General features: G+C 46.8%; 14 protein-coding genes, 3 long non-coding RNA genes and 1 pseudogene across 33 annotated transcripts in view; 9 read left to right on the forward strand and 9 right to left on the reverse strand.

Annotated features, from left to right (window-relative positions):
* The window catches only part of LOC120700708 (wiskott-Aldrich syndrome protein homolog 1-like), a 5,321-nt gene extending 3,489 nt beyond the window's left edge, over positions 1-1,832 (forward strand). Inside the window, exon 4 of the mRNA XM_039984947.1 lies at positions 1-1,832. This exon is cut by the window's left edge and continues 41 nt beyond it. Coding sequence (XP_039840881.1) covers positions 1-22 — 22 coding nt within the window. The 3' untranslated portion in view covers positions 23-1,832.
* Positions 1,833-8,004: 6,172 nt separating this feature from the next.
* LOC120698271 (cysteine proteinase inhibitor-like) lies at positions 8,005-8,994 on the forward strand. Its single transcript, XM_039981805.1, has 3 exons — positions 8,005-8,297; positions 8,400-8,598; positions 8,750-8,994. The coding sequence occupies exons 1-2, from the start codon at positions 8,166-8,168 to the stop codon at positions 8,595-8,597; spliced, it is 330 nt and encodes a 109-aa protein (XP_039837739.1). The 5' UTR covers positions 8,005-8,165; the 3' UTR covers position 8,598; positions 8,750-8,994.
* A 146-nt stretch (positions 8,995-9,140) lies between these two features.
* Positions 9,141-14,645, reverse strand: LOC120698270 (dr1-associated corepressor-like). The gene is made up of 6 exons (XM_039981804.1): positions 14,348-14,645; positions 12,194-12,266; positions 11,239-11,332; positions 10,992-11,105; positions 10,858-10,903; positions 9,141-9,966 (listed from the first exon to the last, which is right to left on the reverse strand). Exons 1-6 carry the CDS (start codon positions 14,378-14,380, stop codon positions 9,391-9,393), a joined length of 936 nt encoding a protein of 311 aa, XP_039837738.1. The 5' UTR covers positions 14,381-14,645; the 3' UTR covers positions 9,141-9,390.
* Positions 14,646-16,716: 2,071 nt separating this feature from the next.
* Positions 16,717-21,010, reverse strand: LOC120698273 (cytochrome P450 98A1). Its single transcript, XM_039981806.1, has 3 exons — positions 20,459-21,010; positions 18,211-18,605; positions 16,717-17,626 (listed from the first exon to the last, which is right to left on the reverse strand). The coding sequence occupies exons 1-3, from the start codon at positions 20,952-20,954 to the stop codon at positions 16,979-16,981; spliced, it is 1,539 nt and encodes a 512-aa protein (XP_039837740.1). The 5' UTR covers positions 20,955-21,010; the 3' UTR covers positions 16,717-16,978.
* Positions 21,011-33,471: 12,461 nt separating this feature from the next.
* LOC120698274 lies at positions 33,472-35,017 on the forward strand. Its single transcript, XR_005684780.1, has 2 exons — positions 33,472-34,586; positions 34,912-35,017. It is a non-coding gene; the product is annotated as an uncharacterized LOC120698274 (long non-coding RNA).
* An 8,245-nt stretch (positions 35,018-43,262) lies between these two features.
* On the reverse strand, positions 43,263-45,349 carry LOC120701310 (WAT1-related protein At5g07050-like). Its single transcript, XM_039985415.1, has 6 exons — positions 45,050-45,349; positions 44,907-44,969; positions 44,702-44,818; positions 44,441-44,584; positions 44,120-44,393; positions 43,263-44,022 (listed from the first exon to the last, which is right to left on the reverse strand). Exons 1-6 carry the CDS (start codon positions 45,244-45,246, stop codon positions 43,636-43,638), a joined length of 1,182 nt encoding a protein of 393 aa, XP_039841349.1. The 5' UTR covers positions 45,247-45,349; the 3' UTR covers positions 43,263-43,635.
* Positions 45,350-47,637: 2,288 nt separating this feature from the next.
* Positions 47,638-49,146, forward strand: LOC120700709 (UDP-glycosyltransferase 87A1-like). The gene is made up of 3 exons (XM_039984948.1): positions 47,638-47,766; positions 48,238-48,646; positions 48,749-49,146. Exons 1-3 carry the CDS (start codon positions 47,638-47,640, stop codon positions 49,144-49,146), a joined length of 936 nt encoding a protein of 311 aa, XP_039840882.1.
* A 2,371-nt stretch (positions 49,147-51,517) lies between these two features.
* Positions 51,518-54,141, reverse strand: LOC120698275. The gene is made up of 2 exons (XM_039981807.1): positions 53,562-54,141; positions 51,518-51,874 (listed from the first exon to the last, which is right to left on the reverse strand). The coding sequence occupies exons 1-2, from the start codon at positions 54,029-54,031 to the stop codon at positions 51,784-51,786; spliced, it is 561 nt and encodes a 186-aa protein (XP_039837741.1). The 5' UTR covers positions 54,032-54,141; the 3' UTR covers positions 51,518-51,783.
* Positions 54,142-56,561: 2,420 nt separating this feature from the next.
* On the forward strand, positions 56,562-60,562 carry LOC120698276 (putative receptor-like protein kinase At4g00960). Its single transcript, XM_039981808.1, has 7 exons — positions 56,562-57,499; positions 58,148-58,291; positions 58,706-58,836; positions 58,930-59,140; positions 59,294-59,531; positions 59,666-59,816; positions 59,938-60,562. The coding sequence occupies exons 1-7, from the start codon at positions 56,977-56,979 to the stop codon at positions 60,298-60,300; spliced, it is 1,761 nt and encodes a 586-aa protein (XP_039837742.1). The 5' UTR covers positions 56,562-56,976; the 3' UTR covers positions 60,301-60,562.
* Positions 60,563-61,087: 525 nt separating this feature from the next.
* LOC120698277 (CLIP-associated protein-like) lies at positions 61,088-63,613 on the reverse strand. Of its 12 annotated transcripts, XR_005684784.1 has the most exons (6): positions 63,062-63,613; positions 62,682-62,750; positions 62,265-62,287; positions 61,716-62,178; positions 61,573-61,617; positions 61,088-61,483 (listed from the first exon to the last, which is right to left on the reverse strand). XR_005684784.1 is itself a non-coding variant. In XM_039981809.1 (4 exons), exons 1-4 carry the CDS (start codon positions 63,345-63,347, stop codon positions 62,104-62,106), a joined length of 453 nt encoding a protein of 150 aa, XP_039837743.1. In that variant the 5' UTR covers positions 63,348-63,613; the 3' UTR covers positions 61,492-62,103. The 12 variants fall into 12 exon arrangements, 4 of the variants coding, with proteins under 4 accessions (XP_039837743.1, XP_039837744.1, XP_039837746.1 ...); XR_005684783.1 differs by having other exon boundaries at positions 61,573-62,178; XR_005684782.1 differs by lacking the exon at positions 61,088-61,483 and having other exon boundaries at positions 61,492-61,875; positions 61,965-62,178.
* A 16,291-nt stretch (positions 63,614-79,904) lies between these two features.
* On the reverse strand, positions 79,905-82,235 carry LOC120698280 (annotated as a pseudogene).
* Positions 82,236-98,846: 16,611 nt separating this feature from the next.
* Positions 98,847-102,096, reverse strand: LOC120698279 (putative receptor-like protein kinase At4g00960). The gene is made up of 7 exons (XM_039981813.1): positions 101,191-102,096; positions 100,754-100,897; positions 100,530-100,660; positions 100,217-100,427; positions 99,876-100,113; positions 99,569-99,695; positions 98,847-99,446 (listed from the first exon to the last, which is right to left on the reverse strand). The coding sequence occupies exons 1-7, from the start codon at positions 102,029-102,031 to the stop codon at positions 99,144-99,146; spliced, it is 1,995 nt and encodes a 664-aa protein (XP_039837747.1). The 5' UTR covers positions 102,032-102,096; the 3' UTR covers positions 98,847-99,143.
* A 3,244-nt stretch (positions 102,097-105,340) lies between these two features.
* LOC120698282 lies at positions 105,341-106,402 on the forward strand. The gene is made up of 2 exons (XR_005684790.1): positions 105,341-105,600; positions 106,116-106,402. It is a non-coding gene; the product is annotated as an uncharacterized LOC120698282 (long non-coding RNA).
* A 337-nt stretch (positions 106,403-106,739) lies between these two features.
* Positions 106,740-111,555, reverse strand: LOC120698281 (putative disease resistance protein RGA1). The gene is made up of 2 exons (XM_039981815.1): positions 107,374-111,555; positions 106,740-107,303 (listed from the first exon to the last, which is right to left on the reverse strand). Exon 1 carries the CDS (start codon positions 110,755-110,757, stop codon positions 107,398-107,400), a length of 3,360 nt encoding a protein of 1,119 aa, XP_039837749.1. The 5' UTR covers positions 110,758-111,555; the 3' UTR covers positions 106,740-107,303; positions 107,374-107,397.
* A 12,751-nt stretch (positions 111,556-124,306) lies between these two features.
* LOC120698284 (glutamate-1-semialdehyde 2,1-aminomutase, chloroplastic) lies at positions 124,307-127,134 on the forward strand. Its single transcript, XM_039981818.1, has 3 exons — positions 124,307-124,560; positions 125,255-125,428; positions 125,872-127,134. The coding sequence occupies exons 1-3, from the start codon at positions 124,381-124,383 to the stop codon at positions 126,937-126,939; spliced, it is 1,422 nt and encodes a 473-aa protein (XP_039837752.1). The 5' UTR covers positions 124,307-124,380; the 3' UTR covers positions 126,940-127,134.
* A 4-nt stretch (positions 127,135-127,138) lies between these two features.
* LOC120698285 (transcription factor TGAL1-like) lies at positions 127,139-130,587 on the reverse strand. 3 transcript variants are annotated; one of them, XM_039981821.1, is made up of 9 exons: positions 130,577-130,587; positions 129,202-129,253; positions 128,848-128,922; positions 128,709-128,768; positions 128,529-128,606; positions 128,385-128,436; positions 128,032-128,303; positions 127,679-127,927; positions 127,139-127,539 (listed from the first exon to the last, which is right to left on the reverse strand). In XM_039981821.1, exons 1-9 carry the CDS (start codon positions 130,585-130,587, stop codon positions 127,393-127,395), a joined length of 996 nt encoding a protein of 331 aa, XP_039837755.1. In that variant the 3' UTR covers positions 127,139-127,392. The 3 variants fall into 3 exon arrangements, with proteins under 3 accessions (XP_039837755.1, XP_039837753.1, XP_039837754.1); XM_039981819.1 differs by lacking the exon at positions 130,577-130,587 and having other exon boundaries at positions 129,202-129,347; XM_039981820.1 differs by lacking the exon at positions 130,577-130,587 and having other exon boundaries at positions 128,848-128,907; positions 129,193-129,347.
* On the forward strand, positions 130,242-133,131 carry LOC120698283 (calcium-dependent protein kinase 14). 2 transcript variants are annotated; one of them, XM_039981817.1, is made up of 7 exons: positions 130,242-130,278; positions 130,907-131,554; positions 131,645-131,797; positions 131,931-132,046; positions 132,139-132,306; positions 132,397-132,624; positions 132,737-133,131. In XM_039981817.1, exons 1-7 carry the CDS (start codon positions 130,245-130,247, stop codon positions 132,830-132,832), a joined length of 1,443 nt encoding a protein of 480 aa, XP_039837751.1. In that variant the 5' UTR covers positions 130,242-130,244; the 3' UTR covers positions 132,833-133,131. The 2 variants fall into 2 exon arrangements, with proteins under 2 accessions (XP_039837751.1, XP_039837750.1); XM_039981816.1 differs by lacking the exon at positions 130,242-130,278 and having other exon boundaries at positions 130,587-131,554.
* A 1,209-nt stretch (positions 133,132-134,340) lies between these two features.
* LOC120701311 lies at positions 134,341-135,961 on the forward strand. 3 transcript variants are annotated; one of them, XR_005686040.1, is made up of 3 exons: positions 134,341-134,538; positions 134,630-134,729; positions 135,248-135,961. It is a non-coding gene; the product is annotated as an uncharacterized LOC120701311 (long non-coding RNA). The 3 variants fall into 3 exon arrangements; XR_005686041.1 differs by lacking the exon at positions 135,248-135,961 and adding an exon at positions 134,789-135,200; XR_005686039.1 differs by lacking the exon at positions 135,248-135,961 and having other exon boundaries at positions 134,630-135,200.
* The last annotated feature ends 1,387 nt before the right edge of the window (positions 135,962-137,348 follow it).

Here is a 137,348-nt window from a genome sequence, read left to right on the forward strand (position 1 = left end):
GGTTAACCACAGACTACAGTAGGCGCATTCAATTCAGTTATCAGCATGCACTTGGGAGCAACAAAGGAGCATTGAGCAGCAAGGTTTCAAGGCTCGGAACATAGTCACAAAGATTCGGGGTCGATGGGGTCGAGGGACGGGGTCGAGGAACGAGATACGGTCCTCGTGAGAGTTACAAGGCGGGAACGAAAATGGCCCCGCGTTTCCGGGTCGGGATCAGTGTTTCCAGGTTGAGGAACGGTACCCTCGACCCCGAATCCTGTGACTATGGCTCGGAATGTGAAGTGTCATTTTCCTGCAGAAGTATGGTATTCTTTGGTTGCTTGTTATTTTCTTTAAGTTATTCCTTGATTGGTTTATCAATTTGATGAACAATTGGCTTAATCAGTTATTTCTTCTTTGCATGTTAATCCCTTTAGAGTTCATGAGGTGCAGTAGCATCATTCGTATTCAGAACTGATTAATTTATTGTGCTATTGAATTCAGTTGGAACTTAACTGACCTTTGTGCTAATTCCTTTGCATGTTGTCCAGTGTGATGGCATTTTCTGCTCGAAACTCATCTTCAGTAGGGTAATGTTCCTTTCTAGGCTTTGTGATAAAGACTTTTGTTTGCAAAGTAGTATTCATCATTACGCTCTCATTCCTCAAACCCTTGTGAGAATTGCATGACTGGATAACCTTTACATGAAGTTTCATTTTTGAGAGCATGGAACATGCTTTGCCCCTCTATAGTTCAGGATGGATTACAGTATTTCACTATTGCTTCGGCAAAAAATTGTAGGTGAGTTCTCATTTCCCCTTGAATATCTCCCTAGAATTTTTTGTACAAAAATTATTGTGGTCGTCATGAGTAGGACCATGACTGGTATAGACAGGTTACCACGAGCACATATTTGTATGGTTTCATGGTTCCTACAAGACTGAGTCTCATTTGCTAAATTTGAAACGTTTGTCAAGAATTTTACATCCTTGTGTATATCTCCAACGACCACCAGTGACCGTCCCGACACCTCGGGGCCTGCAGACCTTCTTAGACCATGTGCTTTTCCAGAATCTCATTCTGCATCCCATACTCGAAAGAATTATAGTAATCTAATTGGCTAACCACGTACCTTTTAAACAACTGGAATTTTACATGTTCCTTCAGTGTGTTATGATTTATGAGGGAGGTCTCTCTTCTTCAACCCACCCTTTTTAGACTATGTGTTCTGAATTATTGTGGTTCATAGCAGCTTAGATTCTTTTGCCATTTCAACCGGAGTCATATTGAATGCTAGAATTCTTAGTTAATTGATAATGTTAGAATTAGAATTCTTAGTCAATCAAATGAGTCTCTCTCTGCTACGAAGATCATGTGCTTGTCCTCCTCATCAATTAGGTCAAGGTGTTCATTCTTTCAATCCTCCCACTTGTTATTTCTCAATCTTTGCATTTTTTTCCCGGAATACAAGGATGAAACATGTCTAATGAATTGCTCAAAAATTGTTGCAGCCTGTTGTGTCATTGGAGATAGGTGGAAGGAAAAACTATGGAATGCGCCTATAGCTGATTTTGCAACTGGAAGTCTGCAACTAATCACTATTTTCCATCTGCAAATAGGGAATTTTATACAATAGAGAAGTATTCTGTTACACTCCTCACACATTTGAGTCATAAAAGGCCAGTGCTTTTTCCTAATTTTCCATGATGGATATTAGCATCCAGCTTGTGTATATCCATACACCCATTCTGACATTTGTTACATCTTAAGATTTATTGTACCTCTTTATTAAAGGAAGCATACCTGGTGAAAGTATGTCACTTGGTTTGTGCCTATGCGGCCGTGCACCATATAGTGAAGCATATAATTTTTTGAAGTGTTTGCCATCCCTAAGTATAGCTAAAGTTTATTCCTTAAGAAAAAAATTTCACTATTGTTTATGAAAAATTATATGTTCACTCCATCACATTCTCCTGTAGCAACGCACAGGCATTCTACTAGTTTCTTGTGAAAGTTAAAGTTGCGGCGAGGCCATCAAATGTCAAACGGACAGACGGTCTTTGGGCACGAGAGCAGGCACGCGGTTCGACGAAAGAATGTCTCGGGATTTTCTGGGCTGGGCCGCACAACACCTCTTGCGAGGATGGGAGTGCTTGGGCCTTGACTCTCTGAACCCTGACTACGGGTTTATTTTAGCACCAGTAAAGCTATGCCAAAACAGCTTCATCAGCCGCTCAAAAAAAAAACAGCTTCATCAGTCGATTTTTATGAAACAATTGAAGCTGAAGCTAAAATACATTATGCAAAGTGGAGCCAAAATGTACGTGAAACGTTTGAGTTCTCACTTCACCGAGACTCTGGATTCCTCCCGTGGAGCCGTCACGTTCCATGGGACCAGCTCCAGCGGCCTGGATTCCTTCCGCCGGCGTGGCGTTGTGCCGGCGTGGGCTTTAGCGGTTATTTCTTTTTTATATTTTAAAAAAATAAAATTTTAAAAATATATGTCCGTTTTGGAAAATTTCAAAAATATACCCCGATCGCCCTATGGGGGGCGACAGGGGCCTGTCGCCCGATGGGGGGGCGACAGGGGCCTTCACCTCTATTTAAGCCCTGGCCGCCATTCGCCGCCATTCTCTTTGTCATTTGAGCCTAAAAATTCAGGAAAAAAGAGAGGGGTGAGGAGAAGAAAAGCGGTGAAGCTCTGCCGAATTGCGTACTCCTGATCTACATGTAACTTCTGTATGAATCCATTGATATTGTATAACAATTTAATTTAATTAGTGGATTAGCTGAATTAGATTTGGTGCTTTAGAACACTGGTTTAGTATTACAATTTGAGTACTGTTACGGTCTTTTTCAAATAAAATAATTATACATTAGAATAGAATTATGACAGTACCTTATTGATATTGCAGCATAAGGCAATGGCTGCCTCAAATTGTGGAGGATTTTCATGGACCGAAGAAAAATCTAGTATAATACTTGATATCATGACCCATCTTGTTATCAGTAAGAAGTTGAATCCGTTAGCGGATGGCATGATAGAGATGGTGTTGTCCAAAGTAGTAGAGTTTAAAGATTTCACATTATTTCGAGGTATTACGACACAAGATGTAAAGGGACACCTGCTAGAACGTCGGAAGATATACATGAGAGTATGTGAACTAGCAAATCATCCTAATATCATTGGATTCTTACAAAGTTCTTGTAAGGCATGGATGCGGCCAGAGGTGTATGAGATGCATATTAAGATAACTCTCATTCAGTTGTAATCCTGTCCGTCATTTCGAATCCATATTTATGAAACAGTAACATTGTTTTTTAATTATATGCTAGGATTACCCCGAGGACACGGAGTTGATTAACAAAACGATACCACATTTCCGTAAATTGGTATGTATCTTCGGTGGACTTATGCCGCAAACTAGACGAAGGAGGCGGATAAGATCTTCGGGTGATAGTACTTGGCCTGCGCAAGAACAGATGCCCGGAGGTTCGTCGAGTCATGCTTCAGCACCTCAACCACCAACTTGTGTTAACTGTGATGACGACATGGATGACTTCATGCCCCCCAAACCATGGCCTCCAACACATGATGTTGCTCCCCCTGTACATGAACCTAGAATCAGAAAGGAGATAAAGGGAAAGACAAGAGGTTCGTCAAGTCATGTTGCACCACCTGCAGCACAAACTTGTATTAACTGGGATGACGACATGGATGACTTCATGCCCCCAAACTATGGCCTCCAACACATGATGTTCCTTCCCCTGTACATGAACGTAGATCCAGAAAAGAGAGAAAGGGAAAGCCAAGAGGTTCGTCGAGCCATACTACACCACCTGCAGCACCACCATCTGTCAACTGGGATGACGACCTAGATGATTTCATGCCATGATCTATAACATATGATGTTCATCGGTTTAAGATGTATTCGCATTTAGTATTGTTAATGTTGTATTATGCTTGTATGTATGTCTCATACCTAACTTGCATTCACTGGACATGTACGTAATGTCGAGTTTGAATCGTACTTAGTCGTAATGGAGCATCGAAGTATAAATATACCATCTATTGTATGTAATGGAAAATACGAGAGTGATCAGTGACGAACGTTGAAGTGTATAAATAAGCGGTCCACAGCTATCTCATTACAAATAAACATCAGAGATACAAACATCAGATATATCTAACCACCCCTATGGCGTCAGAGCTTTTCATGTGACTAGAATACTAAAAAGCAGATATGTAATAAATATAACGATAAGAAATAAGAACTAAGAAATGCATTACGTAATGTGAACCACCAAATTTTACATCATAATACAACGATAATGAAAAACACATCACACATGCAGTGGCATGTCAGAACCCGTTACAAACTACGGTAAACAGATTCCGGACTAACCTAACATGTCTTAGTTAATTTAAAAAAAACAGAACAAACTCAAACACTGGTTCCGGAAAGGAATCAAGTCCAAGAGGCCCCTCCCATATTATGGGGTCTCCCTTTCTTCCCCTTTTTCCTTTTCCAAAACCATAGTAATTCTTCCCGCTAGACCCACCTCCAGCCATTGGGTATACAATGAGGTTTGATGTTTGAGTTGTGCTGGGAGTTCACAAACTTGGGAGTATTTATAGGCGCACAAAGGTCTGATACCCGGAGTGTGTAGTGTAAATGCACCTAAAAAACCTACATGACAACACAGTGAAGAGGCTAGCTGACCTAACACTGAAAAGGCTAGATTCGATGCTCGAAATGACTACTCGATGCATCTCTGTGCATGCAGACTCACAGCACTGTATTGCTGCCGCTCGGTCGATCGCGCCTAGATGCCGCCTTCCCCACTACACGCCACATACCTTCGCTGTAGAATGACAGGTCCGTCGTCCTCGCCAGAGAGACTGTTTTGAAGGTGAGCTGGTGTGGTTGCCGTCTTGTCACATCTATTTGAAATGGTGGAAGAACACTGCTATTGGGTTGTCGTCTTTTGTCACGTATGTCTGGGCAAAGAATGAGACATTTGGGAAACCCGTGATCGCCGTGCTGAGCAGTGGCAACCTGCGATCTCGTACTCGCAGCTAGATACACTATGGTTCCTATTTTGAGCTATTCGAGCGTGTAGTCGTCATCATCGTCGGCGGGTGAGGTCTCCGGATGCTTTTTAGTATTATAGTGACATGAAAATGTGTGCTTTTTAGCAGCAGACCCCGATGTATTTCTTAGTTCTTAGTTCTTATTGTTATATTAATAAAATGTGTGTTTTTAGTATTCTAGTGACATGAAAAGCTCCGAAAATATTAAGGACAAATTCAAAGATTTCATAGACTCCCGGCTACAACTGCAAATTAATGGTAAAGGCTACAACACATAGAGTTAAGCTCTCAACTTAAAACATAAACAATTAATTGCAGTGGCATGTGCACGCGACAAGATAATTTCTTGTTGCATCTAAACCTACCATGCCTTATGGAATGTAAAATGCCGGGATTACATGGTACTACTCTACTGAGTGCACCTAGGATATTTGCCCTTCCTAATTGCTTCGGCCCCGGCTTCCTTCGCACGGCGTGCCCTCTCTCACTTTCTCTCCCTGTCAGCTTCACGTTCGGCCGCCGCCTTACGATCCACCTCATCCATCCTCTTGCGGATCTCTTCTTGCTCTTTCTTGCGCTTCTCCTCTTGCTGTTCCTCGTGCTTCATTCGGCGCCAACGTTCTGCAGCCCACCTTGCTTTTTGTTCCACAATGTCCTTTGCCTGCTGCGACTGCACGGTGTCGAACCACTGCATAAAATCACAAAGAGGCGGAGGAGACTTTGTCCAACACAAGTTAGAATCATAACTCAATGTTAGGTCACAGAGAAAAATAGCGTATGTTCTCCTGCTACCTTGGCCCGGTCTTTGCTGTATCGCTTAGGTGGATCATATTCGTAGTTCTCACACATAAAGAACCTCATGCCGTAGTCATCTCCTAAAACCTCAGATTGCATGAACTTGCATAACGAACCGCAGAAGCACATTGGCACATCAATTTCTTCGGGTACGATGGCTTTACACTTGCTCCACGAAATGTAGGTTGATCCCGACGAAGACATTGGCGCTATAGTGTGGTGCGCCAAATAACAAACAATGATTTAAGCAATGCACATATCGTATACCAAATCGATGCGTGAAAATATAGGTACTGTCATAATTCTATTGTCTTATACTGCAATATCAATAAGGTACTGTCATAATTCTATTCTAATGTATAATTATTTTATTTGAAAAAGTCTGTAATAGTACTCAAATTGTAATACTAAACCAGTGTTCTAAAGCACCAAATCTAATTCAACTAATCTGCTAATTAAATTAATTTGTTATACAATATCAACGAATTTATACGGAAGTTACCGGTAGATCACAAGTGCGGAATTCGGCAGAGCTTCGCCGCTTCCCTTCTCCTCACCCCTCTCTTTTTTCTGGATTTTTGGTGGATTTTTTGAGGTCAAATGAGGAGGGAATGAGGGGGAGGCCTTATATAGGGAGGGCTGACCCGGTCGCCTGCGAGGGGGGGTGGGGGGGCTGTCGCCCGCGGGAGGGGCGACCGGCCCCCCTGGCGCCTGTAGGCTGGGCCCACTGGTCGGTCGCCCCTGGGGTGGGCGACAGGGGCCTGTCGCCCGTTGGGGGGGCGACAGGCCCCCTCTTTTTTTTCCTCCAGGGACTTTGTTGCAAATTTGAAGAAGAAGAAAAAATACATTTGAGCCCTGTCGCCCCCCATAGGGCGACCGGGGTATATTTTTGAAATTTTCCAAATCGGACATATATTTTTGAAATTTTAATTTTTTTAATATAAAAAAGAAATAACCGCTGGGCTTTAAGTGGTCAGAACAGAGGGTCCGGCGCAATGGAGAGGTTGACCTCTGGGCTCGGGCGACCGTACGTGCGGATCATCGCGGGGGAGAGACGTGCCAGTTCGCCCAGGCGCGCCCGTCGTGGGGAATTAGTGGCGGATTAGTTGGGTGTGGTGCGGTTGGGTGGCGCGGCCCGGTCACACGGGAGGCTACCTAGCTAGGATGCGCGTGTTCGTGTCGCCGTCGCGTCCCCCGGTGACTACGGCGTCCGCTTCACGCTGGAAATGGTGGGCGATGGCTGGAGGCTTCATGCTTGAGAGCGCGGGGAGCAGGCAGCGGGGGACCGGTCCTCGGCGTGGAGCGGTGCCGACGCAGACGTCGCGACCGTGGTCTCGCCGGCGGCGTAGCAGTGTTGGACTTTTTATTTTGAAGAAATCGTGCTTGACTCTTACGGCCACGACCGCTGGCACGCAGTTCGGGCTCCGACAGCACGGAGAGAATCTCTGTCGTCCGAGCAGCAGATTGGATGCGGAGAGGCCCTCCGATGCGGCTGCTTGGGGATTTCTGGGCTGGGCTGCACATACCACCCAGCAAAGTGCAAGGCAACATTGTGGGCCGTGGGCTCTGGACCAACCTTAGATTGTACTATTTTCTACTCGGTATAGAAGTCCTTCTATTCCTTATTCTTTTTCTAGAGCGATCTTTGGAGTTTATTATTGCTCGTTCTTCTCTCGGTGACATCAACTAGGCAAGGAAACGGTGCTCCAGTTTATCTGTGAGGTCCCGGAGCCTAATTGCCCAATAAACAGATGTGTGCAATGAATGAATGAACTGCCCATAGGATTCTTCTTCTTTTTTTTTTAAAAAAAAACGAACTGCCCATAGGATTCGGCACACCAATTCCTTCCCTAGCAGGGCTAGCACTTAAAAGAATCATTTCACTCCGCGTGGTCGCGTGGAAACTCCAACGAGGGAGTCGGAGGGACCCGTCCACGGAGCCGAGCAATTACCGACGGCCCCGCTTCCTTCGCCACGCCACTTTGCTTCCCCGCAAAGCATCGCCGATGCGGTGCCGTCGTGCCGCCCGCGTCGTCCCGACGCCCAACTTGTCCGTCTCCTCGTGCGGGTCCCCGTCACCGTATTCGCATCGTCCTGCACACGGCGGCCTTCGCTGCCCTTCCCCGTGGCTGGCCGGCCGGCTATAAGACGCGCCTCGCCTCCACCTCCACTTCAGACATTCGTGCAGTGGAGCGACATCCGGTGGTGGTGCTAGCGACCAGCTGTAGTGGCTGGCGCCATCCGTCTCGTCGCGAGGCTGTTCAAGCCTCCTCCCGCCCGGAACGCGGCAGCGATGGCCGAGGCGCACGGCGAGCGCCCCGCGGGGATGCTGGGCGACGTCCGGGACGCGCCGGCGGGGCGCGAGAACGACCTCGAGGCCGTCGAGCTCGCGCGCTTCGCCGTCGCTGAGCACAACAGCAAGACCGTAAGGACACGCGCGCGCCCAGCCCCCCCTTTTGCCCAGATCACCTTCGAGATCGTCGGAATTTGTCACTGATGCTGCTGCTGCTGTACATCGTGTGCGCAGAACGCGATGCTGGAGTTCGAGAGGCTCGTGAAGGTGAGGCAGCAGGTGGTGGCCGGGACCATGCACCACTTCACCGTCGAGGTCAAGGAGGCCGGCGGCGCCAAGAAGCTGTACAAGGCCAAGGTGTGGGAGAAGGTCTGGGAGAACTTCAAGCAGCTCCAGAGCTTCGAGCCCGTCGGGGACGCCGCGGCTGCCTGAGGTACAAGTTTCTTTTTCATCACAAGAAACAGAGGGGAACACCACTGAAATTGAAATACTCCTAGAAGGGGGGCATCACTGAGATAGCTCTAGAAAACCTGTATGGCGATCGCTCATCACGTTTTCCTTGCTGATGATAACCATGTTTTCAGGCAAACGTACCATCTTTCCAGTGTGATGTGTTTTCCCCCTGAAGGCTCAAGCTTGTCGCTGGAGGCTGGAGCAGAACAATGAAAGGATTTAGCTACCGGGCATGGATACACCACCTCACTGGAGGAGTTTATATGATGAATAAACCAGCTTCTTACCAGATGTATCATCTCATATGTTTTTTAGTCCTGTAATGGAGTGCGCTGTGCAACAAGCAATATGGAAGTCCAATTGCATTTTCCTGCCATAGTTGCTTCAACCTTTTCACTTAAACCTGTCTTCCAACAAAGCAACAGCAGCAGCGGCAGATCAGTTAGTCAGGTTGATTTTACTGTACAACAAAGCCGTAGATATGAGGAATTTCCACCAACAACATTTTCAACAGCTATCCAATTAAGCACAAGCATAATTGACATTTAACTGGGAAGCAACAGGAATGGACAACTGGCGAGCCTGTCTGCCAAAACACTAGCTGTCCGGCGAATCTAACTTTGGAACATTATAGTCGAGCTACTTTAACCTCTGGCATATTCTAAAACTACATCTGCAGCTTCAGCGGCTATTATACACATGATACAAGACAATTGCTACAGAGTAACCTACGATTATCCTGTTGTCCTACTTATCCACTTGGAGCTAAAACCTAGTCTTCATTGTCATAATCCTCATCATCGTCCAATTTATGGCTCGACGATAAAGCAAACTGAGCAGGGTCAATGTCCATCTTGTTCATGTCAGGCAGTTCCCAACCACCCAGAAATTCCTTGAGTTTTGCTCCTTCCTTCGACCGCGGAACAGATGGTCCTGCAGTCGCTGTAGCGGAACTAGTTGCTGGGGCCGTCAGTCCTAAATTGGCAGCAGCTGAACTAGTTGCTGGAGCAGTCAGTCCTAAATTGGCTGCAGCTGAATTAGTTGCGGGAGCAGATGACTGGGCTTGGGGTGGCACTGTAACCTCATCTTCATCTACTGGATCTAAATTTAAGTCAATGTTCCTTAAGCAAGCCCTGGCACTGCTCACTGGTGTAGCCTCCTTTGCTTCAGTCGCATCTGAGACCTCATCTGCTATCTCCACCTTTAGGCCAGCTGGCTTGCTAGATTGGTTCTCCACGAATTGTTCATGAGTTATGAAAGCCTCCCTCCAAGCACCACGCCCACCACGGCGACCTCTTCCACGACCCCTCCCACGGCCCCTTCCATTGATTGTATGGCTTTCTGTGTCCTGCACACAAGCAACTTGGATCAGCAAATAGAGCTACAAAAATCAAATCTAATACTAATCCCCGTCCCAAAATATAGCAATTTTTAGACTTGGTCAAAGTCAAACATTTTCAGCTTTGACCAATAATATCTACAAAAACAATTAATTTTAAACAGAAAAGGTTACATGCTAGCTTTCATTATGAACCAACAATATCATTTTTTATGTTATCAATCTTTATGATTTTTTAGTATCCACAGTCAAAGTTTAAAAAATTTGACTTGAAACCCCCCCTAAACATAGCTATATTCTGGGACAGAGGGAGTAGAAGATAGGATTTATATTTGATAATATCAAGGATGCATATCAGAGGAAATTACATTCTGACATAAATACTTAGAAGTATTAGACAAAAATAGTTCACTTTGTCCCTCAAGTTCTGCATGAGGCTCAGCTTTGTCACTGAACTTGTAAACTAAACAATCCAGTCCATAAACTTTATTTTTTAGCTTAAATCTATCCTTGCTCGGTTGCTCCGGCGTGGCACGTCAAGTTGCATGCCTAGTCCTGGCCATCCTTTATTGAGTCATCTACCCTTGTTTTGTTCCATACTTTCTAAAAAGCAGGGATACCCTTTTTCGAAAAAAAAAGATATTCCACATGTGATGAAACATCCACGGATGTTCAGGGTAGACTAGGCACGCAATGTGGCATGCCACATTGGAGCAAGGACAGTTTGAGCCCCAAAACAAGTTGAGGGATTGGAATGGCTAATTTCAAAATTCAGAGATAAAATTGAGCATCCAACAAAACTTGAGATGAAATTGGCTATTTCGCCAAATTATCATGAAAACACGTGATAACTGTGAAATATGCAACATCAGCACGAAGTTGTGGATAATAGTGACTAACATTTCTTGTCCTCTTTAGTTCCTCCTCACTTCCATCTTCAGATTTCCTGATGACAATTTGACATTTGTTAACATTCTGCAGAAGATGATCTGTAGACATAAGAACCATATTAACCACACGACAGATTAAATTACCTTCTTTTGCCAAGCTTATCATCAACAATAGCATCAGATGTACCAGTGTCTGGAACTTTGCTTACTACTTCCCTCAAGAAATCATAGACATTGTAAGTTTGTATGCATTGTTTCCTGAACATTATGCAAAACACTTATGAGGAAATGAATCAATGATGAATCAAAAACATGGAAAATTATACTACATTCCAGGAAATAAGTTCATTTTTTTTCTCTGTATGATAAGATAAAGATCAAGTGTACTTACAAATGGGAAGAACCAACAGTCTTGACCCCCTTTCGAATTGTAATATCATATGTCCTATCACATAGATCTTGCAGAAATAACTCCAATGCTTTGGCTGCAAAATCATGTGCATTGGAGACATGGACATTAGATGAACTCGAACAAAATGCGGACAATCACAAGAAATTGTATCGATATAGAAAAACAAACTGCAAGAGAGATAAGCTAGCTGAAATGGAAAGCCAAATTTGGGTTTACTACAGTAACTTGCATGCAAATTAAGATTTGCAAAAGCAGATGAAGAGGAAGAGAAAGCATTAAATTAAAGTAGAGATACGGATGTGTTTACTACAGTAACTTGCATGCAAATTTAAATTTGCAAAAGAACTTGAAGGGGAAGAGAAAGCATTACAGATACGGATGCGTGCTATTTCTAACAGTAGGCCCGTTTAATTTTCTACCCACTACCAAATGGAAATATGGACCAGAGTTAAGCCTGTTGCTGTTATTTTACTTCCTCAAAATTAATATGCAGTAATGAAGACTGTAATAACTGTAGACTATAGTATCGCACTTCATCATAAAATTCCGGTTATAAGAGAGCTTTCGTGTTTTACCGACAATAATAATTATAAGTACTTAAAGTTTCCAAAGAGGATGCCTAAAATATAAATATTTTGGCACATATATCACAATCAGAAAATAAATTAAATCACTACACTTCTGAAGAAGTAACATCAATGCATAGCATCGAATGTACCCGCTTTACATGAAATGTAGTTTAGTTGCGCGTGTTTTTGTCCTTTTGGTCTCCTAAATTAAAGCCTAATCAATACTCAGAAACACAATATGGCGGGAAAAAGATCCATTTCATTGTGATAACTGATTAGTGAATAACTTCATGACTAAAACTTATGACATTATAGCATGGTAAGTTACAATGTATGTATTTCTAGGAAATAACAGGAGAACTTACACACTAGAACAGGCACAGCTAGAGCTATCTTGCCGACATCTTCATCTGCTTGCATGATCTTCTTAATCCGAGGCTATGTGTCATAAAATAATAACCCGAGATTAGATCAAATCAAGGATATCATCAACTAGTTACATGAAGCAATGTTTGTAATTGTCATCGCCCCATACTACCCAAGTGGACCAACCATAGAACCAAGGAAAAAAATAAAACCGGTGCACATAATGTGCTTACTTGCTACAAGAGGTTATAAACATCAGTACTAGCAGAAGGTGAAAGATGTACGGTTCATTTTATAAAGCAAACACAAGCAAGTAATGCATGCCGAATGCAGGGATTGATGCATCAGATGTGGAATTCCAGTAAGACACATGCATACTGCCTAAATATTTAATTCTACAAATGTATTCAATGATAACAGACTGCTGACAAATAAATGATCAATATGGAATTTATATCGAATGGATATCACAACAACATGTGACTCACTATACCATGCCTGGAATCAGATGGTATAGCAAAACTAAGCTGCTAATCCACACTATCAACAACCACAGGTCTAGAACAAAGGACTTGCATGATTGACTGCATGCTATTAACAGAAAGTAATAATGTCATTTGTTCATAATCGATGAAGATTAAATCAAGTACAGTATTAAGTCAACGAGAATACCAAAATAATGTTTGGTGAACTCTCAATGCATCTGGGCACCAACAGTTTTTTTACCCATCATAAACAAATCACGAATTATAAGAGAGTTCAAATTGTGTATAAGTCCCCACCACCACCACCAAACCCGCTCACCCACAAGGCAACCTGATACATGCCCTAAAATGTGGAGTATCAATGTATCATCAAAATGATGGCAGCAGGTAAAATGACCTACACATTCCAGGGATTTCTACAAATCATCTGCTTACACCTACAGCATATTCACCAATCAAACCCTAAAATACCCAGATGTATCTGCCAAACCATTACAAAGTTTATTAAAAACACATCTTTGCTTACCACAATCTCAGAACACAGAAATCCAGAAAAATCACAGGCGAGCCTTTTTTCGGACGAAATAGAAATCATAGGCAAATCTCACCAACAGAATTCAAACAACCATACGCATAATAGAGGCCCACGTATCATGCATCCACATGCAGATACATACAGGAATTTAAACCAATCGCACAATCTAGGATGAGTCTTCCAGCGGAAAAGTGGATATCCAGCTTCTTCCTCATGGTGCCAGAAATCTCTTCCCCAGCGCATAATTTGTTTACTACTAGCTACATGAGGTTATAAATATCAATCCTAGCAGATGGAGAAAGGCATACATTTCATATTTCAGAGTTAAATGCTAGCGAAAATTGCATCACAAATGCAGTGACTTATGCATCACATGTGGAATTCCATGTGAAGCAGATTTATGCTGCCTTAGACTATAAATGCACAGATATCATAACAGGTGATTATACCATGGTTGGAATCAGATAGTGTAAAAAACTGGCATTCTCACAAATCTAAGCTGCTAAACGATGCTATCAACCACCATAGGTCCAGAACAAATAATATCATTTGTTCACAACCGATGACGATTAAATCAGCAACAAGACTTTAATGAACGTCCTAAAAGAATATTTGGTAAACTCTAAATGCATCTAGGTACCAGCAATTTATTTTATCTCCACTCCTTAAATCAAAATAACCGATGCATTATGTTCCGGTAGTCAAGTATGTAAAATTCCCACCAAGGCAATCCATACCAAAAACGCACCATGGAAATGCAGAGAGCAGAAAAAAATTACCTAGACATTCCAGGATTTTCAAAAAAATCGATTGCTTAGATCTACAGCACATTAACCAAGCAAACCTCGAAATATCCTGATGTATGTACCGAGCGAAGAGTAAAAAAGTTTATCAAAACATATCCACGCATACCGCGACCTTGGAGCACACCGACCCAGTAAAATAATAGGCAAACCCTTTTTTCGAAGGAAAAAAATTGAAACCGTAAGGAACCTCGCCATCAGAAATTCAAACAACCACATGAATGACACAGGCACACACATCAATATATCATGCATCCGCGCTCGCGCGTACGTACAGGGATCGGCGCACAGGAATTTAAACCGATGGCACCGTCTCAGATTGAATCTTACAGCGGGGAAGCGGGTGTCGAGCTTCTTCCTCATGGCGTCGCCTCCGGCCTAGCAGCTCCGGTACCGGGACCAGGACACGCGCCTGAAATCTCCTCCCCGGCGGTGGGCGCCGGGACCAGGAGTTCGATCGCTCGCCGCGGGGAGCGCAGCTGCGGACATCGGATCGCGGGGGGTGAAGAACAGGAACATTAAATAGCGAATCCGGGTAGGATTGGGGATTTGGGGGCATTAGGGTTTCCGTTACTGGCTCTTGTTTTTGCCTCTTTTGTGAAACAACACGCCTTTCCCACCCCCAAGGCCCCAAGTCGCTCGATCCATGGCCGGGCCGCGCGAATCGGGCCAAAGCCTCCCCCACTCTCACACCCCCCGTGGAGGGGGTCTCGTGGACCCGGTGCGTGGGCCCAGGACCGCGCCGAGTAGCATCCGAGTGGGGTCTCCGGAGTCTATCCCACACGGACCGGGTCCACGGAGGCGCCTAGGAGTAGACCTCACCACATGCGCGCGCGCGTCGAAAGGCGCGAGGGCGGTGTGGGGCCCGCGTCCATGGACCCTCCTCTCCCCTCCCCGCGCGACGCGCGGGGAACACACATCAGCGCAGCCGCTCGTTTCGTTCGCTTCCGGACGGGGGGTGCGGGGCCCGCATGCCAGGGAGCGGGCGGGGGGTTTGGGTGGTGGGCGGAGTCGTGACGCTGGTGGGCTCCGGTGCCCGTCGTCGGTTTGGTCGCGAGGGGATCCGACGGCTCACCGAGCGGCTCGGACGCGCTTGGGGACTCCTCCCGTTTCGGATTTGTTTTTTTTTTTGGTTAACCGGGTTTAGGTGCAACAACCGCCTGGTGAGATAGGCTTGACGCGATCCCACGCCACATCATTAACTCTATCGGTTATCTCTCCATCTTTCCACGAAAACATCCTTATCGTTTTGTTTTGGAGTATTGCTTAATTTTAGTAGGAGAGATCGAGATAAGTTGGCCAAAAGGAGAAATTTAGCCGTGCCAAAAGACCGTCTAAACCGAGAACACCGCATTGCCTTCGGAATCTAGGAGTCTCTACGAGCTATCTAGTGCGATGCATCGTCATAAGTAGATTATTTTGGATCGCCGCCTTACTTTGTTGATAATGACCATTCTAACATCAAATTTCTACCACACGTTTGACGGTCTCGTTGACTTTATCATTGTTCCTTTCAGATAAACCTATTGGTATAGCAATATAGTTGGCTAGACTTAGTAGTTTTCATCTAAAACAGATGTCATTAACTTCGATTTCATTTAACGGATAATTTATTGTTGTTATTTCCTATTTGTTTCATGGTCATGATTAATGAGATCCCACAGTCCCCTTTTTTACTACGGAATTTTTTAGATAGTTAAATGGTTTGAGATGTACTTTTACTCTATACTAGTCACATGCCATGTTATTATGAAAGATGCTGAGACATGTACTTCTAATGCAAGGTCACGGAATATCATCTAAGAGGATTTTATCTGTTAACCGTCGTCTATTGTGTAGCGTTATTTATTTATGTAGACAACTCAATGGCAAATCCTAGCTATGTAATTAATTGGCTGCATATTTTTGAGCAACATAATCTAGGATGAGATGGTCTACCATGGTGCCATTTTTTTATATATTTCAGTAAGGTCATAAAAGCCAGAACCATGAATAATAGTCTTTGTTGGGTTTCAACTCTAACCTACCCCAACTTGCTTGGAATTAAAAGGCTTTGTTGTTGTTGTTGTTGTTGTTGTTGTTGTTGTTGTTGTTGTTGTTGTCAGTAAGGTCATAAAAAAGCACAAATTTGATGTAGCGATAGCTGCCTGTATAGAGAAACTCCAGCAGTCTTTATTTTCCTAATAAATTGACAATATTACAAAAAAGAAATCCTTCAACAGTTCCTCAATATCTCTATTTTTTCTTAATAATTACTGGTTGTCCACATATATTTCACACCAACTCCCCTTAAATAAAAGGAGAATTAGTAATGTGTTAATTGTATTGGAATGAGATTATTGGGGAACTCCCCCAATAACCTATGAAAGTGGTATTAGAATATCCAACGACATCTTATTTGGAGATATTTATTGGAAGACTGCTAGAGATGGTCACATTTATTAGATGTTTATTATGTCCAGTTGTCCACAATTACAACCATACTCGGCCACTATGGTTTCCAATTAAGGCCCAAAAGGCAGAACTTTGTTCGAGCCTTAAGCTTCAAAACAAAAAGCCCAGAACATGACAGGGAGTGCTCCTGCTGATTTTTCAGGGGGGAATAAAAGCCCAGAACATGGGAGTGCTCCTGCTGATTCTTCAGGGGAAAAAAGCTCAGAACATTCAGTACCAAATTTTAGTTAAAAGTGGAATCGTGCTAACTTGTAACACAAATATACATGGTGTAAGATGATATTGATATGTTCACTTATAATTACCAGACATGAAAATCTATAAGGAAAGAAGGTGAGGGTATACTCATCATTGAAGGATCCACGGGTGGCATTTTTATGAGAATAGAAATGCAACTAGACACCTCACATTTTACAACACTCTATGAAGCACCTAGCTGAAAGCAGCAGTAGGAAGACGAAAAGCACAAGCTGATCGAGCAGTGAATTCAAAGCGGCGGCAGGCAGCTCACATCTCGACGGGGACCCTCTTGTACAGCTCCTCGTTCTCCAGGCGCGGCTTGGCGACAGCCTGCAGCGGCGTGCCCATGAACGTGACGAGCCCGGGGGACTCCATCATGTTGACGTCCTCCGGCCTGGTGCCGCTCGGCAGGGACCACTCGAAGTGGTGCAGGAGGTGCCCGATCATGGAGGTCACGAGGTTGATGCCGAGCTGCGCGCCAGGGCACACCCGCCGGCCCGCGCCGAACGGCAGCACCCTGAAGTCGCTGCCCTTGATGTCGATGCTCTCCTCCAGGAAGCGCTCCGGCCTGTACTCCAGCGGGTTGCTCCACACCTTGGGGTCGCGCGCCACCGCCCAGACGTTCACCATCACGTTGGCGCCCTTGGGGATGTTGTAGCCGCCGATCTTGACGTTCGTGCTGGCCTTGTGCGGGAGCATGAGCGGCGTCGGCGGGTGCAGCCGGAGGGACTCCTTGACAACGGCTTGCAGGTAGGGGAGGTTCTGGAAGTCGGTCTCGGACATGATGCGGTCACGTCCGACGACACGGTCGAGCTCCTCTTGCAGTTTCTTCTGCACCCTGGGGTTCCTGACCAGCTCTGCCATCGCCCACTCAACTGAGATGACTGTTGTGTCCATTCCAGCAGTGATCATGTCCTGAACATAGGAGGGGAAAAAATAAGGACGATTAGGAGTTTAGGACTCACAACACCAGCACCAGTTACCACGATCAGTAATTCAGTATCAGTAATGAAAATTTAGGTGGGGGATCCCCCAGCACATTGTTGGGGAAAAATTATCATATGGAGTAGTTTTCACCAAGTGGCATAGTAGCTAATTGGCCTAACCTTTGCACATTTCTCGTGCTGATAGTAGGTGAATGACTGAACATAAAGTGCAACCATTTCCAACTACAAAGTGAACATAGATATTTTCCAAATCCCACCATCTTACACCTACCTTGCGACAGCGACGTCTCATTCTGACCCAAACTATATACTGAACCTTACTGGACTACTGGAGTAGGAAAAGAATTCTCTAGTGACCTTTATAAATCAATCAACTTAATCAAGGGTATGCTGCACGTGTGCATTATAGAAGAATTATCAGAGCATCGCGATCATCTAGTATAAAAAAAATTTAGTGGTGCATCACATCTGAAGGAAAGAGGGGGGGATTTCAAAGGAACTCCACGAGGCATATACAAATGAGTAATCTGTGAGAAAAGGGATCCAACATACCCACAGAAGTCCAATAACCGTGTCTTCACTAAGGTCATACTGCTCTTTCAGGGTGAACAGTGCATCCACAAAGTGCTGCTTGGCACCACTCTCCTTGAGAGCCTTAGCATGCTCTTCAATAATCTTCATTGTCAGGCGGTCCCTTCTCTCATTGTGAGTTTTGTAAAGTTCCTCATTAAGCGGACACAACCATCTCAAATACCAAATAAACTCAGCAACAGATAGAGATGCACCGATCTTGATCCCGTTGTTCACTATAGTCTTAAATTCACGCCCTTGTTCATCAACCTCACCGTTTGCATTCATGAACCGCTTCCCAAATGCCAGCCTTGTTATGTTGTTGAAGGCCACCATGGAAAGGTGGTTCCTCACTACCAATGGCTTTCCTTCATTACCTGAAAAAAAAATAGGATTAAGTAATAATTCAAAATTAAAACTAACTGATTTAGGCAACAGATCTGGTAACTAAATGTTAAAAATGCAAATCGTAGAAATATGTTATATTTCCCTTTTTGTGGGATGTTTCACAAATTACACTATGGGGACAATAATTTTTTGGTAAACAATACAAAAGGTCTATCAATCGACGGTTTTTTTTGCAATTTAAATTACAAAACAACCCTAAAAAGTTTAGCGAAGAGGACGAAGCATAACAACCAGTGGAACAATCAATTCTGTGCTAAATCAAGTCCAAAGGTTATGGGTGAGCATTTTGCTTTGCAACTAACATCGGAAGGAAGACGAATAGGACTGTCCATACTCCTCATAACACTAGAAGAAAAACACCTAACACTAGCGCAGAGGATACATTCGGTATATAATACAATGTCACCAGATCGGGTTCACATGCATTTTGCAATCTGAACTCCCCCTTTTTGGATATGCTGCAGCAATCAGTTCAGACCCATTGACTGATTACTCTGAAACTACAATATATATCGGCTACTCATAATCAAATACCAACACTGCATCACAGTCTGCTTAAGGACTAAAAGATATGTTGATTGAGCTCAAAGTTATATTTGTAACACGTTATCAATCTGGTTTAGAACTCCATTGGTATTAACCTAGTTCAGACTTTGGAGTCTCAGACAAATCAAGGTAACATTTTTGCAAATGTCACAAGGCAATCTGCTCAGATATCCAGATTGTACAAAATGTTCACAGACTGCACAACTGAACTACATAATCCTGCATTAAAACAAATCTAAATTCGTACATTTGCATGCTGTCAGCACATCTAAAATCTCCCATGCATCGATCAAATTAACTGTTGAGAAATCACAACAAGATCCCTAAAATGATTTGCATGGGCTATAGTCGATGACAATGAGGCCAGGTGGCTGGTTTAGTCAAACTGGTATAATGCCAACAGTGGATGCTTGGTGCATCAGTAAGCCAATAAATGCTTTATCATAAAATCGAGTGGCTAAATCTGCATGTTGTTTTCTCAGTTCGATTGTTTACCAGCATTATGATTCTAGGCTGAGGCTCGAGCAGGAAAACATCATTAACAGAATATTATGTAGAAACCACCGCTGAAGCCTAACCAAACAATTAAGTCGCATCCAGATCAACTCCATGTTGGAATGTCCCCATGAGTACTAAAACACTTGTGCGGAACAAACTAATTTTATAACTTAACCACCATGATCTGTTTAATCTCAGCTCAATGCAGCTGACCAGTAACACTGGTGCTATTGTGCACGCTAAATTTAGCAAACTATTGGCGATATAGTACCTCACTAACAAGTAACAGCGAGTACACCATGTGCCCACCTTCGCATCGCAGCACTTTCTATTCGTTACTACTCAACCTGACGGTGATTGGCTGAGATTTGGCATTCCTGCGAGCTGCGATCTTATGACACTATCGACCCCAAAGGCCAAAACCATCAATCAGCCTACGAAATCGCAGACCGAAGCTAGGCAATTTACCTCAACGATTGGAGCTTGCCACCAGGGCACAGGGCGAGTAGACATTGCAAAATCCCACCACCGGTTACAAAATCCCAGCCGAGTCAACACGACGCAGCAGCTGGTCTGGGTCACCAAACCCACCAACACAGCGACACCCCAGCAGGGACCCCACGTCCCCACGACCACCCCACCACCCACAAAGTCTTCGCACCAAAGAAAGAATCGTCCGCCTTTTCACCAAACACCCCCCAATTTTGTACAAAATTGCATACACCTAACATCGTGCGGGATCGAGAGAGAGAGGGGCGGCGAGATCTCTGCTACTCACCCGGGGCGGTGGCGGCGCGGTGGACGGACTCGACCATGGCGGTCACCTCGTCCTCGCGGATGGGGCGCAGCGCCTCGAGGCGCTTGGGCGTGAAGAGCTCGAGGTTGCAGAGCTTGCGCACCTTGATGTAGTGCGGGCCGTAGTCGGCCCAGATCAGGTCCTGCCCGTTGCGGCTGAACCGCTGCGTGGTGCGGTTCCGCGGCCGGTCCGCGAGCTGCTGGTCGTGCTCCTTGAGCACCTCCTTGGCGAGCTCCGAGGTGGAGACGACGACGGTGAGGCCGGACCCGAACCAGACGGAGATGATGGGCCCGTACCGCTCCGCCCACTCCTGGAAGCAGCGGCACCGGATCGGCTTGATCTGCCGCAGGTTCCCCAGCACGGGCCAGGGCCGCGGGCCGGGCGGGAGGCGGCCGAGGCGGAGCCGGTTGAGCAGCGCGAGGGAGAGCGGGATCAGGACCGCCGCCAGGCCTACGGAGAGGAGGAGGGAGGCGTCCATGGTGGCTGCTCGTCGGCGTTGGGGGTTCCTTGGTGTGTAATGGGCGCGGTGTTCGGTGAATTTATACGGCGGGAAGACTGGAGAAGGAAGACGAAGGGAGGTTGGCGGTAGGTGAGTGGGCCCCACCGTGCTGCTCCCTTTCCTAAAAAATGTTTCAGCTCAAATGTTTTTCTTTCCTTTCTAAAAAATAAATTGAATTTTCTTAAGGGGAAATGGAATTGTAACTGTTTGGGGTTGATTTTTTTTTTTGAGAAAACGAGATGTAAGGGTGTGAGGTCTAGTGGTCTACCAGTATTTTAGCGCTGTTAATTTCTTTTACAGATTGTATACGAGTTGATTGGCTAGAGCTTAGTTGAGTGCTGTGCTGTGCTGTGCCGGGATCCAAGCACTTTCCCGTTGTTTTTGCTCTGGTCTTAAGACTGAGTTGAGTTCAACCACCGGAGGATACCAGGTGCTGCTGCTGATTTCGAGGCTTGGTAACAAACTTTGGAGTTAGTCGTCGATGGTTGACTGATCCCTATCGTATCCAAAAATCCTGCCTTGAGTACAGGTATTACCCAGCGCAAAACTTGCTGTATCGAAGGTAGTATGCTTCGTGTTGCAGCCCCATGCCAACCGACGGAATTCAATGCGGGGTGCCCAGAACGGCGTTCCGTGGACGGGGACGAGAATGGGGAACATTTTCATTCCTGCAATGTAAATAAATATCCATCCTAAATGGTGTTCTCCGCACCGTTCCCCGTTTCTCGATCCGTGACTATGGCCACACATCTGAATCATCAGATCAGATGGAAACGAAGTGCGGAGACAGATAAGAGAGCAAATCGTGCTTAACCGCTGCTTCTGAATCATCAGGTCAGACAGAGAAAACGAAGTGCGGACTGCGGAGAGCAGAGCCAAGCATGGTCATTGGGTTCCCCTGTTTGGGCAATCTTGGACCGGTTTCTCTACCAGGTCATCGTTTCTGCCTCAGATGTTTGGTGAGAGAGCGAAGTATGGTCGCTGGGTTCCTGTGGGCCTTGTTTCCGTGGGGCGATCGGAGTCGGAGGAACGGCGGCCTGCGGGCGGTTTCGGTTGCAGGTTTTTTTTTGAAGTCGTTTCGGTTGCAGGTTAGTGGGAAGCGAGCTGGTCGAACGCCAGCTTCAAGTCTTTCCTGGTGCCCCTGGAAAGAAATGCCACCACGTGCGCGTTCACTCCGTGCAACGACCTCACTCCCAGCTCTCCAGTTTGCAATCGGTGTACAAGGCCCAAGTCCACGAGTAGAAGTAGGCCCGTTCTCCTAGTTTTACGGGTGTTCCTCTACGCCCCCTCCAATAGGCCTCCCGGGTTTTGTAAGCTCTCAGGCTTTAAACTGTTGGGCCAAATTCTTTACACTGGTGACTAGTCGGGTTCCCGGCCTCCCGGGTTCGCGTTTGTGAAAGACAAACGGTCCTTCTGGCTCCTGCAATCCTGCGCAAGTGTCACATCCTGAAATTTTTGAATTTCAAAATATGATTAAAATTAAAAATAAAACAATAATTTTATCATAATTTTTTACATTTTTTTCAACATTTATTTTCTTCACAGGAAATTTAGTAAAAAAAATATGTTGGATGTTTTTCAAATTAAATAAGGTTGTTCTTCTGGTGTTGCATTTATGTTGATTTTGTATTATTTTATTATTTGTAGTTCAGTTTGAATTTGAATTTTTAAATTCGAATTTAAATTAAATGTGTTTGTTTCTTCTCAAGAAAATGCAAAATATTTCTTTTGTCATAACCCCTTTTCAGCCCAGCCCACTCTCTCTTCCTCTTTCTTTTTCTTTTTCCTTTTTTTACCCGCAGGCCAAACTCCACCGCCGGCCCAATTTATTCCCTCCTCTTTCTTTCTTCTCCTCAGCACAAAGGGGCCCAACTCCCTCTCCCCGGCCCAGCTCAGCGCCTCCCATTCCCTCTCTCCCTGCCGTGCGGGCCCCGCTCGTCGGATTCATCCCCTTCCCGTGCTCAGCTCGGACTCGAACAGAGTCCGGCCGGCACACGCGCCGCCCGCGCGCCAAGGAATCCCCGGACGCCCCTATTTAAGCGCACCGCGACCCCTCTCTTGACTTGCTTTGAAGCCACCGCCGCCGCCTTTCGCCCAAACCCTAGCCGAGCCGCCATAGGAGCTCGCCGAGATCGGGACGACGCCGACCCGCCGCTCTGCTGCTTCCTCGCCATCGCCAAATCACCCAGGAGCTTCGTGTCATGGTGAGAAGCATCCCCGGTTTCCCTCTCTTCCTCCCCTTCCTCGGCGGGCGAGTTTGCTCGCCGTCGCCGCTGTCCGTTCCCCACCACCGCACGTCCCTGTCCGGCCTCCAACTCGCGCTCCCGAACGCCTAGACGAGTTTGTTGTGCTACCCTCTCGCTCCCTGTCCAAGAACCAAGCCGAACCGAGCCCGGATGGCCAAGTTTGGCCAACTCCGGTGAGCTCGCCGCCGCCCGCCGCCGCGCAGCCTCGCCACCGGCGTCACAGCGCCGCCCTCCAGACCCCCGATCCATTCTGAGCCATCAGATCGAGATCTGTCGGCCCAGTTTAGATTCAACCTAAGTCAACCTAGTCAAAAAACCGGTCAACCAAGCCAGTTTTGCAAAAGAGCCCTTCTGTTTTATGAGATTTAACCCGCCATCCTCCGCAGTTCAAAAGAATTTACAAAAATGCCCTTTCTTTTATGTTTCAGCCCTTGATCTTTTAGGTTCTTCGCAGTTAAGTCCCAAGAACCATGTTTTAGCCATAACTTCTCTGTTTTAGCCCCGTTTTCATCAATTCTCACGCTCACGTGATCCTTGCAATGTGTGCAGTAGCCTTATCACCTTGTTATCCTCTGTGAGTACACTTTATTGTGTCTTACAAATCTTCTCTATTAGTCCTTAACCCTTTAGTTAATCACGACTAAATCCCTAACTCACCGTTTATCCCATAGTTTTCACGTCCTAGCTCTATTTTTCGTGTCTCTTGCGCTCTCGTAACCGTAGCAGCGAGCCCTATCCTTTAGTATGTTCCTTTAAAGTCTTTCTTTTATTTTGGTGTATTGTTCTTAGTTGTATCTTTTTGTTTGCTTTGTATGTTGCCCAATGATTGCTTTGAGTAGAAGGATCGCTGTTCGAAGATTGAAGGATCAAGTTTTTCAAGTGAGCAAAAGCTGAAGAGCAATAACAGTAACTTTTTGTTGGATCAAGGCAAGTGACCCTAACCATCCTTCTATCTATACTTATTTATGAGAACACTATGATTTAATTGGAACATGGAGAACCACCCAAGAAAACAGTGCAACCACAATATCATATGACTCTGGTCTTGGCTAAGTAATTAGATGATCTATATGTCGTGTCTGGAGCGTTTGATTGGTGGATTTTGGGTTATCGAGGATTGATGGAGCGGGTGAAAGAAGCTTCGTCTTCTGAGGTACTGTAGAAAGCAAGGGACCAGCGCGTACATATAGTGATTTTCTAGAAAAACCTCGTAGCGTCCCTATGCAATCATACTTCGGAAGTGTGATATTGTGCCTGATCAGCACATGCGTGGTTGTGTTCAAAGTTCTTCGAAACTTTTACGTGAATTGTGGTGAAAGTGTTAGGGTTGAAAATGGGACGGGAAAATCCCGTCCCGACCAGCTCCGTTTACCGTTTAAACCGACCGTAAACCATTTTCGTGGAAAAAATAGGAAAATGGGAAAACAAAACGGGAAACGGGCGGGAACGGGAACGGTTGGGGTGTTTTCCCGACCGTTTTCCCGGTTCCCGTTTTCAGCCGGGAAAATTCCCGCGAGAATTCCCGTATTTGTCGTAGTCGGCTGTGTTACCTGTGTTGGAAACGTGAATTGTTGTTTGCATGTGTTACAACGTGAATTGTGAATTCGTGATTCACTTTACCTGTGTTTCTTAGTTATACGAGTCTTGTTTCCATGTTATTTATGCATAGTTGTAATTATTTTATAGAGTTAAATATTTGAAGTGGTTGTATGTATTTTCCCGTTTTGAGTTATCGATTCCCAATCGTAATCGGCATGCTCCCGACCGATTGATTCCGTTCCCGATATCCCGTAATACCGATTTCGTTTTCCCGTCCGTTTTTTCCGTTCCCGTTTCCGTTCCCGACCAAAAAATACAGTTGCGGGAACGGTTAAGGGGTTTTCCCGACCGTTCCCGACTGTTTTCATCCCTAGAAAATGTACAACCTCTGAAGAGTGTAAAATTGATATATCAGCCGTGCTTACGGTCATGAGAGGTTTGGACCCTCACATGATTAATTTTACATAAAGACAAAATTAAATCACTTTCTGATTATTTCTTGTGGCCTTGCTGAGTACCAACCATAAGTGTACTCACCCTTGCTTACTGCTGCTCAGAAGGAAAAGGGTGTATGAAGTTTCCTGAAGATGTTGCTGAGTTCTCGGCGTACGCAACCCCCAGTTGATTGCCTATGAAGGTTGAAGCCTTCATTTTCAGGATAAGCTGTATACTCTGATAGTCATTTATTTGTTGTATTTCTCTCTTTTTCGTGATACTGTTACTGATTATTCACTAATAATGTCTCTATATGTATGAAACTTGATCCTGGCATACATATAGTTATGCATTCAGTTTTGTCCTTAAAACCGGGTGTGACAGCAAGTTCATTTTGTCTGGAGACCGTAGTATCATACATTCATAAGTGGACAGTCTACTCTGCCACAAATATTTGGAAAGCTCCGAGGATGCGTATCTGTAAGTGGGAGTTGCCTGTTATCACTTGTCATGCATTTCGAAAAAAGATATCCTCAGCAGTCAGGTTCCAATTCAGCAGTCCCGATTGTTTAAGAGAAAAGTCTGGTTTATATCCTCGAACCTTCAACTATAAAATCAGATAATAGAGACTATCCAACTGTTGAAAGTTGAAACCGTGCAAATTTGATCTAGGTGGTTCTGAAGGTGGTTTCCCATTTTCTGAAAATTAAGAATATTTAAATTTAAACTAAAAAAGCATAAGTAATTCATTTTAAATAAAAAATAAAATGGGTATCAAAATGTTTCTAAAAAATGTAACATATCTATAAATACTATACTTGTGAGCTATTCTATTCCAATTTTTCATATTCGTAGTATCTGATTATTTGTAGTTATGCCTATTATTTTTTAACATCAAGATTCAAATAGAGCAGCAATTGACAGGTTACATTTTTATAAAAAATTGTACTAGTTCCATATTTTTTTGATTTAAAATAAATTAGTTTTTATTTTATAGATCTAATTAGATTTTTTTATTTAAAAAAAATACAAAACCACTCTTCAAACTACCCTAAGGGTCAAATTTGCAAGGTTTCGATAGTTGGATGGTCTCTGTTATCCGATTTTGTAGTTGAAAGTTGAAAATTAGACTTTTATGATAGTTTAAGAGTGTAAACCAAACTTTTCCTATTTCTTAAAGGTCTCGATGGTCACATCATGCTCGCTGCTGTCACACCTGGTTTCGAAAAGAAGACCAGATGTACCTCATATGTGTGCCAGGATCATGTTTCACACATATGGAAGACGTCATAAGTGAATATATTAAAGACAATGTTCAAGAACGTAAACAAAAGAGGAATAAGTACTTTATTACACACTCCGATAAATAGACACGAAGGTCTTAATGTTCCACCGATAACATAAATGAGGTCTTCAACAAATCTTTCCACAAGAATTCGACTGATGAATGCTCCTAGAACTCCTTAAAGCCGCTGTAGTATTCCACTTCATTGTTCTCTTATGAACAACAATAAGGCAAGGATGAATACTCTTATGGTTGTTACTCAGCAAGTGTTGGGAGATGCAAGACTTTCAACGAAAGGATGAGGTTTATAGAAGTTAGCATTTTAGTTGGTCAACTTTTATTAGCAGGCACCTAATTACTAGATATAAATTTATACCAACCCACTTAAGCATAAAGATCATAAAGGATCCAACACATACCAAAGAACCACAAGTTAATTATTTTTCAAGTTTAATTATCATGTGAGGGTCCAAACCTGTCACACCCGGTTTTAAGGACAAAACCGAATGCAAAGCTATATGTATGCCAGGATCAAGTTTCATACATATAGAGACATCATAAGTAAATAATCAGTAACAGTATCACGAAAAAGAGAACTAAAACAAATAAAAGACTATCATAGTTATACAGCTTATCCTGGAAACGAAGGCTTCATACTTCACAGGCAATCGACTGGGGGTTGCGTACGCCTAGAACTCAGCAACATCTTCAGAAATCTTTATACACCTTCTCCTTTTGAGCAGCAATAAGCAAGGGTGAGTAGTACACTTATGGTTGGTACTCAGCAAGGCCACAAGAAAAAACCAAAAAATGATTTAAATCCATCTTTAAGTTTATTAATCATGTGAGGGTCCAAGCCGCTCTTGACCGTGAGCACGGCTAACCGGTTAGTTTTAACTCTGCAGAGGTTGTACACTTTCACCACAATTCGCGTAAAAGTTCCGAAGAACTTTGAACCCAACCACGCAATGTGCTAGCTAGGCACAATACCACACTTCCGAGGTGTGATTGCATAGGGACGCTACGAGGTCTTTACAAAGAATCCCTATATGTATGTGTTGGTCCCTGCCGTACGGTCCCTCAGAAGACACAACTTCCTTCACCCGCTCCACAACACAAACTCATAACCACCAAGCGGAACAACCCCAACACAACATATAGTTCATCTAATTACTCAGCCAAGACCAGAGCCCATTAGTATTGTGGTTGTACGGTTTTCTTGGGTGATTCTCCATGTTCCAATTAAATCATAGTACTCTTGTAAATAAAGCATAGATAGAAGTATGGTTAGGGTCACTTGCCTTTCTCCAATGAAAAGCTACTCTTACTGCTCTTCAGCTTTTGCTCATTTGGAAAACTTGACCTTCAATCTTCGAACATCGATACTTCTACTCGGAGCAATCAACGAGCAACCATACAAAGTAAACAACAAGTACAACTAAGAACAATACACCAATACAAAAGAAAGGCTTTAAAAAGAGCGTACTAAAGGATAAGGCTCGCTGTTACGATTACGAGAGCGCAAAAAAAACGCGGAAAACGGAACTAACATTGAAAAGATACAGTAACCGAAAGATTTATATTATAACAGAAAAAAAACTATAAGTTGGATTTATTTTAATTAAGAAAAACACATGTAAAGGATATTTGAAAGAAATATCCAAATTATAAATAATTCATGTGAATTTATATCAGAAAGATGAAGTTGCACTTAATCAAATTTTATTTATAAAGTTTATGTATAGCTTATACCAATTAATTATTTAACTAGCAAATAAAAGATAAGTGAGAGCATCCATGGTCTTGAACTAAACAAGTTATATAAAAGATGCATTTAAGTTGATATTTAATCGAATTAACATTAATTAATGGAAACCGGTATAGAGCTCTAATTTACTTTTAATTAGAAAGGCTAGTTTCAAATAGTTATTTATCAAATTAATTCTATATTTATTTTAAAACAAGATCTACGATATAAAAGCACTACTAAACGATAGCTTACGTTTAAACAAAACTAACGCAACAAGAACGAACGAAAACGGATCTAAAACGGTGAGATCGAGGGGAAACTGTTTTACCGCTTACCCATGGCAGAGATGAATCGTGGTGATGGGAATCGAAACCGGAAGAAACAGCAGATCGGTGATCAGCGTGGAACTCCTCTGGTGCGTTGTCTTGTGCTCGAAGCAAAGATCCTCAATTTGAGGGAAAAAAAAACTCACGGCGGCAGCACAGGGGCAGAGCACAGGGGGGCAACGTAGCATGCAGCACAGCGCGGCAGGCAGCGCAGATGGCGGCCCTGTTTGGTTCATGTGTAGTACTACTAGCACACATTTCCCGAGAAAAGAATCTTCAATGCATGGAGTACTAAACGAAGTTTATTTGCAAAACCTTTTCACGGATGGGTGTAACTTTTCACGACGAATCTAATGATAGTAATTAATTGATGATTGGCTACAGTTATGCTACAGTAACCATCCTCGAATCGTGCGGTCAAAGACCTCATTAGGTTCGTCTCGCGAAGTAGAACACGGCTGTGGAGTTAGTTTTATAAATTACCTTTATTTAGTACCCTTAATTATTGGTCAAAATTTTTGTGCTACTTGCGCTAACCTAAACCAAACAGGGCCGGCGCTGGAGGCAGCAGCACGGGGGGGCGCTGCATGCAGAGACAGAGGACAGGTGGGGGCCGGCGCAGGGGGGCAGTGCCCTGCTGCCTGGGCGCCTGGGGCAGGCGGCGCAGGAGGCAGACCTGCGCGGTACAGGGCGCATGCAAGGGGTAGCTGCGCGCAGGGAGCAGAGGCAGCGCCCAGGAGGAGAAAAAGGAGGGGGCCAGTGCCGGCGGCGGCTGCAGATGCAAAAGAAAAAGGGCGCAGGAGATAGGGGGTTGGGGTGTTTATATAGGGGTGGAGAGTTGATCCTTGTCTTGCGCGTTAAGAAAAACGGCGGGACTCGGCCTGCGCGGATCGGGTTGCGGAGAAAAAAAGAAAGAAAAAAAAAGAAACGGGCCGGACCGCTGGTTTGGGCCGAAAAGATTTTTTTCTATTTGTTTTTTTACAAAAAGATTCAACAAATTCAATTTGAATTTTAAACCCCACAAACTCAAATTAAAATCAAACCACAAGCAATAAAACAATGCAAAACTACATGAATGCAAACAAACAACCTCATTTAGATTTAGAAAAACAACCAAATTTTTATTTATTCTTACTAAATTCCCTGCGAAGAAACATAAATGTTGCGAAAATTTTAAAATTATGTGAAAATTATTCTTTTATTTTTAATTTTAATCACATCCTGAAATCCAAATATTTCAGGGTGTGACAAAACCGCTCATTACCGTGAGCACGGCTGATATATCAGTTTTAAACACTCTACAGAGGTTGTACACTTTATCCACAAGTCGCGTAAAAGTTCAAAAGAACTTTAGACCCAACCATTGAACTTTAGACCCAACCACGCTGTGCTGATGCGGCACAATACCACACTTCCGATGTGTGGTTGCATAGGGACGCTACGAGGTCTTTACAAAGATTTCCTAACAAGTGACAATCCGCTAAGGTTTCAAGTCAAAGCAGAGCATAAACCTCCCTAATGATCAGCACCTTAGCAAAGGCTGCAACCCAAGAGGACCGGACTATACCCATCGATGCTTTCCCTCTTGCCCTTTCGGTAAGACTGTCACAAGCTAGAGTTTCTAATTAATCAGTCAAGACTAGAGCCATGTGGTTCTTGTGGTTGTACTGTTTTTCTGGGTGGTTCTTCATGTTCCAATTAAAGTCATATGATCTTGTAATTATCCCACAAAATAACGACATATATAAAGCATGATTAACATTTCTCAAAAGATTATGATATCACCATTCCCAATGTTAAGCAACTAAGCATTTCTACCCAACAGATATATTAAACCTGGTGTTCAAGGTTTTGGGGTAAAAGACTAGGTAAATCCTTAATAGGTATCCCATCAAATTTATGCAATTTAACAATAAAGTAAAGTGCATTATCATGCTATTATTGGGACAAAAATGAAATATGCAGGGGGAGAAGTCCACTTGCCTTCCTCGGCTAACTGCTGAAACTCTTCCTCGTAAGCTTGCTCTTGTTCTCCCTTGAACGGCACGTCGTCTACACGATCACACAAGTAAAGAAAACAAAACAAATAAGGAATAGTACAAAAATAGTATAAACAGAACTGAAAAAGTTTAAATGGATGTAGAGAATGATGCAAGGATCGTGTGAGCGCAAGAATCACTAAAAACCGAGTTAAAACGTGAAAGATATGGCTAGAAGAAGATTCCAGGAACTTGTTTGCAAAAGATATGAACTTCCAGGGGCTAGCTATGAAGAAACCAGGGGCTAAAACCAAATTAAACATCAACCCCCTAAAGGAAGGATCGAATTACGATTTGTCCACCCAGTCAAACCGCCCCCACTGAGGAGCCAAACAGTCGTGCACCCAGGAAATTGTACCCACAATTACAACATTATCAAAATCTATGGCTCACATATTCTATTAGGTGGCTTCAACTCCATCCAACGGCTGAGCTTCTATGGATCATCCGGCTTCAACATAACGCATCCCTTCGGCCCTTCCGCCCCCAGCGCGTCCGCCCCCGCGCGTCCAACACGTCGTCCAGCGTTCGAAACCCAGGCGGCCCGCTTTTTCCCTTCCAAAATCAGAAAACAAAGGCCAAGCCTCGGTCTCCCGTGCGGTTGCAGTTCGAATCCATCTACCCTCTCTTTTACCTTCTTTTTTCCCAACCCCCGTGTTGCCCCAACCTGGCGACACAGGGGCGACTCGATGCCACCACCGCCACCTCACCACCGTAAACCGCCTCCTGCGGCCGCCGCCGCGGCCCGCCCGGCTGCCGACGGTGGTGGCGGCTGGCCAGTTGTGCCGAAGTCGGACAACCCTTCTCCTCCCTCCCTCCGCTCTCTCCCTCAGCCCCGAAACCTAGGTCGTCTTCTCCACTGCCGTTTTGGGTTGTCGGAGGCTGCCGGGGTCCGGATCCACCCTCTCCCTCACCGGATCTACGACTCCCTTGGCCGGATCTACCTCGACACAGCGTTCCTCTGTTGCTGCCGCGTCCTCCGTTCCTCCGTTCCTCTGTTGACGCAGCGTTCCTCCGTTGCCGTCGGGGTCGGCCGCATCCGACGCCGAGAGGGACGCGTCCCGCCCCAGCACCGCCGCCGCTCGCCGTCAGTAAGGCCGTGCTGCCCAAGGAGCAACGGCGGCGGCACCCCGCTCCGCCCCCTGCCGCGTCGTAAGGCCGTGCTGCCAGAGGAGCAACGGCGGCGGCACCCTGCTCCGCCCCCTGCCGCGTCGACATGGTGCAGCGGCCATGCTCCACCCTAGCCACGTCGACCCGCGGCGGCAGCCCGACTGCTTCAACCTGGCGCGGCGGCCGCGCTCCACCCTGGCCGTGTCGACCTCCGTGCGCTCAGCGGTGATAGGATTTGGGCCCTCGAGGACGCCCGTGGCTCAAGCTTGGCGTTTGGCCGCGCTGCCCCAAGGAGTAGGAGCGGCGTTGACCACCAGAGCAGATCCCTTGTGTCGTCAAGGATCCATGTCCATGGGATGCAAGACTACGAGTTTCTTGCTTCTTCGACGCTCGCGGGATGGCCATCTTCATGCTGTGCAGCCTCCTCAGCCACCAAGTCTGTGCATTGCCGTTGGCATGCTTGTCCACTGTATTAAAAAGGTAGCTGCTCTAAAATCTTGTAATCTGATTATTTTCCATTCTATATGGTTTGGGAGTAATATAATTGCATAGTTTGTTGTCTGTGTCTTGATAGATTACTGCAAATATAGAAGTTCCTATATGTTGTACGAGATCTGAGCATGTGTAAAAAAATTACTCCTTTTGGATGTCTAGGCCTCAAGTTAAGAAGTCATTGAGCCGGGTTTGGGTTGAGCTGTCTATGTTTGTCAGCTTTTTTGTTGTCTGTGTCTTGATAGATTACTGCAAATATAGAAGTTCCTATATGTTGTGCGAGATCTGAGCATGTGTAAAAAAATTACTCCTTTTGGATGTCTAGGCCTCAAGTTAAGAAGTCACTGAGCCGGGTTTGGGTTGAGCTGTCTAGGTTTGTCAGCTTTAGTTAATAATGTTCTTATAGTTAGGTTTGGTTCCATTCAATTTGAGAGGTGTCTCATTTATGCTCTTCATGCCTTCTTCTGTGTTCTAAAACTTCTGTGTTAGAATACATTTCATGCAGTTTTCCATGTTTCATGGGCAATCAAAAACTGTCTTTTCAATTCTGCAGGATGGTCTGAGGAAGCAAAATTGTTGAAATATCCTTTCTCATATCTTTATTATGACGTCTGTCTCGACTGTGCCTTGAATTCAAGGATCATCAGTACCAATGAAGATCTTCGGTTCGATTCAATGCTTGGACCATTGGAGACCTTTTAGACTGATGTATTTAGCTTTTGTTTCTCTACTGCACGTTTCAGTCTTAAGAAGTAGCTAAAGCTTTTGGAGCAGTCCGCACCTCAGAGTTTTACTTGTTCAATTACACCCTTAATGTTTCCTCTTCAGGTCTTTGACCTGTAATGTAAGATACTACATAACAAACTGCCCTGCTGCAAAATTTGTGTAAATTATTTCAAAATTCGGTGGCCTCAAAATTGTGAGCTCGTCCTCCAATCCGCACCTTGTCTATTTTATTTCTTTAAGGAATGGTGAAAATCAATGTGTGAATGGTGCAAATAGTTGTTTGATGGGTTCAGGATTAATTGGAAATTTACTTGTAAATGAAGTATTCCTCTTGGTTTAGCAATATGTTAGCATGACCTTTTTTTGGGAGGTGGTGGGGGCCATATGAGCTCTGACCAATGATATATCATTAGTATTTTTTTCTGAAACTCTGAACACTTTACTTTCTGTTTGCAGGTTCATGTATTCCATGAATGTGATTCACTATGACCAGTGGATAACCGGTTCCTCTCTCATGATGACCATATGAGCTTGTTCATGGAATTGTTAACAATGACATGTTAGCTCTGATGATATTTGAAGCTTTGGAACTTCAATGCAGCTGTCCCAATTTCAGGCCATCGAAAGTTGAATTCAATTGCTCATTGAGATGCTGCTGCTTCATATCTTGTCGCAGTATTGCAGGCTTGGCAATTTGAGTGGTAATGGATCTTTACATGCTGCTTGGACATGGGTTAGGCTGCTGTCATACAAAACTGCAACTGGGTAAGGAACTTAATGCTTTGTGTAGAATTTGGTGTTCTAAGCTTTATAAAAGCAACTGCGTTCCAAAATTGAGCCTGAAAGTTATAATGCTTATGTTAGCTGAATGTTGCTATCATGATACAAGAATTCAGTGCAATGATTCAGAGCAACTGAGATAGCCTGAAAAGGAAGAGTCTGGTGTTGTTGGTCAGCAGGTATGATTCAGGGTAATGTTACCAAGCAGTTCAGAAAGAGACTCAGATTCAAAGTCAGAGATAGGTTCACTACTGATAGAGTGATAGGATGCAGGCTGTTAGATTTGTTTGTAGATTTCGAGCTTCTCTTTAGTTTTACTTCGCACCTCAAATTCTAAAATGGCTGTTAGATTTGTTTGTAGGAAGGTTCTTGCTGGATATTGCAGTGTATACTTCAATTGTCATTTAATTTCTACAACTAAAAATAGCACTGCATACTTCAATTTCTTTTATACTCTTCTGCTCTTCTTTATTGGATCCTATTGTTTGGTTTGCTTGCAGATCCAGTTTTGGATATCTTGACTGGAATCATGAGCTTGTGAGTTTACAACATAAATATTTTTTGATTGGCTTGCTTTGTACTGACACAACTGCTCCTCAGTTACAATGCTCCTCAACCTCCAAGGAGCGATCATCAGGTGCAGTTTGCAACTAGCAAAATTATATGAACTGAATAGATTGCCTTCTTAATCTTTTTTTTTTGAAACTGTCTTATTGAAGAGAAATTCTGAACTCTATACTGTGAGATGACAGGATCTATTCTTGTTTGCAGAGGCTTCTGGTGCAGAAAATTCTGATGAAACATGTGAAAGTTTTGGTTTTGCATTAGTCAATGGTGCTCTTGGTGTGTTTGAAGTTCATGGGCGCCGGATACGAGATTTTAGGTATTTCAATTGCTGTCTTTGTAGCTTTCAACTATTAAAGTATAATCAAATGCAAATTTGGTGAAAATACATACAACACCCATTTTTCTCATGCATGTATTATTAGATAAGCATCAGTTGATTTAGTCACCAACTTGGTTCCACTTGAGCATCAGCAATCCATCACTCAACTGATCGATCAAAAATGTAATCTGTACATGTCGCCATTACTTTTTTTTTGTTTCTGCATATTTCTTCCATGCATGTGATGTTAGTTTCAGTTAATTTATCAACATATCCCATTGACATCTAAATTAAAGCACAATCAATATGTGCAATTGTATAGATGGATTTGCAAGAGAAGAGATGCAAGCTATTTGCTCGGGTTCCTGATCTTATCACAACTCTATATGCATTGTTTCTGAGTAGAATTATGTGATGCTGCACTTAAATATGTTTATTTTTTTACCCGTAGCGTTAGCACGGGCCAACTTACTAGTATAAATAGTGGGTCCAGAGGGCAAAAGAGGGGTCCAGGGATGGCAGGCACAAAAACTAGAAAAGATAGGGGCCTAAACAAAAAAAAGGACCTAAACCTAATTACTTTTGAACTGGACAGGACTGCGGGTTGATTCTGAGAAAACTCAGGGTCTCTTTTGCAAAAGCTACAGCGGCGGCTTAGGTCCGGCTCGGACCTAGTGGATTAGATCCGTTGGATCTCGATCCGACAGTGCTGGTGCGGTTCTGGTGGCTCTGCGGCTTGCGGCTGGGTAACCAGCTCGGCATGGCTCACTGGGAGGTTGGTGGCCCGGCTCTGCGCGGCGCTGGCGACTCGGGCAGGCGGCACAGTGTGCCGGCGACCGGCGGAGGCGGCGGCGCCTCATCGGCGTTGCCGGAAACAGCGCTCCAATGCTCGTTCCGTGACAGGGTTTGGAGGGGGAGCCAGCGCGCGTGACGGGGAAGCCAATGGAGTCGACGGCGCGGTTGCACGGTGCCGAGAGTGCGGTGCGCCACGACGCATGGTGGCGGCGGGTGGTGAGCTCGCCGGGAACAACTGATTCCGGCCGTCCGGTGCTCAGCCATGTGTGCGGAGAGGCCAGTGAGGTCGAGGCGACGATGGCGAACACGGAGGTGAGGTCGAAGAGGCGGTGCAGGGGCCGGGGTGAGCCCATGGCGGCGAGGCGTGGCCGCGGAACCTTGGCAAGCAATCGCCGGTGCGAGGAGGCGCGGACCCGAGGTGAAATGGGCAGGCGGCGAAGCTCACCACCACGCGAAGCTCCTGCGACGATCGGAGTCGAAGGGGAGGCAGCGAGATGGCGTTTCGACGGCGGCGGCCCGAGCTTGGTGGCGGCGGCGCTGTGCTGCAGAGCTCAGAAGCAGGGCGAGGAGCGGAGAGGAAAAAGGATGGGCAAGCAGAACTCGAGCGTGGCTTTTGTAGGCCGAGGTAGGGAAGCGGAGCGGCCGACAGGGAGAAGAGAGGGCGGAGCTCGGTGGCCGGCCGTAGCGGCCATGGTGGCGGCGTCCGTTACTGGAAAGGGAGGGGAAACAGAAGGGAAAGTGGGGGGGGGGGAGCAAGTGCTCCACTAAGCATTGAAGGGGGCGCCGAGGGAGGGAAGAGGAGGCATGCGGGCGTGGGGAGGGAGACGGCCGGCGGCGTCGGCAAGGGGGAGAGGAACCGGCTGAAGGTAGGAGGAGGTGCCGATAGGCGGGGCCCACTTGGCGGTTAGAGTGAGAGAGGAGATAGGTGGGATGGGCCGACACAGTGATTGGGCCGAGTGGGCCTTGCGGGAAAAGAAAGTGGGAGAGGGGAAGAAGCGTCTTTTTTATTTTTATATTTTTGGAAAACATTTTTTATAGAAATATATTTTCAATACCACAATTTACAGTTTTGTACCCCTACCGCCCGGCAGGGGGGCGGCAGAGACTTATATGTAAATTAAAAAAAATTATTTGCGCGGAAGCCCTCGGCGGGAGCCTGCCGCCCCCCTGCCGCCACTCCACTGGGCGGTGGTGGTGACTGTGTTGGTTGAAATGACATCCCTACAGCTGGTGCCATGGTACTAAACTGAGTCCCTCCGTGAGGTTGGTAAGGTGGGTGTGCATCACCTGTATGGACTGAGAATTAATTGTTGGCTTCAAAGTAGGAAGTTAGTAAGTATCCTCACGTACCTGGATAATACTGCTGAGACCAATAAGATGCTTGGGAAGACTGCTGCTGTGTGGGACCACAAGAAAACGAGGTCGATGCTTAAGACGAACCGTACGAGTCATCGTACGATGTCCGGCTACCAAAGGCTTCAAGCATGGAATGGGCTCTTTGTGAAACTCGGGTCCAGGCCGACTCTTGCTCATTCCTATCCATCATAGATCCCGCTCGAATCCTCATCAAATTCGCCCTGGCATCTACGTCCATCAACCTGCACATTTCAAACTGCAAGCAAGAAAAAGAAAGGCATTAACACTGTAATCCAAAGTATTTGAAAAGCGATGATAACTTTGACTCACCGCCCATCTAATGCCTCATCCCTATGTCGTGCGTACCCATCCTGTGATGTCGCAACATGCGGCTGTGGTTGCATGTCAGCATATATCAAGCGGCAACGAGCCTGAGGCTGGTACCAGCTCAGGTACGCCCTGTACGAAGCCTCCGTGTGTGCAAGGGTCACAAGCGCCACGTTCTCCTCTGCCTGGTCCCAGCCATCGACCCAAGGCTGCACCCTTGTCACCCACATGTTGGAGAAGGTTTGCCCAGTCCTCGATAAACTAAATATTGAAAACAATTTAGTCAAATATGATTAGTTAACTATACAATGCATAGTCACTGAAATAGTATATGAATTGTTACCTGTGGTCATGACGTTCGACCCGATCCAATGCTGACGGGGGAAGGTGGTTCTCTGGATGTCGTGGGAAGCAAATGAGGGGGGAGAGAAATCTTTTATACAGTTTGGGGGAGCCTGCCGCCCCCCTGCCGGGCGGCAGGCCCCCTGCTGCCCAGTGGAGTGGCGGCAGGGGGCCTGCCGCCCGGCAGGGGGGCGGCAGGCTCCCGCCAAGGTCTTCCGCACAAATAATTTTTTTAATTTACATATAAGTCCCTGCCGCCCCCTGCCAGGCGGTAGGGGTACAAAACTATAAATTGTGATATTGAAAATATATTTCTGTAAAAAATGTTTTCCAAAAATATAAAAATTAAAAAAACGCGGGGAAGAAGGTTGGCTGGGCTAGGAGAGAAGAAAGATGGAAAGCTTTTTTTTTACTCAACTTCATTTGAGTAAGTTCTTTTTTTTAATTCAAACAAACTTTGAAATTTCATCCCCCCATCGGTGGTAGCCCTGGCGCCCTGCTATACTAATTCTACAGCAGCGGCTATTTCATCTATATCTAGACCTCTTTCTCTTTCCATATGGAGATCCCCTACTCCCTCCATATAGGAAAAAGATGCCGTTTAGGATAACGACACAGTCTTTAAGGCATAACTTTGACTGCTTATTTTTATAAAAATATTTGTTAAAAAGTGATATATGTATATTTTTATGAAAGTATTTTTTAAGATAAATCTATTCATATAATTTTTACTTTTTCAAATAATTTATATTTCCAATATTTGACTCAAATCTTGTCCAAAACGTCATCTAAATCTTATATGGAGGGATTATGCGTGGATGTGTCTTCTGCTGCATTGTCGCGATAATATAGCTTCTAGTCGCACGTACGATGAATAGACGCCCCCCGTTGCCGTCCCACTCCGGAGCCACCCAAATCGCCGTACCTACCCTTTGCCCGGCCTCCCCCTCCATGAGAAAGAAAAGAAATTCTCTATAAGCACGAGGATTCCCTTCTAGCCCTCAACTGCCCAAAGAACTTGTCGCTGAAATGCTCAATGATATCACATAGTGCACCGTCGCGTTCACACTTGTTGCTGCTGATTTATTTCAAATTTCCAGGCACCAATATATAGGACACGTGGATATATATATTCCTTGGAACATGGATATTTCAGATGTTTTCAAACAGTTCCCTCTTACCTTTTGCTATGCAGAAGTTAGCTGAAGACTTGATGTTGTTTTTACGCGAGTCATAATAATGCAATTTAATCGGTGCCTACTAATTGCCACTAGGGCATAGAGATTGGTAAAAATAGAAAAAACTCGCTTAAAATTAGAATTCAACAACATCTCGCCTCAGTATCTCGGCATCCCACCCTTCGCGCTAGCTATCTTTCTCGAGCCTCTCCTGCTCGCCATCCTCGCACTCCCGCCCTCCCGTGCCGCTGTTGTGCCTTCCCACGCCGTTCCCACGGAAAAATTGCCGACCGTGGCGATGGGGATAGCTGGACAGAGATGAGGACCAGGATTGGGACTTGGAGAAGAAGGACGGGGTACCAGGGTAGGGCCGTCGAGATCGATGGCATCGAGAAGCGGGTAGGGCGGCGGCGGCGACATGATCTGGCGGAGCTTCTCGACCATGTGGCGGCATTGTCTTTTTTTTCGCGACCGTGTCTGAGCACGTTTTTCATTAAGAGGAGAAAAATCAAAGTACAATAACTAGTTGGTTACAGAGTGCGGAACCAACTAGGCTACTGATTGTAGCATGATTATTACAACATTGCAAATGTGCGACCTGAGAGTGCACCTAGAGCAAGGACTACAGGTTCTAGCCTTTTGAAACCTGTCTGATACCAAGCCAAGATCTCTTCTATCACCCAAGCTAAGGTGCCAGCTGACGTTTTGGCTTGACGGTCAAAAATTCTATTATTCCTTTCCTTCTAGATCATCCAACAGGTCAAGACCACCACTGTGTCAAAACACTGCCTGTCTTGTTTTTGAATGTTCTTCCTTGTAGAGGTCCACCAAACGACCAGACTTTGATCATTGGTGGATGGAGAGACGGCGTCCCAGTCAATCCTGCAAAATAAATTGAACCAGAGCTCCCTAGAAAAAGAACAGTTGATTAGTAGGTGGTCAACTGTCTCCGATGCCTGCGCACATAGAGCACAATAATCATCATTTTGTAGCCCATGTCTCTTTCTACAATCCGCTGTCCAGCATTGTGGCGGCACTGTCTGGGGGTGGTCTTGGACGGGGCAGCCGGCCACGGCGACCCAGTCGGCGGAGGTCAGGTGCTCCCGACCGATGGCGAAGCGGCAGGTCATGTAGGGTGTCGTCGGGCATCCAGCACGGGGGCGGCACGCAGATGCAGAAGGTCAGGCTGGGCATTGCTGTTCTTGGCAAGATTCTAAATAGCGGTTTAGAGAGTTTAGCGATAAAAATCCAATATTGCACTAAATTCCCGCTATAGCGCGCTTTGGCTTGTTAAATCCCCCTATAGCCTGTTGCAGCGACGCTCTCCAGGCGCTATAGCGCCGCTATTTAGAAGTTAGAACTATGGTTCTTGCTATCTGAAGAAAAAAATGCAGTCTTTCTTGTATGCATCTACTGATTGATTTGGTCTGGTCTTAGGGACGGTCGCGCGATGGCAGCAACTTCGCTGCCGATGACTGGGATGGCTGCCTGCGGACGATGGAGGAGATCCATGCCATGCTGCAGACTAGGAAGGATGCCGCGCTCAAGCTAGAAGGGAGGATTGGGGTGGCAGCGAGTCGTGGCACCTTCGTCCTGTGGCAGCCATGGATGGCAGAGGGAGGAGGAGGGGAGTAGATGACGTTGTGGGATCCACGCACCAATGAGTCGGAGAGAGGAGAGAGGAGAGAGGAGAGTTGGATATAAAAAGTGAGATTTGACTATTCTGTGTTGGAGTGTAGCTAAATATGAAGAGTGAATCCTGGTTATTATAGCTAGATGGGAACATAAAGAGTGAGATTTGGCTAAACTTTTGGAGATGCTCTTTGAGTGCACCTGCAATATCCAGCCTACCTTTATTCGAGTAGTAAAGGTTAAAATTTTGTTATTACATTGTGATAAAAAGCTATAGCAGAGATTACCCAACTCCCTGTCTAACTCTAACCTTCACCACTGGCTGAGCCAAACCTTTCTCTTCAAGTTTTGGTGGTGTGCAAGAACTGAACTCTCTAGTTCCCTGAAGGACACAGGCTTCTACTCTCTCAGTCCAATCATTGATCAGCAGATGGAGCTGGAGCTGGGCCGCACACATGGACCGAGCAATAAGGTCCTGTGAGTTAGACGTCTGGAGATGCAACCCATCAACCATGCACGAAGGCAACAGCTAGCAACAGCCAACAGCGAAGTCCCCCAGCTTTACTTTCCAAATCAACACTTCACCTTCACCTTTGCCCAACCCAAGCCCCGGAATGACATCACGCGCCGACCCTTCTGAAGATTCCTTGCACGACATTTACTAGAATCATTGAGCACCATCCATCTCGGTCATCTCCACGATTGCTCACCACCATTGGCCATGGCCGGCCTCCTTAGCTCTTACTGCAAGCCCTTGCTGATCCGATCCGCCGAAGCCACGCAGGGACAAATCAATCCGGCGCCTTGTTGCTCCGGCATCTCATTCCCATCCCACCACGCCCCGCTTATTTTAGGCAAAGGCGTGCAGGCTCAGCTAGCTGTGACCTCGCTCGATGCCAATACGTGATCAGTGCTGTGTGAGTAGGGACTAGGGAGGCCTGAATAAGCAGCAACTTGCCGCTGCCGTCGGCGTCGGCGTCGGCGTCGACGTCGACTCGTCGAGCAATGGTAAGCGTGCGTGCTTCTTTTTCCAGGACACGATCGGGTGGCCGGTAATGGTGCTCGATCGATCAGTAGTTCAGTACTCGCGCGCTGCGCCTGGCGTCGTCCTCGTCCATCAGGCTTGAGCTCGATTGATTCAGTGACCTGTGTGTCTACTTGTTGCAGCTGGTAGCTGGAGACTGGGGGTTAGGCCACCGATGTAAAGCACCGTCGCGAGTTGCTGCAAGTGTCAGGTAAACGCGAGCGGATTCGACGTGTAAAGGAGAAAATTGAGAAGGAGGCCGCAGCTTTCCTCGGTCGATCGACAGGCGGAGGTGTGCACCTGGACGGTTTACGCGGAGAAATGCTCCTGCACCAGCAGGTTCCCTCAGCATCAGCAAAGGCGATGAGTGGACAAGTGGCTGTGTTTCTTCTGCTAAAGTTCTCTCCTGATTGGTTTTGTTTTATCAACAGGCCCTGATAGTTTATCAGCCGGGGATAGTAGTGCTTATATGATCTCTCCTCCACGAGGTGGTGCCCGCGATCAACTTGCCGGCGATCTCCTCCTCATCATGGAGTTTGGTGCGCATTTTGGTGTTCCACTCGAAACGAACATGAGTGGTAACTTCTGACGACGACCCCGTGTTGTCAGTCTAGAATTTTAATTTGGAGCAGGATGACTATCCAGTAAAAGTAGTGGATCACCAGAAAGAGAACTTCTGACGATATGATGCATCTTGTAACGAAAAGGTGATCTGATGGGATGCGTGTTGTTAGAGAAGTAACCCAGGGATCGGATAACGGTATGGAAAGTTTTATCCTCAAGGTACTAAAAATTGGCATAAGTGTCCATATTGGTTTATTTTTGCCTTATTTTAGTTGCCAAGGAAAAAAGCAAGCTTCTATGTGCTTTCTTACAGATTGAATGGCACAAAGTCGACCGTCTTTTAAGAATAGTGATGAACTGAAGCACTGTTTAGATTAGCTCAAGCTAAAAAAGAAAGCTCTGGCTGATCCAAGTAGCCCAATTTAGAGCCAGCAGGTTATAGTCCACTCCCCTCTCAACTATCCAACCATGCATGCACCCAGCTTATAGACAAGCTATAAGTTAGCCTCCCTAGCAGTTGCAGCTTATAATAACCTCGGAGGATCGAAACAGGGACACAAGCTGTTTAATTGGTTACTGGAAAATATTGTTGAGAAGAAACATTATTATTTAGCCTTACCAGCTTAGTCCCTAGTCCCTACACAGTTTGGTTGACTGAACATCCCAGACATAAAGCTGTGGATGTGTATATAGGCATGTTCTGTCTTTTCGTGTCAATAAGCATCATATTAGATTCTTAATAGTCAAACTTTTCAAATTATTTGATGATATCTTCACGTGCTTCGATTGATCATAAATTTGAAAATTGTATGGAACGTTTCTTTCTAAAGAAAATTATGTACGTTTACAGAAATACAATTTTATTATCGCCTACGGTTGGCATTCCAATAATAGAGATCTGTGACAAATTTATAAGTGACACTTATTTATGATAAAAATTCTCCTGATTTCCTAGTGATTGCTCTAAGCTTTGTAATGTAAAATGATAGGTCTAGTTACCAGAAAATCTAGAAGCAAGGCAACAAAGTGGCACAATATATTACTCTTGGTGGGTTCTGTATCTATGCCCACCAGGAATGTTTTTTTTTTGTTGTTGTTGTTGAAAAACAGGGTGATGGCAAATGTGCATCTGAATACAGTACAGTAATTCTAGTAACAGTGATATGGTTCCTATGATGAGAGGAACTTTCTATGATGATGGATCTTTTGCGAGTGTATGTACTTGCAAAAGCACGGCACCCAAGTTCTCCATATCATGCGATGTATCCAGTTGGTCGCTACAAGGATTCCACCAACCGGCGATGCATGCACGCATTTCAGACGCAAGGTTTATCTCAAAAGCTGGGACCAGGTCGTCAGTGGAACACCTGGAACCAAATTATTAAGTATTGTTTGAGGCTTGATAGTATGATAAATAGAAATACTAGTAGTCATGTACTAGTACCATACAAGTTATTACAACTTAGCAAGTTATTAAGATAAATAGAAATACTAGTACAGTTCAGTAATGTAGTTGCTCCAACAAAGATATTTAGTAAACTCAAACTCAAAATTGCCATGCTTTTTGTGCTTGTTTTAGGTGCGCGTGCTCTTTTCTGTTGTGATCGAAACCGGCTTGTTTGGAATGCAGGAATTTTGTAGCGGACCCTAGAGTTCTTCCCAAAATCTCCATTCCAATTTCCAAACAGCTACGTACTACTATCTTTCTCTAGTGCCGCTTTCCTAGTGTGCGCTTCGTAGACGAACATTTCAGAGTTCAGAATCTTGAGCACATGGATGGCGTGGCGCCGCCATCTGCCGGAGGCAAATTATTGGGAATCTGAGTCCATCAAACTGCGCTAGCAGCAGCAGCAGCAGCAGCTCCACGTCCGCCGGAGGATGTCCTCACGCCATTCCCCGCGTTGCACTCCGCGTCATCTCCGACGCTGGCGATCCCACCGTCTTGCTTGGACGCCGCCATCGGCAGCGCCATCTTGGCGGCGGCCTCCTTCTCCTGCGTCTCCTTGTGCTTGCCCCAGAGGACGGAGTAGAGCCCGGCCACGATGAGCACGGCGCCGAGGACTCCCCCGAGGTAGATCTTCTCGGAGAGGATGAAGGACCCCATGACGGCGACAATGATCATCATCAGAGGGCTGAACGCCGACGCGAACACCGGCCCGGTCTTCTGGATCACCAGGCCCTGCACGTAGTACGCGATGCTCGACGTCACGATGCCCTGGAACAGAAACAGAGTCATGCCAATGCACACAAACCCATCGTCAGAGATCGATCGAGGAGAGATCATGATCGAGAACATGATGGACGATGCTTACGGCGTAGGCGGCGGCGAGGAGGTTCATGTCGAAGCCGATGGTCCAGACGGAGGTGCGGCGCTCCATGACGAAGGTGACCACGACGGCCTGCACCGTGCCGGTGAAGCAGACGAGCGTGGTGAGCGACAGGTGCTCTGGGTACTGCTTGATGGTGTGCGTCTGCAGGACGAAGAGCGCGGCCCAGGCGAGGGTGGCGACGATGACGAACACCGAGCCGAGGAACCACTCCCTGCCGCCGATGGCCACCGCCGCCGCCGCCGCGGCGCCGCCGCCGCGGCGCCGCCGCCGGCAGGGCCCTCCGCCGCGCCGCCGCCGTGGGCGGCCGGCGACGACGCGTGCCTCGTCCATGCCAGCTTCATGAGAGGGCCCTTGTAAAGCGTCATCAGCATCGCGCCGGCCACCGTCACGAGCGTCCCGGCGACCTTGGCCTGGCACCTCACCTTCTTCATGTCCAGCTTCTCCATCCTGCACCGCCACGATCACGACCGGACAGCGCGCAACCGTTTTCAGTTAGCTGTTGGCTGTTCCCATGGACTTGCAACGGACACACTTGTCTCGTCCCGAAACGAAAGCGCGCCGTACCTGAAGATCACCGCCATGACGAAGGTCATGGCCGACAGGGTGTTGCTCATCGCGCAGGCGAAGGTCGGCCCGGTGAACTTGAGCCCGGCGTAGTAGAAGTTCTGGTCGATCACCGGCCTGCACCGACACAGGCGAAACCGATCGAGGTGTCAGTGCCACGACACGAGATGCATCCACTAGCAGAGCAGAGCAGAGCGCGACTAACCCGAGCATCGCAAGGACGAAGATCTGCCAGAAGATGGACCACGTCATCTTGGGCCTCACCTTCCTGCCATTTCCCAGAGTTGCATCGTGATCGATCAGTGTCAATTCGTCAGACCAAATGCAGACCACCCAACAGAAAGCTACCTCTCGAGGACGAGGGCGAACGGGGCGATGGAGAGCGTGGCGAAGGCGTGGCGGTAGACGACGAGCACGTAGTGGCTCATGCCCTGGTTGAGCGAGACCTTGGTGAGCACGTTCATGCCGGCGTAGCCGAACTGCAGCGAGATCATGGCGATGTAGGGCTTCGCCTTCTCCACGAACCCGCCTCGCGCCCCCGCCATGGCCGGCCCTCCCCTCTGCTCAACAACAGATCAGAGCTCGAGCTCGTTGACGGCAATGGCAATGCCACGGAGGTGCTGCTCGAGAGCTTTGAGATTTGGTGGGTTTGAGCTGATGGAACGGAGCAGAGGTGGCCGCTGAATTTATAGGGCGTTGGAGGGGGCCAAGGGTGCCTGCCTGAGTGACACTGTGACAGACAGTGTGGGTAAGGTGGGCCCGGGCCACGCTGGATTCGTATATTCCGAAAATGTAAGCATGTTGGATTAGTGGGCTCCGAGTAGAATTCCGGCAGGGCCCAGTTTTCGGGGAAGCCACGGCTCTGTTTTTTTTTTTGGTCGTGCATGCGAAGCTGCTAATGGCTTTCTAGTTTCTACTATACGCGAGGAATCAGAATGTGTCTTATCAAAAAAAAAAAAAACAGAATGTGACGTGACGCCAACCCGCCATCTGCCAACTTTGTACCAGGAGGCTTTGGGAGCCAAGTGATGAAAATTCACCTGGTCATTGACTCATTTCGATGGAGGTGAGGTGTGGTGTGGTGTCTTTTTTTTTTTTGTGCAAAGCAGTCAATGATTTTTCTGAACACCAACTCTGTAGTCGTGCAGGTCCTCTGTCATAGCTCATAGGTTAATGCTACTTGGTGTAGATAAGTATATGATTTTACAAAAAAAAATAGCGTTCTACCGCACCTTAGGGTTTACTACATAATAAACATGTTCAGGGGCTCTGCTATTTCATGAACTGGAGCACTGCTATACTACTGTAACAGCATGCGCATGCCACCACTTTGCAACCTATGATGCACCTATGCCTTGAGGTGAGAACAAACGGAGGATCTTTTTCCTTACACCAAACAAACGGACCCTGCGTCTCTCTGTCTGTGCATCTCTGTCTCCCTTTCGAAAAAAGAAGGATGTTCAGAGAGCCAGTCCAGTAAGTTCGTCGTGAACTCAGCTGTGGAAAGCCGCGTCTCGTGATAGCAACGGATAAGAAAAGCTTTCGAGCGCTATCCATCCAAACCATGGCGCTCATCGATCGCGGCTATTTACCGCGGTTCTGCCACCCTCTTTTCAGAGCAACCTCTTTGTGAGAGGCTGGGGGCGTCCACTAACTTGCAAACGGATCAGTTTAGGGTTTAGCATTACGCCCCGACGGTCATGATCTTGGTAGGCGGAAACAATCTGACACAATCTGCTAAGATGAACTAGTACTGTCAGAACATGTTTAACCAAAAAGAGTGCTGCTTTTTCTGCAAAAAAGCGATGTTCTCTCTGCTACAATTCTGAGAGTACAGGCAACAAACAACAGGATAGAGAGAGCAAATAATGCACGAACTCTGCATATGTTAAGTAGACTACTGCAAAGATTATTCAAAAAAAAAGTAGACTACTGCAAAGGGGGGCGTCTAGCTAGCTGAAGTCTACTACTACAATGCTTTCGGCTCGTCAGCATCCCAAGCATTTCCCCAGGAGAGCCCTTCTGCCGTCTGCGTCAGTCACGCACTCGCTCCAGCATCTTCTGTTCGCGAGACACGGCCCCCCCAAGTGAAACTACGCTTGGCTTGATCTTCCACGAATATAATAGGTCATTTCCAACCCATTCAACTTTCGTTTCTCGTTGATCTTCTCCAATGTGGAGCATCAACAAACCTCTCAAAAGTCAAGTCGCGCCATGTGTCAGGAGATCGAGCACGAGAGCACTCGCGAGAAAAGAGGAGAAAAATTCATGAAAGCTTAAAGAAACAGGGGAGCATTTCGCATGCGTCACGCAAGTCGAGTCCAGCAAATCAGGCCTGATTTAACTAAGCGATTCGCTGCTGACGACGACGCCGGGCGGCCGGCCTGCTTTTTGCTGCTGCTGCCGCCGCCGCCGCAGATAGATAGGCGCGCACAACGGAGCCGGGAGTGCCCGGTGACTGGCCCTCTGATTCGGATTTTAGGTGGGGGAGAATGATGCGCATCAGGGCAGGTTCAGTTGGCAGCCTGCTTTCTTGGGGGGCCATAGGTTACTACTGCTTTCCTTTTGCATCAGTGCAGGGCATATATGAGGGATCGTGCTGGAGTTGCGGCATCAGTGCATCCAACGATGCTTTTTCTTATTGCACAAAAGCCTAATTATACACTTACTTTCCGTCACTGAATTCATGTGAGTCCCCCCCCCCCCCCCCCTTGATTTTTACAGTCGACAATGGAAGACTCCGGCTATGATGATATGATCTTTGCATGCCTCTTTTTAAGTTGAAGACTTTCAGAAGTAGCAGAAGGCTTCAGTTAATCCATCAGTTTTTCGAATATCTTATTTTACCCTTGTTACTACTATCTTTTTTTTCTCTTTTCATTTGTTTGGTCCACTTATTGTTTGCGAGCTTCATTTGCCATTGCTGTATCATCTCCATGGTTTATGAAAGAAGGACGAAGTGGAGCAGCAATTGCAGAGGTCCAGAGGTGAATGGAAGCACTGGCAGGTCGCTTCTGTTTCTCCGAGAAAAGGATGGTCGCTTTGTCATTGTTGAGCGATGGAACGTATGTACTGGCGAACATGGATCACATGTGTTGATCATATAGCAGTGAGGTACCCTCTGATCCAGCTGTCATCTTCTTGCTGGATCCCAGTGGTCAGTACCTCTCAGTTATCTGAATTTTAGAGCTGTCTTGTCGAAGAACATCGGGTGAACCGAATCGATCTTGTGCGTTCGGGAGGAACTCTACAACTTGCTGTCCCCCGCTCCGCTGGCCGCCTGGCCCGCCTGGCCATCAAACCCCGCCCGCCATCCACGACAAATCGATCGTGCTATTGCAAAGCCCGGCGGGCGGCGGGCCGCCGATGGGCGACGGTTGCCAGTCGCAACAGCAGTTTTTTTTATTTTTATATTTTTTATTTCTGTTTTTTACAAAAATATATTTTCGATTTGAAAATTTACAGAAATATACTCCGGCCGCCCCGCTGCCGGGCGGCAGGGACTTAAATAAAAAAAATTGCAAACAGGTCCCTAGGACCGGTCGCTGAACCTGTGCCGCCTCCTCGCCGCCCGCGACGGCGTTGCCATCGTCGTCACCGAGGAGTGGCTCGGCCTGCTCGGCGCCCCGAAGCTGGGGCCCCGCGTCCGCTTCGAGGCCATCCCCAACGTGATCCCCTCGGAGCACGGCCGCGCCAACGACGTGCTCGGCTTCTTGGAGGCCGTGTACACGAGGATGGCGGCGCCGTTCGAGCGCCTGCTCGACCGGCTCGCCGCCGCCCCGCAGGCCATCTTGGCCGATGTGTTCGTGCCGTGGTCCGTGGCCGTCGGCGCGCGGAGGGGCGTGCCGGTCTGCGTCATGTGCCCGCTCAGCGCCACCATGTTCGCCGTGCACTACAGCTTCCACCGGTTGCCACCCGCGGCGGCCGGCGGCGGCGCGTCGCCGGGTACGAAGGGGTTCTACAACTCGCACGAGCACTGTTCTTCTCGATCGGCTCGTTAACATGATAACATCTCCGCACATTGATCTTGTGCTCCTATGTATGCAGACGGCACCGATCCATGCTTGATCGAGGACTACATCCCTGGCACGAAGTCTGTCAGGTTCACTGACCTTGCGCCCACATACACCAATGCTGTGATGCAAGACAAAATCCTCCAAGCCTACTCCTCGGTAAGGAAAGCACAGTGCGTCATCTTAACATCGTTCCAGGAGCTCGAGAGCGACGCCATTGGCGCTCTGAAGCAGGAGCTTCCTTGCCCTGTGTACGCGGCTGGCCCCTGCATCCCCTTCATGGCACTGCAAGAGCGCAGGGCCGATCCGGACGGCGACGGCGGCTGCATGGCGTGGCTGGACGCGCAGCCCGCGGGCTCCGTGCTCTATGTCTCGCTCGGCAGCTGGTTAGTCCGCCGAGATCCTAAATACGATACGACCCTCGTGTTTTGAACCATGCCAGCAGATTAGGCCACGCAGCGCACTTCATTCACCCGGGCGGCGAGAGAGGACATCGGAGCCTCGGGCAACCGGGCGCAACGCTACAAGTCCAAACGGATCGAAAGCAAGACGTGCCGCGTCATGGCGGGCGCGGCGGCAACCGAGCACGCCCAAGGGGCGGCTTTTTTATTTTTATATTTTTTAAAATCATTTTTACAGAAATATATTTTCGGTTTCATAATTTACAATTTTGTACCCCTACCGCCCGGCTGCGGGGCGGCAGGGTACCTGCCGCCAACTGGCGGGGCGGTAGGGACTTGAATGTAAATAAAATTTATTTTTAATCGCATTTTAATCCCTGGGGGAGCCTGCCGCCCCCCTGCCGGGCGGCAGGGTACCTACCGCCAACTGGCGGGGCGGTAGGCCAGGAAAAAAATTATTTTCTTTTTAGTTTCCAGAACAGTGAACTTCTAAATTCAATTAAAAATTATAGAAAAATCAAAAAAATACAAACTAAAATTTGTTAGGTTTATTAAATCAAGATCTACTGAGAAAAAATACTCATGCATGTGAAATGTCAATTTTGCCCCTGCTAAAATTTTAGGTTGTGTTTAATCTAGTTTATTTTGTATCTGTTGTTCTGTTTGTCTAAAAATCCTAAAAATTTTGTGATAGCCTAATATTTTCATGTGTATTCCACTGGAAAATTTTCAGGTGCATAGCCTAAGTGCATATTTGTGGATCTATTATTGTTGGATTTCCATCATTTAGCAGTAGAATAATAGATCCACAAATATGCGCCTAGGCTATGCACCTGAAAATTTTCCAGTGAAATACACATGAAAAAATTAGGCAACCACAAAATTTTCAAGATTTTTAGACAAACAGAACAACAGATACAAAATAAACTAGATTAAACACAACCTAAAATTTTAGAGGGGCAAAATTGACATTTAACATGCATGAGTATTTTTTCTCTGTAGATCTTGATTTAAGAAATCTATCAAAATTTAGTTTGCATTTTTTTGATGTTTCTATAATTTTTAATTGAATTTAGAAGTTCACTATTCTGGAAACTAAAAAGTTGGCGGTAGGTACCCTGCCGCCCGGCAGGGGGGCGGCAGGCTCCCCCAAGGACCAAAATGCGATTAAAAATAAATTTTATTTACATTCAGATCCCTACCGCCCCGCCAGTTGGCGGCAGGTACCCTGCCGCCCCGCAGCCAGGCGGTAGGGGTACAAAACTGTAAATTATGAAATTAAAAATATATTTCTGTAAAAATTGATTTTTAAAAATATAAAAATAAAAAAGACGCCGCCCAAGGGTGTGCGTGCTTGCGTGAGTGAGAGCGGGCGGGCCGAGGGCCCGAGGCTCCACAGTCCATACTAGTATATCTTTGCCTAGTGGGCCGTGGGTGGGCTCCGTCGCACTCGAGGCCTTGCACAAAAACCAGTGGCCCAGAATATGTGTGTCAGCACGGGGAGCTCGGCTTGTGCGTGTCAGAATCGGCGCCACTGCTCGTCGTCCTGCCTCGCCAAATTTGTCAACGCTCAACGGCGTCTTTCCCAGCATCGGGCTGGACACGACATTGCGAGCATCACTCAAAACTCAAAAATCGCAAGGAGTCAAGGACGCGGTAGCTGCGTCCGATCCCCTGATGAGACTGCTGGTTCGAACTCGTCAGAAACGGACGCGCCTCCCCTAGGAAACCGGCGACATCTCCGGGGAGCAGGGGTGAAAACAGACGGAAAAATCTCATTTTTACTTTTGTTTTTATATTTTTTTTGGTGGAAATGAAATCGGGTTCGGAAAATACGGGTACGGAAACGAGATCAGATTACGCGGAAATATGGAAACCAACTAATACGGACGTTGAGCCGGAAAGAATAACACGATCAAATATTTTCGAGTATACATTAACAAAGTCACAAAATAATATACACGTACGAAGTTATTGGTCCAATATTTACTAGTATGCCATGTGTTAACATGTTAATATGTATATTTAATGATTGGTATGTTTTTGAACATATTAATTTTTAGACATATCGTATATTAAAAACGGGATGAAAAACAGAATAAATACGTGTCAATTTCATATAAAAACAGGATTCCTCGAAAACGGACGGAGAAATCTTATTTTTATTTCTGTAAATACGAAAACGGAATCCCACAAATACGAAAACAAATGGACAAAAATAAAAAACGGAACGGTTCAGAACCGAAATATTTCCGTCAGGGAGGCGGAGCGCGGCCGCGAGCCGGCGCCGCGCACCGTACGGCACGCTACAGCTACCGCGCCCTCACTGGTCGCGTCAGAGATCAGACTCACCAGCTCGATCGCGTGGCATCAACGATCGGTCAGGCCCAGGCCGCTCGATCTTGCAAAAAGATCTTTTTTTTTTGAAATGACGTGCAAAAAGATCTGAAGCAAAGATCTACTGTACAAAGCAAGAGCTCAGGCGTCAGATTCGCAGATGAAGATCGCCTGTGTCACGCCAGAAAAAGGGAGGTCGGGATTGTTTACAGGTGCAAGGAGCAGAGTCTCAGGTTAGCTGAGAGAGAGAGAAAAAGAAAAGGTCGCATGACTGCTGGTAGTCCGGCATGTGCATCTCGCCTGATGATCGCCGTCTCCCACCTTCAGGCCTTCAGCCGCAGGCGTTGGCCGACGCCGGCCGGCGACGGTCGCGGCCCCACAGCGCCGGCCAGCACCCGATGCCCAGAGGCGGCCCTCGTGCCCTGAAAGATTTGATGCCACGTTTGTTAGCTTTGGAGTAGAGTAAACCATGCGCCAAAGGCATCTGAAAGAAAGCAGTAGAGCGGCGCCGATCAGGAAGTTTGAGCACCCTTTAGCAAACAACATTTTTTTGGTGAAAAGTGAAAACTGAAAAGAAACCGTGTGTGTTTCAGAGAAGAAGCTTCTGAAGAAAAGGATGACATTCTACTTCTGTGTACTCCGGTCAGACTATGATTCCTGTTTGTTTCTATGCTTTTTTTTGAAAAGATGTTTCTATGCTTTTCATCGTCATGATCTGTTCCATTTTTTACTCCGAAAAGCTAAGATAGGTCAAAAGGATGGAAGAATTTCATTTGGTCCAAAAGGCATAGGTCCTTGGAAAAAATGCATGAACCGATTACACCTTTCAGCCCCCGTGTAGTTGAAAAGGAGTGTGTTTCAGACACTGACCAAGCACCGACGACCAAAAAGATTAAAGCTGCTGCTTACTCATCTTATAGTAATGATAACATAATGGTATTGGTATCATGCAGCTGCAATAGTATAACTAGTCAGGTTGGCGCGCTACTGTACCAAAAATGTGGACCTAAAATATTAATAGAAAAATATTATTCGTTACTATATTCGAAGCAACATCGTATCGATGTATTGAGTTAGATCTAAAAATTACAGTAAAACGACATAGTAGTTTTGTGTCTGAGAGCGCGCCAATCTCAAGCATTGTAATATAGATGTATAGGTAATTTTTCCTTAGGTTTTTTTTTTGTGTCAGTAGGTATAGTTTAATTACTTTAGTAGGAAAAAAAGTAAGATTAGAAATGAATGAACAGTTTAATTATATTTTGTGGGTTTACGGAGGGAAATCAAAACTCAAGAAGTAGTACAACTATCACATGTAGATGTAGTATACAAAGTTTAGTTATTATTTTTGTATGTACGAAGTAGTTAAATATATTTTGTATTGTCAAATAATGAAAGAAAAATATTTTTTTAAGATAAAGAGACTAACTTAATAGAATCGTGGGCCTCACGTGGGTCCCACCTGAATAGTACATGGGTCCCACGTGGGTCCCGACTGAATAATACGTGGGTCCCGCCTGAATAGCATGTGGGCCCCATGTGAATAGTATGTGGGTACCCGCATGAACTGTATGCGGGCCCCACGTGGGGCCAAGGCTCATGAGGTTGCACCAATTCTTGGCACTTTAGTAGATAGTATAGATTCAGAATTGGGGCCTCCTGATTTGTATGAGTGAGTGTTGGACTGTTCTACGTGGAAATCCTGGAGAAAAAGAAAATCCGCGTGTTGCACACAGTACTTGAGAGTGTCAACATATGCCCATCTTCCTTAACTCCATGTCTTCTAGTAAGTGTGTAGCTAGTCAACTAGTACTAACTAACAGCCTCTTTACTGCAGATGTTGATATAATTTTTTTTATAACGAACAGAGATGTTGATAGGATTTTTTTTATAATGAACAGAGATGTTGATATGAGTAAGGCAGTATGTACGGGTGCAAGGTTAATTCTGCTACACCAGGGAGTCACGAAATGCAACTGTGACTAGCTGATTTGCCATGGAAGTTGAAGGCAACTGTGATTTGGCTGATTTACCGTGGAAGTTGAAGGCTTTCACATGCCAAGCAAAATTAACCGTAACCGCGTGATCGTCGGTTTGAGAGTGACTGACCTGCTCGCCTTTCCGGCGGCGGCGGCGGCAGCAGCTTTCGGCGGCGCGCCCTGCCCGGCGCCTGGAGACAGAGGCCCGCGGCCGGGCCGTGGCGCGGTCGTGCTCCGGGTGAGCAGGCCCGGCACGTAGAAGTTGAGCAGCACGCCGTCCCCGCTTCCCCCGCAGCTGCCTCTGCTGCCCCGCCGCGCCCTCTGCCTCGCCGCCGGCTGCCGCTGCTGCTTGGCCGCCGCCGGCTCGTGCCGCCCGGGCGACGACAGCGACAGCACCGGCGCCGGTGCGTGGTCCGCGACAGCAGCCTCTGCTTCAGCGGTGGGCCTGAAGCCGGCCTCGACGAGGTCGGAGAAGGAGAGCTCGCGGTCGGAGCCGCACTCGCCGGCGCCGTCGGGGAAGCCTGCGAGGAGGCCCAGCAGCTCCTCCTCCCGCGCGGACAGCCGCCGCCTGGCGCCGCCCGCGACCGCGAGCGCCTCCATCTGCCGGTCGCCCTCTCCGGCTCTCCCTCCCTCCTTCCTCCGATCCACCGCGCGCGTCCGGCACCGGGCGCGGCGAGGCGCGTGTGATGGTGGAGCGCGCGCGCGTGCTTGCTTCTGCAAAAAGTTTCGAGAGCGATCTCTGGACGGAGGAGGACGGTGTGCGGCCGTTGCTTTTGTAGGCGGAACAGGGAAGGCGCGCGTGTACGCTGGGCGCGCCTGGGCGGGTAACTTGGGGTTAGCTGTCTTGGTCCGTTGGGTTAGGCAAACGACACGGCCGTTCTAGAAGCAGATTTAGCAGCCAGGGATAGATCCCGCCATCCCGGTACCGCAAGGAAGGAGGAGGTATAATCCTAATACTAGCATTTATATCTTGTAATCGCATTATGACTTTTATCTTGTAACCGACTAGTAATCCCGTCCCGCGTATAAAAAGGAGGGAATGGTATATAGATCAGCATAACCATCTAAGCTTAAAGTACAAACCATCAAAGAGGACATACTCCCTCCATCCTATAAAGAGTGTTCGTTTAGAAAATTGCAGACACATTATATTACTAGCAGTGAGAAATAATATGTTACCTCTAATTAATTATAACAGTTATGATTGAAAACCGTGCTATTAATTTATTCCATAGATTCTTAATAAATACAAATGCATCAAAAAATAGAAAAAATAACATATACTTAAGTATTTGATTAGCACCATAGCTTCCTCTATATAATAGTCTCTTGGTACTTGATATTGCCTTAATTAGTTGAACATCAATACAATCTAAACGAACATTCTCTGTGGGATAAAATTTGAATGTTAAATGAACACTCTTAGTGGGATGCAGGGAGTACGATATTGTGCTATTATGTGGTATGAATCTGTTTAAATCTTGCATTGTGTGTACTCCATCCGTTTGACTTTTTAAACTTCATGTTTGACCACTCGTCTTATCCAAAAAAATTATACAAATATAATCAAATTTAAGTCATTTGTGAAAAAAAAACTTGTATTGATAAAGCAAGCTTCAACAAAAGAAATGATATTTTGCATAAATTTTCGAATAAGATGATTGGTCAAACTTAGAATTAAAAAAGTCAAACGACCTATAATTTGAAACGGATGGGGGTACCATTGAGTTTGTGATCTCACCTTGCCTACGAATTGTCTATCTCAGTGTATCCTTGATATGTTGACTACCTTAGATATTTCTCTTGATGGTAAAGCACCCGCAGTTGAGTTGTGATTTTGAAGAACTGAGGATACGCCCTTGCCGTTCTCCCCTTTCGGAAGCTACTTTCTGGCGAGTTTTGCTGCGTGCTGATGGTCTCATCGATCGATGTGCTGTACTTTCACCGTGTGCGCACCCCATTTTTTAATGAACTTTTTATCACGTTCCACTACATCCCGGTCACCTTTGATTACAACTGCAGCGGGAAAAAGGAAGTGACGTGGATCCTCGAATCCAGGTCGGATGGCTCTGAACCGTCGCCCCGTGATGACCGTAATTCTCAGGCAACCGATCATTGTCATCATCTACCTTCTTTGTTCAAATATTTTTCCGGGCCGCTTTGTTTGGTTCAAAAGGTGAGCATGCCTGCCGGTACATGTAGCGGCAAAGCACAGGGCTAATTAAGATGAACAGTGACACGGGATCAAACCCCAGCAGCCTGCAGCCCACAACTTGGTGATGTTACGGTTCGTCGGGAAGCCGGAACTAATTACATTGTAGCGTGGGCACTTAAGACGGTTGGCAGAGCGTAGCTGTTGATCGAGGCGTCAGGCTGTGTAACCGGGGGGTCTACAGTTGTAGTACTAGGTTATTTTTTTTTAAAAAAATAAGTACTAGGTTATTAACCTTAAGGGCGACGCACACAAGACCGGAAAGAGAAAATCGGGACGCCAACACACCAACAGACTACCCGCGGCATAAATGGTAGTACTAGTACTCGGCACGTACAGCGGCGTGTCAGAGAGGACAGGGTACACGGTTCCTTGCTTTCTAGACAGCGTGACCGAGCTCATCGTGATCAGCTAGCAGATCGAAGAGCAGCTAGCCGTGTGCTTGGGAGTTGGATTTCGCCGTCTGCCGCCTCCGACGAACCGAACGCTGAAACGTCAGGTGGTCGTCGGCTTCTCGACGTGTTTACGTGTACCGGGATGGCCGGTCGCGTCGACTGTTTTTCTGATATGCTAGGGCCGGCACGAGCTCAGAATAGTAGAAAACTTGACATGGCTTTCTGGAAGGTCCGGCACGTAGAAATGTCTGAATTTTTGAAGGTTTGACGTTGCGGGCGTCTCCGCTCTTCAGAATGATCCATTTGTCATCACCAGCTCCATCGACAGAAGTCGCGCGCGGAATTCGGCGGCGAAAACGCGGACGCAGAGGAACAGAGAACGGGCTACGGGCCTGCTAGACGTGGCTCCGGATCTTATGCCGGGCCATGAAAGCCCCCTGGGTTGGGCCATGCTCGAACAACATCGCATTACCAAACAAATCTTTTTTCCTTTTGGATTCTCATCTAAACCCTTGGGCCATGCTAAGGTTATGTATAGAAGAGGACGTCGAAAGCAGAGCACGTTACTTACAGAAAGCATAGCGAGCTCCCTGCAGAGTGCAGCAGTGCAGCCACCTTGCACGGGACCGGCAGCCATGTCCAGCCTTCTTCTCCCCATCCTCCTCCTCTGCGCCTCCCTCCTCGCCGCAACAACCAACGCCGACGACCCAGTGTTCACCGGCTGCCCGACCAACACGAACTACACGCGCGGCAGCGCGTTCGAGGCCAGCCTCGGCGCGCTCCTCTAGTCCCTCCCCGCCGCCGCGGCCGCGTCCTCCGGGTTCGCCGACAACGTCACGGGCTCCGCGCCCGGGAGCCAGGCGTACGGCCTCGCGCAGTGCCGCGCCGACCTCAACGCGTCGGCCTGCCGCGCGTGCCTCGACGGCGCGGCGCGGGACATGGCCGCCAGGTGCCCCGGCCAGAAGAGCGCCATGCTCATCTACGACGGCTGCCTGCTGCGGCACTCCAACGCGAGCTTCTTCGGCGCCGCCGACACGTCCGTCTCGGTCTGGATGTGGAACACGCAGAACGCGACGCAGCCGGCGGAGGAGTTCAGGTCGCGGCTCGGCGCGCTGATGCGCAACCTCACGGCGAGGGCGGCGTACGCGTCCCCGCGGATGTTCGCGGCGGGGGAGGCCGGCCTCACGCCCTTCGTGAACATCTTCGGCATGGCGCAGTGCACGCGGGACCTCGCCGCCGACGACTGCAACAGCTGCCTCGCCAGCGCCGTCGCGTCCATCCCGAGATGCTGCGACGGCAAGCAGGGCGGCCGGGTCATCTACCGGACCTGCTCCATCCGGTTCGAGGTGTACCCGTTCTACAACGCCCTCGCCGCCGAGGCAGCGATGCCGCCGGCGCCGGCGCCGGCCCCGGGAGGCGGGTCCGTCAACGGCAGCGATCAGTCGGGCCCAGGAAGCAACGGTGAGTCCAAAAGGTCTTCGATCTCTTGTAGTCCAGTCACTTTCCCTACGCGCTTGATAGTTGACACTTGCTGTGGCTCCCAACTTTGCTGCTGTCGCGGCGCTGGACCCGTGCCAGAAAACACGCGCTGGCGTCTTGACTGGGCAAAGAATGCACATGTTTGGTTTGTGCTAGTTAGGAATTGTATTAATTTTAACCGCTAATTAGAGGTATTAAATTAAGTCAGTTTTCAAAATTAACTTCAGAACCTCAACGTTAGGAATCTTGAAGAATTTAATGAGACTTTTGACCACGTGATTAGAGAACATTTACTATAGCATCACTGTAGTCAATCATCAATTAATTACCGTCATTAGATTCGCCACGAAAAGTTACACTCATTCTTAAAAATTTTTGCAAATTAGATTTCATTTAGTACTCCATGCATACGAGATTCTCTTTTCGGGAATCGTGTGTTAAGATCAACCAAATAAGGCCAATGACGATGGAATTGAGAAAGAGTCGTGAAAGTCTCTAGAAAGGCTGTTACAAAATCAAAATGTCTTGCTTTTTGGGACGATGACTGATTGTTTTCATCAAAGAGTATGAAATGGCTTCTATTCTGAATTTTCGACGACGACAAAATCGTCGCCGTTGACGTTTCTGCAGGGAGTGATCGTACGGTCAGGACAGCTCTTCTCGTGTCAGTTCCTGTTGCTGTCGTGCTGCTGGTGCTGGTGCTAGTGCTAGTTGCTTCCTATCGCTGCAAGAGGAACAGAAAACCACGCCGGCATTCGCAGGTTGCAAGCACCAGTAAGTGCTTAAACAACGTCAGTCCTTGTTTAGTTGTAAAATTCAAAATTTCAAAACTATCACATCGAATGAGAATCTGAGTATTAAATCTAGATGAAATAAAAAACTAATTATATAATTTGCTTATAAATTACGAGACGAATCTAATGAGCCTAATTAGATCATGATTAAATACTAAATTGCTACAGTAACTATGTGATAATAATAGATTAATTAGTCTTAATAAATTTGTCTCGTAGTTTGCCAACTAGTTTTATAATTAGTTTTATGATTAATATGAAAAGATTCTATTTCAAAAAATTTACATGCGCAACTAACACAAGGCTAGTGTAGTGCAATTTCAGTCTTGATTGTTTTTTTCCGAGCAATAAGGCTTGAGTTTTTCTTTGTGTGTGTGTGTTCTGTTACGAGCAGGTCATGGAGATGACGAAGAAATGGGAAGCTCAGATTCTCTGCTGTATGATTTGGGCACGCTACGAGCTGCCACCAACAACTTCTCAGAAGAAAACAAGCTCGGCGAAGGCGGATTTGGGCCAGTCTACAAAGTACCGAACTTTATGCCTGCAACCTGAAAGTTAATCCCAGTAACCTGATAACCTTTCGCGTAGCACTGACGGTCTGGCCTCAATGTTCTTCAGGGCACGCTGCAAAACGGGCAGTACATTGCAGTGAAGAGGTTGTCAGCAACTTCGCAGCAAGGGCAGGTGGAGATGAAGAACGAGGTGGTCCTGGTTGCAAAGCTGCAGCACAGGAATCTGGTGCGCCTGCTCGGCTGCTGCATCGAGGAGCACGAGAGGCTCCTCGTCTACGAGTTCCTCAGCAACAACAGCCTCGACAAGATCCTTTTCGGTAAATCATTCAGAGTTCAGACAGCCATAGGACTACCGTCATTTCATTTCAGAGTTTAGATCACTCGACCATTTCGCATGCTAGCAAGTTCTTTTTTTTTTGAAAGGAAATTTAGCATGCTAACAGGTCGATCTAACTAAACTGAACTCGCAGATCCTGCACGGCAGCATGAGCTGAGCTGGGGGCAGAGGCACAAGATCATCGAGGGGATCGGGCGAGGGCTCCTCTACCTCCACAAGGACTCGAGGCTGACCATCATCCACCGCGACCTCAAGGCGAGCAACATCTTGCTGGACGCGGACATGAACCCCAAGATCTCCGACTTCGGCTTGGCCAAGCTGTTCAACATCGACTCCAGCGTGGGGAACACCAGCCGCATCGCCGGAACTTAGTAAGCTAATAAGCTCGCCGCCGGGCCGAGCACCAAGCGAAATACCAACCATATCATCTGTTCTTCCCAATCTCCTTCCAAAAAAAAAATCTGTTCTTCCCAATCCTGACACGCCGTGCGTTCGGAAAATGCAGCGGGTACATGGCCCCCGAGTACGCCCTGCACGGCATCTTCTCGGCGAAATCCGACGTTTTCAGCTACGGCGTCCTCGTCCTGGAGATCGTCACCGGCCGGCGCAACACCTTCACCCAACATTCTGGGCCTTCTGAAGATCTGCTTACCTATGTATGTGAGAGCTGAAATTAACATCAGATCCATGATCCATCCAAGCAGCACGAAGAGCCTGACCATTTTGCAAGTGCAAGCCACGCAGTGTTAACTCTTGCCATGCTCCGGGCGTGCGCAGGTCTGGAGGCACTGGAGCCGCGGGAGCGTGCGGGAGCTGCTCGACGGCTGCCCGGCGGAGGGGCGGCGCCCGCAGGAGGTCCTGAGGTGCGTCCACGTCGGGCTGCTGTGCGTGCAGGGGGACCCGCAGCTCCGGCCCGGGATGGCGTCCGTCGTCGTCATGCTCAACAGCCGCTCCATCACGCTGCCGGCGCCCGACGCGCCGGCGTACGCGCTCCCCGGCCGTGCGGTCGCAGCCGCAGCAGCCGTCCGGCGGGGGAGGAGCATGGACATGGATCGCGAGGGCCAGAGCGCCATGGTGGCAGTGGCAGCTCGGGAGCCGTCCATCAACGAAGTTACGGTGTCTGACTTGCAGCCCCGTTGATGCTGTACACTTGTCGGTAATAATCAGCATATGGACGTCGTCGACGATCAAGTAATGGACGACAACGATGTTTTTGTTTTTTAAAGGGTCACAACGATGCTTTGTGATTCAATTTGCGTCTCCTCCTTTTGAATACCAGAGTAGTTTGTGCTCTCATATCTGTACTGTCGAAGGTGCTTTATTTGGTCCAGTCGTCGGAAGTTTAAGATGCAAGAAGATGGGTTGTCAAATGCTTATTAATGCAGATTTTAAATTAACATGATATCTTATGTTAAAAAATACATTAAAATTTTTTCAAGGTTATTTTCAATGGCCTATCAATCAGTGCTTCTGCACGGACTAATTAGAATTAACACAAAAATAAAGCTTATAGTTAATAATTATAATTATCTATCTCACGTCCTGTTTCATCTATTAAATATTTAATATATACTCTAAAATATATATTTATCATTATTTGGTTGTATAATATTTTATTTTGCATCACACGTCCATGTGTGTTTCATATATACTAGAAAGGTCGTGCAGTGTTGCTGCGCGTGACCTGATTTTTAACTTTTATTTGTAATATATGAAACTTTATATGTTATTTTGTTGAAGTTTTTTTGTGATGAAAAAACAGGTAAGATAGTTTATTAGGGAGGGCGGAGCGCAATTAGTGCGTTACTTAATGTATTTTCGGAAACATGCTGCGATTAGTAGACGTGTTATTTTTTTAGAAGGTAGTGGTTATATTAAAATATGATGTGTTATTGTGGACGTAGTATGACAAGCTATAGAAGAATGGTGATCGAATTGTATATATTGTGTTGCTATTGTAGTAGTAACGAAGTAGTGAATATTCATTCAAGTAAATAATCAACAGGCTGCTATGGAGAACAAAGATATAAAAAGATAGCACAGGCTGCTCTTGTGCTGCACAGAGTTAAAATTATGTAAAAAAAACATGCAGAATTTAGTTTCATATAATAAGCTCCTTAAACCTGTTTAACTTGTTTCCACTAAAAAAGTGCTGCAAGCTTGCAAATAGATTCAGCATCACAATTCTAACTTCCAAATATGTGCCTACATTTTCCATTTAATCACACGCATACATATGCACTCCAACATAGATGAAAAAGGGGTGAATAGAAAAGGGAGAGACTTATCTGTGCCCATGGTGTAAGCTCACCCGGTCAAATCTCTGCAAGAAGCAAGTGCAATCAACAAGAACCAGCGTGAATAGAGTTCAAGTGCAACACAAATGCAGCATATACTTTGCGATGTCATTACCAAACCAATTAGTTCAGAATAATAATGCTTAAGCCACACTGGTACCTGCAGAAGTGAAATGGATAAAGCACACCATCCTTTTATCATCAGTTTAGCTTCATAGATAGGCAAACAGAGAAAGAAGAAGGGGTATAGCATATTACCATCTTCCAGAAAGTCTTCATCTGTAACTTCCAAATATGTGCTTACATTTTCCATTTAATCACACACATACATATGCACTCCAACATAGATGAAAAAGGGGTGAATAGAAAAAGGGAGACTTATCTGTGCACACGGTCGTAAGCTCACCCGGTCAAATCCCTGCAAGAAGCAGGTGCAATCAGCAAGAACCAACATGAATAGAGTTCAAGTGCAACACAAATGCAGCATATACTTTGCAATGTCATTACCAAACCAATTAGTTCAGAATAATAATGCTTAAGCCACACTGTTACCTGCAGAAGTGAAATGGATAAAGCACACCATCCTTTTATCATCAGTTTAGCTTCATAGATAGCCAAACAGAGAAAGAAGAAAGGGTATAGCATATTACCATCTTCCAAAAAGTTCATCTGTAATCCAACTCCAGGCGCCACAAGACTCACCTAGCCAACCTTTACTGTACTACAGAAAGAAAAATCAAGGCTTAGTTCTTTGTAGAATGCCATCAGGAAGCCTGTAGAAGCACTACAGCTCTTTTAGAAACTTACTTTTCCTATAGAAGCACCATAACCTGAATAATCATAGGTGAAAATAAAATAGGGGAACTTTAGTCACCTGTAACACATAGCTGACACATAGAATCAGATAGATTTCTGAAGAATAGATTCATTTTCACATGTGAAAGTTTGCAATTCATCACTTTTTTTATTTCAGTTAAAATACCTCTGAATGCTAAATTCGTTTGAAATAGTAAATGAGCATATATTGTTCAAAACAAGAGCCAAGTACTTAGACTACAAGTGAGCCAAGTACTTAGACTACAAGTACATTGTAATTTCAGTATATGGCAGTTAGCAAAAGATGTTAATTAAGTACATCCACACATGCAACTTAGCTTTATGTACTCAGTATATGTCGTATATGCATATACAAGAAGAGCAAGGGGACTACTTATTAGTACTTACAGGTAGTAGGGAGGTGGCAGTGGTGAAGTGGTGGAACGGCTTGGCAGCTGTAGATGTTGCTTGAAACATCTGCAAAGTCGAGGAGATATTTTGGTTATAAAGAAATACTAATGCTACGGTTGGAGCTGCACTGTAAGCTAATTCGCAAGAAGAAAGGGCCGGTTAGTCAGACAAAATGTCGAACATCTCGCATATGCTAAATCAGCAATATAGGATTTGCTTGAAAACCTAGGCTTGTTTCAATGGAGAACGACATGGCCTACGGATTGACGTTGGGCAGTGGCTGCAGCATGGGGCATCGGAAGCACCAGTATAATCTCTAACTAAGGAGCGAATAAAATTAAAGTGAACCAATGGAATCGGAAGCCACGATGGGTTACCTCCATGAGCAGCCTCCATGAGCACCACGAGGAACCTCCTAGCGGCCTCCCGCACAGCCGCATCCCCGTCCCCAAGCCGCGCGACGACCAGCGGTGCGAGCCCGTCGGCGTGGCTCCGCATCGCGTCCCCTCCGCCTGCAGCGCAAAGCGCCTCCAGCACCCTCGTGCGCGGCCTCGGCGTCGCCGCCGCCGGGGCGCACGAGCTCCGCGCAGCACTTGGCGAGCGCAACCGCGTCGGGGCCGTCGTCAGCTCCCGCAGCCGCGCCACTGCGGCGGAGGAAGCCATCGCTGCCCGCCCGCCCGTGCGCCAAGCCGAGCGCCCGCACTGGCCTCGAAGCTCAAGGCGCTGCCGGCACGCCTATCGCCTGCCTCTCGGCCGCTTGTCGGATGGCCCGGCCGCCGGCGCCGCCAGCTGCTAGGGTTGGAGGCTTGAGTGGATCTGAGATGAGGAATTGGGGAGAATTTGGATCGGGACGAAGAGACAGATGGAAGACTCGGAGAGACCCCGCGGACGGCAGCCGGTCCGTGGGCCGCGCGGCGGCAGGGGCGGAGCGGCAGCGGCAGCGGCAGCGGTCGAGCTCGCGCACGGCGGCCGGAGCACGGCTGCGGCCCTGCGGGAGGCGGCCGCGACGAGCCGGCCGCGGGGAGGAGGTGCTCAGGCGGCCGCGGGCCGTTCGTCGCCAGATCGACGGCAACGATTTTTTTTGCTGACGTGGCATGATGAGGTCGCACCTTTTGGTGCGCGAATCGTATTATAGAGATTTATTTGAACCATTTGTTTGTGAATTAGTATTCTTATTTCTTTCATCATACATGAAAACATGGCAACACATATCGTGGGTTGTATTTTTATATAAATAATATATTAATAAAAATAGAAATAGTAATTTATAATTTTATATTCGTGCACTTTAATACATTGTTAAAATTATATAATTTAGATTCAGATTTAAAAGTTACACTTCAACTTTTAATAATAACATAATTGAATAATTTATATGCAAATTTAGGAACTTATTTTTATAATGGCATATGTGGATAATTTATATGAAGATTAGGAGTTACTTTAGATTTTTTTTATAATGTCAAAGGTTGGTAAGTTAGGGGGTGTTTGGGAGAGCTCCACTCCAGAAAAAAAAATACCCAACCAGCTCCACTCCACTCCACCAAATATTAGCTCCACTCTATCTTTTTTTGAGCTCCTCAAGAGGTGCTCCATCAAAATCTGAAGTTGATAGAGTTGGGAATAATTATATACATGTCACTGGTTACACACATACCCCTTTAACAAAAAGTCATCACAATCTTCGCCTCATGCTCCTGCCATTTGGCGCCCATCAGGGGCCACCGCCGCTGGCGCTGGCCGCCGCCCGCCAGTTCGCCGCGTCCGCAGGAGCTCGCCCCCACCGGAGATCCCCACGGCCGCTGAGGCTGGCCGCCGCCCGCCTATTCACTGCAGTCGCAGGGGGCTCGCTGCGGCCGCAGGGGCTTGCCGACGCCGAGCCTGGCTGCCCCCGCCAGGGCTCGCAGTGGACGCCAAGCCTGGCCGCCCCCACCGAGGCTCGCCGCGGCTGCCGAGGCTGGCCGTCGCCCGCCTGTTTGCCGCGGCCATAGGGGCTCGCCCCCACCAGGGCTCGTGCGCGGCCCCTGAGGCTGGCCACCGTGGCGGGCTCGCCACGGCCGCCGGCAGTGGTGGAGCCAACCCTGATACCTAGGAGGGGCCGGGCAGGTTCGATGGCCGACACTAGTGCTTAGATTTTTTTTCTTCTCTGAACATCACTGGCGCCAGCCATGAACATGTTCAAAAAGTTACCGATGCAGCAATGTGTGCAAAATAAAAAGGGAGGGAGTCGAATCATGGTTTTATAAATATTTGGGCTGTAATTGGGCTTCACAATTGATAGGGATTAACTAATCAAAGCATAAACACATTCCATGGAGCTTATTTTGGACTGTATTTCTCATCCCAAGACGATGCATTGCTACCTATGATTGTGTCTGTAGCCTACGACCTCAATGCTTTGCACAGAGGAAGGGGGCCGTAGCCCAGGTTAGCCTCCATGTAGCTCAGCCTATGGCCGCCGGTGCTCACTGGGGCTAGCCTCCGTCACCGCGGATGCACAGGCTCAGGCACATGGCGGCGGTGGACATGGGGAGCGCCGCGGGACACACACGGGAGGAGGGAGGAGGACACATGAAGGGTGCAGAGGGAGGTAGAGGATAACTTACAAGCGGGCCCTGCATGGAAGTGAGAGGAGTTTACATGGGCTTAGTTGGGCCGCTTCTTGCTCATTGGGCCGGTGGGGTAGAGGAAACTAGGCCTCTGAGATTTGTGGAGTGGAGCTCTCCCAAACAGAATGAACAGACTTTTAGATATATGTTTAGGGGGTTACTATAGTATATATTTTTATAATGGCAGAGGCGGGTAATTTATTAGAAAAGATGACAGATTCGATAACTATTATAATTAGAGTTGGCGGATTTGTGAGAATTTTTTGGGTTTCTCTTTTTTTTTATATATCCACTTAGAATCCTAAGTAGCTTCAAGCTTCAAAAGAGCATTCAATTAGTAATAATAAGATAGGTTGGAAAATTAACATGGAATTGATCATAAAGATACAATTCTACATGAAAAAATTCATAATATATTTTTGTAGCATAGGGAAGCATATTATAAGTTACATTATAAAATTTGAAGTTAAAAATTCCACTTGTACTCAAGAAAAAAAAGAGAAATCTCAGTAGGGGCTAGATTGATCTAACTGAAATAGTTTGGGAAGGAAACAGAGCCTAAATTTTGTTAAAGGAGTTAATAAATGGATAAAGTGGATTGGTAAAGAGAGTAAAATAAACCTTTTCAGAAAACAAATATGGAGCATGTGTCATGCATTTCATCATTCGGAAAAGTCGTCATTCATCGTCGTCCTCCATGCTTGTGAGAACCGCCCAATTTGATACTATTTTAAACGAACTGCCGGTCATTATCATCCAGATGAGAGTTAACACGTGCTTGCCAGAGCGCGTGCCACATGTTATCCCACATCTAGAGACACGAACAACCGACACGTCATTCATCCAAAATAATATCAAATCCGGTAGTCCCGGTATGTGCTCCAACATACGCCCAGAATCAGCATATGCACATACCGTATACAATCGAATACATAGCCAACAATCCACAAAGAGCAGTTATATAAAACCAGAGTTCGAGACTTAATATTACAAGTTCAAAATAGGTGGGTTTCCAGCTTCACTTCACAAGCCTTGGGCTCACGCGAGTCATATTAAACAGAGACTTAGAGCTTATTGAAAATACATGCTCTCCCGAAGCTCAGCCACGATAAAACTTACTTAAGTAATGACGCCTTGCTCAAGGACATCATTACAGCCACCACGACCTACTCTTCCCCCGCGTTCGGGACAGCGGGGTAGAATTGGCCGAACACCACTTCCATCTCACCTGCAACTAGGTTTAGAAAGCAACCTGAGTACGAAAGGTACTCGCAAGACTTACGCGATTACATACACAAGGATCATGCAATGGCTCTAGTAAAAGCTTTAAGGTTAAGTAATTATTGCATAAGCATTAGCTCTATATACTTTCACCTATCAGAATTGATTAATGTTGCCCAAAACCTTAAACCATTTTAGTAAATTAAGAGAATACAAAATACTGAGGCACAGAGGTGCCATGAACCATTTCCAACATAACCGAAACTTTCTACGAAGAGTTCAACGGACAAAGAGCTTGCTCATAACCGAGAGCGTGGCAATTCGAATTGATTTAACCTTGCAAGGGTGTACTACTTTACCCACACGACGCAAGGACCATGCGACTCACCCAACCCGCTAAAGTTGGATAAGAGGGTACTCGCGTCAACCGTTCCCAACATGGCTCGATCATTGAAATCTTCACACCTAGCTTATGCGTAGAGACTTAGTTTCCACCGGGGACATCTCTAAACTTTCCTACTCGTGGGTCCACCCGGGGATACCTCTAAGCCTCTCTGCATAGCCCTTGGCCACGTATCTAGGACTGTACATCAATGACCAAGGAAGGTAATTGGCTTATCCGTTCCATTATATTGGATATGTGGTAGCACGAAAAGGTGCTCAAAGCCGACGTCATCCACGAACGGTCCTTAAACGATCCAAGCAGACTATGCCCATGTGACTCCATTCACTAGGCCCTACCATTCTGCTCAAACCTCGATACTACCAACCTCTTAACAACCCAACCGAAACAGTGCGATCAAGGATTATCGGTAAGTGTGATCCTCTAAACTGTTCCTGTCTAGCGAGCAATATGAGTACTCTAAGCAGGGCTAAGCATCTAGTCAATTTAAGTAATTAACTAACTAACTAGTGCCAAGAACACAGATAACAAATCAAGGATAAGTAATGCATGGAAGCAGGTACAAGAGTGCAATACATACATACTATATATAACCCAACATTACCCGGTGAGATAACTAACTAACTCAGATTAAATAGGAGCAAGGAATCATGCTTAGCTGCTTTCCTGGGTTAACTTCAGACTCGACCACGAACGGGACTCCGGGTTCGGGCTCCACGGACTCGGCGGGTTCCACGGTTTCGTTCTCCGACGACTTGGTCACTAAAATACATGAATGCGTTGCACGAATTAAGGAATGAACTAAACAGCAAGCATAAATCATGAAACAATTTGAGCATGCAGAGGACATCACAAAGAACTCATTAAAATTGGTTTTGCAGCAAAATCATTTTCCTACATTTAATCATAAATATAACAGTTTTCAGCCACTTTAAACAAAGTAAAACAGAAAAGGAATGCAAACTCAACTAAACAAATCCAAGAAAATTATATTTGAAACTAGGCAGCAATACAAGGCTAACAAAATTGGTTTTGCCATTTTATTACTTTCCAGTAAAAAGTTCTATACTAAACCACCTTTTGGATAGCAAGCACGAAATCAAAATGAAACCCTAACAAACAGAAAGGAAACACATGAGTAAGATGCACCACTGAAAACTACACCTCACAAGGAGTCTAACAAAATTTGGTTTGACATTTTTCAAGCAGTATACAAATAACTAAGCAATAAACTCACTTTTGCAAGATAAATTTATATATAAATCTATGGCAAAGTAACATGCAAAAAAATATTTTTCCTAATTAGATCTCAGCTAGAGGAACTCAACAAAACAAGTTTCATAATTTTTGGAACTATACATGAATTTCTATGAATTTTGGAAGCTTGCTGCTCAACTAAACACCTAGCAAAACGCTAGATGCACCCCAGCCGGCCAGCCCAGCGGCTGACAGGCCGGGCCCACGGGCCAGCGGCCCATCCAGCCAGGTCAAGGCGAAGCCACGCGCCTTGACCCGCGCGTGGGTGTGTCCACGGCGTCGCGCAGTGCGCGGCGACGGCGAGCGGCGGCGGCGCGAGGCGGCGCGACGGGGCGGGGCCGGAGCAGACCGGGGGAGGCGCGCACGGGAAAGAGGAGGCGGCGGCGAGCCTCACCGGCGGTGATGCAGGCGAGGAGCGGTGGCGGAGGGGCGTCACGCCGAGCAGAGGCGGCGGCGGACCGTGGCGCTCGCCGGCGGCCCTGCAGGAAGGGAGAGAGGGCCGAATTAGGGGCGGAACGGATCGAGGGAAGCAAGGAGACGCTCCCCACGCGAGGGATTGAGCCGCGGCTCACCGTGGGCGGCGAATCACGGTGGCGGGGATGGAGCTCGGCGGCGGCACAAATGGTGGTGGGGGCTAGGGTTTGAAGGGGAACGGGGGCCGGCCTTGACGCGGATAAGGAGAGGGGCGAGGGAAGAGGGAAAGGGCGGCACGGGATGCGAGGATTGCCGGCACGTGGCGCGGTTCACGAGGATGGACGCCGGCGGGCGACGCGTGCCGCGGCGCGCGGGAGAACAGAGGAGGAGAGGGAAAGGGCTGACAGGTGGGGCCCAGCGGAGGATTTTTATTTTCTTTTTCCTTTTTTTTTCAGGGCTGTGACAACTCTCCCCCCTTAAGAAAATCTCGTCCCGAGATTTAGGTAGACAAGAGGGGAAGGATAAAATTCGGACTTGGTTGAGGCCATAATCACCTAGACAAGATAAACATCTAAGAGATGATGCACAAAGGCAGGGATGATGTGGCATGAGACATTCCTAGGGTTTTCTTGATGGTGATTGTGTACACATATAACAATATCTAGGAAACTGAACTTCATCAAGAAAGTGGGGGTGGTAGGGAGAAAACTTACTCATCGGAAAAGAATTCCGGGTATTCTTGACGTAATCGATCTTCGCGCTCCCAAGTGGCTTCGTCTTCGGAGTGATTGCTCCATTGGATCTTTACAAACTTCACCATGCTACGCTTCACCTTTCTTTCATCTCGATCAAGAATGGCGATTGGGTGTTCTTCGTAAGTAAGACCCGGTTGAAGATCAAGTGACTCAAGGTCAACGGCGTCAGCTGGAACGCGATGACATTTCTTCAACTGAGAGACGTGAAAAACATTATGCACGGCGGAGAGTGATTGAGGAAGTTCCAATTGATAAGCCACTGCTCCAACTTTCTTGATAATCCGAAAAGGTCCGACATAGCGTGGCGCTAATTTTCCTCTGACTTGAAAACGGCGAGTGCCCTTAAATGGAGAAACCTTAAGATAGACATAATCACCAATCTTGAGATGTAGTTCTCGGCGACGACGATCAGCATAACTCTTTTGACGAGATTGAGCAATGCGAAGATTCTCACGGATAATTCTGACTTGATCCTCAGCATCTTTCACCAAATCTAGACCAAAGAAAGGTCTTTCTCCAGATTCGGACCAGTTGATCGGAGTTCTACACCGTCTTCCATAGAGAGCTTCAAAAGGTGACATTTTGATACTTGCTTGATAACTATTGTTGTAAGAAAACTCTGCAAATGGCAAGCAAGTAACCCATTTCTTCTCATATATAAGAGCACAAGCTCGCAACATATCTTCTAGAATTTGATTGACCCTCTCGGCTTGACCGTCGGTCTGAGGATGATAAGCAGTACTATAGGTGAGTTCAGTCCCCATGGCTTCATGAAGATTTCTCCAAAAGTGAGCAACAAACTGAGGACCGCGATCAGAGACAATTTTCTTAGGAACACCATGAAGACATACAATCCGAGTGAGATACAGTTCCGCATATTGCTTAATTTGATAAGTGGTCTTGACTGGAAGGAAATGAGCCGACTTTGTCAATCGATCTACAATTACCCAGATAGAATCATACCCTTGAGAAGACCTGGGTAACCCGGTGATGAAATCCATTCCAATTTCTTCCCACTTCCATGATGGAATAGGCAAGGGCTGAAGGGTACCGGCAGGTTTGAGATGCTCGGCTTTAACCCTTTGGCAAACATCGCACTCAGAGACGTACCGAGCAATTTCTCGCTTCATGCGAGTCCACCAAAATCTTTGCTTGAGATCTTGATACATTTTGGTACTGCCCGGATGAATGGAGAATTGGGAACTATGGGCTTCATCAAGGATAATTTGCCTGAGGTTATGATCCTTAGGCACCACAATTCGCTTCCCAAAGAATAAAACCCCTTGATCATCCGTAGAGAAACATCGAGCTTTGCCCTGATTCATTAACTCCCGAAGTCGAGCCATACCCTTATTCTTCTTTTGGACTTCCTTAATTTGATCATAAAGATCAGATCTGACTGTAAGAGTAGCAAGATAGCCTTCTTTGACCATAGAAATTCCGAGTTTCCGCAGATCGTCATAGAGAGTATGCACAGGAGAAGCTATGGTCAAGCAGTTGCATTGAGCCTTTCGGCTTAGTGCATCGGCGACGACATTCGCCTTTCCAGGATGATAATGCACTTCCATGTCATAATCCTTGATTAATTCAAGCCATCGACGTTGCCTCATATTGAGATCAGATTGAGTGAAAATGTACTTGAGACTCTTGTGATCAGTATAGATGTTGCAATGATTACCAAGCAGATAATGACGCCATATCTTTAGAGCATGGACAACAGCCGCAAGCTCTAAATCATGGGTAGGATAATTTTCTTCATGACGCTTGAGTTGACGAGAAGCATAGGCCACCACTCGGCCTTCTTGCATAAGAACACAGCCAAGACCGATGCGAGAAGCATCGCAATAAACATCAAAACTCTTGGAAATATCTGGCTGAGCAAGAATTGGAGCAGTAGTGAGACGATCCTTAAAGGTTTGAAAGGCTTCTTCACAGGCTGGGGACCACTCAAACTTGACCCCATTTTTCAATAACTCGGTCATAGGCTTCGCAATTTTAGAGAAGTTCTCTATGAACCGGCGGTAATATCCCGCAAGTCCCAGAAAACTCCGAACCTCATGGACATTCTGAGGTTGCTTCCAATCAAGCACATCTTGCACCTTGCTAGGATCCACAGCAATACCATCCTTGGAGAGGACATGACCAAGTAAAGATACTTCTTCAAGCCAAAACTCACATTTGCTAAACTTGGCATAAAGATGATGATCTCTAAGCTTTTGGAGGACAATATGAATATGACGAGCATGATCTTCTTTGGTCTTAGAATAAATGAGAATATCATCAATGAAGATGATCACAAAGACATCCAGTTCCTCCATGAAGATGCTATTCATCAGATACATGAAATAAGCCGGTGCATTGGTGAGGCCGAAAGACATGACAGTGAATTCATAAAGACCATATCTAGTAGAGAAAGCCATTTTCGGAATGTCTTCAGTTCGAATCTTGATTTGATGATAACCCAACCTTAAATCAATCTTAGAGAAATAACGAGCTCCAAAGAGTTGATCAAACAAGATATCAATCCGTGGAAGAGGATATTTGTTCTTGATAGTGACTTCATTCAACGGACGATAATCAACACACATCCGTAAACTATCATCCTTCTTCTTCACAAAAAGAGCCGGGCATCCCCAAGGAGAGGAGCTCGGACGAATGAAACCCTTATCCAATAAAGTCTTGAGTTGTTTCTTCAATTCTTTCAACTCATTGGGAGGCATTCGGTAAGGCTGTCTAGAGATGGGAGCTGTTCCGGGCTTGAGTTCTATGACGAACTCCACCTCATGATCAGGAGGCATACCCGGTAATTCTTCTGGAAAGACATCCGAATACTCACAAACCACGGGAATATTTTCCAACGCCGTGGCTATGGTACTCGCCAAGGCATATAAACAAGATTCCACCTTGGCAAGAGACAGTAAAACTCTACTCCCAGAAGGGTGCAAAAGATCAATGGTGTGGGGCCCACATTTGATAACTCCATCATGCTTACCCAACCAATTCATCCCAAGAATCACATCTAAGCCCATCTTGTCTAGGATAAGAAGATTAGCACGAAAAGTGGCTCCCTCAATAAGAATTGGAACCTTATCCACAAAGTTTCTAGTAATGATTTCCCCACCTGGTGATTCTATATGATATGGCACTTGTAGGTTTTGTATCTCAAGTTTACTATGCAGCACAAATTTCTTGTTGATGAATGAAAGAGTTGCCCCAGAATCAAAAAGAACCATAGCAGGGAGAGAGTTGATTAGGAGCGTACCCATGAGGACTTCGACATTCTCCGGAACTTCTTCAGCGGTGGTGTAGTTGAGACGACCACGCTTAGGAGCCTGTTGTGGCTTGACTTCCTGACGCGATGCTTGAGGCGGAGGAGCATTGGGTCTAGGTGCATTGAAGGCACCACCACGCCTCGGAGAGGGGCAATCCCTGGAGATGTGGCTGAGGCCACCACAATTGAAGCACGGACCCTTTGCGGCAACACCTGGGTTGTTCCAATAGGCATTGACCAGCCTAGGAGCTTGTCCTTGAGGAGGTTGAGGGTGACGCACAATCCACATAGGACGGGGAGGTTGCGTACCCGGTGCCCGAGGTAGAAAAGGAGAACGCCCCAGACGTGGACGTGAGGAGCTACCGCCCGCAGAGGTAGGAGCAGGACGCTTGTTCTTTGCCTCAAGATTCTTCATCTTGTGCTCAGCTCTGATAGCAATATTCACCAAGTCATTGAAATCCTCAAACTTGGTAGTGGAGAGCTTGTCTTGCAATTCTGCAGAGAGGCCATCGTACAGGCGTTCTTGCTTCTTGGCATCGGTGGCCACTTCTTCAGGTGCATATTGGGAGAGAGTGTTGAAGGCATTGACATAGGCCATCACATCACGACCTCCTTGAGTGAGATTCAGAAACTCCTTCTTCTTGATGTCCATGATACCCTTGGGAATATGGAAGGAGCGAAAAGCTGTGCGGAACTCCTCCCATGTGAAGCGGTAGTTGGCAGGGTGAGATGCCTTGAAATTCCGCCACCAAGCCCCAGGGGCATCATGCAGTTGATGAGCAGCAAAAAGAACCTTCTCATGGGGCTCACACTCAATAAGACCAAGCTTCTCTTCAATGACATTGAGCCAGAAATCCGCATCCAGAGGATCCTTGGAGCCACGGAAGATGGGAGGATTGGTGCGGAAGAAATCTCCGAACCTGTTCACTTGAGGCGCAGCTCTTGGACCATTATTGCCGGCATTGCCCAACTGATTGACTAGGTGTGCCATGAGTTCAGTTTGTCGGGCCAGGACGTCCGCGAGGTTTGGGTGAACTGGAGGATTAGGAAGGGGAACCTCGTTGTTGCGATTGTTATTGCCACCCGAACCACTGGCACCATCCCTTTCATTTCCCGAACGCAACACCATCCTGCTAATAAACAAAACGGTTAGCGGTCAGGAATGAAAGATAGAGGATGATACACAAAGGCAGGGTGGAAAGACAATGTGTAGATAAAAATCTAACACATGATCAACACCGGAATAGCAACTCTAAGAGATAGAGCAGATTTGGTCCACTAAGATTAGCAAGAACGAGATCAGCGAAAACTAGACCATGACACACTAGATTAGTTAGATGCAGATTTGAAAACCAAAAGAAAGTATGCATGCATGCGAGGTATGAATGCAATATGACGTCTCCTCACATCGTGAGCACGTCTTAACGTTCTAGCACTCACTTACGACCCGAAACAACCGCATTGTCCAGCAGCGCTACAACCCTCCTAATAGCACTCAGGACAATGGGTGATTCTCACCCTCTCAACCCCGGTAAAAGGCTTAAAAGGTTTCCAGAGGGTGAAAGGGTTTTCCTACGCTCTCGCTACTCATGCAGACAAGAGAGGTTAAGCACTTCTTAATTAGACGAGTGAAGCAGTAAGGGAGAATTAGCTCTAAGACAAAGGAAGAAAGCAAGCATTTTACCTTAAGTTCAAATTTTTAACCAAAGTAAATCTTAGTGCAAGTGATCAATTTTTTATTTGACTCTCAGCCCACTAAGCCAATTTTAGGTTCACTTCATGGAAACTCAACTCTGATACCCATTGTGAGAACCGCCCAATTTGATACTATTTTAAACGAACCGCCGGTCATTATCATCCAGATGAGAGTTAACACGTGCTTGCCAGAGCGTGTGCCCCGTGTTATCCCACATCTAGAGACACGAACAACCGACACGTCATTCATCCAAAATAATATCAAATCCGGTAGTCCCGGTATGTGCTCCAACATACGCCCAGAATCAGCATATGCACATACCGTATACAATCGAATACATAGCCAACAATCCACAAAGAGCAGTTATATAAAACCAGAGTTTGAGACTTAATATTACAAGTTCAAAATAGGTGGGTTTCCAGCTTCACTTCACAAGCCTTGGGCTCACGCGAGTCATATTAAACAGAGACTTAGAGCTTATTGAAAATACATGCTCTCCCGAAGCTCAGCCACGATAAAACTTACTTAAGTAATGACGCCTTGCTCAAGGACATCATTACAGCCACCACGACCTACTCTTCCCCCGCGTTCGGGACAGCGGGGTAGAATTGGCCGAACACCACTTCCATCTCACCTGCAACTAGGTTTAGAAAGCAACCTGAGTACGAAAGGTACTCGCAAGACTTACGCGATTACATACACAAGGATCATGCAATGGCTCTAGTAAAAGCTTTAAGGTTAAGTAATTATTGCATAAGCATTAGCTCTATATACTTTCACCTATCAGAATTGATTAATGTTGCCCAAACCCTTAAACCATTTTAGTAAATTAAGAGAATACAAAATACTGAGGCACAGAGGTGCCATGAACCATTTCCAACATAACCGAAACTTTCTACGAAGAGTTCAACGGATAAAGAGCTTGCTCATAACCGAGAGCGCGGCAATTCGAATTGATTTAACCTTGCAAGGGTGTACTACTTTACCCACACGACGCAAGGACCATGCGACTCACCCAACCCGCTAAAGTTGGATAAGAGGGTACTCGCGTCAACCGTTCCCAACATGGCTCGATCATTGAAATCTTCACACCTAGCTTACGCGTAGAGACTTAGTTTCCACCGGGGACATCTCTAAACTTTCCTACTCGTGGGTCCACCCGAGGATACCTCTAAGCCTCTCTGCATAGCCCTTGGCCACGTATCTAGGACTGTACATCAATGACCAAGGAAGGTAATTGGCTTATCCGTTCCATTATATTGGATATGTGGTAGCACGAAAAGGTGCTCAAAGCCGACGTCATCCACGAACGGTCCTTAAACGATCCAAGCAGACTATGCCCATGTGACTCCATTCACTAGGCCCTACCATTCTGCTCAAACCTCGATACTACCAACCTCTTAACAACCCAACCGAAACAGTGCGATCAAGGATTATCGGTAAGTGTGATCCTCCAAACTGTTCCTGTCTAGCGAGCAATATGAGTACTCTAAATAGTGCTAAGCATCTAGTCAATTTAAGTAATTAACTAACTAACTAGTGCCAAGAACACGGATAACAAATCAAGGATAAGTAATGCATGGAAGCAGGTACAAGAGTGCAATACATACATACTATATATAACCCAACATTACCCGGTGAGATAACTAACTAACTCAGATTAAATAGGAGCAAGGAATCATGCTTAGCTGCTTGCCTGGGTTAACTTCAGACTCGACCACGAACGAGACTCCGGGTTCGGGCTCCACGGACTCGGCGGGTTCCACGGGTTCGTTCTCCGACGACTTGGTCACTAAAATGCATGAATGCGTTGCACGAATTAAGGAATGAACTAAACAGCAAGAATAAATCATGAAACAATTTGAGCATTCAGAGGACATCACAAAGAACTCATGAAAATTGGTTTTGCAGCAAAAGCATTTTCCTACATTTAATCATAAATATAACAGTTTTCAGCCACTTTAAACAAAGTAAAACAGAAAAGGAATGAAAACTCAACTAAACAAATCCAAGAAAATTATATTTGAAACTAGGAAGCAATACAAGGCTAACAAAATTGGTTTTTCCATTTTATCACTTTCCAGTAAAAAGTTCTATACTAAACCACCTTTTGGACAGCAAGCACGAAATCGAAATGAAACCCTAAGCAACAACAAGGAAACACATGAGTAAGATGCACCACTGAAAAATACACCTCACAAGGAGTCTAACAAAATTTGGTTTGACATTTTTCAAGCAGTATACAAATAACTAAGCAATAAATTCACATTTTTGAAGATAAATCTTTAGATAAATCTATGGCAAAGTAACATGCAAAACAATATTTTTCCTAATTATATCTCAGCTAGAGGAACTCAACAAAACAAGTTTCATAATTTTTGGAACTATACATGAATTTCTATGAATTTTGGAAGCTTGCTGCTCAACTAAACACCTAGCAAAACGCTAGATGCACCCCAGCCGGCCAGCCCAGCGGCTGACAGGCCGGGCCCACGGGCCAGCGGCCCATCCAGCCGGGTCAAGGTGAAGCCACACGCCTTGACCCGCGCATGGGCGCATCCACGGCGTCGCGCAGTGCGCGGCGACGGCTGAGGGGCGTCACGCCGAGCAGAGGCGGCGGCGGACCGTGGCGCTCGCCGGCGGCCCTGCAGGAAGGGAGAGAGGGCCGGATTAGGGGTGGAACGGATCGAGGGAAGCAAGGAGACGCTCCCCACGCGAGGGATTGAGCCGCGGCTCACCGTGGGCGGCGAATCACGGTGGCGGGGATGGAGCTCGGCGGCGGCACAAATGGTGGTGGGGGCTAGGGTTTGAAGGGGAACGGGGGCCGGCCTTGACGCGGATAAGGAGAGGGGCGAGGGAAGAGGGAAAGGGCGGCACGGGATGCGAGGATTGCCGGCACGTGGCGCGGTTCACGAGGATGGACGCCGGCGGGCGACGCGTGCCGCGGCGCGCGGGAGAACAGAGGAGGAGAGGGAAGGGGCTGACAGGTGGGGCCCGACGGAGGATTTTTATTTTCTTTTTCCTTTTTTTTTTCAGGGCTGTGACAATGCTGGCCCATCAACGAGGTTCCAAGTCCTAGACAGAACCTTTGTTGATCGACGGCTCCTGAGCAGGAGCGGCAGGCGCCCTCGGCCACTCGCCGGGGGCCATGAACGCCGGCTCGGCGGGAACCGGCAGCGTGATGGAGCGGCTGTTGAGCATGACGACGACGGACGCCATGCTGGGACGAAGGTGCTGAAAGCGATCGGGTGGTCTAGACTAAGAGGGGGAGGGGGTGAATTAGGCTCTCTAAAAATATTAACCTATGGCTCCAACTAGTTTGCACAAAACTTAAACTAAAACAAGCTATCTAGATGTGCAACTACGGTTCATCTTAGTGTGAAACCCTCGTCCCAAAAGAGTTTTGCAACCTATAGCCAATCCTAGCAAGATATTATAGTAAGAAAGTAAAGGCACACAAGTTGCAATATGAAATGCGGAAGCTAAAAGAGAAGGATGAGAGAAAGCGAACTCTCGACACGTGAATATATCTCGTGGTTCGGTTTGCCACAAAAGCGCCCCTACGTCCACGTTATTGAAGCACTCACGAAGAGTATCGCTTCCCGGCAATCAAGTCTCTTCCGTGAACACAATCACGGTCACATTGATCCCGATCTTCACTAAGGGAGATTGCTCACGAAGGAGGGGTCTCCGTCCCCAGCACAATGTCGTCGACGCCGCTCCACACCAAGCCGGAGGATCGTTGACTTGCCGGCGAGCCACCAAAACTCCAAGGAGGCCGGCGCACTGTGATACAACTTTGGTTCACTTTAGAACCACAGCACAAGAATCTAAACCTTGCTTGATAACTCACTCAAGAGCTAACCTAGCACTCACACTCACAAAACTTGTGCTAAGGACTAAGGATTTGAACTCTATGCTCTTGGATGGCTTGGAGGTGTTTTTTGGTGTGTGTGTGTGTGATGTCTTGGCACTCCAGCAACTTCAAATGGCCGGGGGAGCTCATATTTATAGGCCACCAACTCGAACTAGCCGTTAGCCAGTTTCTGCGTAGGCATCGGAACATCCGACCATAGGGCATCGGAACTTCCGGTCACTCTGCGCTCTGAAGTAGCTGTTGGCAACTCTGACACTTCTGCAGCTGAGTTGGCAACCACCGGTTTAACCGATGACTTAGTGTCGGTTCAACTGGTGCCTCTTGATCATCTTATAGCCGTTGCCCTTTCTGACGTCATTGCTCCGACGCACCACCGGTTCAACCGATGCTGAAGACTTCACTTCTGCTCGCTTGACATCGTCTCTGGAACATGGTACATTGAATGCACCGATGCCTCTCTTGACACCATTGGTTCATCCGGTGCTTCACTTCTTTATTCACTTGATCTCTAGAGGCGCACAGACTTGTGCCAAAATGAGGGCGTCGGATCTTCCGACAACTATCGGATGCACCGATGCTTGGGCATCGGTTCTTCCGGTGCTACTGATTTCAGTAGAACTCGTCCAATTCAGCGTTTTTTTGAGTTCTTTCTTCGTGTTTTGCTTTGCATGACCTTTTTACTTCATCCCTGGGATCTAAAAATATTCACTTAACAAAAACATTAGTCTCATTGATTGCGTTGTCATTCGATCACCAAAATCACTCGAAATGACATGAATGGTGCCATGTTCGTTACAGGTGCGGGTCCTCCTGGACGCAGAGCAGCCCGACGTGCACCTCCGGCGGCCCAGCTGGCCCGTCGGCTGGGAACCCCTCGAGCAGCTGCGGCAAGCTCCCGCGGCTCCAGTGCCCCCAAACCTGCCCGTGCTGGCCATCAGTGGACAGAAATCCAGAATCAGTTCTCCAATCCATTCCATATTTGCAATTGCGCGCCCCTTGTGGGCAATGGCCTGAGTTCATGGGGTTTTTCGTCGGCAGGAGAAGCCATTATCTTTTCCTCTTAATGAAATACGGTGGGGGCCGTTTCACCCCCCGGCCGCGTTTTTTTTAAATTGATATTCTTAACTCTTCCATCATACATGAATATATGACGACACATATCGTGAGTAGTATTTTTATATAAATAATATATTAATAATAATAGAAATAGTAATTTATAATTTTATATTCATGCACTTTAATATTTTATTAAAATTATATAATTTAGATTTAAATTTAAAAGTTATACTTTAACTTTTAATAATAACATAATTGGATAATTTATATGCAAATTTAGGGAGTTATACATTATTTTTAAAATGGCATAGGTGGATAATTTACATGAAGATTAGGGGGTTACTTTAGATTTTTTTATAATATCAGAGTTGGGTAGGTTAGATACATGTTTAGGGGGGTTACTTTAGTATATTTTCATAATTGCAGAGGCGAGTAATTTATTAGAAAAGATAACAGATTCAATGACTATTATGATTAGAGTTGGTGGATTGATGGCCAGATATTTTGTTTTTGTGAGAATTTCTTGGATTTCTTTTTTTTTATATCCACTTATAATCCTATGTAGCTTCAAGCTTCAAAAGTGCATCCAATTAGTAATAGTAAGATAGGTTGGAAACATTAACATGGAATTGATCATAGAGATACAAGTCTACATGAAAAATATTCATGAAAAAATTCATAATGTATTTTTGTAGCATATAGGGAAGCATATTATAAGTTACATTATAGAATTTGAAGTTAAAAATTCCACTTGTACGCGAAGAAACAAAAAAAAAAGAGAAGTCTCAGTAGGGGCTAGATTGATCTAATTGAAATAGTTTGGGAAGGAAATAGAGCCTATATTTTGTTAAAGGAGTTAAATGGATTAAGTGGATTGGCAAAGGGAGTAAAATAAACTTTTTCAGAAAAAAATATGCAACATGTGTCATGCATTTCATCATTCAGAAAAGCAGCCGTCATTCATCGTCGTCCTCCATGTTGGCCCATCAACGAGGTTCCAAGTCCGAGACGGAACCTTCATTGATCGACGGCTCCTGAGCAGGAGCGGCAGGCGCCCTCGGCCACTCGCCGGGGACCATGAACGCCGGCTCGGCAGGAACCGGCAGCGTGATGGAGCGGCTGTTGAGCATGACGACGACGGACGCCATGCTGGGCCGGAGGTGCGGGTCCTCCTGGACGCAGAGCAGCCCGACGAGGACGCACCGCAGGACCTCCCTGCGGCCCAGCTGGCCCGTCGGCCGGGAACCCCTCGAGCAGCTGCGGCAAGCTCCCGCGGCTCCAGTGCCCCCAAACCTGCCCGTGCCGGCCGTCAGTGGACAGAAATCAAGAATCAGTTCTCCAATCAATTTCAGATTTGCAATTGCAAGCAGTGAGTTTCTAGTAGTGCACTAACAGCACTAGAAATTGTAAAGAGTGTTCTAGTTCAGAGGTTGCAACTTACAAAGTTTATGAGATTTTCAGAAGGTCGCCGGCCGGTGATGATCTCCAGGACGAGCACGCCGTAGCTGTAAACGTCCGACTTGGTAGAGAAGGAGCCGCGCACGGCGTACTCCGGCGCCATGTATCCGCTGCATCCCGAAGACACGGCAAGTTAGCAAGTGCAAATATGTAATCCAAGAACTTGGAGGGGGCGAAGCCGAGCGAGCTTACTATGTGCCAGCGATGCGGCTCGTGTTCGCAACGCTTAAGTCGATGTCGAACAGCTTGGCCAAGCCGAAGTCGGAGATCTTAGGGTTCATGTCCGCGTCAAGCAAGATGTTGCACGCCTTGAGATCGCGGTGGATGACGGTCAGCCTCGAGTCCTCGTGGAGGTAGAGAAGCCCTCGGCCAATCCCCTCGATGATCTGGAACCTCTGCGCCCAGCTTAGCTCAAGCTGCCTTGCAGGATCTGGAAGTTGAGAGTTTACTTCACTCAGTAATAAACAAAGTGATCGACCGAGTGTCCTGAACGACATGAAAGGATTAGGGCCACTTGATTGAATCACCGAAAAGGATCTTGTCGAGGCTCTTGTTGGCGAGGAACTCGTAGACAAGGAGTTTCTCATCTTCCTCGATGCAGCAGCCGAGCAGGCGCACCAAGTTCCTGTGCTGGAGCTTTGCAACCAGGACGACCTCGTTCTTCATCTCCACATGCCCTTGCTGCGACGTTCTGGACAGCCTCTTCACTGCTATTGACTGCCCATTTTGTAGCGTACCCTGAGGAACATTGAGATCTGATCATCAGACATTTTGTGTGGTTTTGAAAAAAAAAAACACCCGTTACTATACATTAATTTTCGGGCCCAATGATTAAAAGGTTACTTTGTAGACAGGTCCAAAACCTCCTTCCCCGAGCTTATTTTCTTCTGAAAAGTTGTCAGTTGCAGCTCGCAGAGTACTCAAGTCGTACATGAGAGGCTCTGAACTTCTAATTTCTTCTTCATCCCCATGTCCTGGTGACACAAGAAAAATAGAGAGTCAAGTTTGAAGGTTGCAGCAGAGTATTCTTGTATACGCTAACAATGTTTCAGCAAACTTACCGTCGCTAGCTAACTGCACATGCATGTGTGGTTTTCTGCTCTTCTTACAGACATAGGAGGCAACAATCAGCAGCAGCAGCATCGAGACCGCAGCAAGAATTGAGACAATAATAAGTGCTGTCCTGACAATGCTTCTACTTCCTGCAAAGTCTGTCGTAGCTGAAAATTCAGAACCGAAACTGTTATACAGCCATCACCAAGAGCACTTATCTTTTTGAATTGTATTTGTGAAAACACCATGCTTTCAACAAATAACAGCATGTATATTAAAATTCACTACTATATGAAAAGGTACATCCCATAAATTTGGATAGAGGTCCACCATTATTCATTCAAATTACGGCAAGAAAATAAATTGAAACTGTATGCTACTTAGCAACTCCAATTAGATATCATCAGTACCACTCATTAGTCATTACACATAATATAAATTAAATCAAACCAAGAAACTTTTAGTCCAGCTCCATATATGTACTCAGCAATGAATAGTAGACCACGTGATGATGCCGAATTCTTGTTTCTTGATCGTTGACGTAGAGTCACACGACCAGCAAGCGTTGACCGACTATAGAGTCACACCACAAACAAGCAAACGCGTTCGGTTTTGAGGAATGTTGAGTACTCTATCCTGTCTGTGATGAGTGAATTGTCAACCGTGCGGTGTGATCGTGCGCTTGGTCTTTGGATTGCAGGTACACGGGCGTCGAGTGTCGACGGAGAGTTGCCGTGGAGGAGCTCAAGCCGGGCGGCAGCTGTGGCGTCCACTCCTGGATCGAGGGCGCTAGCGACGACGGAAGGCGGGTTTCTTGGTTTGCGCCACAAAACCAAGCAGGCAGACGGCGGTTGAAGACGCCAAGTCGTGGAGGCACGGGCGTCGGTCTCGGGACTGGCGGAGGTGACGGGCGTCGACGGCGTCTAGGGCCTCGCTGCGGGCGAGGAGGTGACAGGCGTCGGGCAGTGTCTAGAGCCGTCAGGAGGCCGAGGCGGGAACGACGTCTACGGCCACGGCGTGGAGGCGGGAATCTTCCCGTGCGTGAGGAGTTTTGGCGGTTTTCTCAAAACCGGCCATCTACCCGGGTTTCACGGACCTTCCAAAACCATGGACCAGATCTTCATCAAGATGGCGGCATCGTGGAGAATACTTCGTTCCAAAGAAAGAACCTCAGCCGTCAGATGATATCGTGTACAGGGGGATGCTGCAGACCAACCGGTTTGACCGGTCCCTGGCACCGGTCTGACCGGTCTAACCAACCGGTCTGACCGGTCTCCGCGGGTATAAATACCCCTTCACTTGTATTAGGTTAGGTGTGGCTTTTGTATTCCGTCCGTGGATTGTTCTGCTCCTCCCAGGCCGCCTCCCCTGTGTCTCTCTCCCCGTTCTTCTCTTTAGAGTAGGATTTGATTATGGATTTGTGAGACTTTGTATTTGATTTGATTGGGAAAGGAGGCCCCATCCTCCTTGTGCCCTCTGGGCTTTTGAATCAATCGAATCCCGTCCCTCTTATGCTCTTTTGTGATGGATTTTTGTTTCGTTTTTGATGCACATGATCGCGACAGTTCGTAGAGCTCTTTGTAGCGATTCCCGTGCCCCTAGCCTCATGCCAAACTCTCTGGAATTACGAGTTCCTACGAATTGAAGTTTTTGAGTTCTTGAGGAAACCCCAATCATTCTTGATCTTCCCTCAAATTCTCAAGTTTCATTGATCTTTTAGGAAAGATCTCTTGGGGATATGTTCGCAGGTTAGTTGTGGAGGTATCCTCCAAGTTTCGCTGGATTTGGACTTCGTTTGCTCGAGATTCTTCTCTTGAAGTCTTGTTCACAGGTTTTTCTGGGTGGCACCGGTTAGACCGGACGGCAAGACTGGTCAGACCGATCAAGACCTGTTCAGGCCACGACCGGTCAGACTGGTCCGTTGCACCGGTTAGACCGGTCCAGGCAGACAGTTCTGCGTTTTGTCTTGTTTTGCTTCCGCGAAATTTCCTAGGGTGTGTGTTGGCGCTCCTTAAGTATCCATTTTATCCCCTGTTTAACTTTGATAATGGCATGAATTTAATATCAAAATCACTAATCATCCTAACCTCGGCCCAATTATTGGTCGTTTTCGCGTTTGCACATATATTTTGGAGGTACTTTGTTTTTGCAGGTTTTTGACCAATTTTGGAGCATGAAATGACGAGGCCCACGATCACGCGATGATACGAAGAAAGACGAAGGCCAAAGCCCGAACAAAGGACCGAAGGCCATGATGATTAGAGGCCCGTTCGTGCACGTCCACTCTCCAATGAAGCCCAAAGGACAAAGCCCACAAGATAAGATCAAGATACTTCGGGGCTAAGCAAAGCAAAAAGAGATTTAAGGAAGGATTTTCCATCATATCCTTTTCCTCGAAGAAATCTCGAAGATAACGACGTCTAATGGGGTGCAATCGTGAAAGGCATAAACTCTAGAAGACTCCAGGAGACTTGGGGAGATAGGAGGACACGAGTCAGCGAAGAAATGGGCCAGGCCGGCCGGCCTGGGTCCATTGGGCCGGCCGGCCCAGCCCCTTTTTGAGGCGGTTCGGCCTCCCCTTTGACCTAGGGTTCCCAGAGGCTATTTAAAGACCCATCCCCAAGGATCACGGGGAGATCAATTCGGGAGACAACGCCAAGGAGCAGAGAAGATAGAGGGACACCTCTCGGAGAGCCGAGGGTCGTGCTAGTTGTCTAAGGGTTTCCCTAACCGACGTGGGAACCTTGCAAGGAAGACCACGTCGGAGTTCTGGAGCTAGGATCATCAAGATCAAGGTAGGGCCCCGGTTGTGATCTTGTGATGTACAATCATTCATGGTGAAGTTATTTGTGATTCCGAATGTTTAGCGACCATGTTCTCTCTTTTGATTTCGTTCTTTTCTTTGGGTTTGCTTCATCCTAGATCTATTATCGAGATAGATCGCTTAGCATGATCTTGTAGTCATGGTGGGTAGAGGTTCATGGCAGAACTACCAAAGGGGGTTCGACTTGCTTCAGGGTACTTTCGTCCAAAGGGGCGGCGGCGTGACAGGGCGTTGCCCCTGAGTAGGTGGGGTATCGAGGGATCGGATTGGAGATTTTGAGTTTAAAGATGCTTTTCATTGAGATTCACATCTATCTTACTTCACTACATCTAGCTGGAACTACAACATATGCATGATCTAGGTGATCTCAATACAAAGGAATCTCTATGCTAGTAGATTGTTTCTTGTATCTTTGGTTCCGTGGATTGATAAACCTTGGGGGAATACTCTAAGGGAAAAGCTACACGAACCGTGCGCTTGCGGTATACAAATCGAGGGTGCTAAGGAGCGTCAACAAGCTTTTCTGGCGCCGTTGCCGGAGAACCATCGATTTAAGATCCAATTTTACTCGCATTCGTAAATATTTCTTTTTCTTGACTTTTCTTTTTGACCTTTTTAGATCTCTTATTTTTCTGAGCTAACTAAAAAACGGATCTATTCCACGAAAATCAATCTAATCTAGAGTTTACTTTATTTTGCTTTATTTTTCTTTTATGTTTTAGATCTTGTATATTCATCTTTTAGATCTTGTATATATTTTTCTTTTTCACTAACCCTAACAGGAGATGGACGGGAGCCTCTCCAACAAACCCGAAAATTTTGTGGATGATACAGAAAAAATTTACAGGCAAAAAGAGACGAGAAGCACGATCAAGGAAGCCAGAACTAGTAGATCCAAAAGTCGAAGCCGACGGTTCATCGTCTTCACCTCAAGCAACTCCACCGACAAGTCCAAAGGAGGCGCCACTTCACCAAGGGATGGCGCTACCAGAGCAGGAGCGTACGATCGGAGAGCTATGCACTCCGGACATTTGGGACTTGCCGATCCAAAATCTTGACAACATCGGAGTTCCATTCGAGATCAAGACTTCAATCATAAGGATGGTGCAAAGCTCGCCCTTCACTAGAGAAGAAGACTCTAATCTACATCTTCAAGCGTTCCTCCAACTATGCCGCACCTTCGACATGCAAGAGATGACTCAAGATCAAATATGAGCAAGGCTCTTTCCGTTCTCTCAACTTGGGAGAGCGTTGCAATGGTTTCATTCTCTACCACCGCGCACGGTGCAAAATTGGGAGTCCTTGATGAAAGAGTTCATGACGGAGTTCTACTCGCCGGGCAAGACCCAGATTCTGCGCAACAAGATTGCAACATTCGCGCAAGCCCCGACGGAGACTATTGCGGAAGCCTATGAGCGCTTCAACGACTACATCAGCGCCGTACCTCATCACAAGTTCTCAAGGGAGGATGTGGTCCAAAAGTTCTTTCAAGGCCTCACTACTGCATCAAGGGGGATCATTGACGCATCGGCCGGAAGTTCTATCATTGAGCTCACGCCTACTCAAGTTTTCAAGCTATTCAAGAAGGTGGCAGACAATGACGCATGAGCATCATCGGGGCGCCTACAACCACTCCAAGCAGTGGGCACCGCGAAGAGTGTATTGCAAGTGGAACGTGAAGAAGTGCTAGAAGGGAAGATCGACTCGCTCATGAGAAGATTGGAGAAGATGGAAGTGGAAAAGAGAAAAGCCCAAGCTATTGATTTGAATGCGGCCGAAGCAAGGTCTACATGTGCAGAATGTGAGGAGTACGGTCATGTCCAAAATAATTGCCCGGAGGAAGCCAAGATGCTTGACTACATGAAGAAGGGAGAATGGATTCCGCCACCCAACTTCCGCTACGGGCAAGGTAGACCCCAATTTAATGCAAGCTCTTTCATTCAAAACTCGGTGCCTCTTCGTATACAATTGAAAGAGTTCATGGAGGAGCAAGGCAAGATCAACAAAGACACCGTCACCAAGTTCAAGGCTATGGACAAGATCTTGGAGAACATTGATGGCAAGGTGACGGAGGTTGGGAGCTCTAACCTTCAAGTACTCAACATGATGAAGATGCTAGAGACGCAAGTAGCCCAGCTCGCCAGACGCCTATCTAGCAACGAAAGAAAATTGCCCGGGCAACCTCAAAGTCCGGAGACGGCTAAGGCAATTCAAACTCTCTCGGGAAAGGAGACCGAAGAACCCGAACATGCAGCGGGAGCAAGGAAGCCTAAGCCAAGAGTTGAAGTGGAGACCATCATCAAGGAGAAGGCACCTACTCCTATGCCAGAGATAGTCACCGAAGAGCCGGAGTTTGAGCTAGATGATATAGACACCAAGATTCTACCGCCAAGGCCATGATACCGCAAAGGTAAACATGAAGATGAGCAATTCAACAAATTTGTTGACATGGTACGCAGGTTGAGCATCAATATGCCGCTCTTGGACGCTCTACAAGTTCCGACGTATTCTCGCTACTTCAAAGACATCATGGGAAACAAGCGCAAGATACCGCCAAGCACTGTCAAGCTAACCGAGAAATGTAGCGCGGCAATCGCTAATGAAGCTCCTGAAAAGAAGAGGGACCCCGGATGTCCTACCATCCCGTGTTCCATTGGATCTCTTATGTTCGAAAGAGCACTTTGTAATCTCGGTGCAAGTGTGAGCGTCATGCCAAAGAATGTGTTCGAGAAGCTATGCTTACCGGAGCCGAAGCCCACCACCATGTGCCTAGAGTTAGCGGACAATTCCGTTCGCTATCCTTTGGGAATCGCCGAAGAAGTGCCCATGAAGATTGGAGAACACTTAGTCCCCGTTGACTTTGTGATTCTCGATATGGGAGAAGGGAGCAAGGTGCCTCTCATACTTGGGAGGCCTTTCCTCAAGACCGCAAGGGTGAACATCGATGTTGGCAAAGGGGAGATAAAGTTCGACATCAATGGCACCACAAGCGAATTCAAGTTTCGTCCACGCCTTGAGGTATGCAACATGATCAATGTCAAATATATTCCGCCTCACCGCCATATCACAGAGGAGAAGCCAAAGAAAGAGGAGGAGCCGAACAAGAAGGAAGCGAAGAAGGAGATAGAAGTCGTCGCGTCCATCGCGACAAAGAAGATCGCTGCACCCGTCAAGAAGAAAGCTAAAAGCCCGCCTGTGAAGACCAAAAAGACGACTAACCTAGAAGACAAACCCGCACCAAGGATTGTGCGGAAGTGGGTACCCAAGACTGCAGCGCCATCACCAAGCGTTGGTCCGAAGTGAAGAAGAAGATAGTCTAGCTATAGACTATAAACGAAGCGCTTTGCGGGAGGCAACCCGTTCGTCGAGTCAAGAATAAAGCTGCCGGGAGTTCAATCCGTTCGTCGAGTCAAGAATAAGCTGCCGGGAGGACAACCCGCGAAAGGTTTAGGTAAGTGAGTCGAGAATTTTGCTACACAAGAACATGATATACTTTTGAATAATTGGTCGTTCGGTCGAACAATTCGATTTGGATTTTATTCGCTCGGTCATTTCGATGTTGTTTCTTATTTTAAACCAATGACATGAGCCATCCTATGATTTATTTTCCTCTTCTTGAGAAAGCCACATCCAAAATTCCATACACATTTTTGGCGACCATCCTGTCCATGACGGCCGGACCAAGTTGAGATAAAACACACGAGTAGAGCCGCGCTATGTTTATATTATTTAAATTCTTGATGCGTAGGTTCGCACAAACATAGAGAGAATTTTCAGTTTCATTACCATAGGACTAGAATTTTCCTAACCTTAATTATTCTCTTTTTCAAAAATCTCTCTCTCATTTTGCAAAAATTAGAACCTAAACCCAAGACCCACGGTTGAATTCGAGATTGTTCGCTATCAATACATAAAAGTGAACGGTTCCGGTGCAACCAAAATTAATGTAGTTGGGAAATATTTTTCGACTTACAAATGTAAAGATGTTTCAATTCCCCTCTGATTATTCATTTAAACTCATTGCATGCTTTGAGTCAATTCTGAAATTTCGAAGTTAGAGGAGGATTAAACATCTAAGCATGATTTGGAGAAGGTTTATGTGTTTGATTAACATCCATTGATCAAAGTAAGTTCACGGGAAGGAATTGTGCTCTCTACCTACCACCACATGCAAATAATCCAAAGGAGTGAGCAGCCATGCATGGGAAGGACATGTGATTTTCAGCAAAGATGGCACCATGTGATGAATGATTAAGCATGGGACAAGGTGAATGACACAAAGTGAAGAAATAATGTTGCAAGCGGAAATCAAAGGCAAAGAAGGAGTGGTTCACAGGATTTGGACGGTGCAAAGCATGAAAGATGTACTGGACAGAAGCAAATAATTGCACCAGCAAGCCACCAGAGAAAATTGAAGTGGAGGAGAGCCAAAAATGCCCTAGGCCGGCCGGCCTGGCCTCTTTTTAAGTGCTCTGGTGCTCCCCTTTGACAGGTACGCTCCTCACTCAGTTCATTGCTTATATTCTTTAAGTTCTTCACCCAAAAACATCAGTTAGAGCCCTGAAAAATTCGTCCACCAAAATCTACTCCAAAAATCTCCGAAAATTCGCCACAAATCCTAGTTTGCTCCACTCTTCGATATATTGTCCTCCCGCCGGCAAGAAACCCCCGGTGTGTTTGTTTTTGAGTGTGTGCAGTAAGGAGTCACCATGAGTGGCATCATGAGGTTCGTCACCGGGAGGAGAAGGACGCGTTCATCGACATCCGACGCATCGGCAAGTTCTTCGCGGAGGCACTCGGTCTCCGAGTCTCCGCCGAGCATGGAGGAAGACAACCCCGCACCGAGGAGCGACATGTTGCTCCTTGGTGGGATGAGAGACCCGAGAAGCTCCTCCATGAGATTCACCGAAGGGATGCCACCTCCTCCACGACGTTCGACAAGGTCATCCACACCACCACCATACAAGTCCAAGAATTCAGAATATGGGTTTATTATCTTGTCGAAGGAAGAAGAAGAAATGCTCAAGTTCATGAAGGGAAGGCTGCGAGCAAATTATGATTTTGATGATGAAGCATTGGAGAAGTTGGGATTTCATCATGACATCTACCAACTCTTGGAGAACATCGGTTGGAAGTTATTTTTCGACGGTGTCGCGGTAGACATGCAAGAAGAAGTGGCTTTGGAGATGTTCATGACACTGGAGAAAACAACGGAAGTGGTGGATGATGAAGAAGTTCCATGTCTGAAATTTCGGCTCAAGAATGAAGAAAAAGTCATCAACTATGGAGAAATAGGGAGTTTGCTCGGATTCAAAAGTAATGCATATGAAATGGTGCAAGTTGAAGATAGAGAGCTTGATAAATTTTGGACAAAGATAGCAAAAGATGTCAACCGCCAAAGAAAGGATATAAATAATGTGACCCTCCAAATATTCCACTCTTGGTTGAGCAAAATAATTCTTGGGAGGATGAGAGAATCGAAGGTCACCGACCAAGAATTAAATTGGATGTATGCTGCATTGGTGAAGAAGCAAGTGATTGATCCCACCTACATCATGGTTGAAAGGTGGATTTGTGAAGCATCATCCGGTACGAGAGAAGTTGGTTCGGGATGTTATCTCACAATGATAGCCCGAGCCATGAATCCGGGGTTACGAGTGATCCGAAAATATTATGTCCCGGGAAGAGATATTGGGATTGAACATTTGAGGCAATGCCATTATATCGGAGGGGATGAAAAGAAGGGATTCACTATTTCTGAGATGGATATTTCCCTCCCCGATCAAAGGCTGAAATTATTCGCAAGAGAGAGGACTGATTGGCGAGTTGAAAATATTGGAAAAAAGGTGAAGAAATTAAAAAAAGGAAGGTCAATTGAAGGAACATCGGCATCGGCACAACAAGAAGACTTGGAAGTAGACCTTCCACCGGCAAGTTCCGCTTATTGGAGGAATGAATTTCAAGGTGCATCAAGTGGAAAAGGATACCCGTAAGGATGGACGAGTCAATGGGAAGGAAACCAAGATCAAGCATGGGGGCATGTTGCGGCGGCGCCCCCACCATTTAGCAACTACGGCTACCCACTCCCATCATACGAAGGAGAGATGCCCGACCCGTCATTTGGAGCACAATTTTTTGACATCCCTCAACCGGAACAAGGAATGAGAATCATGGGTGCCTATGCAAGAAGAAACATGGAAGACATAGACGTCATCCGGAGACACACAAACCAACTAGAAGATGGAACCGCGGGAATTGCATATCAAATGAGACTTCTAGGCCTGGCACCACCGAGACAATTTAATGGAGGAGCATTTCAGCAGTATTATGACCAAGGATACAACGCAAGAGGCAATCAAGGAGAGTGATCGACGAAAAGACCATGAATAAAATGCTCGTACGTGTGGTTTGGATTTTTCTATTTCTTTTCATTTATTTTCAGTATGTGTGCAAGCTTGTGTGTGCGTAGCAATTTTCTGTTTTATTTATTTCAGCATGTGTGCAATTTGTTTTCTTTTGTTTTCATCACCATGATAAATAAATGCATCACCCACGCTTTAATGTTATGGTTAGTAATGATGATAGAAAGTTTGTGCCATGATAAAATATGATGATCGTTGCCGCCTTGTCTACTTTTTTGTGCTTGGTTTATACATGATTAAACTAATGCTCTCTCTAACATGATCTAAAAATTAATTAAATGCCGGCTAATTCAATTGTGGAGGTTATGATAAATTAAGACTCATATCTTTTATTTTTGCTCTCTTACTTAAGCTTGTCAAGGAAAATTTAATTTGGATTTAATTTTGAGCTAACATTATCAATGATACCTTTTGCAATTGCTCTACCCTTCTACAAGCCTAAATGATATATCATAACAAACCATAGAGCAAGAATTATTTTCAGGTGAATTAATTCAGGATTTATCTTCTTTGGTACGAGACTAAGAAGCTGACCATTCCGTATTTTTGTGTATCTCTCTTTTGCTGGCCATTCTATCCATGCATTGTGAGTTTCTATACCGGGAACATCGCAAACCTCGCTGGATATTCACCCTTAACCAAAAATATCTTTTCGTGAAACACCTCCTTGACCACAACCTATATATTGAATATATATTTTTATTTCGACGGCAAAATAGAGGAATCAAGAGTAAAATTCAATAAAACATAAGTTTGGGAAACACTAAAAAATTCGCAGCAGAAAAATCCGAAGAAGTTGCGACGTACATGCAGTAGGCCGGCCGGCCCAACACCCTACAAGTAAGGCAGCTTCTGGCGCACATGTAGTAAGGCAGCTTCGCCCCCTAGTTAGAGGAGCGCAGCAGAGGTAGCCTACCGTAGGAGGCTGCCTACGTAGATGAGCGTGGCGCGCTTCTGGCGCGGGCACGCGCTGCTATCTCACGCGCTGAGTCGTTGGGGGCACGAGCGGCAGTCGTCTGGCGCGCTGGTGTCGCCGCGGCACTGCACGAGGCTGTACACACCTAGTCAGGCGCGGCGCCGGTGCCGTTCTTGGCGAACCCGGTGGACGCGGAGGTGGCGGCGGGGAGGGAGGAGAGGGCCACGTTGAGGTTGGCCTGGAACGTGCCGCCGCTTGAAGTTCATGTTCCTCGGGTAGTCCGGTGATGAGTAAGGTCATTTGTGTCGTTGGTCGTTGGGGGTGAGGCGGAGACACCTGTTTCTGAAAGTGACCTCAGTGGCCTTCATTCATCGACTTACTTTTCGAATCTACGTGCAAAGGAGAGAACTTTACTTTGAATTAAACGCCATGAAAAATTATTAGCGGGTGCACATCTAATTTAATACACTATATGTTTCAAATCATAGGTGACTCTAATTTTGCTACAAGTTAATTAAGTTTGTCTAACATTCACCAAGTATATAGAAAAGAATATAACTACATTTATAATATCAAGTAAATAAACAAGTAAAACACACTTCACGGCCTGTAATTCAAAACTAAAACTAGATGAAAATCCGAGCCCAAAACATTTTTTTTAGAATATGGCAAGATCCAGCCTTGATCATTCGTAATTGAATGACTACAGCCAAAGGACAAAAGCACAGCACGCGGGCTGTTATAGCAAAGCTACAATCCGAACTCCAGAACTGCTAACCGATCGGAGATAAACGAAACAAGAGCAAACTGAGAGTTACATATCAAATCTGCTCCTACAATTCCATCCTCCTCTGTTGAAGAACTCCAGTACTACTCCTTCCAAGCGTTGGCACAAATTCATTAATGCCTTCACCGTTTTCTCTTCAGATAGTTGCGACCATAGCCACGCCCAATATGTCCCTCTGAAGATGATCTGTAAAAACGAGTTAGGATACCGTTTCTGAAAAACAGCCTCATTTCGACATAGCCATAGAGCTCAGCATATAGCAGAAACCCCAATTAGCATTTGTTTTTTAAGTATTGCAGGGTAGCCATTGGGCCAAGATCCCATCATATAGAGTAACACCAAAAGTGTACTGAATATCCTGCCACACACATTTTGCTAGATGACATTCAAAAAATAAATGTTGAATGGTTTCATCACAGTTGCAGAAACAACACTTGGCATCTCCTTTCCATTTCCTTTTGATTAAGTTATCCTTTGTGAGTATCACCCCTTTATTGAGGTACCACAAAAAGATTTTAATTTTCGAAGGTACTTTCAGCTTCCAGGCAACACAATTAACAGGTACAGTGTTCTCTTCCATGAGACTCGAGTACATTGACTTAACTGAGAAGATGGAACTCTGATTCACTTTCCAAACAAATTGATCTTTTATTTCCCCTAAATTGACATGAGCTACCAGAGATACCAGAACGTTCCATGCCTTAGTCTATCACCCATTAAGGTTCTTCTAATAAAAGCAATGTCAAAGGAATTCTGAAAAACACCGAAGCAATAATTGTTTGGTTCCTTTTTCTTACAATATTATATAACCCATGGAATTGTTTCATAGGGGCTCATGTCCTATCCATCGGTCTTCCCAAAATCTTACCTGTTTTCCATTTTTTAACCACAAATTTTTCTCTAGCTAGCAAAAAAATCTTTCACTTCCATAAGTCTAGACCAGAACTTTGAATCTCCAAGTTTTTTAACTATCTGTGATAGAGGTTCGTTGTTGAAGTATTTCTTTTTAAGAACTTGTTGCGCAAACGGCCTCCCGGCGGACTTGGCTAGGAGCGTTCAGTAGCGCCCCCCTGCCTGCCGGCCGGGGTTCGATTTCTGCTGGGGACGGATTTCCCGGCAGGCAGTGCAGGGGTAAAAAAATCTCCCTCGCTGTGCTCGCCACAAGGCATGGACTTTGTGGGCATGGGCCAGGGTTCGGAGAGTTTTTCCGTAGTCGGAGATGTCGTGGTCGCTTCCTCTTAATAAAATACGGTGAGGGCCGTTTCACCCCCGGGCCGCGTTTTTTAAGAACTTGTTGCCAAATTCCATCCTCATTTATAAGTTGAATCAACAATTTACTTAGAAGACAGATATTTTGTGTATCTAGATTAGATTAGATTAGATTAGTGTGATCCCCGTGGACCGTGGATCTATAGAAGTCGTCCATGGCTCCAAGCTGCTGACGGCTGACCTATCAACGCGGCTCCAGGTCAGAAACGGAAACGTCGTTGATGGAGCACTTCCGAGACGCCGCCCATGACTCTGGCGATCCGAGGCTCCGAGCGAGCTCCTCACGGTGTCCTGCGCCCGCGCGTCCCCGGCGACCGTGCATGTACCGAACCTACCCGCACCGCGGCGAAGGCCGGCAGCGTGATGGAGCGGCTGTTGAGCATGACGACGACGGACGCCATGCTGGGCCGGAGCTACGGGTCCTCCTGCACGCAGAGAAGCCCGACGTGAACGCACCTCAGGACCTCCTGCGGCCGTCGCCCCTCGGCCGTGCAGCCGTCGAGCAGCTCCCGCGGCTCTAGTGCCTCCGGTGCCTCCCGCCGTCCCGTTCGGATGGTCTGATATGGCTGGGCTGGCTGGAAGCACAGCCGCAGTTTCCAGCACCCGTTGTTTCCAACAGCAACAGTAGTCTCCAGCCTGTACTGTTCCACCAGCCGGAATGGCCATTTCAACCAGCCAAATGCGTCAGGGCTCTTTCTGCCTTTTTGGATTCATTTTTTTCCTCGGGATCTGTTCGCTGTGCTGTCGCTGATGGCTGGTGCTAATTTGTTGTGAGAGAAAAATATTGTTGGCTGACTGTTAACTGCTGGCTGATACTGATTTGGAGTGAGAGAAAAACACTGTTGGCTGTTTGCAGCGAATAGAGTGGATATCGGAGAAACAGCACAGGATAAAACGGTTAGTGACTGGACTACAGCCTGGATATCGGAGACCTTGGACTCACCGTTGCTTCCTGGGCCCGAATGTTCAAAGATCATGCATCCAGGACATCAGAAAACGCCAAATGAAAAAGAATATCTATCGCGCGAGTACGTGATGGAAGATGTTTTTTATCACTTGAAGCATTTTTGCAAGTGCATGTAGACCGATGAAAGACAATATGACCTAGTTTAGTTCATTATGGACTGCGCACTCACGAGGCGGATGTGAGGTGCATGAGACAAGATTGGTAAGATTGTACCAAGCATGCAGATTTAGCAGGATAAAAAGATCTGTCCGAAGTTTTTTCTTTAAATCTCTTTATCATTTTTATTTTTATATCTATTTATTATCCTATCTTTTTTACTTTTATTTTATTTCCCCTCTAATTCTCTCTATACTACGCTTATTTTTTCTTTCCTTTCATTTTTTTCTAACCTCATATAGATATTCTTGAGTAATTTAGTATTATCCCTCTTTATTTATTATCTAAACAGATTAACGTTTACATTAGGACTATTCGTGTCAATTTTTGTTTTCTTTTTATGTAGTTTATGTTTTACACTATTTTCATTTTCTACTTATTTGGCTTTCCCTTCGCACATACTTACATTTTTGTCGCTTGTATAATCCTCACATGATGTTTTTTGTTTGGTTTATATTTCGTGGCATGCACCTTAATTGCTTACTAGCGATCATACCAGTGTGTTGCTACGGGTAAGCACCATTATATTTATATTATCACACTACTATACTAAATGTGATTTCATAAAAGTGTGATGTATAACAATATACTGTATATATTTTTATACTATTCGAACAAATAGATAATAATAATTGCAGTCCACTACTATAGTCAAACCTTTATTTCTCTTATTCTTTTCTTCTCTTCCCCATTTCTTTCCTTTTATTTTTCTAATCCTTTATATCTGTTTATTTATTTATTTGTTCTCTCTTTTTCTTTCTTTTCTAATTATGAACCTCATGTACATAATATTTATTTGAATTTATGATTTATCTTTTTATATCTTATATAATCAAATGTTAACATATCTACACTTTTACATGTTACTATGGTAAAAAAACTATTTAGTTCACACTAAAAAGCGAGTCATGCTCAATATATAATAATTTATTTGTATTGTTGACTCATAAGTGTGTGCGTGAATGATTTATTTCCTTTATATACTAACTTGTTTAGCACGTCTATATATACATGCTTATAAGAATAATTTTTTTCGACATAAATGTTTTGTTCTTCATGTACAACTATTTGAACTGATTTGTTCGTAATGCTAAATTATTTGTTTAGTTTGTAGGCAAAATTGTTCGGTGACACTAAATCATTTGTACGCAATATTCATTTTCCATCTCTTATCCTGTACAATCGAATGTTCATGATGTTCAATATTTTTGTTCGTAATACATTATTATTTGTTCATCATATTTAATTTTTTGTTCATAAAAATAATTATTTATTTGTATTGTTAAAATATTTGTTTCTAGTAGCCGAAAATAATTATTTAATATTTATATAAAATATATTTTTAAAAATATTATGCAAACATAGACAAGTGTGGTATTGTTTTGAAGATCTTGTCATAAGAAAGCTAACGATGCAATCATAATTTAATTTAGGCATACAAATTAAGATTTATTAGTTTTTTATCTTCAACACATGTGCATGCAGATGACTAATGAGATCCGTTTCTTTTGCATGCGCTCACTGTCCATTCATAAATGCCTGTTGCGTGTTGATTTTTAATTGGGCTAAAATTTAATTCGGCCGTAGTATGTTGGTGGGGTTTGATGGTGCAGACCGATCTTGATGCCTTGGCTTGAAGGTATAGCTAATCGCGTCCTCCTTGTCAGATCGCTATCAGCTGCAGTTGGAAGATGATCCAGACAGATGGAGTTATACATGGGGAACCAATATTTTTTCCACCAAAAAGCTTACAAGTGTCTTATCGGCCAAGAGGAAGTTGATCCTATTTTCAAGAAGCTTTGGAAAACTTGTTGTCAAAACAAACATAAAATTTCCTTCTGGTTTTTATTGAAGGACAGAGTTAGCACTAGAAATATCCTCAGGAGAAGAACACATGGTACTCCAGAATTACAACTGTGCTCTTTGTTCACAAGTGGAGGAGACTAGTGTTCATCTATTCTTAAAATGTGATTTTGCTGTAGAATGTTGGGTGAAGTTGGGTTTCTTCTACAATCAACATGAAGACATTTTCAGTTTTTTCAGGCACCTAAGATTGCACTTGAATGTTCCCTTCTTCTTGGAGGTCTCCATCTTGATGTGCTGGGCTATATGGATATGCAGAAATGACAATTTTTTTTAAAGGATTGCATCCTTCACCTGAGATGTGCTGGAATATATTTAAGAAGGAACTTGCTCTACTGATGCATAGAGCTCATAGTACTCTGATCCCAAGTCTTCAACAATGGACAGCACTTCTCCAATAATTAACTTAATCTTTTTTGTTTCTTTCTTGGTTCCTTAGGATTTGTTTTTGTTCTGGGCCTCTCGGACTGTTCGACGGCCGGCCTTTGTTTCTTTTTCTTTGTTTGTTTTTTCTTTGTTTTTTGTTAATTAGCTTGTAAACTCTTCTTTTTAATTAATTTGTGCAGTAGGGGGTAACCCCTCCTGTTTATCTCCAAAAAAAAACTGACGATTTGACCAAATGAGTCCTCAAGACACAAGCGCATCTTTCTCATCTCCGGTCTCCAGTTTTCTTTCGTCACCACCGCATCGGTCCAGGTCCAGGTCCATCTCCCCTCCCGGCAGAGGACTCCAAGCATTGGAAGTGCTGCGTGAGCCATCGCCAGGAACACCAAGCGAATCATTTCCGCTGTTGTCACCTTGCCAGAAAAGGGAGAGGAAGAAGAGATCCGCCACCACCAGCCAGAGAACCGGTGATCGGAAGAAAAGTTCACCGCCGCTGAGGATCCCAGCAACGGGAACAAACCACACACCCACAAGGATGTCTGGAGCTCTCGCCCTTTTGCAAAAGACCAAGAGAAACACATTCACACTGCCAACGCCGGAGCCGGAGAAGAAGCAGCAGAGATACCTTATTCTCCATGGGCCGCCTTCGAAGAGGAAGAATCACGCGTTGCAGACGTAGGCGCCAGCTGCATCGCAACCTTCACTTCCGCCGGCGCTCCAGAGCAGCAAAAGCAGCAGCGCACATAGGGGTGCCACTCCACCCTAACCCTAAAACCTAGCTAAGCTAAAAACAGATAAACAACTTCTTGTGAAGCTATGCCAAAGAGGTAAAATTGCAGCAGCTTCTTGTGAAGCTATGCCAAAGAGGTAAAATTACAGCAGCTTCTCCTTGAAGCAACCTGTGAAGCCATTTATGTGCTTCCACTAGCGGGGTGAAGCTAAAAAACATGGCTTCACCCGGCTTCATTAGGAAGATGCTATTTCGCCAAATGTTTTTCAAAAAAAATTTAGCTTCACCAGGAAAGCTGCTTCACCAGAAAAGCCGCTTCACAAACTGTTTTAAGATAAGCTAAAGCTATGCCAAACAGAGCCTAAACAGCACACTGACAGATTCAGCTTCCCCTCCCTCTCCGATGCCGACGAGGACATGGGAGAGAAGGGGGAAACGGCTAATCGAAGCCAGGAGCACGAAATCGCATGTCGCCTCCCGCCTCCGCTCCTTATTTTATGAAGGGGAAAGGGGAGAGAGCAAGAGTTCGTGTTGTTTTTCTTCGGGGTTCAGTTTGTAATAGGGAGGATCTACTACTGTGCGCTTGTTTATGTTTAATATATCTTCCCTTTCGGAAAAAAAACTGACGATTTGACCAGACACACAAGAAACATTCTGATCACCGAACCGTCACAAGTCAGAACCAAACATTCTCTGACGAACTTCGCATTGGCAGGGCGACCGCCGCGTGGTCTGATTGCTAAACCTCATATTAAGTCAGTCGTCCCTTCGATCATATTTGAAATTCTAAGTATTTCTTATTGTCGAGCCATAGTAATTGCATCTATTAAAGAAACTAGAAGAATTAGAAAAATGAGTTCAAACGGAAGATAAAAATCGTTGCTAAATGAATCCTATTTTGTTTAACGTTATTTATGAGACCCTGTTCTACTATTTGGTTTGATCTTGTCGTCCAAAGAATTCCACCCAAGCTTTCCGACAAAACCTTGAAATCACCATGGATAGCTCTAGTACTAGTGCAAATTCACTGAGAAAAAGCTGCACACATCAATCGACGTCTTCATCCAACAATCAACGCGGCTCCAATTCAGAGACAGAAGCTTCATTAATCGTCAATGGCTCCGGAGCGGCCGGCCTCGGCCTCTCTCCAGGTCCAGGGATCACGAAGGCAGGCTTGGTTGGCGCCGACATGGTCACGATGCGGTGTTTGAGCATTTGGAGAACGGACGCCATGCTGGGCCGGAGTTGCGGATCCTCCTGGATGCAGAGCAGCCCGATGTGGATGCACCTCAGCATGTCCTGCCTGCCGGGCTCGTCGGCCGGGTAGCCATCGAGCAGCTGGGCCACGCTCCCAAGGCTCCAGCGCTTCCAAACCTGCCCTTGCCCGGCCAGGCGGCGCCAATGCACAAGAATTAAAACTCAATCTCCATATTGCAGATTTGCAGTAAGCTGCTATTACGCTAGCTCAAACTGTGACTTGAAATGTTACAACTTACAGATTCTACGAGATCTTCTTGAACACGCTTGCCGGTGATGATCTCCAGGACAAGGACGCCGTAGCTGAAAACGTCTGACTTGGAAGAGAAGATGTGGTTCTCAACATACTCTGGTGCCATGTATCCACTGCATCTCGAAGACGACTCGACTTGTCAGATTGTCAGGTGATACGACTAGATGGTAAAAAATTCTTTGCTATTGCTGGATTAGATGGTAAAAAAAGAACTTTGCTATTGCTGATGGAAATTGGAGAGTGGCACTTGTGCTGGAGTAGAAAACAAAAGGAACTGGAGGCACCAAACTTACTAAGTTCCAGCAACGTGTTCTGTGTTCGCTTGGCTCGCATCGATGCTAAACGACTTTGCCAGGCCAAAGTCCGAGATCTTGGGGTTCATGTCCGCATCAAGCAAGATGTTGCCGGCCTTGAGATCGCGGTGGATGACCTTCAGCCTTGAATCTTCGTGAAGGTACATTAGCCCTCTGCCGATCCCTTCGATGATCTTTTTCCTCTGGCCCCAGCTTAGCTCCTGCTGACTTGCAGGACCTGAAAAGTATGGTGTACTTCACTTAGCAAACAAAATGACCAATCGAGTGACCTGACACGAGACGACAGTAGGACTGTGTCCATCTGATTCATATTCATTCACCGAAAATGAATTTGTCGAGGCTCTTGTTGCTGAGAAACTCGTAGACAAGGAGCTTCTCTCCTTCCTCGATGCAGAAGCCGAGCAGGCGCACCAGGTTCCTGTGCTGGAGCTTTGCAATCAGGACGACCTCATTCTTCATCTCGGCGTGCCCTTGCTGCGAGATTCTCGCCAACCTCTTCACTGCAATTTCCTGCCCATTTCCTAGCGTACCCTGAAGAAAGCTGAGGTCAGACCATAATATGTCTCGCGAGAGAGACTGTTAGGCATGCAGGCAGTATACTCAGTAAATTTCAGGCTAGAGGATTAAGATTACTTTGTAGACAGGCCCAAACCCGCCTTTCCCGATCTTATTTTCTTCTGAAAAGTTGTCAGTGGCAGCTCGAAGAGTGCTCAAATCGTACTGGAGCGGGCCTGAACTTCTCATTTCTTCATCATCTCCATGTCCTGTTTAATTCACAAGAGGAAATGAAAGATTCAAGCCTAAAGGCTGCGTCAATTGTTCGTCAGATACGCTGATGACGTTGCTTCAGCACTTACCGTCTCTTGCAATCAGCACATGCTTGTGTGCTTTTCTGTTCTTGCAAATACAGACAGTAACAATAACAAGCAGCAGCAGCGCTATAGCAGCAGGAATTGAGACAAGGAGAGCTGTGTTCCTGACCGTGCGGCTGCTCCCTGAACCTGCCGTAGTGGAAAATAAAATTCAGAACCGAAGCTGTTTCGGCGTTCTTCGAATATCACTCGTCATCATATAAAATTTACATTATAAAAATAAAAAAATAAAAGTAAAATTATTGGTTAAGGATAGCAAAGTTTTTTTTTTGAAAGGATAGGATAGCAAAGTTTAAAGCTTGATACGCATGTGCATCTTAAACAAGTGGAAGGAGGCAGTACAAGTCTTAAGCAGTCAACGCTAGGGACGGAAGGGAGGGGAAGACCGCAGAGGCGCAGAGGACCGAGAGAGGTTGACTGACCTGTGCTACGTGGGGCGACGGGGTAGTGGTCGCTGCCGTTGACGAGTGGCCCGCCTCCCGGCGCCGGCGCCGGCGCCGGGGACATGGCCGCCTCGGCGAGCTGGATGTTGTAGAAAGGGCCCACCTCGAATCGGACGGAGCAGCTCCAGAAAAATATGCGGCCGCCCGACCTCCCGGGGCAGCAGTCCGGGATTATCCTGACGGCCTTGGCGAGGCAGCTGTGGCAGTCGTCGCGGCTCAGGTCCTGCGTGCACCGCGCCATGCCGTGGATCTTCTCGTAGGGCGTGTGGTTGACGGCGCCGACCGCGAACATGCGCGGCGAGCCGTACGCCTTCTCTGCGAGGCCGCTCATCAGCGCGCCCAGCGACGAGTTGAAGTCCGGCTGCGCCGCCACCGCCGCCGCCTTGTGCGGGCTGCACACGTACGTCGCGCGCGACGTCTTGACCCTGCCGAAGAAGCTCGCGTTGGAGAGCCGGAGCAGGCAGCCTTCGTAGATGAGCACGGCGCTCTTCTGGGCGGGGCACTCGGCGGCCATGTCCCGCGCCGCGCCGTCGAGGCACGAGCGGCATTCCGAGGCGCTGGCGTCGCCGCGGCACTGCGCGAGGCCGTACGCCAGGTCGGGCGGCGCGGCGCCGGTGACGTTCTCGGCGAACCCGGAGGAGGACGCGGCCGCGGCGGCGGGGAGGGAGGAGAGGATCGCGTCGCGGTTGGCCTGGAACGCGCTGCCGCGCGTGTAGTTCGTGTTGTACGAGCAGGCGCTGGTGATGTAGTACCCAAGGTCGTCCGCATTGGTTGTCGCGGGGAGGAGGAGCAGGAGAATTAGTGGGAGAAGGCTGTTCATGGCTGCTGCTGCACAAAGGCAACTTCGGTGCTCATGCAGGGCTGCTTCCTATTCCTCTTTAGAGGGAGGATGCATGGGGTGTATGTACACGAGTACGATGAGCACCTCCTGCAAGTGGCCAAGTCGGCACGCGCTCGCAGGTCTTACGGGACCACGCGCACGTGCCAGGACTGCCTGGAGGACCACTCATGCAGGCCGTACGAAATTTGCCATTAAAATATAAAAAATAATCCAAAAACAATATTTCAGGTAAAAAAAATCAGCAAAAAAACACACAGATAAAATCACCACTTTCCACTGGAGTGCGCATTTTTTGCATCAAACAAAATTTATACAAACTAATTTGTGTAACATAATTATATAAAGCATATAAATTAATAGAAAATATTAGAAAATTAAACAATTATAATTACATATAAAATAATTTATTAAAACAAAAAAGACAAGAGAAAATTCTGAAATTCAAAAACAAAAACACAAATTTTGAGACAAAAATCAGTGAAAATTACAAAAAAAACAAATCGAGACTTAATTCAGGAAAATTCAAAAGCAAAGTCGATTTTGACCACACAAAATTAAAAAGAAAAAAGCATAAAAGAAAAAGGAAAAAAAGGAAAGAAATCCAGCCTATTGGACCCTGCCGCCATGTATTGAGCTCCCGGGAGCCGACTTGCAAGGACTCAGAATCCTAAATGTGTCATCCTTGAGGATTTAATCTAGCCTATTTTGAGTATTGTCTGCATGCATTTGAATTTGAACATATGTCTTGTGCAGAAACTTGCATCGTTACTATAGGAGACGTGCTAGGAATTATTTTGGTAAAACACTATTCTTCAATTCATTTGAATTTTGGTGATCTTCCTAGATTACAGGAAAATTAAACCATCTCCAGACAAAAAAAAACATAACTGAAAGTCTAAAAATAGCATTAGGGGAAGAACTTTCATTTCAAATCTATAATGGCTATGATGCCGATTCCAAGCTAATTAGGGTTTACTTGGATTATAGCATCTATATACCCAATCGATGTTATTTTTGGAGCCCTTGAAGACCATCTGTTAAAGTTTGACATATTCGGATCACAATATACACCTATAATATAGATGGGAGCACGTATTGCACCAGCCGCGTATTAGGCTACTTGCACTGGATACTGTAAGCAGTACGCTTCCCAAACCTGCAGTACCGCTATAGAGTAAAATTAGCCACAGTGGGTACTGTTTAAACAGGCATGCCATCTTCCCGGACCGCCTCCCGCACTCGACATCCAGGGGGTATGGGCGAGATGGTACCCGGTGTGTGCTGGCCCCTTCGTCCTTCCCGCCCCCGCCCCATCCACCATGGCTCGCGCGGACACGACCGGAGAGATAGCCGCCACCGCCAGACCTCCATGGCCCGGCCTCGTCCTCGCAGATCTGCGCCGCTGAGACCTCAAGGTCAGGGAGAGAGTAGAGAGGAGAGGTCCAGCAGAGCTAGAGGCTAGGCCGCCGTGCCTCTCCCTCGACATGCCGCGCCGCGGCTACCTCACCGGGCGGCATCTTCACCTCGGCGCCACTGGGCCGACGGAGCTCGAGGCCCGGCCACCGTCCCTCCGCCTCACCGGGCGGCGTCTCCACCTCGGTGTCGCAGGCCTGCGGAGCTTGAGACCCAGTCGCCTCGCCTTCGCCTCGCCACGCCACGGCCCCCTCGCCGGAGCGTCGGGAAGGAAGGGAGGGAGCCGCAAGGGAGGGCACCGGCGATGGAGGGGGCTCCACTGTGCCATCCCGCGGGCCCGCCACCGCATTGCGCGCACCCCTCCGCCCCGCGGGCACGCCATCTCGCTGGAGCTCCGCCGCGGGAGAGGGGAGGGGGAGGGTGGAGGGATCCGGCCTGCCGCCGGGATTCGGCCCGTGCCAGAGAGGGAGGGACGAAGGAGGGGGACGGCGCCGCACGGCGAGGGAAAGGAGGGAGGAGGAGAGGGCGGCGATGCCCGGTGAGGGAGAAGGGAGGGAGGAGGAGGGGCAGCGTCGCCCGGTGAGGGAGGAGGAGGGGGCGGTGCTGCATGGGTTGGAGATGGGGAAGACAGAGAGGAGGGAGGGTGGAAGGAGAGAGTGACCGGTGAGGGAGAAAAAAATAATTCTAACGTGTGGGTCCACCTCTTGACAGTTGGGATAGTATAGAGTATAGAGATATAGAGGATAAATGAGTGTGGAGAAACTGAGTATAGAGGAGAGAATCTTGATGATCAGGCAAGAATATTTGTTTTAGAGGATGAATTTAGAGTATGACAAGTGCAGATAGCCTTAACTTGGGTCCGCCGCTGCATCAATGGTTGCTATGTGTTTTAAAGTTTGTAAATCGAGCTAATTAACCTGTTCTGCTTTTACTTGATCTTTTTGGCATGAACATCTATCAAACTGACAGTAATTTCAGCCCCCCCGTGCTCTGAAGTTTAAATCTCAGATGCATCTGAAAAGTTGTTTCATGGGACGAGACTTTATCAGAAAAAAGGCCTTTGCAAGCAAATAGAAACAGGAAAAGATTGCGAGAATTCTAAACTCTGAAAAGTTGAAGACCTTGATGTTCTTCAAGTTTGAGAGGGAGGGATGTTAGGGATGATGGTTGGACGGACCCAGCGATCGATAAAGACTAGGGCTAAAACTATGAATTAGGCTCCATGCTTCCTTTGTTTATGGATTGGGCTGTATGATTATGGGCCTAAACTAACCGTGAGTGGATGTTAATGGGCCATGACTAGGGCCACAGCCCGGGTGGCCTTAGTGGTAGACCCGCCACTGACGGTGACAGGGATAGCAGGGGAGTAGATTGGTTGGGAGCACAACTGCTCGAGTTGTTTCACATCATTTGGACACGCTACACATTCGAGATGTTATAGTGTTGTACTGTGTACTTTCTTTATTCATAGATGATAGTCTTATTTAGAATAGGTACAATGACCAAGGTAAAAAATACTTATCATTTCTATTTATTCTATTATTATTTACTTAGTGAAATGAAGTAATCTTTAATGTTTAAATCTCGTGAAAATATATGGTCTTTAATGCTCCTCCAGCATGCGGCTAGTTTTTATCACACTGCGACAAATCTACCCAATGCAATTTATGGATGTTTGGCCCAAGAGGTAACAGGTGGATAGGCTCAAATAAGACTATCAATCTTAAAATTTTTAAATTTTGAAATAGGATAATTCTCTACTAAGGGAAGGGAAGGAGTACATTACAAACGTAGAGAATTGGCATTTAAATGCTAGCCTCACGTATGTATAAAAAAAATAAATATCCCCCGCTGCGGCGATGCCCTGCAAACACCACGCCGTCCACGCGTAACTACGCCGCCCCGCAGCCGTTTCGGCGCGCGTCACCGTGCTCCGGCCGGTCGCCGCCGCCACTGAACTGGTGCCCTGGGAGGATGAGAGAGGAAGAAGTGCGACCAATGCAAGGCGCCTTTCGCTTTGGAGACGGTGAGCTCGTCGGGGTACCCCGCCCACCCCACCCTCCGGGATTTGCGACTTGCTGATTCGTAGGAGACCCCTGGTCTGTGGTCTCCATTTGTTTCCTCCGAGAGACGAGGTTTGTTTTTTTTTGTTTTTTTTTTGACGCTACTGGCTGCCACACACAGGCCCCAGTTGCTTTGGGGGAGGATCACGATTCGATAACCTTTGTTTTCTCTCACCAGATTATTGGTGAAGATTCGGCACCCCTTCGAGAGTTAAATTAGAGTAGTGGTAAAAATCTCTGTATTACAAATTTACATTTAGATGCGTTCGTTCTCATCAAGGGGATTGGGGAAATGAATTTGGTGAAAACGGGGAGTAAAACGGTTTTTTAAAACAGAATTTTTGGTAATGGCTAGATCTTCAAAGTTGCAATCACATTTGACTGAGTACCAGGCGAGATCTTTTTTGAAATTCTGGTGTTCTGAAATCTGAAGGAAGAAGAAGAGAAAATAGGTGGAAATTTCAGGATAAGTGTAGTCAGAACATATACTAGCTGATACTGTAACTCGTCGTTTGTTGTCCCGCTCCGCCCTTCAATTTCTGTTTTCTTGTAAATTTGCTAACATTTTTTTGCAATACAAATTCCAGGCTGGCCTAACAATACATCAGCATTGTCGTAAAGACATTCAGAGTCCAAATGGTGATATGTAAATAAAGAAAATAAGTTATACAATTTAGAATTCTAAATCCTTTTTGGATAGATCTTACATATTCAACAGAGAGCTGCAATAGCCAATAGCTTCAATACTCAAGTACCCGATATTTAGACAAATATGTTACTACCCTGGATTGTAATATAGTATACTCTGTAAACTTGCTGCTAGGCATGCACTCATGAATAATTTGCTTGTAATACAGTTAAAAATCTTCTTTTTTTCTTTGGTTTCCTGAGAAGATATGATTTGGCCATGGTGGGTGATCTGAACTAAACAGTTGCTGACCAGGTAACTTTTCAAAAACATGAAACATTACGCTTTGATGTTAGCAGTGGTAAACAGTGTTATGCTTTGTTGGTTAATTTTAGTTTCTTTGTTATACTGTAAATGACTATTTCTCCAGTTGTGTTGTTCTAAGGTATAATGCTGTGTTCAAGCCCAAAGTTTGCATGTGCTATAATGCTGCTGATACTGGGTTATATAATTGTTCTTACTGTTTGTGGCGTGATAGATAAAATACATTCAAATCTAAGTATGTGCTAACGTGAAACGTGGATGAAATAGGGAGTTTTTTTTTATTAAGACACGGACATAATCTTGCCAGCATATATTAATAAGGAGAAGTTAGAATTACATGCACAAGGAGCGCAATGAAGTCCCTGCCTTGCAGACCACAAAGCTGGGTAAATAGAAGTAATTGATTACTCACTAATGGGCTTTACAACTAGGGGCTTAAGCAATTTGTCGCCCGCCGAGCACCAATTCCTCACTTCATCCTGGATCTTCCTACCAAGGCTTGTATGGAGATTTCTTGCCATATGAAAATTCTCTTGTTTCGCTCTTTCGAAACACTCCAAATGATGAGAATTGCCAGCGAATGCACTGCAGTTTTGGTTCTTCCTATGACAGCGCGGAACCAGTCAATAATGCATGAGTAGGAACTTGGCTTGAAACAATTGCAATCCCGATCGCCTCCCAGATTGTTCTTGTGACTGGTTACTCCACACAAAGGTGGAAAGCTGTTTCCAAGTTCCTTTCGCGCAATGCATAGAAGTAATTGTTGACCCATTCGCGCCATTGCAGCATGTGCACGGTCCACAAAAAGGGAGTATATAAGCAGCTACCAAGGATAGATTTTAGTTCGCTGTTATATGTACAGAACAGAAGCACAAGATGCATCTAGTTCGTACCTCAGTCGTATTGTCATGATGCATTCAGGATGATCTTCTTCTTATGATCCATTCAGTCGTCATACTATCGTCTTCAATCTCTATGGTTGGTACATGAGCAATTTTATGCCAATCTTCTCCCTGGCAACTCTTTGTTAGCAGCGGGCATTCTTTGATGTACAACTCTTTCAGTGTTTGTGGGAGGGCCTGTTCTGGCAAGCATGGTATAAGAGGACATTTCAATATGGTAATAGCTGTTAAACATGATGCTTCTTCTAGGCCAGGAGGCAAGTTTCTCAGGTTGCTGCAATGGAATATCTCCAACTTTTGCAGAGTGGCAGGGAGCTTTACTGGAAAATAATGAAGGCTGGCACAATTAGTTATGGTGAGATTTGTCAATGAGGAGATCTCATCAAACTCTTGAACAAGAGTATTAATTAGATTGGAGCATGCACTGATGCGCAGATCTTCAAGGATGGAGGGCAGCAAGCTATGCGCTCGGGGTGGTTCCAGCTTTGGACAATCATAAATATGAATACTCTTAAGAGCAGTGAGGCCTCTGAATCCTTCAGCTGGCAGGTCAGTTAATTCTGGACAGCCTGTGATGATTAATTTCTGGAGCGCCAATAATTTCTGGCAAAGCAGTCCATGCTCTAAGGATGTAAGGTTTGGGCACTGGTGAATCTGTAGGCATGCCAATGATGGTGGAAATTGAGAGCTTGGAGTGTGTATTTCTGGAAGAATAGTGAATCCTGTTTCAGAAATTTTGAGCTTCTCTACTGATGATGGGAAAGATGGGAATTCTGCTAGTAGTGGACAGTCAATCACTGCAAGTTCTGTGAGCGTTGGAAGCAACTGACCATCTTGAACAGAAGTCCACGTTTCTAGATTTGACATATCTTCAAATACAAGTTCCTTCAGTGATGGAAACCCCTTAATTCCACTGGTTCCTGAAAATTCTTGGTTGATGTGAATAATGCCATGGAAGCCCCCAATATCTAAAAATTTGAGTAGGGGCAACACTCCAAGAGCTGGTAAAACTGAACAGTTTGTACAGTCAGACAGGTGGATGGTTTGCAAGTGAGTGAGTCTACTTAACCAACTTGGAAAGTAGAAGCCTGCAAAGGCCTTGACTGTAAGCTCACTGAGTTCATGATGTGGTTGGAGGTATTCAAGTATTTGCATGTCCTTATCTGCTTTTTTCGAAGTCAAGCGCCTCCTATCAGACCATACAAGATGCAGAGTGTTGATGTTTGACTTCTTGCTTAGCGAAGCTTCATTTGCCTCTTCCGCACTAGCCACGTTCTCGAGATTCTTGATACAAATATGTCCAACGATCCCCTGCATCTCTTTCAATTCACTGATCTTGTATCCTTTGTCCTTACGGACAACAAATTCTTCCAAATGTTGAAGGCAGGCCAAGTTCCCTATTCCAGCTATGCCAGCTATCAATTCTGCTCTTGCTTCTAGGCATCGCAGATTTACAAGATTGGTTATGCTCTCTGGCAGGTAATCTAATACATGGCAATGTTGCAACTTTAGTGTTTGCAAGCTGAAGAGTCTACCAATGGATGAGGGCAGCCTTGTTATGCCAGTGCCAGAAAGATTCAAATATCGAATCATTTTTAAATTTCCAACAGACTCTGGCAGCTCAGTAATGTCTCGTCGGTGCAAATCAAGCACGTGGAGGTATTTTAGCTTGCAGAACATATCTTTGGGGATAGAACTTGTCGTCGATTTATATCCATTTAGCAGTAGAAGTGTGCGAGCTCTCTTAAATTCAAGAAAAGCTTCAAATGAAGTCCAACTTCTATTGTGACAAGAGAATGACAGATGCCTAGCACTTCTTACAGGGCTTCTTGGAGGGTCCTCAAGCCTTATGCACTCATCGATGGAGACAGACTGGGCTAGGTCATGCATGGCATCATGCATCACATATCCATCTTTGTGGTGTTGGAAGAACGACCTGCTTAGTAATTCATCAAAATAGCTACTCCCAATGTCTTCCAACCTTCTCCTTCCTTGAGTCTGAATGAACCCAAGGGCCATCCAGATCTGAACTAATCTCCCCCTCTCAAACACATAATCTTTGGGAAAGACTGAACAAAATGCAAAACATTGCTTCAGTATGGCAGGCAAATGACTGTAACTCAATCTGAGAGCTGGCAGTATATTGTTCTTGTCTGATGGCAGTTCCCATATTTCACTCTGTAATATGTTTTTCCAATCATCCTCTATATACCTGGTACATAATAAACTGCCTATTGCTTTTGCAGCTAGTGGCAAGCCTTTCAGCTTCTTCACTATGTCCTTGCCTATTATTTCCAATTGCGGGTGTGCACTGGAGTCACCATCAACAAATGCATGGTTCTTGAACAACATCCAGCAATCATTGTCTGATAACTGCTTTAGATGATAAGGAGCCATCCCGCCCATTAGTTTCCCCACATCGTTGTTTCGTGTTGTAACTACAATCCTGCTTCCCTTTTCCCCAGTAAGTAAAGCACACCGATACCTGTCCCATTTTTCAGGATCCTCATTCCATACATCATCAAGGACTAGAAGAAATCTTTTACCTTGAAGCTTTTTTGAGAGGTCTTCTTGAAGCAGGTTCATGTTTGTTGTGGCCGATGAGAACCCACTCGCGACCGACTCAATGGTTTCCTTTGTAAGCTTCATTTCATCAAAATTTTCAGAAACACACAACCACAACCTTAAATGGAAGTGTTCCTTTACTCTTGCATCATTGTAGACAAGCTGTGTTAGAGTGGTCTTTCCTAGTCCCCCCATACCCACTATGGGAAGAATGGAAAGGCTGGCATGATTTGAGTTATTAGGAGTCAGCAACATCTTCACGATGGTTTCTTTATCTTTTTCCCTTCCAAAAACACTGGCGTCATCAATCAGTGAACTTGTCTTGGGCCTCTCTTTAATCTCCTGCCTTTCAGTCCCACTAATTATGTTCGAACTAAAAATCTGCCTTTCTTTGACAAGCCTATCAAGCTTCTCCTCGATCTTCCTTATTTGTTGCACTATCTTGCGGTTAAATAAACAATTATCCAAACAAAAGCAGGAGAAACAGCTCCTAACCTTCTTCAGATGGTCATGGTTGGACGGATCTTCTAGTTTGGACTGGAGGGCCTCAGCTGCATATTCATCAAGCAAGTCATCCATCTCATACGCTACTTCCTTGAGCTTGGCAAGCCAGCTGCGTGCGGCCTTGTCCTTCAGTTGCCGCTCCTCGGCATCTTCAACATGAGCTTGAATTGTCGACAGGCTGCTCGATAGGTTCTGCAGCTCCTCCTTGACGTCTGGAGGGAATTTCAGCTCACCAATAGCAGCTGAAATCACTTTCTCAAAAAGTACCTGCATGAAGGCAGACAGCACAGCTTCTCCGATCGGCATAGTTATTTTCCCTCTTTGGTTGTCTACCGTCTCCCTCCTAGTGATGCAAATGGGGAAACTGGTGAAGGACGGGGCTTGAGGCCACACTTAGTTATGTCTCTGCCATTGACTCAGAAGTCGTTGCTCTTGGTACCAGTACTTGATAACCAATAAAAATCAGAAATTGTTTTTTTTTGCCATGCTAATGCAACAGCTGGCAAACATGTTCTAGAAAGTATTTTTCTGATTGGTGACGGATGTTAATATTGCACTCAATTAGGGTCCGGTTTTATATTTCATAAAAGTGATCCATCCAACACATGTGTTTCTCTGACTTGTATAATTTATTTGAGTTGTTTGATATGTCTCACTCCGGTATTTTTGTTTCAAGCACAGCGAGTATCATTCCTCGCTGCCGTGCATAATTTTGCTTCCTCGTATGAACTCAATCGAAGGAATCATCCTGGCAAACTTCCTGGAAGGACCAACGAAAGGAACATGTTGGACTATATATAGTCCTTCTACTGTCACTAGTCAACCATGGATGGCCGGTATTGGACGGAAAATCTTGGAAAGCAGATCTGGCTACACGCTGTTCAGCACTCGGCATCATTGCCGGAATCGTTAGGTGCACACAAGTCTCCTCAGCTCAGTGGATTGGAACTGGTTTCTCTGCAATACCTGATGGATGAAGGTGTGTGCTTCGTTACACTTTTCATGCCTGCTAGACTTTTAAGCCTTTTTTGGGGGTTAAATGTCAAAAATTCAGGAGTCAGACAGTCAGGTCTTCTCTTATGTTGCTGTTTTAAGTCAGTTTTGTTGTTTCGTCGTTTGTTCTCTGAGGCCTTCAGTTGTCGGATAACGAGGGAAAGAGTGCAGACACTTCTGGTTTGCTCGATTAATCGCAGTGAATTGTTGTAAATCTCTCTGTTCTGCTATGGATTTGGATTCACTTTCCTCATTTTGAGAAAAATGCCTTACGAATTCTTCTACATCTCAGTTCCACTTTCCATTACAAAAACTGCAGTGTGCTATTTCGTAGTGAAGGGAGAGAAAAAAAAACACTGCGGGACACAAGTATTCTCCAATTTCCCCCCCTGTTTTGCAAGAAATCGAGAGTTTTTTTATACTGAAATAAAGATCTATTAGGCTTAACTGCACGTCACAAGATCAGTACAAATTTAAACAAAAAATGATTTTTTAACTTGATACACAGCTCCCTTTACAATGCAAGTGGAATACAAGTACAACAATATCTTGGTGCTGCAAATGGGCTGTACATCAACTTAAATTCAGCGGGCTTCCAGCCCGCACCTCCGCCAAGACGAAGCGACAGCCCACAGGCCCGCCTTTAAACAACTCGCCGCTCCGCACTTTTTTCTTTTTTATATTAAAAAAAAAATCAAAATTTCAAAAATATATGTCCGTTTCGAAAAATTTCAAAAATATACCCTGGTCGCCCTATTGGTGGGCGACAGGCCCTAAATGTAATTTTTTTTCTTCAAATTTACAACGAGGTCCCTAGCCGGGGGCGCGCGGGAGAAGGGGGGCCTGTCGCCCCCCCCCCTCGGGCGACTGGGGGGCCCCACCCACAGGCGCGACAGGGGGGCCTGTCGCCCCCCCCTCGGGCGACAGGGGTGGCCCCCCCTCCCTCGAGCGACCGGCCCTTACCCCCCTATATAAGCATTCTACCCCCATTCCCTCCTCATTGAGCCAAAAAATTCCACCAAAAATCCAGAAAAAAAGAGAGGGGTGAGGAGAAGGGAAGCGGCGAAGCCCTGCCTGATTGCGCACTTGTGATCTGCAGGTTAGTACATTTAGCTTATGTATTTTTCCATTGGTATTGTAGAGTAATTTAATTTAATTAGTGCTATAGTAGAACCATTTAAGTAGGAGTTTAATGATACTTTAGTTACGTAGTAGTAAATTAGTTTAGAAAATTAGTACTACACATTTATTATTACAATTGCAGTACTATTAGAGACGTGTTTATAAATTAATTACGATTTAGAATAGAATTTCGCATATGCAGTATAGAATTTGAGTGTCATCACGTAGTTATGAATACTTATATGTTGTAGTTGAAATCCATACTTAGTTTTTACGGATTATTGAATAAGGTAGTGAAATAAAGAGTATAACTCAATGAGTATTCTGTGATATACAGTGTCGTGGGCTTTTGGGGGTACCCACAGCCGGGTGGCGGAACGCACCCGCCTATTCCCTCAAGGGGAAGTACTCGGGGAAGTGCAAAGCACACATGGTGGATCAGATTATTCTTCAGTAACTCACAAACCAGCCTTTTCTATTCCGTTTTCACTACACTTTCTTACTACGATGTGACACAGTGACCAATGTTCTCTTAACCGAGAGAGATGGCGAATCGATCCGATTTAACCTTGCAAGGTGGACCTAACTCACACGACACGTGAAAACCCCGTCGGGCCACACACATCAACTGTTCCCATCATCACCCCGACGTCTGAATCACGCCTGCCAAAACCCGGGTGAAGGGTCCCTCACGGCGAACTCCCTGAGAACCCGGAGGCGACATACTATCCAACACCCGCCATCATTCCACTCCCAGAGTAGCAGGTCGCGATTCAAAGTATCGTTGCAAATCAGGTACTTAGCTTACCGGTTTCGACTACCTCCTACTTCTGGCATGTGGTTAGTACTGTTCAAACTCGGTCATCAGGGCCAACAACGGTACGGTCCTCAATCGACACAGGCGGAAGGTCATGATCTCATCTATTCCATATCCATACTCCAACTCATTTCTGCCCGGTCTCCAATTCTTTTTACTCATCAACTCATATCGAAGCCATAGCTAAGGGATCAAGATCCTAAAACTCGCGAGTGACAGCAATCACTCGACTTCTACCGAAATCCTACTTAGCAGAGCATCTCTATCGACACCGGTATACTAGTATAGACCCACGGTACCTAGGGAAAACATGCATACTATGGTTCCATACAACTCCTAGAACATAAATGCACAAATACTTAAATAATAACGTTGAATACTGAAAATAGAGGTTATGCTCCGGGGCTTGCCTTGCAGGTCAGCGGGGTTAACGAGGTCTTCTGGAGCGTGCTCAATGGCGTCCTCCTGCTGCTCTTCTGCTCGTGGCTCTTGGACCGGCTCAGCAACTAGCTCGTGGACAGCTTCGTTCGCGGCGTCTACACGAATAAAAGTATGCCATGCAACAGTTAGGACACAGTGCGATGCATGAGTGCTTATGATGCGATTCCAAAGTTCAAATCATTTTAGCCTGAAGTGTTTCCCTCAAAACAACAACTACTAAACTTGCTTAGAGCAGCATGGAGTGAGACAGAAACTAGCTTTGTTGAAGTTTCACATGCATGAAATAAACAACTAACAACATTTATATAAAGAAAAGAGTAGCTAGGGGCAAATTATAAGTAAAAACCTAACTTGCATACATGATCTAGCACATAATAACCAGCTCAACGTGAAAGCAGTAAAGCATGCCACCCAAAAATTTCCCAACAATTATTGACGATCGAAGGCATTTAGTTTAACCCTAGAAAAGAACTCAAACAACAATAGATCCACACTCAAGCACATAGGCCATGCACCTGAAAATTTTACAGTGGACTACACGTGATAAGATGAGGCTACTAAAATAATTTCAGAAATTTTAGATCAACAGAACAGCACATACAAAATAGACAAGCTCAAACACAAAGTAAAATCTAGCAGGGCTAAAACTGACATTTGACATGCATGGGTATTTTTCTTCTAAAGATCTCAGTTTTAGAAACCTAACAAAATTGGGTTTGCATTTTTAGGATTTTCCTGCGAATTACTATGGATTTTTAAAGTCTACAGCCAAAATAAAGAAAAGGAAAAAACATTAGGGGGGGGCTGACAGCCGGGCCCCACATGGCAGTGGGCGCCGGCCTAGCTGCCTCCCCCTCCTCTGTTCTGCCCCGCGTCAAGGCCGTGGCCGGCATGGCGGCCTGCACCGTGGCGGCAGCGGCGTCCAGGCCCGCCCGCGGCTCGCCGGCGACGCGGCCTGGCCCGCCCGCGACCCAGGGAGCCCGGCGGGGCCGGCGCCCGCAGCGGCGCGGCAGGCCACGCGCGCGACGTGGCTCGCGGCGGCGGCGCGCGGCCGTTCCGGCCCGGCCGGCGGCAGAGGCGGGGCCAGGAGGCGGGGTTGCGGTCCACGGCTCCTGGCGGCTGCGGGGCGCACGGCAGCAGCTCGCGGGGCCCCGCGCAGGGCGGCCCGCGGCACGCGCAGTGGGGGGCGGCGCGCGGTCACGGCGGCACGCGGCAAAACGGCGACGGCGGCCACGGAACCGAGTGGAGAAGGGGTCGGGAAGGAAGAAAGGGTTGCGGGGGAGCTCACCGAGGTTCGATTTTGGGCGGAGGGTGGCCGGGAGAGGTAGCTCGACGATGAGGGGCGGAGCTCGGCGAGGACAGCAATGGTGGCCGCGACGGAAATGCTCGATTCGGACGGGATGGGGCTCGGCTGAACTCGTGGAGGGGCGGAGGAGGTTCGGGGCGAGATGCAGTGGCTTGGAGCGCGATGAATTGAAGCGGGGTGGCGAGGAACGGCGGCGGAGCGACGAGCTCTGCTCGCTTCGGCTCGCCGTGCACTGAGGAAGGAGAAGGGAGGATTGGGATGGGACGGGAAGCTTCGAGGCGTCTGCGATTGCCGATGCGTGGAGGCTCGCCGGCGGTCACAGCGGCGGTAAGGCGTCGAGGGCGTCACAGTAAAGGCACTAGAGAGCACAGTGGTCGAATTTAAGGATTTTGACTCGATTTTGGTTAACTGAAACTCCAAATTTCATGTAGCAACTTGAAATTTGGCCAAAATAAAAGTTGTAGAAGAAGTAAAGATCTACAACTTTCGTTTTAGGCGAAACTTGATTTGAAGCTCGGATCACTGAGAAAAACAGGGTCGAACGTAGCTAAGTTGAACGTTACTATGCGAACTCGATTAGCGCTAATGACGGACTTGAGTCCACGATTAGCGAGCACAATTAACACAGAGGTGTTACACGAGCGGTCTCCACCGGAGCGGGCCACCGGAGTGGACTTGGGCGACCGTGGCGAGCGGTCTCCGCCGGAGCGGGCCACCGGAGTGGACTTGAGTCAACCGTGGCGAGCGGTCTCCGCCGGAGCGGGCCACCGGAGTGGACTTGAGTCGACCGTGGCGAGCGGTCTCCGCCGGAGCGGGCCACCGGAGTGGACTTGGGCGACCGTGGCGACCGGTCTCCGCCGGAGCGGGCCACCGGAATGGACTTGAGTCGACTGTGGCGAGCGGTCTCCGCCGGAGCGGGCCACCGGAGTGGACTTGGGCGACCGTGGCGAGCGGTCTCCACCGGAGCGGGCCACTGGAGTGGACTTGAAGTCGTTGCTGACGATCCCATGAATTATTCCACCGGTCCTTGCAGCAAGGTGTAGGAAACCAGGCCTTATACCAGAAAGGAGCCCGGGACCTCTAGGGATAGCAGTCTCGGATACTAGGAGACTCGTAACAGGGCAGTGAAGTACGTAGGCTTAGGGTACATTACCAGGCTAAGCTACGCGGAGCTTCTCTACCCCAGGATACGGGCACCACTTCTCCTGAGCAGGTCCCTAGGGGTCTGAACTGCCTTCCAGCTAGAAGGGGTGTCCCCACCTGACTACAAGCCAGCAACTCAACTTGGATCGTTAGTAACTAAAGAAAAGACTCCGTTTGGGAGAAAGACACAGTTAAACCAAGACGGATAAGTGTAACCAGGGTAAAAATCAGATAAGACTTGAGGAAGCAACTCTCCTTTTATTGTGGTTATCGTGGTGTACATCAGAGGTCGGGATTACAAAGCTGGACCTCTACCGCTCTGGACCACTTGCTGGTGTTGCCTGTTTGTGCGATGAATCCAGAGACCGGGTTTACAAGGGCGGACCTTTACCGCTCCGGACCACACATAGGCGCCATGTTATTACAAGGATGTACTCTCTTAGTCCTATCTAGAGGTAACCTACGGCCGCCTTTTGTAAGGCATGCACCTTCCCAACCAGAGTGGAATCGCCACCTTTGAGTTCTCCACAGTCGTCGGAGCCGAAGGTATCCTGGACGTGCCTGAACTGCATCATCCAGCATCACCTCGGGAGCTCGGGGGGCCCTTCCTAGCCTAAGAACTGTCATATGCCTTGGTAGCATGGAGACGAATTCTTTGGCTTTGAATGGGAGTGGCCCAGCTGCCGTCGTCTGCCGCAGGAAGCCAGCCCGATGATTGCTCATCACGAGCTGGGTGCTCATTTGGATGAGCACGGAGCGTGGAGAAGGGCGGTCGTTCGCCGGCTCGACCTTGGTGCTGGCGTTAGGCCCCCGCGCCTGGCGGCGGGATCTTGTCTGCAGCAGCACCAAGAGAGTCTCGGTCCTGGTGAGGGAGGAGACGACGGTAGACTTCCCCCGGGCCACAGCGGTCGGCTCCAGGCTTCATATTGAGAGAAAGCCTTGAGCCGACGCGGAGGTGTTGTAGGGTGACGCACAGCGGCGTCTCCGTTGCGCGCCACTGCGCTGGCTCTAAGGTGTCGCAGTGGCGATGCACAGCAGGCGCTGCTGCCGTGCACCGCCGCACCGAGGGCACCGCTGCCCCGGCGCTATGACATGTGGCGTAGGTGCCGCCATGCCTCTCTTCATCTTCTCGTTGCCGTTGCAGAGGATGAGGTCAGCCTCAGAAGCCTGGAGATCTAGCCAACGCTCGAGCCTTCCCCACGGACGGTGCCAAATGTCGTGGGCTTTTGAGGGTACCCACAGCCGGGTGGCGGAACGCACCCGCCTATTCCCTCAAGGGGAAGTACTCGGGGAAGTGCAAAGCGATTAAGCTGATCTAACTCGGGGGCAAGAACGCAAGAACACACGGATTTAGAGTGGTTCGGGCCGCCGAAGCGTAAAACCCTACATCCACTGTGTGGTGTATTGTGCTTAGTATGAATGAGTCTATCCTCTGCCCAGCCGGGCTTCTTTTGGACCTGAGTCCTTCTCTAACGGGCGTCTCCCTTTTATAGATCAAGGAGGACGCGTACACAGGCGTTGGACCCCGACAGGTGGGCCCAACAAGAATGTATACTATACTAAATAGACACTAATGGTGCTACAGTGATGTAGAATCTCTTGTCGGATACGCTTCATCGTCATGTAGACTCTCTGACCGAGGGGGGTCTTCTCCTGTCCCATCGGTGAGGCGCCCGTTGAGGTAGTGTATGTTGCGGCGTAGACTATTGGGTCTACCGCGTAGGCGTTATGATACTCTGTCGCCGAGTAGTCGTGTCTATCTGGCGTAGCAGACTGACGCGCGTGGTGTGAGTGGCGCCAGCGGCTGCACTGTGCACCTTGGTAACGCGCGATCAACAGTACAGCTTGGCAAAAGTCTCCTCGGGCTCTGCTGTGGTAGAGCGCACTTAACGTCTCCCGCATTGAATGCGGTAGGTGGACACGTGTTGTTTCTGGACCCCCCAGGTGGGGTGTCTGTTCCCTCCCCGCCGAGGGGCCCGAATAGTATTTGGGGGTCCGGGACCCGGTGGGAGGTCCGGGCCCCCGGCTGTCTTGGCTGAGCGCTCCGTTCTCCGGGACACATGGTGTCACCGGACCCGTCCTGAGCGGAAGGCAGGTCTGGGACCGTTGGTCCAGTGAGATGGAGTCGGACCCCAGGGGTCCGGCTGTTCAGCTCTTTAGTGCGTAGTTACGGATTACTACGCGAGTCTTGGCACAGCAAGAGGGGGTACCCTAGTCCAGAGGTACCGACATACAGATATGTCGAGCAAGATGCAGTTTTAAGTATTTTTTGGTGACTACAATGTTTTGTATGGGCCAAATAGAGTAGACCTTTCTGTCTTTAAGTGCACATCTAGCGCCATAGATAAACCTCTGGAGAGGAGTTTTGGTTCTATATGTAAGTGGCTGCAGCGTGGGTTCCGTGTTGATCTGGAGACACATGTGATGACCGTCCAGTCTCTTGTTAATTGGGAGGTAGAAAGTGATTTATGGGAATTGATGATGATACACAGCACTGATGACTGACAGAAGTATATAGAAGCAGCTCTAGAGCGTGGGTGGCCTCTGGCCATTCTTGTTCAAATCTGGGAGAAGACACAAAATGAAATCCAACATGGTGCAGATCAAGCAACTCCGAGTATTCGAAGAGAGACCAACTATGTTGAGCAAGATGAGTCAGAAGAGATAGAGAACCAAAACATCGGACCACAGGGCCTTGCTGATGAGGGAGAGAGGATACATAGCATTGTGGACGAGATGGAGGCAGAAGACCAAACCACAATGGAGATGGAAGAATATGAGGGCTCATCTGGTGACGAGCAGTACTCATTGCCAAAAGAGTGGAAAGAGCATTGTTTTGGCAATCATGTCGCAGAAGATGTACGAAATTAGGAGTGGGAGTACAGAGGGAATGAGGTAGTGCAAGGTGCAACATATCCAAACATTGAAGCCGTAAAAGATGCTGTGAGACTTTGTGCAATATCAATGAAATGAGAATTTAGAGTCGTAAAGTCTGGCAGTAAAGAATATGAGGTGAAGTGTGTGAATGATGGATGTCCATGGAGAGTACATGCATTCAAGGGAAAATTGAAGTCGAACTGGAAATGTTCCATTGTGACAGAGCACACTTGTTTGTCGTCAGAAGATCTTCCCTCGCATCGCAATATATCATACGACTTTGTTGCAAAGGAAATATATGGGTTGATTATGGACAACCTAAATTATGAGCCAAAAATGATTGTTCGACACATTGAGCAGACTTACCAGTACACCATTAGTTATTTGAAGGCATGCAGGCTAAACAAAGGGTGTTCGAGATGCGGTTCGGCACATACGAGGCATCATATGATAACCTACCTCGTATGTTATCCCAGGTTGCTGCTAGAAATCCTGGAAGCTTTCATGACACATACCTCGTACCAGCCGTGACTAGGGGCAAAGCATTCTGCAACGAGCCTTTTTTTGCCTAGGTGCCTGTGTTAGGGCATTTCGGTGTTGTCTTCTGGTGATCTGCATTGATGGTACATTTTCGACTGGAAGGTATAAAGGTCAGATACTCACCACAATCGGGGTAGATTGCAACAACCAAATAGTTCCACTCGCATTTGCATTTGTTGAGAATGAGAACTTAGACAGTTGGTATTGGTTCCTTGAACGAGTGAAGGTTCACATTGTTGCTGCACGTCCAGATGTGTGCCTTATTAGTGATAGACATGTAGGTCTGCTACAATCAATATTGAAATTGCAACGTGGAACTGCGAGTAGCAGGTCCTTTGAAGACCTGGTTCCTACAGTTTATAGTACGTATTCATTGCATATTTAAGTTTAATTGTTACAATTCACATGTTGCATTGTTAGTTCAAACCATTAATCTTAATTGTTTATGCAGCCTACCCTGTTGGCTCCGGATGCCGACGAGTACAGTGTGACCAGATCGCTGGAGCCGCACCTACTTTTGGTTATTTGGTTACATCATGTTCAATAACACTCATGGCAATTCGGTGGATAGGATTCTCCTTCCGTATGCACGGGAGATTGCAGATGGGGACAAGGACGTACCGCCCTACAGCTGGGGTGAGGCGGTACTTGCAGCCACTTACCGTGGACTCTGCGACGACTGCATGAAGACACATGGGAACGCTATCCTGGCGGGGTGCCCACTACTGCTACAACTTTGGTCGTACGAGAGGCTAGCCGTTGGTCGGTCCATCGTCAGCCACGAGCCTTACCACGAGGCCATGTACGGCGACGAGGAGGACGACAGGCCCACTATGGGAACTCTCTGGATCTGGCGTCATGTACGTTCGCAACAAATCTAATTTTGTTATTCATTGTTACATGATGCATTAGCGCACTTTTAATTTTACTTATTCGGACTGCAGAGGTCTTGGACGCATGCGCAAGTTAGACGCGCATATCCTGAGTTTGTTTCGGAACTCGACATGCTGACGCCCGAGTACGTTGTCTGGGAGCCTTACAGCCCTGAGGCTGTGGCTACCCGTGCACCAGCAGGCCTGTCTTCGCACTGCTCCGCGAATGCGAGCCTATAGTTTACTACAGCCGTCCTGGTTTACGACATCGTGGTTGAGGCATATTGCCCCTGGAGAGTCAGGAGACAGTTTGGGCAGCGCCAGGAGTTTCCGGTGCCCACCGCGTTGGAGCATGTCAGTCGCTAGGACCACATGTAATTATGAATGAACTTGGCTCATACATTCGTGTCGAATCTAAAGATTCTTCGTGGTCCACTTTTGTAGGTTGTCAAGGAGTGGCTTGCCGTGCTTTGATGATTGGCTTACCAAGATGCAGCCGTGGGTGGACCAATGGGAACATGCAGACGAGCACTTGGTCCATCCAACAGGACCACACACAGACAACTCCTTTAGGGCTTACCTCACCTGGTACTTACCCCGGACTCGGGCTCGTCTGGTTTATGTTGACACTCACCCGCAGCCACACCAGACGAGGCCTCAGGATGGCTATGCCTGGCACCACGTGGAGGCACTAGCTGGCGCGGTGAGTCTCTTGATCGTATTTGCATATATATATATATATTAATATTCATAAGATAATTCATGTGTTTCTAACTGTTCCTTTACTGAATGGATGCAGTTTCGCCTTTGCAACATGATAGAGATGGACTGCTCGACTTACCTGACGAGGGTATGTGCCGGATCCCCAATGACCCAGTTTGAGCAGACAGAGGCATGGTCGAGGCAGCGTGACCAGTTGCGTCAGATAGTGCACAACTTGGGAAGCCGTGTGCAGTACGAAGACAGCCACGGGTCGTCCCAGGCCTCGTCGTCGTTCCCGTGTCCGGTGACCGTGCACGGGCCGACGTCGCAGTACTACACAGCTACAGGTAACGTAGATATCGCTTGAAAATTAGATCAAATTTTCCTACATATTTACTAATATCACAAACAGGATACGATCCAGCTACTGCGTTCGGCCATACTGGAATATTTAGAGGGACACCACCAGTTGGCGGACCGTATCCAGGGATGGTACCGGGGCCACAGATACCGGCCTACACAGGTTAATTTATGTTTCGTATTTCGGTTTCTACATGTCATGACGAAAGACACGAGCGTACGCTAACATCCGCATTTTATGAGTAGGATTCTACCCCGATGCGGGCGCCAGACCTTCTTCTTCCTCCTTTTGGCCAAGTACAAAACACACTCAATACACTCACTAATTTACCACGCAACATATGTTGGTTTACATTTATATGTTACGCAGGGTTTATTTTGAGTACGTTTGTTCCAGATAACGAGGGCTTCACCTTAGACGAACTCGACAACTTGACTCCAGACTCCCCTGGCGCGCACGGTGACCCCGATGTCTTGGGGTATTCACAGCTAGGAGGAGCACCACTTGGGATCTCTCAGTAGCAGACACCGCAGCCCATTTTGTGTCCTGAGCGACAGGTGAGGTCTCCGGATCGTCACACCTACTCCGAGGGCCATGTCCGTGCCCAGCAGAGGGCTAAGAGGGTCCGACGCCCTAGGGGTGGTTAGATATATCCGATGTTTGTATCTCTGATGTTTATTTGTAATGAGATAGCTGTGGACCGCTTATTTGTACACTTCAACATTCGCCTCTGATCACTCTCGTATTTTCCATCACATACGATAGATGGTATGTTTATGCTTCGCTGCTCCATTAGAACTAACTACGATTCAAACTCGACATTATGTACATGTCCAGTGAATGCAAGTTAGGTACGAGACATACATATAAGTATAATACAACATTAACAATACTAAATGCGAATACATTTTGAACCGATGAACATCATATGTTATAGATCATGGTATGAAATCATCTAGGTCGTCATCCAAGTTGACAGATGGTGGTGCTGCAGGTGGTGTAGTATGGCTCGACGAACCTCTTGCCTTTCCCTTTCTCTCTTTTCTGGATCTACATTCATGTACAGGGGGAGGAACATCATGTGTTGGAGGCCATAGTTTGGGGGCATAAAGTCATTCATGTCGTCATCCCAGTTAACACAAGTTGATGCTTGAGGTGCTGCAGCATGACTTGACGAACCTCTTTCCTTTCCCTTTCTCTCTTTTCTTGATATAGGTTCATGTACAGGGGGAGGAACATCATGTGTTGGATGCCATAGTTTGGGGGCATGAAGTCATCCATGTCGTCATCCCAGTTAACACAACTTGGTGCTTGAGGTGCTGCAACATGACTTGACGAACCTCCGGTCATCTGTTTTTGTGGAGGCCAAGTACTATCACCCGAAGATCTTCTCCACCTCCTTCGCTTAGTTTGCGGCATAAGTCCACCGAAGATACATACCAATTTATGGAAATTTGGTATCGATTTGTTAATCAACTCCGTGTCCTCGGGGTAATCCTAGCATATAATTAAACAACAATGTTACTGTTTCAAACATATGGATTTCAAATGACGGACGGGATTAGAACTAAATGAGAGTTATCTTAATGTGCATCTCATACACCTCTGGCCGCATCCATATCTTACAAGAACTTTGTAAGAATCCAATGATATTAGGATGATTCGCTAGTTCACATACTCTCATGTATATCTTCTGACGTTCTAGCAGGTGTCCCTTTACATCTTGTGTTGTAATACCTCGAAATAATGTCAAATCTTTAAACTCTACTACTTTGGACAACACCATCTCTATCGTACCATCCGCTAACGGATCCAACTTCTTACTGATAACAAGATGGGTCATGATATCAAGTATTATACTAGATTTTTCTTCGGTCCATGAAAATCCTCCACAATTGGAGATAGCCATTGCCTTATGCTGCAATATCAATAAGGTACTGTCATAATTCTATTCTAATTTATAATTAATTTAAAAACAAGTCTCTAATAATACTGAAATTGTAATACTAAACGAGTGTTCTAAAGCACCAAATCTAATTCAGCTAATCCGCTAATTAAATTAAATTGTTATATAATATCAACGGATTCATACGGAAGTTACCGGTAGATCACAAGTGCGGAATTCGGCAGAGCTTCGCCGCTTTTCTTCTCCTCACCTCTCTCTTTTTTTTCTGAATTTTTGGTGCAATTTTTGGGGTCAAATGAGAAGAGAATGGAGGCCAGAACTTATATAGGGTGGGAGACCCCAGTCGCTCGTGGGGGGCCTGTCGCCCCTGGGGGGGCGACATGCCCCCTCCCCCGGCCCAGGGACCTTTTTGCAAATTCAAAAAAAATTTACATTAAGGTCGTGTCGCCCGTTGCTTGGGCGACAGGGTCCTGTCGCCTCTGGGCCGTGCGACCGGGGGTATTTTCGAAAATTTTCAAAACAGACATATATTTTTGAAATTTTTATTTTTTTTTAAATTTAAAAAAGAAAAAGCCGCCCCGTGCTCGCAAAGCGACGTGGGATAAAATTTCGGCCCAGGCGGACTAAACACAAGCAGCACTGCTCTTTCCTGGCTGGTTACTCGTCATCAAAAGGAAAAAAAAAACAGAATTCAAAAAAAAAACAGAGACGAGGTCGTGGTTTTGGTGGGCCCGCGTGAGCTTTTAAGACCCAATCGCACCAAACCCCTCCAGAATTTCTTATCCCCCTCCTCATCTGCTCCCCCTCCGACCCCGACCTCGCGCGAGAGGAGAGAGCCGGAGCCCGAGCATGGCCGGAGCAGCAGCAGCAGCCGTGGCGTCTGGGATCTCGGCCCGGCCGGCCGCGCCGAGGAGGGCCCCGGCCGGGTGCCGCGCCCGGCTGCCGGTGGTGCGGGCCGCGATATCCGTCGAGAAGGGCGAGAAGGCGTACACGGTGCAGAAGTCGGAGGAGATCTTCAACGCCGCCAAGGTACCCGTCCTCTCCGGCTCCTTCGCTTTGCGGCTTCCCTAATGCCGTCCGCCCGGGTTCCCTTCCGTTTGGGAGAGACTTGTGGCCTATTGAGGTGGGAATTCTGGAGAAAGAGACGTGCGCTTGCGGCCAGCTTGGGGAATGGTTCTCCTGTGGAAATTGCGGCCGGTTGGTTTTGTTTTTGTTTTTTCTTTATTTATTTCTGCCCATGGATTGCTGATAACGCAATTAGAGGTGGATTGTCAAAGATGGGTTGGAACATGGAAATCGGGGGCTGGGAGAAGCCTGGAGAGGGCCGACATTGTGAGCTGTTAGCAAGGTCAACTACGCTCCTGAACCAAATTGACACATGAGACATTTATGCAGATGGAATGATCGTTGTAAGCGGTTACGCTGGGATAGAATTCCTTAGGTGCAGCACCCATTACTTTTTTCCTGATTGTGCAGTAGTTTTGTGCAGTAGTAGCCATTCCTCTGTGAGTCATCCTTTAGATCTTGGATCTGTAGCAGGTAAACCACACTGATAGATGTGAGTACAACCCTGATTGGATATAAAATTATCATGAGTTGTCAGATTCTACAAGCACCTGGACCAGTTTTAGGATCTTTCACCATTTGAGATCTCAGTCAGTTTGTCGCCATTTCTTCCCATGGTTCCGGATGTTTTACTAATTGATGTTTCACTGTATCTCAGGAGTTGATGCCCGGAGGTGTTAATTCGCCGGTCCGTGCCTTCAAATCGGTTGGGGGGCAGCCTATAGTTTTTGACTCTGTAAAGGGTTCTCGTATGTGGGATGTCGATGGGAATGAATATATTGATTATGTTGGTTCCTGGGGTCCTGGAATCATCGGTCATGCAGATGATAAGGTATGGCATTGGATAATCTGTGTAAATGTGTTATGTGAGATGTATGAAATATTTTCATCATAATTCTCTTGCTAGTTAATCTGTCAGTTTGCTTCTGTGTTTCCTATGCAAGAGTGTGTGTTTTTATGATGGAGAAACTTGCTTCTTTTTGCTATTATACTTAATTGGATTAGTTTGACTAACCTCCATCCCACTTATGAATGTACCAAAATCTCTGGAGCTTTACATGCATCTATAATTCTTATAATCAGATTTTGTACATCAAACTGGTAGAACATTACGACTTTACTTCACATTCAAATATTTGTGAGCTAATTGCATGAATTTCGAACCACTAGATATCTGGGGGGAAATATACCTGATGCAGTAACATTTGATATAAGCTGGCTTGAGAATTGACAGAACTAGATCAAAATCATCGTTATTATATCTTGTTGATTCAGGTGAATGCTGCATTGATTGAAACTCTGAAGAAAGGAACTAGCTTTGGTGCTCCATGTGTGCTGGAGAATGTATTGGCTGAGATGGTCATATCTGCTGTGCCAAGTATCGAAATGGTCCGCTTTGTCAATTCAGGGACAGAAGCCTGCATGGGAGCACTCCGCCTTGTGCGTGCGTACACTGGGCGGGAGAAGATTATCAAGTTTGAGGGCTGCTACCATGGCCATGCTGACTCCTTCCTTGTCAAAGCTGGCAGTGGTGTTGCTACCCTTGGTCTCCCAGACTCCCCTGGAGTCCCCAAGGGAGCGACCTACGAGACTCTAACCGCACCATACAATGATGCTGAGGCGGTGAAGAAATTGTTCGAGGACAACAAAGGGGAGATTGCTGCTGTCTTCCTTGAGCCAGTTGTTGGCAATGCTGGTTTCATTCCGCCACAACCTGGTTTTCTCAATGCCCTCCGGGACTTGACCAAACAGAATGGTGCACTCCTGGTCTTTGATGAAGTGATGACTGGTTTCCGTTTGGCGTATGGTGGGGCTCAAGAGTACTTTGGGATCACCCCTGACGTGACAACCATGGGTAAGATTATCGGTGGAGGCCTCCCTGTTGGTGCTTATGGTGGGAGGCGGGACATCATGGAGATGGTCGCTCCAGCAGGGCCAATGTACCAGGCAGGAACTCTCAGTGGAAACCCACTTGCCATGACTGCTGGAATTCACACGCTCAAGCGTCTGACAGAGCCTGGCACTTACGAATACTTGGACAAGATCACCGGTGACCTCGTCCGTGGGATACTGGATGCTGGTGCCAAAACAGGGCATGAGATGTGTGGAGGACACATCAGAGGAATGTTTGGCATATTCTTCACTGGCGGACCAGTTCACAACTTTGGGGACGCCAAGAAGAGTGACACCGAGAAGTTCGGGAGATTCTACCGGGTCATGCTGGAAGAGGGCGTCTACCTGGCGCCCTCCCAGTTCGAGGCGGGTTTCACCAGCTTGGCGCACACCTCCCAGGATATCGAGAAAACCATCGAGGCTGCCGAGAAGGTTCTGAAACGGATATAGGGTTGAGCTATGCACTAGATTCCAGCGAATTTGCTACTTCATTGTGATGTACTCGAGTTTCACGCTACTGAAGTTTTGTATTGTGCAGCAGTAGCAGCAGTGTACCGTCTTATGTAGCTTCTCTTCTTTCTGAATTTAGCTTATCGTGTTTTTGCAGTGGTAATAAAATGAAAAATTGTGGTTGGCGATTACACAGTTGTTATACTGATGTTGGTTCATCCTTTTGCTCCTCTATATTTGCTGGATGTATACAATAATGAAACCGGCAAACTAAAGTGACGCAACTACAGTTGATATACGTTCCCATTTTACATACACGGGAAACGAACGACTAAACTCCTGTTAACAAGCAAGATTTATTGAAGATACCGAATACTGTAGCGCCTCCGCCTTTGCCGCGCCGATGAGCAGCTGGTGTTCCCACTCCATGACCAACTGATGAGCCAACTGAATTCACTCCCGTGGACGAGCAATCCAGAGAGAACTCAGAGCGCGCAGCCGGGAGAAATAGTCGCTGATTGCAAGCAGCGCCCGTGCAGATTGGCGGGTGGTCAGCACACGCTGCATTTGCTGCAGAGTGTGGAGCCGCAGATTATCAGCCTGCAAAATGCGAGGTCGTTCATCTTATTCCAAAAAAGCAAAATGAGATGGCTCTGCAAATTTACCAATTACAACACATTAATCAGCGAAAAACAAGATAAAGTGAAGGGACAAGTTCCAAGGTTTGCAGAAGCTGCACCTCCTGTAGGAAGTTTTCTAGGGTGCCAAGCTTCCCAATCGCCACTGCCATCTGAGCCGAGGAATCTGCAGCTTTACCAGAAGAACCTGCGGGACAGAGGGATCCTGATGCGAGGGTTTCCGCGACCGATTGTTGCAGTGCTTTCACCCCCAGAGAAAGATCTTCTTCAGCTTGCTGCGAGGACTGCTGCAGGTTGCATATACTTGCAAGCTGCTGTTCAGTAAGGGGTTCCAGACGACTTGCAAGCAGCTGCGGTGGAAAGAAAAGGCATCAGTGTAAGAAAGAGACCTGAAAGTCTTTCAGCTTTGAGACAAGTACATCGCCACAATAGGAACAAGTGACAGTCCACAAACCTTAAGAAGCTCTGACGGTCGAAATTCACCTAACCACAGGAAACACCTCTCAACAGGGGTCTTCCACATTCCTGACAGCACGTGGAAAGCATCTGCCTTGGCTGCTACACCCTTAAGCCTGAAAGCTTCGCAGTAGTGTGCCATGATGCTATCAACAATACACCGAAGATCATCATCACTGGCATGTGCATTGAGTGCACCCCTCAATTCGTTTATCTGCTTGTTGTGATCCTCTTGCCATCTTGCATAGTCCGTGTCAAAAGCCAAAGCTCCTAGAAATACGAATAACGGCTTAATTCAAGATACTGTACAGTGTGACCTAAACATTTGACACAAAAGGAATAGTAGATTACCATTTTCACTAGTTGAATGAGGCTTGTCTCCCGGAGTAGGAATAAAAATGCCCTGAACAAGCAGGGACATGTTGAAAAATCAGTTTGGTCAACAGGTGCTGCAGATTTTTGTTGATTCCAAAAATCAAAAGATGGCAGACATACCTGTTGGCGAGCGCGCTGAAGCTCCTGCTCGAGTTGAGCAAGTTTCAGCCTGCTATTCTCAAGTTGCTCGATATATGCCTGAGGATGAAGAAAGGGATGAATAACTTAGTTTCAGAGCATTCCTTACGCACAAGGAAAATACTAATGAGATGAGATCCACCATCAGGTACATGAAATTACCTTCTTTCTTAGACGGCTTTTCCTAGCGGCTTCACGGTTTTGGGCCAGACGACGGAGTGCCTGCCATTATAACTCGGTAAAAAGAGAAGTATGTAATGTAATAGATGATCCCTTCAGTGAGCATGTAGAGTTTAAATACCTTTTCACCAAGCTTGTCCTTTGATTTGTCACCAGAACCAGAAGCTGCAAGGGAAGCAAGCTGTCCTAGTTCCAACTGATAAGTAAACAAGATCAGGATATACCAAGAATAGAAGTAACTAGCTTCAACTAATGGATAATGTAATAGCATCAGAATAGAGAAACAACCATCAGGTGGTTTTTTATGTAGGAATGATGCACTAAAATTTGAAAACTGTCACAAAACTTTCAAGTTCTGCTCATGTCAAACTTATGGTGTGTGGTGTGTCTCACAATGAGAGTTAACATTCACGTTAGTAAGTCAGTGGCCATCTACAAAATTGTACGAAAAAAATGTTTTCAGAACGGTAAGTACCATTTGATTCTTCTCGTCAGTATCTAGATCCGTTGATGTATCAGTCCCAGGGCTTGCATAAGCCATCTCAGACTCTTCCAAGATCTCAGAGTTTCCTGATGTTGTAACTCAAGCTGCCAGATTTGGTTGTGCTCCACTTAGCTGTACTTCTGACTGAAGCTAACTTCAGGTGCTGCAGGCTGCAGTACTTCCAATGCAAAGAACAGATTGAAAAATCTATAAATTTGAACCGTATAAACGTCTAATGCAGCCATTGTATCTCATTCTTGAAACTTGGAATAGTCACCAATTCACCAGGTACGGTCAGAATATAACAGGGACAACTTACTCTTACTAGTGACTGAAGGGAATTAGTCGGTTGGATTGAACAAGGACTGAAGAGAACAGAATGCCAACCAAGCTGCGCATTACAGCTTCAGCAAAAGAAAAGCAAAACAACAATTTTAAAATGCTGTAGCATGGGAAGATATGATTCCCCTTGGTGATGGCAAAGAACATAAGCAAAAGAAGGGGGAGCAAAAGGAGACTACGAATTTATCCAAAAAAAATCCTTAAAACAACGAATGGAGACAGCCAAAATCGAAGCTACTTGCTCAGGAAAAAAAACCCTCAAAACCAGGTTGCACGGGCAAATTGACAATCTAGCAGCATACCTGTGTTCTTCCGAACGGATTTGCAGACTGCTTGATTCCAGAAAACCAAGCGAGTTGGATGGGATATGCGCAGCCAGCTTGGAACTTCTGAAATCTGAAGTCTCTGTAGTCTGTACAAATGGTATACAAGTAATATCTCTAGGCCTGCCATACGTGTCCTACGTCCAACAATGAATGCAAATCTATCGCAAAAATGTGTAGGCAGCTGCAAAAGTTCTTTTCCCTCCACAACGAGCGCGTTGCAGTCTTCGATGAACAGTTGCGTCCACGCCGTAGCATAGTGGGATAGCAGCATGTGCCTCTGAACTTTTATCCTAATCATCATCTAACAGGGACTTGTGGATTAGGCAGCGGCCTAACCCTCTAACAAGATAGAGTTCGCTGGGCCTGATGCAAACCGAGAATCTTGAGAAATCTGCCCGCAGAAAGTTTGCAGGAGCTGCAAATCAGGGGAGCGTTCGCACTTGCAGAGTCCACGGCTACTCAAAGCTATCGAGCACCAGGCAATGGCAAAGGGGTCGGATGGGGAGCACGCACCGGTGGACCGGTGGCAAAGGGATCATCCAGGCCAGGCCGGCGGCGGCATTGATAGCGCCGCCCAAGCTGAGTGTGACGTCAGGGCCAGCAAGATATCCCGTGGGCCCAGTGCCCACGGAAGCTTCTGTTGTTTTTCTGTGTTGAGCAAAGAGAAGGCAACCGAAGGCAAACCAAGCAGCCGTTACCTTCCCGCCATTCCCTCCCGGCCTCCCCTTTCATGGCCAGCCACCCCTCCCGGAAAAGGTTCCCCCGTCGCCCACCCGGACAATCTCCCCGGGTTCGCTGCGCGTCCGCGTCCCCGGCGCGCGAGCGAGCGAGCAATCCCCCCTCGCCGCCGGCGCCGGCCGCCGACATGGGCAACTGCTGCTGCGGGGGGTCGTCGTCATCGGCGGAGCCCGCGCCGCCGGACGCCTCCGCCGGCTCCAGCCGCCCCGGGGGCAGCTTCAGCGGGGGGCCGCTGGCCGGCGCGGCGACCTCGGCGCCCACGCCCGCCAGGCCCCCGGCGCCCGTGGGCCCCGTGCTGGGGCGGCCGATGGAGGACGTGAAGAGCACCTACACCATCGGCAAGGAGCTCGGGCGCGGGCAGTTCGGCGTCACGTCGCTGTGCACGCACAAGGCCACGGGGGAGAGGTTCGCGTGCAAGACCATCAGCAAGCGCAAGCTGTCGACCAAGGAGGACATCGAGGACGTGCGGCGCGAGGTGCAGATCATGTACCACCTCTCCGGGCAGCCCGGCGTGGTGGAGCTCAAGGGCGCCTACGAGGACAAGAGCTCGGTGCACCTCGTCATGGAGCTGTGCGCCGGCGGGGAGCTCTTCGACCGGATCATCGCCAAGGGCCACTACACCGAGCGCGCCGCCGCGTCGCTGCTCCGGACCATCGTCGAGATCGTCCACACCTGCCACGCCATGGGCGTCATCCACCGGGACCTCAAGCCCGAGAACTTCCTCCTCGTCAGCAAGGACGCGAACGCGCCGCTCAAGGCCACCGACTTCGGGCTCTCCGTCTTCTTCAAAGAAGGGGAGGTGTTCAGGGACATCGTCGGCAGCGCCTACTACATCGCGCCGGAGGTGCTGAAGCGGAGCTACGGGCCGGAGGCCGACATCTGGAGCATCGGCGTCATCGTCTACATCCTGCTCTGCGGCGTTCCGCCCTTCTGGGCAGGCAAGCTATCTTGCTTCATCGAGCTTTTTTAGCAAACGGTTCGTGAACTTGCTCGCGTTGCCTGAACCATGATGATGCCGGCCGGCGCAGAATCGGAGCACGGTATCTTCAACGCCATCCTGAGAGGGCAGGTTGACTTCACCAGCAACCCGTGGCCGCGCATCTCGCACGGCGCCAAGGACCTCGTCAGGAAGATGCTCAACCCTGACCCCAAGCAGCGGATTTCTGCATACGACGTCCTCAGTAAGTGTTCCATCACTTTATTTATATGTGATGAACACGTTGCAGATAAGTAAATTTGTAGTTGTACTGTTGTATGTACAGGCGGCCGGTGCCTTTTGCTATACTGAGACTGTATCTGTCGTTTGATGTCCAGATCATCCGTGGATCAAGGAGGATGGCGAGGCGCCTGACACGCCGCTGGATAACGCTGTCCTCGGCCGGCTCAAGCAGTTCAGAGCTATGAACCAGTTCAAGAAGGCGGCGCTACGGGTGCGTGTTTTTTCCTTTTTTTTTCTCTGTCAATTGATCATGGTGGGCGGCTCAATTTTATTTGTTCCTCCGAACCCTTGCCACGCATGCAGGTTATCGCCGGATGCCTGTCGGAGGAGGAGATCAGGGGTCTCAAGGAGATGTTCAAGAGCATGGACTGCGACACCAGCGGCACGATCACCGTGGACGAGCTCCGGCGAGGGCTGGCCAAGAAGGGCACCAAGCTCAGCGAGGCCGAAGTCCAGCAGCTCATGGACGCCGTAATAAGCGCATGCGCCATGAATCCCAGCTAGCAATAGCATCCCCCCCCCCCCCCCCCCCGCAGCGGCCCTGAATCATATTTGTGGCAGGCCGACGCCGACGGGAACGGGACGATCGACTACGAGGAGTTCATCACGGCGACGATGCACATGAACCGGATGGACCGGGACGAGCACCTCTACACCGCGTTCCAGTACTTCGACAAGGACAACAGCGGGTACATCACCATGGAGGAGCTGGAGCAGGCCCTCAGGGAGAAGGGGCTCCTCGACGGCCGGGACATCAAGGAGATCGTGGCGGAGGTCGACGCCGACAACGTACGTAATTTAATTAAGCCCGCCCGCCCCAGGACCTGCAGGACTTACTTGTATGCATGCGTATGGCTCTGCTAGCTGCCTGATGGGCTCGCTCCAACTGAGATGCGTGCAGGACGGGCGCATCAACTACACCGAGTTCGCGGCGATGATGAGGAAAGGGGACCCGGAGCCGTCCAACCCCAAGAAGCGGCGCGACGTCGTCCTGTGAGCCCCGTCGAGGCGCGCGCGCCGCGGCGGCGGCGTCGAGCTCGTGAACAGACAGATTTGCGCGGCTGGTTGGGCTCGGGCATGGTGGACGGCGAGGGACCGAGAAGCAACAAACGCATGCACGCATTCTCTAAGAGCAGCTCCAGCGTTGGTTTTTAGGTAGTGCTACGGGTGGAGAAAGAAACATTGTTAGGATGCTTCACGCTGGAGCATAGGATGCTCTGGAGCAACTCCCTAGTTCAGGTGCTGCGTTTTGCACCAGGTGCTCCAAATAAAATACATTTTTAAGGATGTACTTTACCAGCCCGGCAGGTAAGAGAGTGAGAAAAAGAGTTATATTGACCATATTTTTTATTTGATTGGCTAGCAGGGAAGTGGGTGCTTCACGCTGGATCAAAATAACTTGAAATCTACCGTGCTGACATGGCCTTCAAGCTTCTTTGTGAAACGATTATACGCTGCTGCTGCTCTAAACACGCACACGCACACTGCGCTGATCGATACATGGGAAGTGGGGTGGGGGTGGGGGGGCAAGCGAATGAACCTCGTGAAATGCCAATCGATTGGGTGTCGAATTTGTTCTGTGTGTATATATGTTACTCGGGGGTGTGTGTGTGTATATATATATATATATATATATATATATATATATATATATATATATATATATATATATATATAGTAGAAGTGTACGTTCATATCGTGTACATATTGACTCCTTGTCGTCTTGTCGATCCTACAGTTGCGAAAATTGCAGGTCTCCGACTCTGGTCTTGTTTAGTTCGCGAAATTTTTTGATTTTGGTATTGTAGTATTTTTGTTGTTATTTGATAATTAATATCTAATTATAGACTAATCTGTCTATCCATCTATAAAAAATTGAAATAATTAAAACTCTTTCTCACCAAAATTAGGCCCACCGTAACTCTTACGGAGGCCGTACTCGTCAATATTTTCCACCAAAATCTTAATACTTTTTATACCAGCAATTTTCTATACCCACATCTTATACCCACGTATTACTTTTCTTTATCACATATTTTTACTTTCTTTTCCATATGCATTCACCCATAATTTGCTTCATTATTTATTTTGAAAGGACAATAATTGACATCATTGTTTATGGAAGGAAAAAAATGTGTATTATTTTTGAAGAGAAAATAAGTAACATCATTGTTTGATGGAAGAAAAATTAAATATATGTCTGTGGCACGTACATCTTCGCTAGTACTATAAAAATCGAAAACAACTGAAAACTTTTCTCATCCAAACTGGACTCACTGTACCTCTCACGCCGAACCCGTGTGTCAGGGCTAAGGGAGGTGGGAGAGTATGGAGACCCATAAAAATTGAGTGTTAGAAGATGTCTCACTGTCGTCGCCTATACCCGCCCATATACCCATACTTCCACATACCGCAGACATTGACCGACTCACCACTTCCGGTCATCCCAAAACGTGCTCGATGACTGAACAGGACTGGCTCCAGCCTCCCACGCTCCAGACTCGCCGTCGCCTCGAGCCGCTCGTGCTGGCCTATCGTCGCTGTCGCCCGGCCTGGCGGCGTGGCTCCGCTGTCCCGGCCGCCCGTGGTGCTCGCGCTGCTACTACACAGCGCTGAGGCCGAGGCCCCACCCCCGATAGCGCTCGCCTCTCTGCCGCCCCTGTCTCCTGCGCCTCTACCCTCCTCGCCGCCTCTATCCCTCTGGTACGTGCCGTCGTATCCTCCTCCGATTCCTCGCTCGTGGCCACTGCCGTTGCATCGGGTGCTGGCATCATCCTCTTGTATTTCTTTGCAGAGACCACAGATCCGTCCGGTGAGAGGAACCGCCCACTGCCATGTCGTCCGCTGAGCTCGCCAGCACCTACGTCGCCCTCATCCCCAGGCCCCCGAGCACGGTGAGTCCTCTCCTCCCCGCTAGCTTGTTTGATCTTTTATTGAAGCCTAATGTTTATAGGGGACATGCGCTTCCTGGTCCACCGTCCCCGGCCCCGCGGAGGGGGAGATAGCAGCGTCCCCACGCTGGCCGGGGCCGTGGCGGCAAGCGGAACGCTGCTCTGCTCTTGGATGCCTGCAATTTTGGTGTTCTTGGATGTGCGCATATCATATTACTGAAAGTTTCAGCAGTAGTAAAGAATTGGTGTCTGAGTCTCCGTGAGCTCTCTGTAATTCAGGAGGGAAGAGATTTTTCCCCCTGTGCCAAGGTTGTTTGTAGGTGTATCTATCAACTATCCATATGATTGTCAGAGACCTGTGGTTTTTCGTTCGTTCTTACTTCATAGTGGAAAATTTGTCAGTTTTGTTTTTTACCCTCTTAATGTTAGTTGTTACCAAGCTGCAATGCTGATGGAAACATATCCATTTTTTTTTACCTTTTGCCTGATGCGCGTTCTTGATTGAATCTACTTTTTTTCAGAGAGCCACAGAATCATGAATCACCAATATCATGAATCAGCAGTTGGTACTTGAGCTCTCAATTCTCTAGGCATAAAAAGCTGTAGGATCTGATCTTGTTGCTTCCGTTTCTACGTCAAGGCAGTGCTGCTGGCAGAGCCTTTGCCTCCCCCACGGCACCGCTGGAACTGTTGCCAGTGCAAGAGCCCATGCTGCCATAAGCTCCCGTGGCTACGGATGTTGGGGGTGTTTGGATCCGGAGGGCTGAAAAAAGTCCTTTCAATATTGGTATTTTGGAGTATTAAATATAGATTACTGATAAAATATATTTTATAATTCCTGTGCTATTTTGCGAAGACGAATTTAATGAGCCTAATTAATTCATAATTTACTACAATGATGTTACAATAATTTTCTGCTAATTATAGATTAATATATCTTATTAAATTCGTCTCGCAAAATAGTCTAGAAGTTATGAAAGCAGTTTTGTACATATATTTTATTAAATACTTCTAAAAAGTAAGATTCTATAAAACTATTTTTTAGCCCATGATGCCGGCGCCCGAAGACCATAAATGGTTTCTTTTTTATCTAGAAATCCAAAATTACGTCATTTTAAAAGCAAGGAATATAAAGTTTGGTACTGTGTCATATGTATTCTATAAAATATGTATTTAGTATCTTTTTCAAATACGTGCGGCGGCACGCACACTTTGCTAGTTAGGCTTAAAAGATTCCTCTCATCATTTACAGTTAAACTGTATAATTAGTTTTTTTTCAACTATATTTAATACTTCAAGCATATGTCTAAAAATTCAATGTGATAAATACGGTATAATATTTTTAGGAACTATCATCTATCCGGACAAATCAGCAGCCGCATGGCCCATCGCGGGGCGACATGACTGCACTGGACCACGGCTATCCACGCACTGTACCAGTCGAATTCGGGCCTGCCCTGAAATGTTTACAAGATATAGAGCCCTTGCGTACAAACTCAGCAAGGAGTCAAAAGGCCTAGACGCCTAATTTTGTTTCAAAGCTCAGATTTATTTTTTTCTCAAAGGACAACAAAAGCTTCTATTTTGCCGTAACATCATTAGAAGAACTAGCATGGTGCCCCGCGCAAATAGCGCGCCAGCTAGTTCTCCTGTGCTAATATTAATATTTTTTATTTAAAAATAATATTATTAATTTCGTTAAATTATTGCTGTTGCTTTTCGAGCTGGGCAAATTTAACCGATAACCGAAACCAAGAAAGTTTGGTTCTGTTTCGGTCCCATGTTCAAAGGAACCGGAACCGGATCCTTTCAAATCGATTGATAGTTCGGTTCCCCGATTTTTATAGAAGTTCGGTTCCTAGAAAATTGGAACTGATTGGTTCTTTTCATAGACAGAAACCAAGCAAGTTCGGTTCGGTTCCGGTTCTTACTGAAGGAACTGAACTTTCAGATGAACTGAAACTTCGGTTCCTCTGAACATGGAAACGAAATAGAACCGAACTTTCTCGATTCAGGTTCTTTTGGTTCTTGGGCGCGGTTACCCAAAGAACCAAATTCTAGCCCAATTAAACCCAATCAAACCGGCCCAATACCAATAGAAACCCTAACCCCAGTTGTATCCCACCCCATCCCAGTCCTACACCCCCGCCCAGTCGCCCACCCAATCCGACTCCGAGCCGCTGGCCGCCGTCCCCCTCCCATGACTCACCCACGCCCTCGCTCCCCGGCGTCCCTTGCTCCGGCTCTCCACCCTCCACCGGTCCGCCTTCGTCCTTGTCTCGTCGCCGCCCAACCGCGGAGCGGCCTGTGCCCACCTCTGCCAGGTGTGGGTCCCCGCCACCGCTCGGCTGGGCAACAGGCTGACCGCCGACCCCGACTAGATCCCGGCGCCCTCTCCGCTAGGCCGGCGCCAGATGCTCGTGCCCGCGAGGCCACGACGGCGCCATCCTGCCCCGCCAGCGCCAGGTCGCCACCACCCGCGTCCAGCCGCCCCTGCGCGGCCCCGACCAGTGTTCTCATTTCTTAAGTCGATACCGGGTTTGCGAAGACCTCGGCAACAACCTCAGAATTGCCTGTTGGCGGTCCTTAGTGCAATCACTAGAAATGAGGGCGCCAACCCAT

Source organism: Panicum virgatum, chromosome 3K (genome assembly GCF_016808335.1).
Source record: "Panicum virgatum strain AP13 chromosome 3K, P.virgatum_v5, whole genome shotgun sequence".
Taxonomy (NCBI): Eukaryota; Viridiplantae; Streptophyta; class Magnoliopsida; order Poales; family Poaceae; genus Panicum; species Panicum virgatum.

What these genes read in the sequence shown, in the direction of transcription:
- LOC120701310 (XM_039985415.1), bottom strand. Translation starts at nt 45,246, where the DNA reads ATGGCGGGGGCGCGAGGCGGGTTCGTGGAGAAGGCGAAGCCCTACATC. An exon ending in GTCATGGCGGTGATCTTCAG is followed by an intron (nt 44,585 to 44,701) that starts GTACGGCGCGCT and finishes GTGGCGGTGCAG; the next exon opens with GATGGAGAAGCTGGACATGA. An exon ending in AGGCACGCGTCGTCGCCGGC is followed by an intron (nt 44,394 to 44,440) that starts CGCCCACGGCGG and finishes GCGGCGGCGCCG; the next exon opens with CGGCGGCGGCGCCGCGGCGG.
- LOC120698275 (XM_039981807.1), bottom strand. Translation starts at nt 54,031, where the DNA reads ATGGAGGCGCTCGCGGTCGCGGGCGGCGCCAGGCGGCGGCTGTCCGCG. An exon ending in GCCGCCGGAAAGGCGAGCAG is followed by an intron (nt 51,875 to 53,561) that starts GTCAGTCACTCT and finishes CAAATCTTTCAG; the next exon opens with GGCACGAGGGCCGCCTCTGG.
- LOC120698277 (XM_039981809.1), bottom strand. Translation starts at nt 63,347, where the DNA reads ATGGCTTCCTCCGCCGCAGTGGCGCGGCTGCGGGAGCTGACGACGGCC. An exon ending in CTGCCACCTCCCTACTACCT is followed by an intron (nt 62,288 to 62,681) that starts GTAAGTACTAAT and finishes ATGATTATTCAG; the next exon opens with GTTATGGTGCTTCTATAGGA. An exon ending in ATGGTGCTTCTATAGGAAAA is followed by an intron (nt 62,179 to 62,264) that starts GTAAGTTTCTAA and finishes TTCTTTCTGTAG; the next exon opens with TACAGTAAAGGTTGGCTAGG.
- LOC120698284 (XM_039981818.1), top strand. Translation starts at nt 124,381, where the DNA reads ATGGCCGGAGCAGCAGCAGCAGCCGTGGCGTCTGGGATCTCGGCCCGG. An exon ending in AGATCTTCAACGCCGCCAAG is followed by an intron (nt 124,561 to 125,254) that starts GTACCCGTCCTC and finishes ACTGTATCTCAG; the next exon opens with GAGTTGATGCCCGGAGGTGT. An exon ending in TCGGTCATGCAGATGATAAG is followed by an intron (nt 125,429 to 125,871) that starts GTATGGCATTGG and finishes TTGTTGATTCAG; the next exon opens with GTGAATGCTGCATTGATTGA.
- LOC120698283 (XM_039981816.1), top strand. Translation starts at nt 130,609, where the DNA reads ATGGCCAGCCACCCCTCCCGGAAAAGGTTCCCCCGTCGCCCACCCGGA. An exon ending in CGTTCCGCCCTTCTGGGCAG is followed by an intron (nt 131,555 to 131,644) that starts GCAAGCTATCTT and finishes CGGCCGGCGCAG; the next exon opens with AATCGGAGCACGGTATCTTC. An exon ending in CGGAGGTCGACGCCGACAAC is followed by an intron (nt 132,625 to 132,736) that starts GTACGTAATTTA and finishes AGATGCGTGCAG; the next exon opens with GACGGGCGCATCAACTACAC.
- LOC120698270 (XM_039981804.1), bottom strand. Translation starts at nt 14,380, where the DNA reads ATGAGGAAGAAGCTCGACACCCGCTTCCCCGCT. An exon ending in AGCTGTGCCTGTTCTAGTGT is followed by an intron (nt 11,333 to 12,193) that starts GTAAGTTCTCCT and finishes ATGATTTTGCAG; the next exon opens with CCAAAGCATTGGAGTTATTT. An exon ending in ACTGTTGGTTCTTCCCATTT is followed by an intron (nt 11,106 to 11,238) that starts GTAAGTACACTT and finishes CATAATGTTCAG; the next exon opens with GAAACAATGCATACAAACTT.
- LOC120698285 (XM_039981819.1), bottom strand. Translation starts at nt 129,267, where the DNA reads ATGGCTTATGCAAGCCCTGGGACTGATACATCAACGGATCTAGATACT. An exon ending in AAAGCCGTCTAAGAAAGAAG is followed by an intron (nt 128,607 to 128,708) that starts GTAATTTCATGT and finishes CTTCATCCTCAG; the next exon opens with GCATATATCGAGCAACTTGA. An exon ending in TAGAAAACTTCCTACAGGAG is followed by an intron (nt 127,540 to 127,678) that starts GTGCAGCTTCTG and finishes CGCATTTTGCAG; the next exon opens with GCTGATAATCTGCGGCTCCA.
- LOC120698273 (XM_039981806.1), bottom strand. Translation starts at nt 20,954, where the DNA reads ATGGACGCCTCCCTCCTCCTCTCCGTAGGCCTGGCGGCGGTCCTGATC. An exon ending in CCGCGCCGCCACCGCCCCGG is followed by an intron (nt 18,606 to 20,458) that starts GTGAGTAGCAGA and finishes TTTTTTTTTCAG; the next exon opens with GTAATGAAGGAAAGCCATTG. An exon ending in CGGTTATTGGACTTCTGTGG is followed by an intron (nt 17,627 to 18,210) that starts GTATGTTGGATC and finishes TCCTATGTTCAG; the next exon opens with GACATGATCACTGCTGGAAT.
- LOC120698279 (XM_039981813.1), bottom strand. Translation starts at nt 102,031, where the DNA reads ATGAACAGCCTTCTCCCACTAATTCTCCTGCTCCTCCTCCCCGCGACA. An exon ending in GGTTTGGGCCTGTCTACAAA is followed by an intron (nt 100,428 to 100,529) that starts GTAATCTTAATC and finishes AGCTTTCTTCAG; the next exon opens with GGTACGCTAGGAAATGGGCA. An exon ending in GAACACGTTGCTGGAACTTA is followed by an intron (nt 99,696 to 99,875) that starts GTAAGTTTGGTG and finishes TTCGAGATGCAG; the next exon opens with TGGATACATGGCACCAGAGT.
- LOC120698271 (XM_039981805.1), top strand. Translation starts at nt 8,166, where the DNA reads ATGGCCGAGGCGCACGGCGAGCGCCCCGCGGGGATGCTGGGCGACGTC. An exon ending in CTGAGCACAACAGCAAGACC is followed by an intron (nt 8,298 to 8,399) that starts GTAAGGACACGC and finishes TCGTGTGCGCAG; the next exon opens with AACGCGATGCTGGAGTTCGA.
- LOC120698281 (XM_039981815.1), bottom strand. Translation starts at nt 110,757, where the DNA reads ATGCCGATCGGAGAAGCTGTGCTGTCTGCCTTCATGCAGGTACTTTTT.
- LOC120698276 (XM_039981808.1), top strand. Translation starts at nt 56,977, where the DNA reads ATGGCCGCCAGGTGCCCCGGCCAGAAGAGCGCCATGCTCATCTACGAC. An exon ending in CCTCGACAAGATCCTTTTCG is followed by an intron (nt 59,141 to 59,293) that starts GTAAATCATTCA and finishes CTGAACTCGCAG; the next exon opens with ATCCTGCACGGCAGCATGAG. An exon ending in AGCCGCATCGCCGGAACTTA is followed by an intron (nt 59,532 to 59,665) that starts GTAAGCTAATAA and finishes CGGAAAATGCAG; the next exon opens with CGGGTACATGGCCCCCGAGT.
- LOC120700709 (XM_039984948.1), top strand. Translation starts at nt 47,638, where the DNA reads ATGGTTTATGAAAGAAGGACGAAGTGGAGCAGCAATTGCAGAGGTCCA. An exon ending in TCATTGTTGAGCGATGGAAC is followed by an intron (nt 47,767 to 48,237) that starts GTATGTACTGGC and finishes ACAGGTCCCTAG; the next exon opens with GACCGGTCGCTGAACCTGTG. An exon ending in CGGCGGCGGCGCGTCGCCGG is followed by an intron (nt 48,647 to 48,748) that starts GTACGAAGGGGT and finishes CTATGTATGCAG; the next exon opens with ACGGCACCGATCCATGCTTG.